Here is a 144,179-nt window from a genome sequence, read left to right on the forward strand (position 1 = left end):
TCTGCCATCTTATCAAAGAATAGGTAACCATTGAACTCATACTTACAGTTTACCCGTTATAGCCGTTTTAGCACCACCCTCCTGTACCATTTAATAATAATGCTTAATCCCAATTGGATGTTGTTCCATAGGGTATCCTCATATTTACCTCTGCAGATTAATATAACATCGTCAGCGTAACCCTGCACGGGGGATGTTCCACCCTGTGAACAACGTTAGTTTTTGTTCATGGCAATAGAATTGTACCTCGTGCTACTTCAACTTACCTAACATTTTGCCCATCCAGCTGACGTCTGGCTTCTTTGCGGATTTAGGGGTTCTCTACCATTGCAATCGATGTGTTATCAAAAACCATTTACTTGGTATCTATTTTATCGCCTATTACATACGTTTACTAATTCAGAGAATTATCGGTAGATTGTCCTGCCGCCATTGGGGGACCAACCTTCACAGAATTTCCTGAATCTAACGGTATTGGACACCAGAAGAAAAATATAGATTAGAACGTTTTCAAGTATACATAAAAAATCTTTCATAATTGAATAGCCTCCGATTTTCGGCGTGGTTTATTAAAGATGTAAAAGTTTAATTTTGATATAAATCCTGTAAAGGTACATTTACTACTGTCCCTCAGTACTTATTTGCAATATATACAAATATGGTTGTCACACTTCCTTATATCAAGCATACAAAGCATAGTGCATCAACGGTCGCTACACATGATCGCTGATAGTGTCTGGTAATGCTTTTCAGCCCCGGAAATATTGTCCAAAAAGCTTTCTCTCCTACTTTCCTGTTGCACACCTAGTAGTCCTAAGATCAAGGAGACTATACACAGGAGGAGCAACTTCAGCGGCAAAGGGACATGGAATCTCATTATGCACCTTTCGACTGGAGATAAGGTAGGTAAGTGATATTGGTGTGTCGGTGTGTCGATGTCGCATTGATGGTTTTCTTGCGAGTGTTTCTTCATCTTATCCCAGCAGGAAACGGATGCATCAGAAACATTGATCTTGGATACATCTACTTATTCCTCCTCACTTCCTAGGGGAGCAAGCATGGATTTATTGCAGAGAATGTTGTGCGTGTTTGCTTCCATCAGGCTTCCCATAAAGGAATTTTGTATTTTTCATTCGCTCAATGATTCTATTATTGGAATTTGACGAGTTAAAATTTAACTTCTTTCTGGCTGGCAGGCGATACTAGAGTTTCTGTGAGACAGTTGACAAAATGTCGTTATTGACATTTGTTCACCAGTCACATGTCAGGCCGCCAGCTGTTCTCTGCGGCCATTGAATCTAGCGGTGGAAGCGAGTCGGCCATGGCGCCCAGGTTCACGCGTCCGATGCGCTGCCTTAAATCTGAAATATCTGTTGTTATGATAGATCCTGCCGCATGATTACAGCAACTCGCGGCCATGTGCTCGCAACCACGTGGATGTTCGCCAATGCTCCACATGACACTAACACCAGCCCTTATGGGCAAAACTTTGCTGCCGCAACTGCCATCGGGGTCGAACGCGTGCAAGACTTTTCCGTCTCCATAAAGTTTCAAAGAATATGTCATCATCATCAACGGCGCAACAACCAGTATCCGATCTAGGCCTGCCTTAATAAGGAACTTCAGACATCCCGGTTTTGCGCCGGGGCCCACCAATTTGATATCCCTAAAAGTTGTCCGGCGTCCTGACCTACGCCATCGCTCCATCTTAGGCAGGGTCTGCCTCGTCTTCTTTTTCTACCATAGATATTGTTCTTACAAACTTTCCGGACTGGATCATCCTCATCCACACAGATTAAATGACCCGCCCACCGCAACCTGCTGAGCTGAATTTTATCCACAACATGACGTTTATGGTATCGATCATAGATTTCGTCATTGTGTAGGCTACGGAATCGTCCATCCTCATGTAGGGGGTCAAAAAATTCTTCGGAAGATTCTTCTCTCGAACGCGGCCAAGAGTTCACCATTCTTCTTGCTAAGAACCCAAGTCTCTGAGGAATACATGAGGACTGGCAAGATCATTGTACAGTAAGAGATTTGACCCTTTGGTGAGACGTTTCGAGCGGAACAGTTTTTGTAAGCTGAAATATGCTCTGTTGGCTCACAAGAACCGTGCGCGGATTTCATCATCGTAGTGGTTATCGGTTGTGATTTTCGACCTTAGATAGGACAAATTATCAACGGTCTCAAAGTTGTAGTCTCCTATCTTTATTCTTTCCGTATGACCAGTGTGGTTTAATGTTGTTGGTAGGTTGGGTTTCGGTGCTGACGTTGCCATCATATATTTTGTCTTGCCTTCATTAATGTGCAGCCCAAGATCTCGCGCCGCCTGCTCAATCTGGGGAATGTGGGGAGATGAATCTCCTGTCTATAATCTTCTTACCTAGGTCCATTTAACTGTCTTAGGAGATCTATTCCATTCTATGACCCATATTGCGATGGAATTGTTTACTCTGCTCTAAATGTGATCTACCTATTCTCCCTTATAAATAACAAGTCTACAAGTATTTGATCGGCATGGCGACGAGCTCATATCCCCAGGCAGAGTATACCAATGATGCGACGTAGGTACGTTTTAACGAAAACTTGGAGCTTTGGAGAAGGCAGTGGCGGACTCATTTCAAATGCTGCTCCTACATAACAATATAAAGAGAACATTTATGCAGAATATCCTCGAACTGATGTCGATGTTCAGATAACTGCTTTTTGTTAATTTTTAATAAAACAGCAGAGGAATATTTAGTGCTATGCAATGAGTACTACGCCGACTGCGGCACTTGAAGCTATCCTAAATTTACCCCCCACTTCACTTGGAGGTGAAACGGAAAGCAGCCAACGACGCATATAGGTTCGATACCATTGGGGCGTAGAAAGGCGGAAAGACGGTCATGCGTCTATCTAGAAATTCCTTGAAAATCATCCGCTAGCACTGATGCCGACCGATCATATGTCAATGTCTGTCAAAGAGAGCGAAAGCGAAGAATGGTCGACAAGTGGCCATGAGTCTTTTCAGATTACAGACCTAATAATCTTAACCGACGGGTCAGTCATGGAGGATGGATCGGGCGCAGGGGCGTTCTCGGAGAATCCGATTATAGAACTGGCCCGACCTCCCCGGAAAAATAACGACCATATTCCAGGCGGAGATATATGCCATTTCATTGGCAGCAGAAGAATGTCTGCGACAAAAATGGAGGGGTCGCACCATTTGAATCTGTTCCGACAGTCCGGCGGCATTATCAGTACTAAATGGCAACGACATATTAAGGCATTTGGTGTGGAGTTGTCATTAGGTTCTGCTGAAACTGTCAAGTCTACTCTCAAGGGTGAAATTTCAAAGATTCACGCAACCGAGTGGAGAATTTGGACTCTTGCCGGCAAGCGAAAATCCTTGTGAAAGAGCCTAGGGCCACTAGAGCGGCATTTTCGTTGTCCCTTAAGAAGTGGGACATGAAAACCCTAATAGGGCTTTTAACAGGACACTGCTCCTTAAACTCGCATATAGAAAAGGTTGGGGTAGTGGTTCCGGCTATGTGCAGCCAATGTGAGGAGGAGACGGCCCTGCACTTTTATGCAGCTGCCCGGCAAACCTCAGATCTCAGACGAAGACACCTTGGCAAGGTTTTCTTCAATGAAGAATGTGCACACTCTCTGCCTCTGGGGAATGTTATCAGATTCGCTAAAGCCTGCGAACACCGTAGGCGGGAAGCCATTGAATAGACAATTTACAGTGATAGTACAATGGACCTAACAATGGCCTGAGTGCTCGGAGCTGCAGCTCCCCCCAGTAAACTAAACTAAGCTAGTGCTCTGCGACGTTAATTTTGATTTCCCAGATTTTTCAGAAAGGAGAAGGAAGGTGGTCAAAGGGTAGTATAGGTCCCGGGGCAAACGATGGAGCATAAAACCTGGGAAATACCTGCTGAACCAACACCAACAGCTCTACTACCAAACCCTATCTCCACCTCCACGTGGTGACCGCTGGGAGCTCTTTCTTGACGAAAAGCTGCAGACGGAGAAGGATGAAGGCGAGTTTCCCGCGCCTAAAATGGGGACAAATTGTAGCAACTGGTCCTCCAGGTTGGGGGTTGGGTAGGGCTGACAACCCTACACGGAAAACAACTTGTTACGAAGCCACAACAGGAGCCACGGATGGGACGGATTTTAAAACGACGGACCCGGCAACGACAAAGGAACAACGATTTGCGCATTTTCTCATGGAACGTGCGCTCCCTGTACAGAGATGAAGCTGATGAGCAGCTAGCCGATGCCCTGTCCCAATATAGGGCTGATGTAAGAGATGCGATGGACAGGGACCGGTTTCCTGGAGAAGAGCCACTACACCATATATTATAGCGGTCATCCAGTGAACCATGTGCTCGGAGTAGGTTTCTTAGTCAGCCAAAAAATGAAACCTGCAATTATCGGCTTTGAAAGCATAAGCGAACGGCTATGCACTCTGCGCTTGCGAGGCAAGTTTAGAAATATAAGCCTCATAAACGTTCACGCCCCTACAGAGGAGACTGCAGAGTCCGAGAAGGATACCTTCTGCGAGGCAGTAGAAAGAACCCTCGAAGCCTGTCCCAGATATGATATCAAAATCATACTTGGGGTTTTTAACAGCCAAGTAGGGAAGGAGCCCGTATTCAGGCGATACGTTGGCTCCCATAGCTTACACGAAAAAACAAATGATAACGGACTGCGGACTATTCAATTAGCAGGGTCACACGAAATGGTTGTTGGAAGTACCTGGTTTGCCCGGAAAGCGGTCCACAAACATACATGGGCCTCTCCAGACGGGACCACTTTCAACCAAATTGACCACGTGTTGATCGAACGTCGCCACCTCTCAGCCTTGATGAATGTCAGAACATATAGGGGGGCCAATATAGACTCGGATCACTATCTCGTTGGCATGGTGCTCCGAGCTCGAATAACAATACCACCTAGAATCCTCTCTGACAATCAGGTGAGAGTGAACACTGAAGCCATCCACAACACAAGTAATGTTGCATTCTCAAAGAACGCGGGCACGCGCAGAGACTTATCACGAACTCCGTCGAGCGGAGAAGCGACTTCACAGACGGAAAAAGGAAGCCTGGGAGAACCAACAAGTCTGTGAACTCGAAAAGTACAGGGAGCAACCGCACCAGGCGCGCAAGTTTTACCAACAAGTCAGCAGGATGAAGCCTTATACACCTCGATGCTCATCCTGCCGAGACAAAGAGGGAAATCTGATTTCCGACAGAATGGGCATATTAGAGCGATGGGTCGAGTACTTTGATGAGCTACTGAACAACCAGAACAGCGACGAGTTGGTGGTCCCGCCAACTGAAGACAACGGACAAATACTGCCACCACTAAGTTTAGGAGAAACAGTCCGTGCAATTCATCGGCTAAAAAATCATAAGTCGCCAGGAGCCGATGGGACAGCGAATCAATGCCTGACGATTGGCAACGAGGCATAATCTGTCTCATACATAAAAAGGGAGATATCACCCAGTGCAGAAATTTTAGAGGTATCACGTTGCTGAGTACCATCTATAAGATATTCTCCACTATCTTGCTAGGCCGGATAGCCCCATACGCCCAGAACATCATTGACCCATACCAAAGAGGCTTCACTCCAGGCAAATCAGCAACAGATCAGATTTTCTCTCTGCGGCAAGCGATGGAAAAACTGTTGGAATATGGACAACAGTTGCACCATCTGTTCATCGACTTTAAAGCCACCTATGATAGCATAGCCAGGGTAAAACTGTACACGGCCATGAGAGAATTCGGTATCCCGACGAAATTAATAAGACTGATTAGGCTCACCCTGACCAATGTGCGAGGCCAGATAAAAGCAGCAGGATCACTCTCAAGACCATTCGACATCAACAACGGTCTACGACAAGGGGATGCGCTATCATGCGTCCTCTTTAACCTGGCCCTCGAGAAAGTGATCCGTGATGCTGAGATGAATGCAAGAGGTACGATTCTCTTCAAGTCCACCCAACTACTGGCCTATGCTGACGATATCGAGATCATGGGAAGAACCACCCGAGATGTACAAACTGCCTTCATCCAGATCGAGCAGGCGGCGCGAGATCTTGGGCTGCACATCAATGAAGGCAAGACAAAATATATGGTGGCAACGTCAGCACCGAAGACGAATCAACCAACAACATCAAACCGCACTGGTCAAACACAAACACGAACAAGAATAAGGATAGGAGAATACAACTTTGAGACCGTTGACAATTTCTCCTATCTAGGGTCGAAAATCACAACCGATAACAACTACGATGATGGAATCCGCGCACGGTTGTTGTCAGCCAACAGAGCCTATTTCAGCTTACAAAGACTGTTCCGCTCGAAACGTCTCACCATAGGGTCAAAGCTCTTACTGCCCAAGACTATGATCTTGCCAGTCCTCATGTATTCCTCGGAAACTTGGGTTCTTAGCAAGAAAAATGGCGAACTCTTGGCCGCGTTCGAGAGAAGAATCCTCCGAAGAATTTTTGGCCCCCTACATGAGGATGGACGATTCCGTAGCCTACACAATGACGAAATCTATGAGCGATACCATGACCGTCCGGTTGTGGATAAAATCCGGCTCAATAAGTTACGGTGGGCGGGTCACTTAATCCGTATGGATGAGGATGATCCCACCTGGAAAGTCTATAAGGGCAAGATCTATGGTAGGAAAAGAAGACGAGGCAGACCCTGCCTAAGATGAAGCGATGGCGTGGGCCAGGACGCCAGACAGCTTTTGTCTGGAGTTCCTTATTAAGGCAGGCCTAGACCGGATACCGGTTGTTGCGCCGTTGATGATGATGAGAAGGACAGGTATATGCACATCTACGTATGCTTGGGCAGATCTAAGTAACGTTAAATGTACAGTTAACCGGCTATTCATATTTGTATCTGACTTTCAGTAGCAAATTTATCTGCGTGGAATATTCCGTGTCTTTATGTTAGATATTATATTGCCCCATGCCACAATCTGTCTTAACTTTCGCCGACAAACTAGGATAAACTGTTCATTGATAGATTAAAATGTATTTCTGCCCCCGGCGGAGTCAATTGCAAGACAAACAAATTGTTTTTCGAACGACTTGATTTTCCAACGTCTGAGAAGTTTTCATAAATGATATGCTCACTGCAGCGGATTTCACTGCGACTTGTAAGGGATTTTAAAATACTGAATTCTGAATTATAATAGTTTACATAAACCTCATTGCAAATTGCAGTCCTTTGAATCCCCCAGCAATGTGCAATCAATGGTTAGTCATCATAGACTAAGAGTCGTGATGAAGACAAAGGAAAGCGCTTGCACCCTCTCTATGAGAAATCCCTGCACCTAAAGAAGGCTTTGATGAAATGAAAGTAGAATCAATAAATTGACGCTATAGCGCTACCTTAAAATCCATCGATAGAAAGGATTATGAACTCTATCAATTTTCAATCAAAATTGTCACCATCAAAAAATAATTTAAATCCCCAGATTATCTTCCAATCCGACTGGAACTAAGAAGGAGAAAGAAGTCTTTGATGCCATCCGCCACTCAACCAGCTCACATACACGCAACAGAGCGGAGTAGAAGGTGTAATGACGATGGACATCTCATGAAAAGACGGACGGTGAGAAAAGAAATTTTTGATTATTATTTCATAATAAAGTCATCGCATTAAATTTTTCTCTATCTACTTATGTGTTCGATTTAATTCAATATCCGAATAAATTCCAGGTGAATGGCTTTCATCAAATCTGAGGATAATTCGGGAAGGTAGGTGATAGTGTTCTCAGGACGCTTATTTAAAGGGTGGATTGAGGTGATGTGACATATTTTTATACTACAGATTTCAACGGTCTTCAGATGTAATTAAGGTTTCACGAAGTAAGCGAGTAATTGCTTTTTGATTTACCGTCTTATGACTTTACCTGCTTATTGAAGAATAATACTAAAAACGACTGCTTCAGACAGAAATAACACTACACTCCCCTACCTTGACATCCCAGAAAAAGCTCTCACCTGACAACACCGATGTCCTTACCACTGATGTGCACAGGACTGGCAAATCTATCGCCTGGATATTATTTATATTTAGTCCTCTATGACATTCACTCTATTAAAAATAAATTGAAGTACTGCCACTGAGTCCCTACAACGGCACATTGAATCTAGATGCGAGGGTGAGAATGACACTCTAAAAAGTAAATCCTTGCCAGAGTTTGGCTCATCAAATAAATCACTTCGAATCACTCGTGACATCGTTGTTTTCTTTCCTTTCTCTTCGAGTAAATTTTCAGGATTTGAAGGTTTAGATACTTACGGTGTAACGAAAAGTGATGGGAATGCACACACGAAGGCTAAGATTCAATATTATAACGCAGCAATCGATCAATCTAAATTTTCATACCGACGTCATATGTGCGAATTAATGAACTTTTCATGTTCTATCTACACATATTATGTGATGCATTAGTTATTACAGGCAAAATTTGCATAAATTGAAGACTTAAAAGCATGTATGTGAGTATACGCAATAAGAAACGCATTTTATCTGAGTAGGTTTGGTAGCATTGAATTTCTTCTGATAGCTGTCAAATCACTTTTGAGGTCTGTTCAAACTGAGCAGAAAAAGGAGGTCTTAGAGGTGGGAATTATAAATCAATTACATGCATCCAATATTTACGATATTATTTGGCATTAATTGCCAATTTGATAACTTTAAGTATTGGTCGTGTTTGCTGCATTCTTAAGATATTTTGTAGAAAATAAATCCTTTTTGAAATTGGTTCCCTATCTGTCGGCTTACCTGTTTAGCTATCCATCTGCCTGTCTGTCTTTTTTTTAGGATGGAAAAACATCGAGTAATATTCCGTCCAGTCAAGGAATTTTGTCGATTCATTACTATCTACTGGGCAATGCTATCTTCCTATCACAATAGGGCATCTGCTTATTCTCGAAACATCTTTTGTTCATAATAAAAGTGGGCGCCGCCTTTCAGTTTAGCCATCATCCTCTTTGCACACTTCTTTAAGCAAATTTTGTTTGACTTACAGGTGACGGTTCGCAAATTTTTACGGCAAAGTTTTGTATATCCACTTCACTGTGCAATTATAATTTTCATGTTGGTAATTCCTCTTGGTATGTTCTGTGACAATCCGAAGCGATGGAAATATTTCTTACAAACACCGTGTCCCGTATGGAACTACACCGTACATTGTCGTCATTCACCCTTTGGTGGGGTATAGTGTGTCAACCACGCGTAGGCGCCATCGTTCACGGTTCGCGGAAATGCGTATTAATACCCCCAGGACTCTCCGAGACGGTTGACTTCCAATTCCAATATTCTGCGCTAAGTGCTCTTAGCTCGAATCACCCGTTGGCCATCAAGGCAGAGTGAGTTCCACTGGTGCTGTCGCCCCTCCTTAATGCGTGACTTATCCACTGTCAGTTCCGCCTTCTGATCAAATCGCCCACTAGTAACTGCCTGCATATCGATCACATCCTTTGTTTGAGATGGTATCAGGCTCGTATGATTCACGAAGTCTTGGTGGCCACTCTCCATGTGCTACTCTCATATAGCAGCTCAGAAAAAACACTAGACCAGCACTGGCTCAATTTGATCTTGGTTTTGAGGTAACTGCATTTCCAGCCCGATTATCTAAAACAAGGCAATAGATGTGGATCAAGTGTTGTTAATGCCTCAACCGACATCCAGTTTCATGGTCTACGATACCTTCTGCTTACCTGACAAGTACAATAACAAATTCTATTTTGCCAAGGCGCACACTGCATTTAACATCCAGCAATTCAGCAAGTTATGAGAGCTCCACCGTGTCATGTTTACCTTCACTAGCAGCGGTCAATAGAGCCTTCAACCGCTTCCATTCGCCGATTAGGTTCTACGATTCCGCAGTCAGCCAGATCGACGACCTGCGTAACACGCGAGAAAAGACCATTTTTGACCGCGACCCAAAGCTCGTCAATATTCTGCGGTGGGTAACTCAATGTATATGCCGTCCGATCAGCGAGATTCCCCTCTCTCTCGCTCCCACAGTTGAACGACAGCTGGATCAAACAAACAGTCGATGTTGAACTTGCTGCTGCGACACTAGGAATTCCTTGCGAGGGCGATGTAATTGCTCGTGCGGTGATGAACAAATGCTCGAGCAACGTGCCACTAATAATGAGGCGACGGAAACTCTAAAAATCCGCAAACTTCCCATCATGGCATCCAGGTCACCCATCACGATCACAATGTCACCTTTAGAAAGCCTCCCCTCGACTATATATCGAGAATCGCCGGTGGTGTACTGTACAATTGTGATGCTCTTTAACATGCATCAGAATATCAGCCAAAATCCTACCAGAAACCGATCTCCAATTTGAGAGTGGGTACCAGAAAAACAGACCCGTTTTCCGGAGTTGCTCCCTTTTGGTTGCGACTTTCGCATACTTGTCCTGAATATCCCCTCCTCAAAAGACCCACTGGACTAGCCAACGATACTAAAACTTTTACTTCCAGAGAAATCAGGCGTCGTGAGAATCCATTTGGAGCATGCCAGTCATTCAACACCTTTTTCTGCTTGAGTTTGTAGAGTAGACTGGGTCTTCTCTTACCTTTCCCGTAGTAATCGGTTTAACTGCTGCTTTCCCGGGCAACCTAGTAAAATCAGTCTATGGATCTCGATACGAGTTCTTCTCCATTTTTGCGCCCATCTGTTCTATACTCTTAAGACAAAATTGTTCTTCTTACGCTATACAAACCTTTTCCTGCAAAGTAATCTCATCTATATGTTAGGCAAATAGTATTAATTAAAGGCATTAAACCTGAAGTTGACCCGACTTAAGTCTCTAAAGGGCTCTCAGATTAAATCCGTATGTAACATTAAGAACCGATTCAGAGTACCTCACCTTCTATGGTGGAATTTGCATACAATGTCTTAATTGTCAAGAGTTTGGAGACACCAAATCATACAGTTCCCTTTCAAGTGTATGTGTTTTATGCGGCAACCTCTATCCCACAACTAAATGCCCATTGCACAAGCAAGATCTCTCTGCCAAAACAAAAACGATAACTGTGGTAACAACCACACTGCCAATTACATGAGATTTCCGGTGTACTTTGAAGTAAGTTAAAGACCCTTAAAAGGCGATCTAAATCCAAACACAGCTACCTACGTTCTGGACGGACTTGTACCTATTAAAACCCAGTTGATCCTGTCTTACGCTTCTTCTTTAGCCTTTGTTCCGTTCACAAGCGGGGTCGGCTCATCGTAATCGGCCTCGCCATTTGGCCATATCAAATGCCTGATCTGGGTGCAATCTCGAGGCTTTTAAATCCCCATCCAGCGTGTCAAGCCACCGTTGTTTCGGCCTGTGTTTTGGTCGCTTACCATCGACTTCGATGTTCAGACCAATCTTGGCAAGTTCTCGTTAGCACGAATTACGTGACCATAACATCGAAGACGCCTCTCTCACGATTTTCCCACAATCGGTGCAACACCACAACGATCGCGGATATTCTCATTCCGGATGTGATCAAAACGTCACGTGATCACGTGTCCAAAGGAACATCTTCGTCACTATTACTGCAAGACGTCGTTCATTGTCTTTTATAATCGGCTAACACTCAGAACCATAAAGGGCAACAGGACGGACGACATTGCGGTAAATTTTAGATTTACTTTGATCACAAAGAACCCCAGATGTGGAACACGTTAATGCGTGTAGCAATTTCATAGCACAGTTCTCCATTGGCTGATAGCGTTGATCCGGGGTACTTAAATCGCTCAGTTCTGGGCAAGTCATTGCCGCTGACAGTGATTGTGCTTGTTTCATGGGGATCGGCCGTCAAAAATTCAGTTTTATTCAGATCTAATCTGAGACCGTGTTGCATGAAGCGACCATTCCATTTTTGGACTGCATAAAGCAGTGTATAGGGTGCGACATTGAATGTCTCGTGTAACGGTGTCCATAACAAGAACAAAGAGGAGTGTTAAGAGGGCGCTCCCTTGATGAACACCAACAGAGACACGAAGTGGTTTTGATACACCCGCCACACTTTAAACTTTACTTTTTGGATCGTTGTAGAGCAATTGAACACAGCGCACGAGTTCTTCTAGTACTAAGTGTTGTTGTAGAGCATACCGGATGAGTTCGAGTGGCACACTGTCAAACACTTTGTCTAGATCCAAAAATGAAATGTAAAGAAGGTGATGCTTCGCAAGGTGTTTATTGTTTTATGATGACCCAATGAAATGCCATCGTCCCGAATCAACACAACGTACCGAATCCGCAATTAATCTAGAATCTGCAACGGTATAACTCATTCAAAGCCTGAACCAATTTACGGCATCAATGCAAAATATGATGCAAAAGCTAATGCGAAACCAGACGATGATTCCCAAACCCTTCTCGCAAAAATTGAAATCAACCACTGGAATCCGAATGCCAACATAAAATAGAATTACATGTATCCCTTGTGAGCAGTGGAATTGACGTTCTCCCCATATCGAAGACTTAACTCCCCGACAAATACTATTTTTTAATACCGTGCTACAAGGTCAATGACTCCTTATTGAAAATCGTGTAAAGCATTACGTCATGAAACATTTTGTTAGGGACTATATTCAAACCATATTTATGCATATGCGTCCTAGGATGGGGGATCCGGTTACAATTTCTGTTGCATACTATCCTCTGAGATTCACCATCTCTGTAGCACAGTTTGTAAGCTTCTTCAACTCCCTTGGTAGAAGGTTGATTGTATCTGGAGAGTAAAATACCTGATTTTGTCGACTTTGGCATATCGAGAAATATAAAAAGAAACCAATTAAATGCGCAACCCTGGTTTGATTTGAGTTCCGATTTTTTTGCCGGTTCTCATAACTCTTTTAAATCTCCAACCAAGACCAACCAGGTCCACCAAACTAGCAGTAAGGAAAATTGATTGGCTTAAGTATCGAATACATCTCTTAGCATTTACAACAACTCGACTAGATTGCACAGTGTTTCACCTAAGTATCAACATCAGCTACTCTGCATGCAGTACCGCAGCATCAATGTGCAGTTTCAGATCATCAAAAGTGTTCAAAAATAATAGACCAGCATCAGTTTAGATAGCTGGATTCAAAAAAGAATCTGGCAAGCAGCTAGAAAGGTACAACAAGAAGCATTGAAAAAGGAGAAACATAAAGATTTAAAGTGCTTCCCAGAAAATCTAGCAACTTTCCGACTACGGATTATTCCCTTTAAAGAGCAGTGAAGAAGCCCAATAGGCCAATCCTGCACAAATTACCAACCCGATTGCCGGACCGCAACTGGACAAGGAGTGATGCCGTATTCCTTGACATTACACAAGTATTTGACAAGGTCTCGAATGAAGGTCTCATATATAAAATTGGAGAAAAGCCACCTACGAATACCCATCAAATTCTCGAGTTGTATCTGACTGGGAAGAGATTTGTTATTAAACAGAAAACTCTAACCTCATGAGAATGTAACATCAAAGCAGGGATACCTGAAGGTAGTGTCCTCGGGCCAGATTTAGCTACAAGGGAGTGCTTATTTACTTCTACCTTTGCTGACAATACGGCGATACTCTGCACACATGCATGTCTAGACGTCGAGAATCACATGAAAGAGGTTGTGCCATTGTTGGCCTGCTGAACACTCAAAGCAAATGAAGCAAAGTGCAGTCATGTCGCCGTCATATTGAATAAACGAATATATTAAGTTTCACGGCATATCCTCTGTCTAAGGATACCTAGGAATACACCTAGACAGAAGGCTTACTTAGATTGATGCCAAAATAACTTAGGTCAACCCAGGATTGAAAAACCTGCACTAGGTTGTCAAAAAATTTTTCAAGCAGCCCTTGGAATTCAAAGTGTTGATATATAAAGCTGCAATAAAGCCAATTTGAACTTATCGTGCAGAATTTTGGAGATCAGCTCGTACATCCAACGATTATTTCCACACCGTGGTACATCAGAGCCTATAATACTCACCGCGACTTGGAAATCTTACAAATAAACGACGAAATTAATCAGCTGAAGCGAAGATACTTCGATAAACTTAAATTCTTCTGTTAATAAAGATTAGCTGCTAACTATTCCATATTCTCGAACGTTGGTTAACACTGTTTTTTAGATTTAAGATTTTATGATTTTTTGTTATTTTCTAAATAAATGTAGTGGAATAAAAAAAAGTAATCGCGTCTATATTTTTACATTCGATTGCTACGTCTTGCTTTTCCTAATTTCAAGCTGTCCTGCTAATAACTTTTCCAGACCTTCTCGATGAATCTATCTAATTCCAACATGCAACTTGATATGGCTCATATTTCCGTCCGACTCCTCAATTTCAGGTCATCTTTTAGAGAATATTGGCATATGATATATCTTATTCTTGTTGTTTTTGTCGTCCTTTTTTACTAATCTTTATTTTATTCTATTTGCTCGGGTTTCCCGGTATGGAATTCTTCCACTAGAACCGAAACCCCATATATGAACTATCAACCTTATATCGGAATTCGAAGGAGAGACGAACCGAGCTCTACTATAGTCAAGTACGACCAACAGCCAGATGGTGTTGGCCAAAGACCAGGACTTCGTACTTGAGTGCAAACATAGTGTAGATTGTGCTGACAACAATTGCAGCTGGATGTAATTTTTTGCAAAAGCTGTTTCTTTGTAATTTTCCCCAAAATTTGGAAGTACACTATCTCAACACTCGGTTTTACTGATGGATCCATACCTCAGAAGTTAGAGGGGTTTCTCAAGCACAAATTAATAAAGAAAAGGTATTCCTTGTTGGTATGGATCCTAACAACTCACTGAGATCTTCAATGATCTGTCAGGGGACATAGATTGACGACCCTCAGGAAAGAAAGGTGTAGATCTTGCCATATTTTTAGCTAAAGCTTCACCGTGCTATAGAACACGACTACGCTCGTTTCCCAAAAAACCGCCATATCTCCCGTTTGTCCACTCATACGTCAATGAATTCACTCCAAATAAAAGAGCCTTATTCAGAGTAGCCTTTATTTGACCTCTATTTGGTAGAGATGGCGCTTTTCATTGGAACAGATACTATTAAAGATATTACAATACGAGGGATATACACAGAGCATCAGCAAGGATTTAAAGAGAAAATCAATTATCAGCCAGTCATCTTTATAACGTGGCCAAAAAAGAGTGGAGAAACAATTTTTTTTCCAGCTTCTTGATGAGCAAATATGTTCTGACCGTAGCAATTGGACGAGTATATGTTAGTATAGTATATGAGTATATATAGAAATAGATGAATTTATTTGAAACTTGATTGATCCTACAAATACTGACAATAGATCTGCGCCTTTTTAGTATTATTACAGGTTTTTTGTCCGTAAAATATAGAGTTAAAGGGCAAAAATAAATAAAAAATACAAACGAACAAAAGGCTATTAACAAACTGTTCCTATCGACTTTAGTATTTACAGAGAAAGAGACAGACAGTTTATTTATTAAGTGGCGATGTCACTCGCCTTGATATCGCTGGAGATGTGTACAGCATCCAGCTGGTTTTTTTTATTTAGGGTAGAACGTTCTTAATACTGACCTTTAACTACTCATTTGCTCTATGACAACACTCAGTGCCAGAAGAACTCGTGCGCTGGGTTCAACTGCTCTATCACGATCCGAAAAATAAATTTCGAACTGTGGGGGTTGTATCTAAACCGCTTCGTGTCTCTGTTAGTGTTCATCAAGGAAACACCCTCTCACCACTCCTCTTTGTTCTTGTTATAGACACTGTCACACGGGACACCCAACGTTGAGCGCCCTACATATTGCTTTATGCGGATGATGTTTTCCTAGCGTCTAATAGGATGATGATCTAGAGCAGCTTGTCCAGAAATGAAATGGTCGCCTCATGCAACAAGGTCTGAAATTGAATCTGAATAAAACTGAGTTTTTGACGACCGATATCCATGAAACAGGCGCAATCATTGTCAGTGACAGTGGCCTGCCAAAATTGATTAAAATATCTCGGGTCAATGCTATCAGACAATGGAAAACTGCGTTATAAAATTGCTTCACACATTAACGTACTCTGGATGAAGTGGCGTTCCACAACTAGTGTTCTTTGTGATCGACGTACCAACAAACGTCTCAAATTTAAAGTTTACCGCATTTTCTTCTATCCTGTCGCTCTCTACGGTTCTGAGTGTTGCCCGACTATAAAAGACAATGAACGGCGTCTTACGGCAATGGAGACGAAAATGTTGGGTTGAGCCAGTGGCGTGACATGTTTTGATCACGTTAACGAGAATTCACTAACTAAGCTTGGTCCGAACGTCGAAGTCGATGGTAAGCGACGAAAAGACCGGCCAAAACAAGGGTGGCTTGATGAGTGGAAACCGCTGTCTCTCAAATCTTCTATAAAATTCGGTTGACTGCCTACTAACTGCCCACGGACGATCTAATTCCTTTCTTTTCTGTGACCCTTTTTCACTGATATTCTCTCTCCTTCCTTATTGATGCACTGTTGCTGGCCTTATAGTCATCTATATCAACAGTTAAAACATTGCGTAGTGACGGTGGTTATCGTTAAGGACAAAGTACTTTTTGTGGACAGTCAACAACAGCTGGTTTTGTATGAGATTAAAAAGGTGAACTGCTTTACTGAGAAAGTGAAGCTTTGATTATAGGTGAATTTTCTGGGGAAATTAGTTTTGTTTGATGGCAAAATTCTTTGTAGATTTTCCCAATAAGCGAGTTGTTCATCTCATTATTGTATTTGAACCGTACAATTTTTTTAAATTTTAATTTTCATAGTACATTAGCGATCTGATGCAATAGCAGCCAATGTAGTGGGCTGTAAGGTCCACTCCGCTCTAGGCTCTGGATAGTCGGATATAAGATACTTGATTTATATTAATTAGGTGAGGAGAACTGAAGTGGTAAGAACCGGCCTCAAAGCCTTGGTCTCTGTAGTGAACAGTAAGTCACCTTGATATATGAATATTTGATGGGGCCAGCGAGCAAGGATAATTTTAAGAAATTCAGTTTTAGACTAAATTTCCGTCATTAGCAAAGTTTTCTATTGTTGTTGTGCCGACGACAGCTTACAACGACGACAGGAGCAAGTTGTTCCCGAAATAATGAAAACTTTACTGGCCCGAAATATGAAGTCTATCATTGAGTTTCTTTGCTTTTCCACCGAAAATACTCGTTAGTAAGGGATAACTTTGTCCATTAGTCATTATATGGTTTAGAATGCATTGTAGAGCCCAAATAGCATTGCCATAACCTGATAGAACGCTCTTGCCCTTGAACGTCCTTCAGGCAAGGACTCGTGAGAAAACTGCAAACTAACAGTGTTCACCTAAGCACATCAAGGCAAAGGCGCACTTTTCACTGCAGAATGACTGACGAAAACCATGCGCTTTACGCTACGGTAAAATCATGCATAAAAACTTGATTCTCAACTAACGATTTCCATAGATGCACTGCATTCTCCACCCCTTCAGAAAATTATGTGATTTGTCAGAATGTCTAATTGGGAGACGAGTATTTAAGTCCTTACCTTGCTGCACTAAATTGGAGTTTGGCTGCCGCTTGTTATCTGTTCAAGGATATCTCAATCATCTTCAATCGTTAAACCATTGGCGAAAAGGAGAGATAGATTCGTCTGACAGGCTGGTGGTTATCCTAGTACCAATCCGCTGATCTACCTCTTAAGAGGATTTGTACATGAGTCAGCCTGGAATCCGCCAAGTGGGTTGATGGGTAAGGATATCGGTGTGCCATCAAGAACCATCTCCCAGGGCGCAATGGTAGTGTAAACACAATCAGAAATTAAACGGCTGTGTCCAACATCCTAATAGCGAATAGTCAAGCTCATCATGTCCGTCCAAAATGTTAGGATCAAATCTGTCGTTCTGCCGGTAAAAGTTGTTTAGATTCAGATTCACCTTGAAGTTCGTAAAATGGATCCATTGTATGCCTATCGTCATGTCTGTCCATTACACGCAGGAGTTGATTCGGAAGCTTGTAGACTGAAGTACAGTCAATTGCATTATTACCCATCGTCCATATTGTGAAGCAATGGAGACGTTCGTTGCTCCTGCATCCTATCTGGAAGGTTCAACTGAACATAAAGGATCCTGCGTAGGCTCGTTCCAATATCAATAATTGCCACGCGAAAGGAGTTGAACTTAGAAGAGCCCAACTGACTCGATGGGTCACCCAAGATCAATAGCCAATAAATAACCACACTTGGCAACTTGAAGAATTTTGAATATGGCTGTCAAAAGGATAAATCAAAGAAAATTGGAAAACTAGAAGGAAAATATGAAAACAAAGGGGAATACATATATAATAAAGAGTTAATTAAAGCAACCAAAACGCAAGGAGAAACGTTGCAATTGTCTAAAGGAAAGAAAATGCTAAAATAAATGTATCAAAAAGGAGGAAATGAAAGAAAGGAAAACAATAAAAGAGTCATATTAAAAGAAGTAGTCCCTTTAGGTGCTTAAAAAAAATCGGTTTTTTTTATTTTTATAATTTTCAGCATTGTGAAAGATATGCCGCCTGGAAGCCAGCTATGCCTGAGCCACCTCTGCCGCGCGGGTGGGTCTTCCAAACTACAGGGATCTCCTAGAGACGATCTTCTGACCAAGTGTTTGTGTGGAAATAACCAAAACGCCTATAAATCCTTTAACGTCACGATATGGTCCATGCTCTAAAGTACTTACACTCTGGGAAGAAAATCATTGATATGGCTGCCTACATTGCTGCCGGACTATTTAATGGAGACTACAAAACAATATTGATGCTGAGAGGATCGCTGAACCTCAGTTCAAGACGTTTGTCGATCACATGGGCAGCATCCGGTTGGAGCGCGCGGACCAAAGTCACGGTGATAGCACGAGGCTCGAGGAGGTTCGTAGGGCGGCACAACCACAACATACAAAACGATTTTTTTGGGGAAGCTGCGGTTTGCTCTACGAACTTGATGGAACGGATTAACGTCATATTTCGGTAATTTTTTTTTCTGGACAGTAAACTTTAAACGGCGTTTTCTCGAAATTAGTTATTTTGAATTAGCGTCCAAGATTACTGAACGGATTTGCTTCATATAGCATTCATTTTAAAAGGTATAAAAACTACTCTACATGAACTAGGATCTTTGAAAACCAAACAATTTTAGACCATTTTTGACGCACAAATAATCGAAAATTTATCGTGGAATTTCTAGTTTTTTTAGGAACCTGACTTTTATTGTTCATTTTCTAATTTTGCGAAGATCTTAGTTCATCGACGACAAGAAACCCTCTTGGCCAAAAATATGATTTCAGATGAAAACTGAGGCCAAGATCGTACATGTCAATTAAGGCGTATGCGGCGACATGCAGGTACGTCATCCTGAATAACTTTGGACTGGCCTCGGGCTCACTTTTACCCTGGCTTCGGCCTGGCTTTGCATTGGCGTTGGGTTAGAAAATAATTTCAGAGACATGCAAATATGGGGATGCATATACTTGGCTTTAAGTAATTGATTTGTAATGGACTCAAATGAATGAATGCTTGTGGTTGATGTATGTATGACGTTGGTCTACGTAATATTTGCCAGTACAAGCTGAGCAGAGATAACCAATATAAGTAAAGTAATTCTCGTTCGCAAAAAAGATGATTCCTTGTTCTTAGTAAGTGAAAATATTGTACTATCTATTATCTTATATCCTTATCTTACATTAAACTTTCATTTATCCTTCATGGATAACTTTTTGGCGCTGTCGCTTACTTACGTTATGAATATAACACATGTAGGCCAGTAATACAGAATATTTGACACTATCGGTTACTGAGTGTTAATATTTGATGTTAAGGATATGGTATCGTAAGCACTGTGGTGATATTGCTTTATAAGTTATCTTTCACGGGTTTAATTAGTTGGAACGTAACGAAAATTTGGCCCCACATTGGGCGCCATTTGCTATGATTTGTTGAAATGGGTGCTATCATGACAATCAGAAGGGCGGTCTGTCTATCGCGGTATCTTCCAATCATAGTAACTGAAAATTCAGTTCTAAGGGAATCTTCCCATTCGATCACGCCATTTGAGTCACGAGTTTCCGAGCTGCGTAGTCGAACCGTAATTTTTTCGATTTCCAAAATATAGCTTTCGAAAATTTTCGTTATTTTTTCCATTTCAAAGTTTTAGGTTTCAGGGAGGTCTCACGCATCGGATTGTGGCACGTTAAATTTTGTTAATGACGAGAGAAGGCTGAAGTGGTCAAAAGCATCCCAACCTCTCACTCCCGAGTTTAATTAGCATAGGGGCATACAAGAAACTTGAAAAACAAAATCAAAATATATCCGTCATAGAGAGCGCTTATGAAAGTAAAGTTAGTAAGTAAGTAAATCGATAAATATGAGTAACTTGTCATCCAATTTTACAAGCGGTACCCTATGTTATTCCTTCATATGGTAAAAGGGACGTTCGAAAAATATATAATGGAGTTACTTCTACTTAAGTGTACAAACTTGGCAAATTAGACAACAATTTCTTACAAGCTAATTTAGGATCAAAGTTGAAACACATGCTCCTTCCAACGAAAATAATTCGAAATTGTGTTACTGACTTTTCACACATGTGCACAATTAGCTATGGGACGTGCATGTCTGTGCCAAATTAGCTTTATAACATATCATCAATTGCCCACCAAAAAAGTTGCAGGAACCGGCACCATAAATCTATAGTCTATATTGGATGAAATCAAGCTGATTCACTTTTGAAACGGAAATTGGGAGATAGGAAAAATATTATTTTATACCAAAAATTGACGTCAATCTGTCGGCAAACAATTAATCTTGCAATCTAAATTCATAGTCCAACCACAAATAAAATATTTATTACCAAACAGAATTCACAATCAGTTATTATCATAGTTTTATGCTCGAATTTCATCCGAAACTTCTGATTCCTCTTCCAGTTTTCGTGTATTTAATTTCACACTGATAACTTGAACCGTCCTTGGACTCGGCTCCTTAACTTCGCTCCGACGAACCACCTCCAAATGCTTAGGTTTTCCGTTTTCTAATGGCTTCTCAAAAATCTTCACCTTACATTCGTCTTGTAAAATTTGTTCAATGTTCAATCTATCTGAAAGATGCTTATCATCTAAACAGTGACAACATTCGGTAAGTTCAATGTTAAGATTTAAATTTTCGGTGTTGGTAACTTCCGAAGGACATTCCACCGTTGGCTGAACAGGTTCCTGTGTGATTTCAATTCCACGAATCATTAAGTCGTTGGATGGAGTGTCCGAAATAGAGCGCATTCGCTTGATGTGCTTGAAATGCTCACAAAACGATGGTGGCTTCCTTGGATCACGTCTGATATCGGTGGGCGCTAGGGTTTTGGTCCCAGGTTGCATTCGTAAAGAAGAAATTCGCAAGTTTAGTTTTGGCTTTTCCCCCCTGGAATTGGTTTTTGAGAATAAGTTTCATGGCTATTTATACGAAATGTAAATGAATGTGTTGAGCACTCTAATCTGAAAGATTTATAATTCTTTCATAACTAAAAAAATAAACAAAACTGAGCAAAACAATCTATAAAGATATTACTGGTAGCTCTGGTTAAGCAAGGAATATTTCAACTAGTGCTGCTACATTCATTCGTAGAATACTTACAATGGCTGTGAGTTGTGGCTTAAGACTGCACTCAAGGTTTGCCCTGCTTGCCGTAAGAGGCGACTAAAAGGATTGGAAATTTCTGGGCTAGCAACCTGCAAATTTTGAAACTTTATTGCTACCAAACGTCGAATAGGGACTGACATAACGGCAACGAAAATGGCTTGGCTTATGATTGGTTTGTGGAATGTGCGGAGGAGCTGGAAAAACACCTCACCATGGTTCTTAACCGTATCACATCCGGCGAGGCTCCTTCTCTTCTGGATGGAATGGTTAGTCACCATAATATGCAGATAAGGACTATTCCTCCACACAGAATAGAAGTCATTTCGGCAATCAATGTACTCAAACGGAGTAAAAACGCTGAGCTTCACGGTCGCCTCTTAGAGTTATTTATCACTGCACCTGCACGCGGAAATCTTAGGAACCCGAAATCTTTCCCAGAGAGTGGAAGAAAGGGATAATCCCAAAGATCCCAAAGAAGGCACCCGTTTTGGTTTTGACAATTATAGAGGTATCTGCGTGCTCCCTGGCGTCGCAGAGATAATAGCTAGAATAAACCTTGAACATATCAAATAACATCCTAGGAACTTGCTGGACAGAGAGCAGGCTGATTTCCGCTCTGTATCCTCTTATAATCACCACATCAACACCCTACGGATTACTTCGAAACAGTATGTTTTAGATCTTCGCTATGTTTAGATCTTCGCTGCACCTGCTCTTCATCAATTTTGAGAAAGCTTGGGATAGTGTAAACCTCAAACACTTCGACTTCGCTGATAACATCTATTTTCTTTCTCACCGGATCATGGACCTTGATCAAATGGCTCTGTATTTGGCACGTGAGACAAGTAGAGTTGAACTGATGATAAACGCCAGCATAACCAAGGTTCCCAGTCTGACGAGTCAAAGCACCCTCCCTATCTGCATTAACGGGCAGAACATAGAAGGCGTCGGTCAATTTGTGGTGTGTCACCGAAATGGATGTTGCCCGATGAATTAACAGCGCTAGATCCGCTTTCGCTGCCTAAAATCTGGAAATTCAGGTATTTCAACACCAAGATCAAGTTAAGATTGTTCTGTGCTAATGTCATTTCTGTGTTGCTATATGGTTGTAGCACATGGAAAATGAACTCTACTGTTACTCAAAAGCTCCTAGCTTTCGTCAATACCTGCCTGCACCGTATCATCGAAATACGCTGGCCTGACACTATCTCAAACGAAAAACTTAGTCGGCGCACAGGATTGGCACTCTTACGCGATATGATCGGAAGAGGAAAGTGACAGCGGATAGGCCACACAGGAAAGAGGGGTGACAATTGCATTGCGGGCTACGCCATGCAGTGGCAGTGTGTCGCCTGAGGAGCATTTGGTGCTGAACAGTGGAGGAGAAGTGCGAGCATCTCAAGAAATCGTGGCGGGAACTGACAAGCGTTTCAGGTAATCGCGAACAATGGCTCGTAGGTGTGAATGGCGACCATATATACATATATATTTTCCATAAATTAAACAATTGGAGGTTTCTTCGTTGTTAATATGATAGAAGATAGTGACCTTGACGTTATCCTTTATTTAAAATTTTATCAACTTTGTAAGTAAAAAGGCGAAAAAATGCAGGGACTAGTCGAATACAATTAGGAAGTAGGAAAATTAAAAAGTGCATCAACAAAAGTCTCATTATTGAATCTGTGCACCTACCCTATGATTTTCTGTATCCTGCATCGATACAAGAATTGAGGAATAATATTATAGTAATCTATCTTCCAATACCGGTATTTGGCCTCACTACTTCAGCTGGTCTCATGACTGTGATCGTGAGGCATGCCGCAACGTTATCTCAAGATAACTGCATTTCCAAATTTTAGACAGGCAGTGAAAGCGGATCTAGCGCTGTAATGCGTCTGGCAACATCCAGTTCGGAGCCACTGTCGAGAGAACAAACGCTTCCGCTTCTTTCCAAATTGATCAAGGCCTTCGATCCTCTCCCCATTAATACAGATAGGGAGACAGCGTCAGACTGAGCACTTTAGTGTTGTTGATGTTTATTTTCACTCCAACTTAATTTGTCTCTCGTTGAATATCCAGGGCCATTTGGCCAAGGTCTATGACCCGATGAGGGGAGCAAACAGATGTCATCAGCGCAGTCGAGATATCATAGCCCATTGAATCCCTCCATGATCTCTAAACATCAACCATAACAAGAAGAAAAAATGTCGGGGGCAAGATACAATCTGGGCGGACTCCGCTTTGAACCTCGAAATTGTCTCATATTTTACCTTAGTACAGCACGTCACACATGGGGTCCACTACGCTGAACTCCTGAGGGTTTTGCTTGGTATACATCACTCGTAGCGGCCAATAGAACCTTCATATTTTTCCAGATATTATGACGCTATGTGTCCGACGACCCATGCAGCACCGGAGAAAAGAGTTTTTTTGATAGTAGCCCAATGTTCATCGATATTCTCAAATATGTTTCAAATAACATCTCGAGTCCGATTAGCAAGATTGTCTTCTCACTATCGAGTGACAGCTGGATCATACAAGCGGTCGCTGTTGAACTTGGTGTGTCCCACCACACCAATCCTATGGAAAGTGGCGGATGCAACACGCAAACGAACGTAAACATCCATCAGATATTGATCCTTTTCGAGGTCGACGTCAGCGTCTCTCTTGTTACGTACATCAACCTAAATGTATTGCTGATAGTGAAGTGGTTGATCTGATTGCTCGTACGGTGTTAGCCAGTTGATACCTAACTGACCTTATAGCAGGCTCTGTGCTCGAACAATATGCCACCATCTGAACTGCGTGTAATTGCTCGTAGAAAGCATTCTTCCCTATTATAGCTGAAAGCCCCTTGTTACATAGCACCACACAACTGTGATGATCCTTAACCTGGATTAGAATCTTGCAGCTATTAGTCTGTCAGAATCCGGCTCCTAAGTCCAGTGAGTGCATCTGATACCGGATTCACGTTTGCTACGATTTAGCTTTCCATTATACAAAAGCACATTGCCATTAGTATGGCAATAGGGAGATGAGTACTCTCCAGAGTCCCATCATGTTACTTCGCTTAGGCCCAGAATGTCCTTATATCATTGGAATTCTCGCTCAAGTTAGAGAAAGTTGGCATTCTGACGACCCTCGCTACCATTGTAGAGGAGCCATGAGGTCAGTCCCTATCCAAGGTGTCATTTGACGATAGCAATAAAGTTTATAAATTTGTAGGTTGCAACCCCACAAATTTCTATTCCTTTTAGTCGCCTCCTACAAAAAGCAAGGAAGTAGCGAAACTTAAAACCAGTAGAAGGGATTCATTCATGAAACAAAATTGCAAGTTGTTTATGGAAACATTGGAACATTATTTGCCCCATCCATTTTTCTAAAATGGTCCCAAATCCCAGCCAAACATTAAAAAAGAATTATCCTTTCATATGTCGTCGATCACAAATCGACAAATCTAGGTTGAAACCTCAGGCTTTATTCTGGATAATTTAAGGTTTTTTGTTGCTTAGGTCCCAGTATGAATCGATATGAATTAACTCCCTGAATATTTGCCATGAATATTTATCAAATGAGGTTTCGTTTAGAAATATTTAAAACTAATTTTGTAGCTAATTTTCTAGTCCATTAGTAGACGACTCATGCAGATTTTTACTACCTTCGTTTCTTCGGTGGTCCCTGCCCACTGCCAATTCCCCAACTAAATCAAACTGACAAAATATACATGTCCCTAATTAAGTGTAAGGCGCCATAATTTAAATAATATTCCTTTAATCGTTTACGCCACCCGACTGAATATATTAAGAATTTGTTCCGGATTTAATCAATCTAAAAATTATAATAAGAGCTCTCGAGACGTGTGTCTACTACTCCTCAATTCTCCTTTTACTATCGCCATTGAACCTTTCACGGCCGTCGGCGACAACCGTCTTACTCTTGTTGCTACCTTTTGTCTTTATCCATATTGATCGGATAAATAAGTTCAATTCTAAATTAGCTTTAGAAATGCAAATCTAAGGAAAACATAAAAAACATTTTTATAAAACGGCAGAGCATCGGCAAACATGTTTGATATCAATTGGGAGGGCGGTCGTATTTTTTTGATGGAGCGCTTTTCGGGGGAGAATGAAGACAAAGAAAAGATCCCAGGGAACTTTAACAACTCGGAAGATCATCTCATCAAATTAACGACTCCCGAAATTGTCTAAAACAACCAATTCAAATTTATCTGAAGTATTATGTTTTTCTCAAAATAAAAAGATACTAATCGAAATCCAACCAGCGAATTAAGGCGGCGGCAGTCTTTTTTGATATCCAACTAGCTAATTTGAATGGGCCAATAGCATGATCACATAACATTTTCGATAAATCAAAAAAAAGCCAGGAAAAAGCTATCAACCATTTGATATATGTGCTTTGTTTAAGGGGGCATCCAATAGTAATTTTTGAATATTAGGAACTATAAAAGTTGTGACGCGTACTAGGGCCGCCCCCTTTTAACCGAGAATTCCGTCTCGTCCAAAAGATATTGTGGGGTAGTTTTTACCACAGTAAAATTCTGATATCTAGCAGTAAAAGCCAAGAAGACGAAACATAAAATTTGTTGAAAATCCAAAGCTGTCGATCTCCTTAAAGCGAAAGGAGGGTCTCTGCAACCAAGCTTGGCGACTAATCAGTATCTTTGGACTGTTGCTAGCTAACGATTCGCCAAAAAGTGAGCCAAGTGAATGGGTGGACTCCCAGCAAATGCTTTTTGTTTTGTACTCGATAATTTTGCATATCAAATTGTCTTTGGAGTCTATACCAGATCCGCAACTAATAACGCGAAATTCAGCTCCAGCCAAGCTCTGCATGCTGAGCTTCGTCAGAATTACGGTGTCTGATGGGCCCATCTTAAATTATAGTTCCAGCAATCGTTCTTTAGAAAATGTATCTGGAAAACGAATTCATTAACGGATTATTGGTGAGTCTAATATTTTATTCGTGAAGGCATACGAGGAGAAGGTGTTCCCTCATCGGAAAGTGGAGATTGCCATTGACGAGGTTGCTTCGGCGTGGAGCACATGTGGGACTTCTAACCGCTTTTGGACGGAATACACCGAACTTCGTTTTGACTTCTTGACTCATCTAGTTCTCAGCGAAATTCGGCGGCGTTCTTGAAACGATATCTTAACCATCTTGGCGATCTTGTTAGTTATTCCGCCGCCGATCTGATCTGGTTTATGAGACTTTTGATCAATTCCTTGAACTTGATTGTACGGAAATATTTCGAATTCTAATTTCGCATGCGAAAAATCTGAAAGCGAAATAGAAACAGAAGATTGTGCAGCATTAGCTGGGCTGGTCGCAGCGAAATTTAGTATTCCGCTAAGCTGATCTTTATTGATCTTGTCTCCAGATAATTCGTATGGTAATTAAAAGCGCCGCCTCGGTTCGTTAGGCGGTGCTTTTGTCTGTACTAATCTTTGTTGACAGGCATTGATAATGGTGGGAAAACGTATGAGCCATAGATATTAACTCATAAATTAGACATAATTGTCTTGAAGATGAATACCCGGCCACAAATAGTAGGTGACATAAATTTTTCGTGCTATCAGATTGAATGCCATAATCTTCTTTGTCAAATGGAGTTAGGTTGAGTTTTTGACTAATTGGGCCTTAGACAATCTTCCAGATACGTTTAATTTTCCTGAGCAGTCTCTGACATGGTACACTGAAGTGAATTATTCCACTGACACGGCACTGGACTCCCTCCTTTCTCCGTCACTCTGGCCCTGATCCACAGAGTCGGCTGTGTTTCTACATATTCTACTTTCGGTGATTATCTGTATCTTATTAGTCTTCTGTTCTATCCAAGTTTATCTGATCAGCGTACAGCAGCGATGAAAAATTAAAATTTCGAATGCTTAGTTTTTTTGTTCTTGAGATATAATTGAGCTGCTGGCTTGGAAGACTATCTACATGCATAGGTGCTACGATTAGAGGTTGTTCGACGAGGAAATAGTCGCTGCCAGATTGTGGCAATAATGTGTGTTGTTCTGACTGAGGAATTCGTGTGAAACTAACAATTTTTAATTATCTAGAACCTGATACGTTGGTATCTGGCATATTAATTTTTCCAAAGAGTTCATGAGATAATTTCTGGTATGGTCGTAGATAATCATAATTTTTGTGTGATGTAGTTGATGGGCTAGAGAATTATTTCATTCGAAATGCCAAGACTTTTTTAAGATAATTCAACAGGTTGCGCAAAAGAAGAAAAGTGACTGATTGTTTGTTGGTTTGGTTCTCCAACGTACAATCGGCTATCTCGTCCGTTTATTAAGATTAAACGTAGCAATATCCACTAATTATTTTACTAAATTTACCTTATGCATATTATTGCCCATAGCCTGGGTTTAGGCCGAACCTGAAGTAATAAGAAATTATCGGGAGCCCGGTTGCAGCATGGTAAGGCAGCACATTTAGAATTACTACTGAACATAACAAGTAACTCCCACTGGGCAGCCTCCTCATTTGCCTTCTCTTGCTCTCTCTATATCGACAGCCTAGCTACCTACTACACAGGGTCGATTCCTTGTTACAGAATGCTTTTTAAACCGCATTTAGAAAACTATTACAGTTGTCAAACCCCTTGACAAAGAAGGCAGTGATCAAAGCAATCCAAATGTTCCAACCTTGTCTTTTACATAAGATCGAAGTACAAGTGAAGCAAAACGGTCTTTACACTTTTCCTGAGATGAAATTAAATATGATGCCGTATACGATAGGCAAGGTCGTGTTATCAGAACCAAACTTACCGGCGGCCTCAATGTTAATATTGGTTAGCCAGGTTAGCTGGAGTCAAAGATCAGAGTTCCTGAGGAAGCGTTTGCAATGGCCCGGGAAAATAAAGCAAAAAGACAAGACTGTCAACACTAAGGTTATAAGTCGCTTAACAAGACAGCCGGGAAGCCTGTTGAAGTATTGTCAGAACATTAAAAGTATCAGCAGCAGATATAAGAGTTCTTCCTTTTTTAAAATGTCAAAGGGTCCTCGACAGAATCCCAATTCCAGTCGAATCAGGAATCGCCGAAGATAAAGTCAATTGGGATACAAACAACTTCTCGACATATAAATCACCTGTGCCGAGTTGTCAATTCTCCCATCAAGTGCATCCCTTCGTGCAGATTAGGGAATCCATGGCGGATGTGTTTTGGGAGTGCACATGCATATATCTGGAGATGTGGGTATTTATAATGTACTTACGCACAAACCGGGTAGATGGAAACAAAACGCTCACTTTTGGATACAATTTAGCTGTAGAAAGGAAACCCATTAATAAAACCGAAAGGAAAGATAAAGTTACGGTGCAAGGCTTCGGAAACCCAGCACCAACGGTTTTTGGGAGTAGGCAAGCCGACTCCTAGCTGTCGATGTACCAAGGCTGTGCGGTAGTGCTTCAGTAGCGGGAACGTTAGCTGTTGCATCTAATATTACAGGCACACGGGAAGGAGTAGAAATAGTTCCATTGACGGGCCCGATTCGTCGTAAATCCTCACCCTTACTTCAACAGTCCCACGAATGAAAATGCTACTCCCAAGGGGAAGGGTAGCGAGGAATGAGAAGAAGGAAACTCTGACGCCTAACTTCCCGAGCGACATAGGAAGCAGCGACCAATTGAGGGCACTTTGTAATAAAATTTTGAAGATTTTGCGAATTTATCAAGGACCGCCGAAATATACATCAGAATATGTGGGTCAAGGTAAGAAGCATCGCGCTGTTGTATGATAAGACCTAGGTATAAAGAGAAAGGTTGGGCACACAGCACAATTCAAAACTCGGGAGCGAAGAAAACGAGGGAGAGGTTGCGCTATCGGTTGAATGAACCAACAGGACAGTAAAACCCTAGAAGAAAAAATGCCTCAACTCACAAGAAAATAGAACAGGTAGGAGGGACCGCAAGCTACTGGTGAAATTCACGTTGCCGCAATTCCTAGAAGGTGTGGCTCCCAAGGAAGATGTGGAAGTCTAAAAAAGGTAGAATTTCGAAGAAAGAGAGATAGGAGAAGGATGCTACCGGAGGTTATTATCATCTCCAAACGAAGCAAAGGGTCATATGCTAACATTCTTCGAAGAGCAAAGGCGGTTTAGAATTCTTCAATTTGGCAGATAATTCAGACAACTACAGTGTCGTCCAGCGCAGAGGCAACTAATTAGATGCTGCCTCACACCTGCCCTGGGTGCAGCATGAATGAAGTGATTCAAGGGTGTTGTTCCTTCATCAATTCGCAAACAAGCCATGGGTGTGAAGTTAAGCTTCAAAGCCGCACACAAATACTGAACTAAGCCGGCCGAAGTTATAAATATTTTTGTTAAGAATGGAGAGCGCCCGGCATTCACTTGATGGCGAAAGAAGAAAGACTTTATCGCACATATGTGGTCCATGGACTCATCGTTTTGGGCTAATACCCAAATTTCAAAAAAGTTCAGATTACTATGGTCCAGGGCAGAGGAAATTAATTTAAGCGGGCAAACAACACCCGTAAACCGTGAACCATCGGTCACGCTACCTTGGACGAAACTGTAGTCTTTTCTAACTTTGCATGTTAATCCCAAAAAAGGAGTCCACGGACAACAAAAGCGGGAGAAAGCTTCCCTCGAGCTGGTCCAATCCACCATTAATTGGGTGGTGGGCTACGGGCTCCCTACCATCTTAAAAAAATTGGGAGATAATGTTAGCCGCATTAGATGGTCCCAGAATGGAGACCTTACGCTGGGGTTCAAGACACTCGAGGATATAACGATGGAAAAATTTACGAGTCAAATCGGAAAGCCCTTAAGACAGAAAGCCAAAATCAAGGCTAGCAAGCCGGAGATCTCTATAGTCTGCAAGGAAAAGTAGTTCAACTTAATTTGATTTGATCAGTCAGCGGTAGAAATTCTAGGGAAAGCCTATAGTGCGAGACAAACCACCATCAATATTATACCAGTGAAGACAGCACTCAAACTAATGCCAGTAAGTAAATTAAGAACAGACTGAGCTATGTGTCATTTAGGGAGTAAGTAGCACTGAAACGGTACTTTAGATGCCTTGGTTGCGGACACATCGCGAAAATATGTTCAAGTGTGGATGACAGGGGGAGACAATGCAGGAGATGTGGAGCGGGGGGCCATATCAGCAAAGACTGTGTAGAGGACCCAAATTACTTACTGTGCAAAGGGAAGCAGGGTACAAGAATACAAGAGGGCACTCAATGCAAATCGCCGCTGAGATTAATACAAATCGCAGAATCTGCCGTCGCAAGCCGTCCGCGTGAAAGATATCAATGTGTGTGAGCCATATTGTGGCAGCATTCGAGCCAAGGATCAAACGGGACAAGCAGTCCTATGGGCTTGCGAAGAACAAGTCTTCTAGGAAATAATGGCGTACCCAGAAGATGGTTTCATCAGAACTAAGGTGACAGGAGTTCAGCTGCTACGCTCGACCGAGTGCAACACTTGCCGAATATGAGCAGATGCTAAGTCCTCTGGTTTTGGATGTCAGATGACGTTAGGTTATCATCATAGCAGACAATGTAAATGCGCGAGCTCTTGAATGGGGTAGCCGGACAACGAATGTGAGGGAACGTGTTCGACTCGGACTCGCGAACGTTGGAAGCTTATACAATTAAAGGAGGTGAGGCCAAGTGTATATAACTGATATACTTGAGTACGTCAGAAGAATGGTCTTCCAAGTTAGTGTGGACTATACTCATAGCGAGAACCACCCTTGCGTGGAAATCAAGGGTGAATTAAGCCCCAAAAAGAGCTCTCACCCAAGTCACTCAATGGAGAACAGAATTATGTCATGATATCATGTCCAAAAGTCGACCGCTCGCCAGTTGGTAACCCAACTTCTGATGGAACCACGAAATCACTAGTTTGCGAGCCGCATATTTCCGGGCAAGGAGACTTACCAGAGGCTTAGAGGAAAGTCCAGTAGCCGCGGTGGAGAGAAGACTCTCAGGCAACTGTGTATCTGCTTAAAAAATCACTCGGAGAAATAAAAAGAACTGCATCAAATAGCTGTCCGACTATGCCAATATAAACCCTTGGAGTGTAGTCTATAGGATGATAATGAAAAAACTGCCAAGATCGCCTCAGATGACCTGCCCGCGCCTATTGAAAAAAATTGCTGCAACTCTATTTCCTCACCACCAAAACAACGAAAAGCAAACGGTGGTCCAGGTTAACGAGTGCGTGCTACCTCAAGTTACTGAGGAGGGACTGCAGAAAGTATATTGTAGAATCGGCGACAAAAAATCTCCAGGTTTGGGTGGCATCCCTAACAGACCTTTGAAGCTGGCCGTGAAGAAACGAAGCAATATTCCCGGCCAGTACAAAAAGCAAAATTTGGTGTTGTTTCCCAAAACCAAAAAGCTACCTGGAGATTCGGCGTCATATCGTCCGATCTGCCCGCTGGATACAATGGGAAAGATGATGGAGAGAGTCACCGTTGCAAACACTTTTCGGTAGATGCAACAAACATGGTGATGAGCTTGGTAAAAGATGCACTCAATTCAATTTCAATTCAATTCTCATTCAATTCCGCCGGAGTGCTTGTGCTTCCGCCCCCGAGGAAGCTACGATTGGTATAGTTGTAGTAGTGAAGCACCCAGAGAATATGGAGGTTTAGAAATCTCGACATTGAGGTCCCCTTACTGACACTAAAAAAGCGGAGTAGTCTTAAAAAGGACAAACCTAGAGAAGGTATCCTCACGAGGAAGCATCTGCGAGGCTACAATTGGCGTAGTTGTAGTAGCGAAGCACCCAGAGAATACGGATGTTTAGAAATCTCGACATTGAGATCGCCTTGCTGACACTAAAAAAGCGGAGTAACCTTAAAAAGGACAGACCTGGAGCATGTATCCTCGCGAGGAACAATCTGACCTGAACTCCAGCGACCTAGTTGTGGCCAAACTGAAGCAGCCGGTTGCAGGAAACCTGGATATTTCCTCAGCTTACATGGTTCATGACCGGTCAGCTGCGCTGAAAGAACTGTAACATTTGACGAACACTACCGCAGCAAAGTAGACCAACCTGCAGATAGGCTACGATGCCACTGCAAGGCATACACTTTGGACAGCTCGGAAATCAAAAAAAGAAATGAGTCATTCTTCGATTTTATTAAATAATAATAATAATCGTTGGCGCAACAATTCATATTAGATCAGGGCCTTGAAGTATGTTAGAACACTTCATTCAAGACCGTACACTACAGTACACTGTAGGAGACAATGCGGTTAGCATTGCGCTCGCCCGAGATTATTACCTTGATTTGACTCAGGTACTCATTCACAGCTGAGTCGACTGGTATCCGACATCCAGTCACGATTACAAATCCCTCTGCCACCAGTGGGATTTGAACCGTGACCTTCCGCTACAACAGCCCAGCGCTCTAACCACTTGTGCCATCCGGACACTTCGATTTTATTATTAACACAAATCTATCGGCATGTAACAGGGCCAGTACACCAGCCTTCAATTTTCCAAGCTCGTTGAACTCGAAGGAGATCCTTGATACCACTCTACTAACCGACAATAGGATTCTTAAGGTGGAGAACTGAAGAGTGTCTGACTAGAGATCTTTCTCAGATAATAGTTGGATACGCAACATCTTGTCGCAGAGGCCTCCAAACCCTTTAGAGACCCCAGGCGCATTGACTGGAGGAAGTTTGGTCAAGTTATCAAGAACAAACTCTTTGATGCACAAATTGGCAGGAGAGACCAACTGGAGCCAAAGTTCGGGGCTCTGGAAAAGGCATTAGATGCCGCCTTTAAAGTCAAGCCACGCTAAAAACAGCAAGAAGACACTGCCACCATGCGGAATAGAGATCTATCAAGGCTGCTAAGAGACGGTTTTTAATGGACTATTATCGGAACATTCTTTCTTAACAAGTCGGGAGGCTCCTGAACGGAATCTTCTAGTGAAACGTTCAAACTGCTGGTTCAGATGCAATTCCTCAACAGCGAGGGAGACTATGTCATAATCCATGCCAATCATGCTACAAAACCAGCAAGAAAAGATTGTCCCGTGGGTTGTCGAGACTTACCAAAGCTGTATATCTTTGGGATACGTACCACAGTCTTGGAGACGCACACGTGTGGTTTTCATACCGTAAGCGGGCAGGCGGGCGATGAATCCGCGGAGAAAATTCGACCAGTCAGCTTCACCTTTTTCGTATTAAAGACCCTAGAGTGCGTCCTGGACATTCACTTCAGGACGATTATTGGAGAGATCACACCCAAACACAGAGGCAAATCCACTGAAATCGCTCTTCACGAGGTAATTGGCAGCGAAGCGGTTATTGCAGTAAGAGCAGTATACTCTACCTACCTTCCTGGATAAAGAGGGAGCATTCAACAATGTTGGTACCAACGCCGTCAAGGAAACCTTGACCAGGATTGGATTTTAGGGGTGTATTAACAATAATAATCATTGATGCGACAATCCAAAAGGAACAGGGTCTTGAATTCAAGACTGTAATGGTTAACCACGAGATTACAGTAACTTGTAGGAGTGAATGTGGTCAGCAGCAGCTCGCACAAGATTATTACCATGATTTGGTGAAAGTGCTCATTCACAGCTGTCTGCTATCCGACGCATTGGATAATATTCACTCTAAAAACCAGGATAATCCACCTCCGTCGGCTGAATGAACAAAGACTGGTTCTTTTCTCCAATGTAAAATATCTGGGTGCAGGCCTGAATCTGAAGTTACATTGCGGGTTAGGAAGGTCTATGTAGCATTTTATGCCTGCAAGAGATTCTTTGCAAAAACCTATAACAGTGGTGCGTCCTATCTCATCTACGGTACTATTGTATCCTGATAGATTTTGAGCAAGAAGTACAACAGAATGAAGCTTAATAGAATTTAAAAAACCGCGCGCGCAGATGCTACCGGGGCCCTGCAATCCTGCCCGGTACATGCTCTCATTATTCTCCTACACCAGACTCGGCATATCCTACAATTCGCTTTGCGGAAGCTGCGGAGAAGATTGAGAAACCTTCAGGCACTTCTTTTACGATTGCCCACCTCTAGCTAAAGTCAGGCTACGGACACAAGGTAAACCACTTTCAGAAGACCTCAGAGAGATCTCTAGCTGCTTTCCTTCGTGAATGGCAGGGGCTGGCTCTGAAGATCTGAGCCGGCTGGGCTCCGCCTTCTTGCTCTCATAATAGTTGTCATAGCCTTAGGAGTTTATGGTATCAAACCGGCGCAACACAAAGCTAATTGGGCTCCTTGAAGCGGCAACTAACACCTACCTATCTACCTACCAAGAAAAACAATTCTATCAAAATGGAGGATAGCTTTCAATTTCTCCTTAGAGAACAGGATCTTAGAAGATTTGGACAATTCACTTCTATAGCGCTATTCGCTGGACAGGCAATTGAGGTATAGCTTTCTAGCTGTTTCATTCCTTTCCGCCTTACCTATGGGTTTGGAGCCCCAGCTATCCAACGAAAATTGCACCCTTGGATTTGGAGCTCTACCGCGATATACCGGAATTGAACTGAGACTACGTGCGGGGGTTGTGGAGAAGCGACGGAGTTCGAGCGGCTCCCTCAACGTAAATATCGATTCCCACAACCTCGTAGCAATTGCGAGCTCAGAGACAAATTAGATTACAATGAGTACCAGAATAACTGCGTTCTAAAAGAACGAACCCGGGAAGTATAGACCAAAGTCCTTCCCGAAACAGTTATTCAGAGTGTTCCCGCTGAGATATGAGTGAAATAGTGGGGAGTAGCTTCAGTGAATGGGATTCCACTGATGCAATTTAGCGCTGCAACGTCTTTTTAACATTTCGTCCTCTGTCTATTGAAGGAAGTCTAATAACAAACGAGAGCACAGAAAAATTCACAAATATTGACCAGGTTGTCGCATCGGAACTTCGCGGTTCAAATCTCACTGCTGACAAAACAATATCGTGACTGATTGTCAAACCAGGGTAATGATGGTAACAACGTTATCTCCTCCTACAGTGTGCCGTAGTCCTGTAATGTACCACTATGGATTTGAATAAAATGTTCTAACACGCTTCGAGGCCCAGAACCAATTACGTTGTCGCGCCAACCATTTTTATTATAATCGATCCTATTTCAACTTATCGGAAAGATCACAGTAAGCATTCCTCATAGAAATTCAAATTAATTTATTATATAATATAAATACTATCAACACATTATTAAACGCTAAAGGCCCGACTCCTAAAATCCTAAAAGACATTTTGCATACGTACCTTCATTAAGGCCCCCTAATTTATGAAGATTTTAATAATGGCTAGCGTTCTAATTAATTGTCAAATAACTCTTAATTTTATTTTATGTCTCTCATCAACCATTTTCTTACTGTGTTGCGCATAAAAAAATTATAAAACATTCTAATAAAAAGTTTCCAAGGCATAACATGGCCGGGAAATTTGCAACAATGTAGCGAACCGCCGAAGACATCATCGTTTTAAACGCCGTCTCGACAACTTTTATTACTTAATATCGGAATTCCAATAATAATCGTGAAAATCATAAACGGACATTTATTACTAATCTGAGCTGTTTTTGCTTTCATTTGCATTAGTATCCTTGCTGTGGTCCGGTTGGCTTCAGAATATTGAACTCAGATTGGAGGGCGTTCTGCATTGAAGGCTTTCGGTATTTAGTACCGAATTTGTAGGTCTTCTGAGCTATGTCAATCGACTCTTAACCGCCTTTGAATTATTTCTGAAACTATGTATCAGAAGCATCATTCAATCGTATCTATTTTTTCTTTTTTCTTAGATTAAAATCCATTAAACTCTGCTTCAAAAAACCAAGCTGCTAACCAGGGACCCTTTCAATCCAAAAGTAATAAAACGCCGAAACTTACCCCAGTGCGATAGTCAGAATTAAAAACATGTCACGCTCCCTGGTAAATCAAATTAATCCACGAAATTCTAATTAATTTGTCAATGAGCAGCTCATAAAAGCGATAATCCTATCTTTTCTGTTGTGTGGTGTTTTGGGAGCTGAGAAAACACTATTTCATTATGCATAACGGCGGCATTAACATCATTGTAAGACACTTCCCTAATAGCCGATAAAATAGACAATTTAGGGGACATAACTGATAATATGTAGGGAAAGATCACCCAAGAAACCACAAAATTGGGTATAAAATATTGATAATGACTAAAGGTTGGAGGCTGTTCAGATCCGAGGAAGGGTTCAAGATTTGCAAGGAAAGAAAATCAAACAGTGGAGCCTCAAGTTCATGGCAATATTCTGAATCCGAAATCGTATCAACGTGTGGAAGGCGGTGAGTCCAGTGGCAATAGGTTCATTCAGGGCTTAGATTTGCATTTATAAAGTAGATAGATACGTACAGGGATGAATTTTCGGAAGAAAATCATGAAAAAACCTCTTGATAAAGTAGCAGTGAAATTAGCCAAAAAGTAACACAAGAGCAATTGATCCAAAAAATTTAATCTTACCTGGCCGACCGTGTTCGGGACGTTTGGCTATCTTCGCTGTTGAGCTGAGTATCTTCATCTTTTAATGATGCGTTTGATATGTTTTGAATTGCACATAGACGTGGCACGATACCTGTTGATGGACGGTTGCCCTGTAAAGCAGAAGACGATCCCCGCCGGACCGACTGCCGGCGCTCGGTTAATCGGATCTGGGAGCACAGCATGACAATCAAAATCCAACGTCGTCTTTACACTTACAAGACCCAGGAACCGTTTTTAGGTGTCGATTAGTAAGTGCTTAATTAATGACCAATCGTTTGGCTGAATGCCTCTTTCAAGATTTTTGGAAAATTGATACTTTTTATCATTTTCCATAGAACGGTGATCACAGAAGTGATCATTAGTCCTAAAGGCCTTTTTGCGTCGTAGTTAATTAATTGATGAATTCAAACCTGAAAAAGTTAATAGATATCTTGATAAACGGTTTTATTAGTTTTGATGAGAATGTGTTGATGTTCTGAGAAGCAGAAAGTTCTTCTATTCCTTTCTTTACTACCTAAATTGGAACAGTCTTTAATATTAAGAAACTTCACAAAATTCAGGAATCAAACAATTTATCTTTAGAAGATGATTTTTCTTCAAATCGGCCAATTAAACCATCTAATTTTGAGTCAATACATGGCTTGCGCTTAATGGCCGTTATTCATGTAAAACTGGAAGAAGTAGTTCATTGTCGCTCTCTATAGTTCTGAGTGTTCGCCGACTATAAAAGACAATTAACGGTGTGTTGCGGTAATAGAGACGAAGATGTTGCATTGGACTGGTGGCGTGGTACGTTTTATCACATCCGAAATGAGGATATCCGCGATCGATATGGAGTTGCACCGATCGTGGAGAATCTCCGAGGAAGGCGTCTTCGATGGTATGGTCATGTAATTCGCGTTAACGAGAATTAACTTACCAAGGTTGCTCTGAACATCGAAGTCAATGCTGAGCCTTTTTGCCGGCCGAAACAACGGTGGCTTGATGCGCTGGATGGGGATTTAAAAGTCTCGAAAATCCATCAAGATCAGTCATTTGATAAAATAAAATGGCGAAACTGATCATGAGGAGCCGACCCCGCTTGGGAACGGGACAAAAACTGAAGAAAAAGAAGAATATGTGAGGGGTGACGACCTCCATTGACTTCTAGTTTTTAGAAATCGATTTAAATAAATTATTTGATGGAAAGCCCTGTATTGATAATAGTCAACCTCATACGCTTCCGACTTTAATATTATTAGCAAATGCGAAGAATTTAACCTACAACAGATAGATAAAAGGGCTAGGGAGAAGTAGATTCTTCATGAATAGAATTTTAATATTTCATTCGAATCTCAATTATTTTCGTTAATTAAGACGTCAACATCTTATTTGTATGGCTTAGTATGCAGTAAATTCGCAGGAAGTTGATAAGTTTGAACTGCTATAACTTTGACACTAATAATCGGATGTCCATAAGATGTGGCATGTGTATGTACGAAACAGTCCTCTATGCCGGTACGGTACTCCTAGGATGAACTTAAGGTGGGGTTTTCAGTAAATTTCTAAAAGTAAGTTTATTTGAGCAGATATCGGAATGCGGCATCTTTCGAGGCATAAATTTGACATAAGTGTTTTGTGCAATTCCTTAAAAAGCTAGGCTAGCTATGTAGAAGTAGATTCTCCATAAATGCGAATCTAATATTTCAAACGATTCCCAATTATTCTCGTTAATTATGATGTCAGCATCTTATTTGCTATAACTTTGGAGAGTTCCTCTTTAAACTCCACCTATATTTATGTCACTCGTTGTATGCGTGGGATTTCATAGTTCCCATCTATCCACCAAATTTCGTTCGGATCGGTTTAGTCGTTTTGGAGAAAAGTGCTTGTGACAGACAGGCGACAGACAGACAGTGAATCGATTTTAATAAGGTTTTGTTTTACACAAAACCTTAAAGAAACATTAAAGGAAAGAAATGAAATAAAATATTTAATAAACCCAATGATATATTGTCAACTAATTTCTGGAGTTTATTTTATGATGATTAACTATATTTATTTATTAATGGAAGGCCATATACAGAGGAAAAATATGAGTTCATATTGCCTTCACTGAGTGAAAGGAGGCAACTGACACCAAGCTTAAAACTAAAAGGGAGAAGAAGTCCGTGAAATAAAACTGGAGTGCGGTAAAGTATCGTTGAAGTCAAGTTTTCGTCAAATTTTAGTCGTCCTGTGTTGTTCTGAATGAATGGCGCACCGCGGTAATGATAATAATAATCGGATTGTCCCTATAACTTACCACCGGCTTGGCATTTCGTGCTTGTATTAGGTAAAATCTAGCATCTGCCGAGATTGTGGCAACTCGGAAATAATAATAGTAGTCGGTTCCAAGCCCGGTTGTGAAAAGAGGAGGGGTGGATTACTTCAGTCTGAATGGCTATACACCATCGCAGCGTCTCAGAGGGTGAGGAGTGCTGGAACTTTGTAGTCTTGCAGATTACTCACTGAGGAAGCAGCAGTTAGGAACAAAATGCACTATCAAAAATGAAGCGGGAGTTGTTTGACTTGGTGACTGAGTCAGGCTCCCGGAATGGACAACACAGCGTAGAAACCGCTAGTCGTGGAGCGGTTCAACGTCTAAGTGCCAGGAGCATTGACTCGCCTGCTGCAGCTGTTTCGCCACAATCTGTAAAGACCACTTCAGTAGGTTCACGCAGGAAGTGGGTGAAGTGGCCTGAAGAAATGAACCTCTTCATCATCTGTTCCTACTACTACTACCTACTACTAACGGCGGGGGCGGGTACAACATCTTACCGCCCCTTGTTTCACCAAAGATTCGTCGAGCGTTTCCTGCAATTCGCGCACGTGACTGTGCAGCGAGACGCAGACCAGTACAGCTTTATTACTCACAGCGACACAATCCCGACCATCATCAGGAAACGCGTTCGACTTGAGGTCATCGTGGAAATTGGTGACCGAGAGTCGATGGGGGCAGTTCCAGTACTCGCCGAAGCACTCTTCTCCACTGTCCAGCTGAGGTTTTCGCTGAGGTTCGGGACGAATTCCAAAGAGCCTGTATAGAATTCTCAGAAATCGGTCCTTTGCATAAACCAGGTATTCCCAGACTCTATGCATCTCCAGCAACTCCGGGAATTCTATCTCAAATCAATTATGAGATTGCATACTCGACCGTGTGCTGATATGTTGTTGCTGCAACTGCAATCGCTTGTGTATTGTGGTACAGTTACGGCTGTCAGATTGCACGGTCAGAAGATTCGCTTTCGCGTTATTGCTTCGAGCGACCGAAGGGATCCACCTTGGAAAATTCGTCTGGTACGTCGGCGTGATCCACTAAGGCAGGACATTGCTAGGTTGACTTAACTCACCTCTGGCGAAAGTCACTCCAGACGTGTCCAGAATGCAACATACGCAAGGAACCAGCGGAACTTTTTCAGATCTCTCAACGAATCCAAACAGAGCGTCCAGACAGCACAGTTTTCGGTGACGTAAGCAAAAGAATACTGGGGTGGACTGGGGTGGGTTTCCCGCCCAGCATGTTCAGCGTGCTAAGTGGATCACCGCCGAAGGCACCCGCAGTGCCAATACGTCTGTCATGAACTGATGTTACCGAAGAGGAGATTCGACAAGCCATAAACAGCTCGAAGAACTGGCGAGGCCCAGGTCCGGATTGGGTGCAGAACTTCTGGTACAAAAAGTTCACGAGTATACATGGTCGGTTGACACAACAAAAATCAGGTCATTAGCCGGCTTTCGATAACATCCCGCATACCAAGCTAATCGATATCCTACATCTGAATCGCATTAATCCGAAACTAATAAAGTTTTTAGTGACAGTCATGGAAGGGCGGTACACTACCTTATCAGTGCGTACATCTGAGAGTGATAATACCTCAGAGCCCATCCAGATACGAAAGGACATCTTCCAGGGGGAATCGTTGAGCCCCCTTTGGTTTTGCATGGCACTGAATCCGCTTTCATGGCTACTGAATTATGTTAGAGGGCATGGTTTTTCAATAAAGTATTTCCTACATGTTAAGTGCGAAATGACAGACAAGTGTCGAATCCAAGCCATCCGCAAAGGTCATCACGAGTAGCATGCTGGAGATAGCATTGGTGACTTCCACATCGAAGCTATGATCGAAAGAGACTTCAACAAGTAGCTAGGAATTCTGCAAAAAAACCCATTCTCGAGTCCTGCGACGTGTAAAGCTGGTACTGAAATCGCATCACTCGGCGAAAAATAAGATAAGTACATTGAATGTATTCGCTATCCCTTCACTGGCTTATGCATTCGGAATATTGCCGTGGACGAAGACCGATCTGGTAGGTAAAATCCGGCATCTGCCGGGATTGTGGCAACTCAAAAAAAAGAGTAAAAATCGTTGGTGCAACAATCCAATTGGATCAAAGCCTTGAAATGTGTTATAGCATTTCATTCAAGCCAGTAATGGTACACTACAGAATTACAGTAGTACAGGGGGAGACAATGGGTACGCCAGTAATGGGGTCGAAAATATCTTCGACGCTATGGACAACGCAATTCGTGCAAATAAAAACTCACTTACCAAGATTAACGTGAAACGGAGCAAAAAGGCAGAAACGAACAAGAAGAGCCAAAGAAGAAAAATTTTAAGTTTTTTTGGAATAAATAGTTATTGTCCCATTCCAACCATAGATTGGAAGCTTCAAATACGTTTCAATCTTTAAAACTAGTAAATTATAAATATAATCCCATGCCATCGTCGGGAATTTTCTGTTTTTCTGTGTATCATTAAACTATGTACTTTTTTTAAAATTTTTTTTTTTAATTTAAATTGCGTTAAAGGGCCAACTAGGTAGGGAGGGTGACCAATATTATTTTATTTTTCATTTCAATTACATGACGACTCTGATGGAAAACGGAAAAATACGTATTTGGCCGCATAGAAGTTAAACACAACATCCAACCATGGACGGCACTTCACATTAGTACCCAACACGCTGCATATAATGTCCCCCTGCCTCAGATAAGGACACTAACTAGAAAGTTCGCACCGTACCATTAATTTCACCACTCTTGAAATTACAAAAAAGGGATGGGTGGTGGCGTGAATCTTATAGTTAGTATAACGCAACATTCAACAATGAAGTTATTATGTAGTTCCGGATTCGTGCCTCAGACTTTTCACCTATTTTTCCGAAAGAGACCCCAAAAAGGTATATTCGTCATTTAGTCTTCGACACACCAACAAAGATCATCATTAACGGCGCAACAACCGGTATCCGGTCTAGGCCTGCCTTAATAAGGAATTCCAGACATCCCGGTTTTCGCCAAGGTCCACTAATTCGATATCGCTAAAAGCTGTCTAGCGTGCTGACTTACGCCATCGCCCCATCTCAGGCAGGGTCTGCCTCGTCTTCTTTTTCTACCATAGATATTGACCTTATAAACTTTCCGGGATGGATAATCCTCATCCATATGGATTAAGTGAGCCGCCCACCGTGACCTATTGAGCCGGATTTTATCCACAACCTGACAGCCATGTTATCGCTTATAGATTTTGTCGTTATGTAGGCTACAGAATCGTCCACCCTCCTGTAGGAAGTCGCAAATTCTTCGGAGGATTCTTCCCTCGAACGTGGTCAAGGCTGAGCACTGGCAAAATCATTGTCTTGTACAGTAAGAGCTTTGACCCTATGGTGAGACGTTTTGAGCGGAACAGTTTTTGTAAGCTGAAATAGGCTCTGTTGGCTGACAACAACCGTGCGCGTCGTAGCTGTTATCGGCTGTGATTTTCGACTCTAGATAGGAGAAATTATTAACCCTTTCAAAGTTGTAGACCCCTATCTTTATTCTTCCCGTTTGACCAGTGCGGTTTGATGTTGTTGGTTGGTTGGTTTTCCGCCTTCATTGATGTGTAGCCCAAGATCTCGCGCCAATCAACCCCTGCTCAATTTGGATGAAGGCAGTTTGTACGTCTCGGGCGCTTCTTCCCATGATGTCGATATCGTCAACATAGGCCAGTAGCTGGGTGGACGTAAAGAGGATCGTACCCCTTGTATTTACCTTAGCATCACGGATCACTTTCTCTAAGGTTAGGTTAAAGAGGACGCATGATAGGGCATCCCCTTGTCTTAGAACGTTGTTGATGTCGAATGATCTCGAGAGTTATCCTGCTGCTTTTATCTGGCCTCGCACATTGATCAGGGTCAGCTTAGTCAGTCTTACCAATTTCGTCGGGATACCGAATTCTGTCATGGCCGTGTACAATTTTACCCTGGCTATGCTATCATAGGCGGCTTTAAAGTCGATGAACAGATGACGCAACTGATGTCCATATTCCAACAGTTTTTCCAGAGAGAGAGAGAAAATCTGATTTGTTGTTTATTTGCCTGGAGTTGGGCCTCTTTATGGGCAAGGACGTTTTGAGCGTATGAGACTATCCGGCCTAGCAAGATAGTGGAGAATATCTTATAGATGACACTCAGCAACGTGATTCCTCTATAATTGCTGGACTGTGTGATATCTCCCTTTTTATGTATGGCACACACAATGCCTCTTTGCCAGTCGCTATGCATTGATTCGCTGTCTCACACCTTGATCACAAGTTGATGAACCACTTGGTGTAATTGGCCGCTTCCATATTTAATTTGGCTGTAATTCCATGGCTCCTGGCGACTTGTGATTTTTAAGTCGATAAATTGCACGGAGTGCTTCTTCTATACTTGGTGGCGGCACTATTTGTCTGTCGTCGTCAGTTGGCGGACCTCCAACTCGCCGATCTTCTGGTTGATCAGCAGTTCATCAAAGTACTCAACCCATCGCTCCAATATGCCCATTTTGTCGGAAATCAGATTTCTGTTTTTGTCTCGGTAGGATGAACTTTGAGGTGTGTAAGGCTTCATCATGCTGACTTGTTGGTAAAAGCTTCGCGCTTCAGTGTTAACTCTCACCTAATTGCCAGAGGGAATTCTGAGTGATGTTCTTATTCGAGCTCCGACCACCATGCCAACGAGATAGTGGTCCGAGTCTACTTTGGCCCCCTATATGTTCTGATATTCATCAGGGCGGCGTTCAATCAACACATGATCAATTTGGTTGAAAGTGGTCCCGTCTAGAGAGGAAGGGGTTTGTCAACCGCTTTCCGCACAAACCAGGTACTTCCAACAACCATTTCGTGTGACACTGCTAATTGAATATGTAATTCGCAATCCATGATCATTTGTATTTTCGTGGGCTTACGGGCTCCGTCCCTACTTGCTTGTTAAAATTCCCAATTATGATTTTGATATCATATCTGGGGCTGGCTTTGGGGGTTCGTTCTACTGCCTCGTAGAAGATATCCTTCTCCAAATCGACAGTCTCCTCTTAGGGGCGTGAATGTTAATGAGGCTTATATTTCTAAATTCGCCTCGCAAACGCAGAGAGCATAGCCATTCGCTTATGTTTCCAAAGCCGATAACAGCAGGTTTCATTTTTTGGCTGACTAAGAAAGCTACTTCGAGCACATGGTTTACTGGATGGCCGCTATAATATATGGTGTATTGACTTTTCTCCAGGAAACCGTTCTCTGTCCAACGCATCTCTTGCAACGCTGTTACCTCAGCCCTTTATTGGAACAGTGTTTCGGCTAGTTGCTTGGCAGATTCATCTTTATACAGGGAGCACACGTTCCATGAGAAAATGCGCAAATCGTTATGCCTTTATCGTTGCCGGATTCGTCGTTGTGTAATCCGTCCAGTCCGAGGCTTCTGTTGTGGCTTCATAACAAGTTGTTTTCCGTGTAGGGTTGTCAGTCCTACCCAGTCCCCAACCTGGAGGACCAGTTGGTATAATTTGTCTCGTTTTTAGGTGCGGGATACTCGCATTCATCCATCTCCGTCTGTAGCTTTTCGTTAAGAAAGAGCTCCCAGCGGTCAGAACGTGAAGGTGGAGATAGGGTTTGGTAGTAAAGCTGTTGGTGTTGGTTCAGCAGGCGTTTCCCAGGTTTTATGCTCGATCGTGGGTACCAATCCACGTTTCGCCCTGGGACCTATACTACCCTTTGACTACACTACTCTGGTACAAAACGAAAAAACACGTATTTGGCCGCATAGACGTTAAACACAACATTCAACCGCGGACGACACTTCTCATCAGTATGGCAGAACTCGTTAACCCAGCATACTGGATATAATGTCCCATTGCTTCAGATAAGGACACTAACTAGAAACTTAGCCCGCAGTTGTACCATTAATTTCGCCACTCTTGGAATTACAAAAATAGCACGGGTGGTAGCGGTAACCTTATATATAGTTAGTATAACGCAGCATTCAACAATGAAGTTATTATGTAGTTCCGGATTCGTGCCTCAGACTTTTCACCTATTTTTCTGAAGGAGACCCCAAGGAGGTATATTCGTCATTTAGCTTTCGACACGCCATCAAGGATGCTGCCCCTAAAACTTTCCACTGATCCTTTACTACTAATTTTGTCATTCAAAATATTATCGTAACGCCAGTGGGTCTAACAGAAACGAGCTATTGTGAGGATTAAAAACCAGGATTAATTGTCAGTAGAAGTGACACCGGGGTACCCGACACAGAGAACGAGCAATTATATTTTTATTGAGCTTACATTTAAAAACCTCCAAGAAAATGATTTGTATCTACACTCCCGGCATGATTTACATTAAGTAGGAAAACGAATTCCGCGCCCATCAAATTCTACAAAAAAGGACCTCCATGGTAATTCAAAGCGAAAACTAATCCCTAAAAGCAATAATATCACATCTTTTGTGTGGCATTCGTACAAATGGGAGGAAGGAAAAGGACAAAAACCTACCAATCTGCACCACACTGTCCACTTACGCATAACGAAATCCTTGAAATTGATTTTCCTGTAGCGTTGCACCTGTGCATCGTGCTTACAAGAATGTTCCCTGCATGCACTTCAGTGCTGTGCATAAATTTCCTTTTCACAAATAAGTTGAGTATGGGTTGTCATAGTGTGCACGTCAGATGTTTTATTATCTTTGGATTTTTCCCACAATTTCCAGAACAGGTTGTCTTTTTCATGGATTCCCAAAGGAATCAGTGATTGATTTTTGCACATGATTGGTAGATCTCATGCTTTATGAGGGCAAGGTGCAAAGTGCTATTAACCGAAGAACCATTTGATTTACAATGATGATTTCAGGAGTCCTTTCAGATATAATTTAATCAGAGAGACATACAAAAATTCCGTAGAGAAAGGATGATAAAATTTTGAATTGTGTTCATAAATGATACATATATTAGAACAGTAAAGAAATGTGGAAGGATACAACCTAAGTAGTATGACAAGGAGTCGAAGGAGGAAAGGGTTGCACTTCTTTCATTAAGGATACATTAAATACCTCACCGCTAAATTACGTAAATCTACTTTTGACACTATATAATGTACATATGTATCTATCTAGCCAAGTCCACATATACGTGCGCATCTTTTTACGAGTGGATGACGAAAGTGCTGACATGTGCTTTATCGGATTTAAATAATCTCAATAATTCTAATTCATAGTGAAGGTCATTAATCTAAATTATTCAACCTACTTCACTACCTATGAACACACATATACATACATATGTATGTAGATTTGCGAAAGATCTTTATCACTTTAATTCAAAAGTATCTTTCTTAAAATGTCAATTTTAATTTCTACAATGATTACCCTCAAATACTTAATACACGATTTTTACTGAAATGTATCTTAAAATGTCAATCGACATTAGTCTTGTGAATTTCTTTCGGGTTTTCCATGTGCCCAAATACGACCCTGACTTGACTAGAGAAGAGATCATTTGCAAAAAGGCAGCTGGACCAAAATCTTTTGAAAGTTCCTAGAAATCCATACTGGTTTTTTGAAAATATACTTTAATCTCTTCTCCTTTTCTATCGGCCTCATGACGAGGCAAAGATGTATTTCCTACAGCAAAAGGCAATACAGATGCAAACGCATTGGAAAATGTCGTAGAGTTGGATATTTATTATTGAAAAGAATGTGCACATGATGTGTTTCAGGGAAGGAACCAATTAGACACATGTTGCGTTTTATGTAGGATCGAAAATGGTCTACAGATGATTCCAGTATGGAATGGAAAATTTCTTAAAATTTCCAGACTTGGAACAAGTTTTTTTTATGAAATTTAGATAAATAAATTTGAAGTGCATTCAGTTTTACGAATAATATGTATCAAATTCGTACCAACTACAATTTATATACAATACTAGCGAACTTTGATTTAACGTATCTTCACTAGTTATTGACAATCAAAGTCCTGACAAAAATTTCTTTTTACAAACGTATGTAGATAGTATTGCTTTATGTTACGATCAAAGGGTAGTATAGGTCCCAGGGCGAAACGTGGATTGGTACCTACGATGGAGCATGAAATCTGGAAAACGCTTGCTGAACCAACACCAACAGCTCTACTACCAAACCCTATCTCCACCTCCACGATTAACGATTTGCGCATTTTCTCATCGAACGTGCGCTCCCTGTACAGAGCGAATGGTGCTGAGCAGCTAGCCGATACCCTGTCCCAAGATAAGGCTTCTGTAACACCTTTGCAAGAGATGCAATGGACAGGGACGGGTTTCCTGGAGGAGAGCCACTACACAATATATTATGGCGGTCATCCAGTAAACCATGTGCTCGGAGTAGGTTTATTAGTCAGCTAAAAACTGAAACCTGCTGTTATCGGCTTTGAAAATATAAGTGAAAGGCTTTGCGCTCTACGTTTCCGAGGCATGTTTAGACATATAAGGCCCATAAATGTCCATGCTCCTACAGAGGAGACTGCAGAGTTGGAGAAGGATACCTTTTACGAGGCAGTTCAGCGGACCCTCGAAGCATGTCCCAAGTAATATACTAAAATCATACTTGTAGATTTCAACGGCGACCGTATTCAGGCGATACGCCGGCGCCCATAGCTAACACAGGGATACCAATGATCGGCCTCCTCAGACTCGACCAATTTCAACCAAATTGACCACGTGCTGATTGAACGCCGCCACCTCTCAGCCTTGATCAATGCCAGAACATGTAGGGAGGTCAACATAGACTCGGACCACAATCTCGTTGAAATAGTGCTCTGAGCTCGAATTACAAGACCACCTACAATCCCCTCTGACAATCAGGTGAGAATGAATACTGCAGCCTTTCACAACACAGCCCCCCTCAACACTTATAAGGGCGAAATGGATCCGGCAATAACCGCATCAACAAATGATTTTCATAACCACCTGAAGAACGTTATCATTGATACGGCCACAAAGATACTTGGTCCCAGCCATAAGAAAAGTTGGAACGGCTGATATGATGATAAATGTTAGCTAGCAACGGAATGGAAGAATGCCGCATACCGAGTAATATTACATTCTCAAAGAACGCGGGCACGCGCAGAGATTTATCACAAACTGCGTCGAGTGGGGAAGCGACTTCACAGACGGAAAAACGAAGCCTGGGAGAATCAACAAGTCGGTTAACTAGAAAAGTACAGGGAGTAATCGCACTATACACCTCGTTGCTCATCCTGCGGAGACAAAGAGGGAAATCTGATTTCCGACAGAATGGGCATATTGGAGCGATGGGTTGAGTATTTTGATGAACTGCTCAACAACCAAAATATCGGCGAGTTGGAGGTCCCGCCAACTGAAGACGACAGACAAATACTGCCACCACCAAGCAAAGAAGAAACAGTGCGTGCAATTCATCGGCTTAAAAACCGTAAGTCGCCAGGAGCCCATGGAATTACAGCCGAATTGGCTGAATATGAAGACGATGAATTACACCAAGTGGTTCATGAACTGATGCTCAAAGTATGGGACCGCGAAACAAGACCACACGATTGGCAACGATGCATTATCTGGGGATATCATGCAGTGCAGCAATTATAGAGGTATCACGTTGCCGAGTACCATCTATAAAATATTCTCCGCTATCTTGCTAGGCCGGATTGCCCCAGACGCCCAGAATATCATTGCCCCATACCAAAGAGGCTTCACTCCAGGCAAATCAACAACAGATCAAATTTTCCCTCTGCGGCAAGCAATGGAAAAACTGTTGGAATATGGACATCATTTGTACCATCTTTTCATCGACTTAAAGCCGCCTATGATAACATAGCCAGGGTAAAACTGTACACGGCCATGAGAGAATTCGGTGTCCCGACGAAATTGATAACACTGACTAGACTTACCCTGACCAATGTGTGAAGCCAGATAAAAGCAGCAGGATGACTCTCGCGACCATTCGACCTCAACAACGGCCTACGACAAGGAGATGCCTTATCATGCGTCCTCTTTAACCTGGCCCTGGAAAAAGTGATGCGTGATGCTGAGGTAAATGCAAGAGGTACGATCCTCTTTAAGTCCACCCAACTACTGGCCCATGCTGACCATATCAACATCATGGGAAGAACAACCCGAGATGTACAGTCCACTTTCATCCAGATCAAGCAGGCGGCGCACATTAATGAAGGCCAGACGAAGTACATGGTGGCAACGTCAGCGCCAAAACCAGAACCTAAAGAACGAACAACATCGAATCAACATCGTCAAACGGGAAGAATAAAGATAGGAGACTACAAATTTGAGATCGTTGAAAATTTCTCCTATCTAGGGTCGAAAATCACAACCGATAACGGCTATGACGATGAAATCCGCGCAGGGTTGTTGGCAGTTCAGCTTACAAAAACTGTTTCGCTTGAAACGTCTTACCATGGGGTCAAAGCTTTTACTGTACAAGACTATGATCTTGCCAGTCCTCATATATTCCTCGGAAACTTGGGTTCTTAGCAAGAAAAATTGCGAACTCTTGGCCGCGTTCGAGAGAAGAATCCTCCGAAGAATTTTTGGCCCCCTACATGAGGATGGACGATTCCGTAACCTACACAATGACGAAATCTATGAGCGATACCAGACCATCCGGTTGTGGATAAAATCCGGCTCAATAGGTTATGGTGGGCAATTCCCTTAATCCGTATAGATGAGGATGATCCCACCCGCAAAGTCTCTAAGGGTAATATTTATGGTAGAAAAAGAAGACGAGGCAAACCCTGCCTAAGATGGAGCGGTGGCGTGGTGGACCTCGGCGCAAAACCGGGATGTCTCGAGTTCCTTATTAAGGCAGGCCTAGACCGGATACCGATTATTGCGCCGTTGATGATGATGATTGTTTTGTGTTGGTATTTAGGAATTAAAAATAGTAAAGGGTGAAATTTCAACCTTATCCTTGAAGAGGGCGGAAAGTTTATTGAGGGGTAAGGAGGAGGTACCCCCTTTTCAAGACCGATGAAAACTCGTGCTTGTCATCCCCCTCCCCTCCGCTTAGAAAATCTTTTTATTCACATCAGCATGGTGAAATTTGAATTTTTAACGTTACCCCCTGGGAAGGATATGTATAAGAAAGGAAAAAGCCATGGTGCCTTAAAGTGGGGTTTTTTCATGTCAAACCGTTAGGGCTTAATTTTGAACCCTTTTCCCTTGCCCCGTGCCAACCCCACAGCGGGAGACGGAGAAGATAAAAAGGTTATGTAAGAGGAAGGAAAGAGTTCCGCCTTTCTACTTCTAGTAAAAACTACACCGATCATTTCTCGTTTCTCCTCCTACTGCACCACGAAAATTAGTTACTTTCACATCATTAATAAGCTTATTGGTAGGAGGGGCAGGAGGGGTTAAAGAGTTTATATCACAATGCATTTGTAACTTTTTTCAGATCAATAAACGTTCTGGGGTCTGTTTGTCTGACGTGGTGTTTAACATTAGCCGCGCATTTTCTATAAGATTAAGGTCAGCGTCACATGAAAGCCGCTCTAAGGACTTTATTCCCAGTTCATCTTTACGCTTTTTTAAATTTAATGTATTACCATCAACTTACAGATTCTGTTCGATGACTAAATGCTAAGTGCTCCATTGGTTTCAGGAATGTGCGTACGTTCCTCGACAACGGTAGTGAGTGCCATCAGAGTGTTCCGTTTCTCCAACTTGAGAGTGAATTTCTACAATATAAACTGGGCCCAAGTGAACTAAGATGGTGGAACTCAGGATAAGCTCCCTTCTTCTTGCCACACTAATGGAAATGTAATTTTGTAATCTAGAAAGCCGAGTGGTAACAGACGCGAATCCTTGACCTGGGAGCCAGTTTCTGACAGAGTTCTGAATGCAAGAATCCTATCCAGGTTAAGGAGCTATGCGCCAACTTAGACTTCCGATATATTGGAGTAGGATGCTTTCTACGAGTAATTACACGCAGTTCAGGAGAAGCTTCCTAAAGGTAATATTGTGAACGTGTTGGGTGATTTGAATAGCAAGGTGGATTCTGACAATACCTGGCTTAAGATGGGGGAGTTTGGTCTTGGCGACCGCAACGATGATGGAGGTAGGTTTTTCGATTTCTGCAGCTTCCACCGAATCGTCATTAGTGGAGGGCGCATAAGCTCCCATAAGGTCAGTTGAGTTTCAGATAACCGACACCTCACGAACACTCAGATTGACCTTTTTGGCATTATCATTAGTTTTAGGAGTTGTCTCCTGAATGTGCATAATAAGAGAGGCAGTGACATTGGCCTCGAAAGGAATCATGTTTGCCCTCGCGGTGTGTCTGCCACTTCTCGCAGAGTTCCAGAACAGTGACCCCTAAGCTCAACATCTACCCCTCGTATGAGATCGTGTCCCTGCAGTGATCAGTCCAGTTTGGAAGCAGTGCAATGTCAGAATTTTTCTCCTTTATCCCTTTTACGATAGTAAAATCTGTAATCTGTTGAATGTTGACATTTGTGTCACTTCACGCAATAACTAATTTACAGCTGAATTTATACTTATTATTAACAGAAGGTATCGTTTACCCAAATTCATCAAAGGAACCCTTTGCGATTGGTATTTGACTATCCGGTGTCCGGATAGCTGAGTGGTTAGAGCATAAGGCTGTCGTACGGAAGCTCGCGGTTCAAATCTCACTGGTGGCATTGGAATTTGTATCGTGATTTGACGTCGGATACCAGTCGACTCAGCTGTGAATGAGTACCTGAGTCAAATCAGGGTAATAATCTCGGGCGAGCGCAATGCTGACCACATTACCACCAGTGTACTGTAGTGTACCTATCTCCTATCTCCTTCGCGTGGTGATCACTGGGAGTTCTTTCTTAACGAAATGTGGCAGACGAAGAACGATGAGGATGAGCCTCCGGTGCTTAAAAACGAGACTAATTGGGTCAATTGATCCTCCAGGTTAGACGTTGGCTAAGGCTGACAGTCCTGCACGGAAAACAATTTGTTACGAAGCCAGAAAATGGACCATGGGCTGGATGGATATTATAATCACGAACCTGGTAAAGAAAATGAACGAACGATTTGCCCATTTTCTCATGGAGCGTGCGCTCCCTGTGCAAAAAGGGAGCTAAACGATACCTTGTCTCAATGTAATGTTGATGTAGCAACGTTTTAAGAGATGTGGCCATCCAATAAACCATGTCCTCGGAATAGGTTTCCTAGGCAGCCGAAAAATGAAGCTAGCTGCTATTGGCTTTGGAAAGATTAGCAAAAGGCAAAAAGGCAAAAAGCACTTTGCGTTTGCGAGACAAATTTAGAAATATAAGTTGTATTAACGTTCATGCCCCAATAGAGGAGACTGCAGAGTTGGAAAAGGATGCCTTCTATGAGGCACTAGAATAAACCCTCGAAACTTGTCCCAGGTATCACACCTCACAATCATACTTGGCGACCTTAACAGCTAAATAAGGACCGAGCCGGTGTTCAGGCGATACTTTGGCCTCACTACCACTGAAAATGGACTGGAAACTATTAAGCGGACTATGAAACTATAGCAGTGTAGTGGCAGTGTTTGTTGGAAGTACCTGGTTTGGGGGGAAACACAAACAAACGTAGACCTCTCTAGACAGATCGCTATTTCATTGGCATGATATTTCAGCCCCGGGTAACAACACCACCTAGTTTCCTCTCTGACAATCAGGTAAGAGTTAACACTGAACCGATCTACAGCACGGCCCTTCGTAGCACCTATAAAGGGGAAACGGATGCCACAATGACCGCAACAGAGGTTCTCGAGCTGAAACGTCCGTAAATGATCTTCAAAACTACCTGAAAAATTTTATCATTGACATAGCGCTTGGCGCTAGAAGATGAAGTGCTAACTTTGAATCGGATACTTTTATCACGACTTCTGCACCGCGCTTGTAAAAACAACAAGAATGAAGACAGGTTAGACTCGTGGAGCTCGCAGTGTGAATATAAGAGGCTCGTAAAACGTTCGAAGCAAGACTCCTTAAGAGCGTACTGTAAGGAACTGGAAGGAGAAAAAGAAACTTCCAGACTGTGTAGAGTCCTTGAAAACGAGGAGTCGGACAAGTTAGATTCTCTTAGAAAATTGGGTAGTATTTTCGCAAACTCTAGACTGGAGTCAGTACAGAGGGCGTTTAACATTTGTTTGAAGGAGCGCATTTTTCCTTGTCACTGAAAGGTAGGGAGATGCCGTCTTCATGCCGCCCATGGATGAATGCGCATGTTTTCGGCGTTGCACTAGAAAAAAACGAAGTAACCATGTTGAGCAGAAAGGCAACCCCGACCCTGCGTTTCATATCGATCGATTGGTTTCGTGCTCGAATGAAAGATGAGCTTCTTCGAGCAAATCAAAGCAGCAATGAACAGGGTTGCAGCTGGAGTCTCGGCCTTGTGTCGACTAATGGCGAATGTTAGGAGTCCTATATCTATGGGGGACGTCTTCTTATGGGAGCAATGCCGTCCGTTATGCTTTATGGCGTGGAGGTATGAGCTGATGTTCTCAACGAAGAGGTTAGTACAGACGGTGGTATCTGCCTATCGCACTGTCTCAGAACCGGCCGTGATGGTAATTGCGAGAATGATCCTCGTTGCCCTCCTTGCTAAGGAACGCAAAGGTATCTGCTGCCGCAAGAGCGAAAACTTAAGGGAGTTGGTTGTCGGTCAAGAATGTCAACGTACACTTACCGAGTGGTAACTCTTTTGGTAAAATAAGCCAAGAGGAAGATGGACTGCGCGGAATCTGTGCCTGAATCCGCGAAGGCGCATCCCGATCTGCATCGATAACCAGGCTACACTGAGGGCATTGAGTAGTGCTGTGATCACCTCGAAAATCTTTCGGGAATGTGGGAATCGTTGGAGTTCTATTTTTAGAGTCAATACGGTGCAATTATGAAGGAAATGAAATCTCGTATAGCTTAGCAAAAGAGGATTCAATTTCTCCGTGCCGGGTCCGGAACCAGCAATTGGAGTTTCAGTAGCATTGTCTAAGACTGTCTTCTTCGCGGTTTCAATGGAGAAAACTATGCCAATATTGTTAAAAGGCATCTTACGTTGCAAGCCAGTTGTGCGGAGCGTGCTTCAAATGCCGGAATCAAGTTCAATACTTGCGATGATGATTGATTGATTGAGCTCAAGTTGCGTTTGGTGCAAATGGATTTTGAGTATCAGAACTGCCAACTCTATATATGTATAGGTACCCGGGACGGGACACGAAACTTGTTTTATGTGCGAATGTATTTTGCCGATACCAAACTGGTGTTTTTGGGTGTTTCTGCTCATGATCTGGAGGTAGTTAGGTATGGCATTACCTTCAAAATCAGGAGGAGAACACGTTTGCTACTAACCAATCTTGGAAGGTAGTGGGGGGGGGGGGATTAGAAGTTAGAGCGCGTTACATCTAAGTGGCAGATTAGAGGGAACGAAGGTAGTAAACGGCAGTTCACCTATGAGTACGTAAAAGTTACGTCCGGCAGATGGAGCTTTATCCTGGAATTGGGTCTCGAGAAGGATTTCGGACCTCTTTAGGACATGGTCGCTTAAATGAGTTTCCCTTTTCGCATAATCTATCCGAGGTTGCGTTCTATCCGGAACAGATTCGGCTGACTAGTTACAGTTTCTCTCCAGCGCATTATGGCATCCACAAATTAACGACATGTGCATATATATAGTGAACGGTATGATGTTAGCTGCTATTGTCCTTTCTGATCTGATAACTTAACAACGAGTTCCTAGACACTGCTTCACTTACAGTGTAATGTGCGAACGGCTATAATGGATGCGGTGGACACTCACCAGTTTCCTGTGTGGGAAGGATTGGTTGTGGCTCTCCGCGCTAAGCTGGTTCCAGTCAACCAATTGGGAAGTGCCATCCCCACGTACTCGCAAAGGTGATCCTATTTACAAGAGGTTTACTTGAAGAGCTCTTGTCACGCTACAGGCTTGTGAGAACATATACTTTAGGAAAACCTAGAGGAGGTGCTTTCGTCCCAGTTATTTGTGTGTGGCCACCTTATGAAATTTTCATTATGTTTGTGCTTACGCTCATAACGCTAGTAGAGCTCTTTATTGGCTCAATACATGCTTTACAACTCGGGGTCCGCACCTGTTAATTGTCTTTGGGGAGAGGATTATGCCTATACTGCAACCAACAGAACCAGCATTTGACTTGTACTGCGTTATGGCAGCGAAACGTGTACCTTAACTCAGCCAGCAATACATATACTGAATGCCTTTGAAAGAATGGTCAAAATATTGGGCGCAGTTCGTGTAGGAAATGAGTATCGAATTGTCTCCACCATGATATGACCATAAAGACTTCACTGGTCGTCTGCAGTTTATGACGGACTCGATAATACCCGAAAGAGTATTAAAGACGGATATTCACTTAAGGACTCACACTTATCTCTTAGGTAGTACCAAGAGGCAACTTCGACCTGCTATAACTTTGTTAATAATAGTTCGATTTCCATAAAACTCCATTAGGATGCTCCATATTAAAGTCTACATTAATGCAAAATTTTAGGCGTCTAGGTTTCTCAGTAAATCTTAAAGATATATTAATATACTATTGTTAACTTTATTTTAGCAGAAATCCGTATGGCGGGTATTTCAGAGCCCAGATGTTATATAGAGGCATCATCATAATTTTTTCAGTTTTTTCTGGTGGGTAATTTCTGAGAATGGCCCCTTAATTTAAGTGACCCCTCGATGACCCCCTCTCTCCCCTCACTTACTTTCAACAAAACCTTAAAAACGAGGAAAATATGAGCTGACACAATCCATACCAACGGTGAAATACTTAGGTGTAAGAAATGGGAGGACGTGGTTACTGCGCCTAAACAGTTGGAGGCAAATGTTAAAGGAAGGCAAGATCCTAAGCGAAGGATTTTGTAAAATGCGTGTCGCTGTTACTTGAATTTTTTATTCTTACTTTCGACCCGGAGTGGAAATGTTCTATCATTTTTTAAGCTATTTCAAGGTTATGGACATCACTACCTATTGATGCAGAAAGCTTGAATTATGCTCGAATATGTGAATGTTTGTCAATTTATTTCATTTGATTTTCTTAATAAACCAAAATGCGATAGTGAATATAACCAGCTACCAACTTTAATCTTTTGCAAAATGCACATAACTATTCCGCCATTCATACGAAAGGGAAAATAGAAAAACTAACATCATCGTTCTCCAAGGAGATGTAAAAAAGGTGTGTTAGTAGCACATCACATTAAGGACCAACTCGTAGGAACTGCTCTGTGTTGAAATAAAGCTAAACTGACTCTCTAAACACTTTCATCACGGTACTGATTCATTTCCCTAGTTGTTAGTACAGCAATCCTTGCACTCGTTTGGATGTATCTTAATGGACTTTTAATGGCCTCACATCCTTTTTTCGTATTTTTTCTTTGGCAGTATATATAGTGTTTTAGTTCCCTCTCATTTCAAAGATAATATAAAAATGTATGGGAACTGTTTCGGGAAATAAGACTGAAAATCGGAATCTTCTGCAGGAAGATAGTTGGTGAGTAAACATTTAGATTGCAGTTAGCAGATTTCATAATGTATTCGTGATTCAAATATATTGCACTTTATTCTATGATACCTACCAGATATTTTGTGAATCCTTCTTATAAGGCAAGATTATGTAGAACATTTCCCGGGTGGCAGATAACTCAACTGGCCGACCTTAGATCCCCTTCGCAATTCATGGATACGTTGTCATATCCCGTTCAGCCGAACTACCAGCAAAGAAGATCATTTATTATAGTGGAAGCTTCCAGGAACAACTTTATGAATGTGTCGTTTGTAGGAATACAATGTTGGAGCCCTAGGCAACCTATCACTTTTTGAGGCACAACTGTAAAAACTGAGTAACTAATTGCGAATCTATTTATTATTTACAAACAATTTACGAAGCACCAGGAGAGAATTAGTACCGTCGGACTATCAGTTTACCTTCCAAATGATTCAGGACGACTAAATGCAAACTAGGTTATCATATAGGTATATATATGTCGTCGAATCCTCTTGCTATAAAATTTCGCATATATGGATATCCATTTCGGAGGCAACCTGCATACGTTTCGTGACGAATCGCTTTAGCAAATTACATTTCATAATTTTCCTTCAGCTACATCCATAACGTGGCACGAGCTTTCGTATAGGAAATTAGTCCATACGCGAAGCGCGATAGTAACTTCCGCAAACTTGGAGGTGGAAAGCAAGAGTTCGATAAGGCAAGGAGCCTTATTACATTTCATTTGGATCCCAGGGTTAGCTTTCATGGCAGAAGTGGAGACTAAGGCACGACGGAGTCATTTGCTTTTTAATTCGAATTAACAGCAAGTCATCAGTCGGTTGGAGGTAAGGGATGTTGTGCACACCAGTGCAAATTGTAGGGTGGGTAATTATGTTTATACTTTTATTACTAGGTAGGAAACGATGGTGTGGAATATTGGAATGCTGCCCTTTGGAGGTGACTGAACTTTTACTAGCCAAGCCTGTAGGCATCGTCGAATGCCTCTACCATTTGGAAAACAAATCGATATCCGCAAATTCAAAACAAACTAGAACAATATGTCAAAAAGGCGAAAAAATAAGACAATCCCACCAAATCTCCATAAATCCCCATAAGCATGGAATCAAATAAAATCATCACCTGTTACCGCAACAAGCGTGTACTTATCGCTCAATTGAAATTCTCATGAAAAAATCCACCCTTCATGATGTCGCTGAGTGGCGAAAGTGCGCCGCGTTACGGATGCAGACAAGCGGAAAAAGGAAGATTTATCTCGTTTTGGTCGCCCTGCTGTCGGTTCAAGTCATCATGCTGCCGATTCACCTGCCACGTACACAAAAAGCCACAAGGCGACATGCAAATATACAACCTATGTCGGACTTGTACAACACTAGTCGATGGCAGGATGACAGGAGTGTGGCTTTTCCGCGTTGGCTTCGGCCGCGAAAAATGGGCTGGGAAATTTATTTGCGGAATCGGAAAATATCAACTTCTAACCTGTGTCTTGAGGGGTGTAAGCGGCGAACGGATTGGGGTGCGACTATCGTGGAAATTCCCACAGTCTAGTGGATTTGAGAAAGAGCAGCAGTTGCTGGAGTGAGTATATGAAAGAATAGGTAAATGGATGGGGTGAAGTCAGGGATCCATTCAGGTGAAAGATTGGATCAGTATTTCAAAAAAAAAACATTTTAAGGTAGAGATACCTCCTGAATACAAAAAGTGTCCATTGGTACCAAGATAAATTGTCAATAAGAGTGAATTGCTGCATTGACCAACGACCGCGCTTAACCTCTGATTTTCGTAGTCAACCAATATTTAAACATTTCAATAAAATAAGAATATTGCGAACATTCATTTTAAACTTTTGACCTACATTCACAATTGAATGCTGTTCGTATTGGATCCAGCACCATCCAATGTTCAACTAACTCGATTCCACCCGAAATCCGGATACTCGTCTACATTCTCCACCCTCTTGACATCTAGTACCGCGAATAATAGACATCATTACTCGTGAGACACCTCATTTATATCCTAAACACCCATTTAACCGCCTGACTGCCAGCCAGTTGTAGTCACTTAGTGCTATCCCATGAACTTCCGCTGGTTTAGTTCCCAGACTTATCGATATTCGCGAAAGCAATAAATGGAGCGCGTGAAAATCGCAACCCCCATTTTCCACTTACCTATAGACGTTTACGACCCTCCAAGGCAAATCAAATTGTTGTTAATGAGCAATTGAGCTGGTTTTGAATGGCTCTATGTACTTTTGGTTGGTGTACGCCACACCGATCCGAATTCGTTCGACACTATGTCTTGGGGTGCGATTCACACCTCTTATGGGGGTGTGCTTTTCGCGAAATTCATCACACTCTGGATGAGAGTTGCGACTTGGAGTGGGTACATTATGCTGCGAATTGTGAACAGATTTAGCTTGATATAATGAGGGAAGAAATTGTGTAGATTTATGGCGGAGAATATATGAAGATTTCTGGGTTTAGTCATTTGTGGCAATAAATGGAATAAATGAGGAGACAGACAGATAGGGAAATATATGTACATATGTTGGTTAACTGCAAAACATAAAAATACATATGCAGCTGCGAGAGTAAAAATGGCTGATTGGTTTCGATCGCAAGGCAGAGGCGATCTTATCAGAAGCTGTCACACGGCTCTGCCCTGCGCGTTGTTTGTTCCATCTATGTGTCTGAGTGTTTGCTCCTCCTCTCCGCGATTTCAGTCACGCGAATTGTTGCACGTGCGAGATCATGTGACATGGTCCTCTATAGGTTATTACAATCATGATTTGTTGTAGGAGGGCTGGAGCATCCTTGGTATAGTGCAGTTGGTGACCCTTCGTCATCTAAAGTCAGCGGCTGTCAAGTAGTGCAAATGGATTCCACCTTTCACAGCCTTCAGTGCCCACCGAGGAATTGTCAAGAGTCCAGTCCGGGGTGGCTAATCCGTCAGTCCGTTCATCCGCCGCAATGATCACAAACCCAGAGAAATGTCCGCCAGACTGTACAGTGCGTCTTTACATTTCCCCACCCGGGAAACGCTTATGGTTCGAATTATACTCAGTCATCGAGAACCCTCCAGTACCGATCGCACTTCTGCTTGGAATGCACTGGTAAAACCGGCAAAACTGTACGATTTGGCTATATATCTGGTCTTCCATTCTGCTCGAGTTGGAAAGCTCATAGCAACATTTGAAGCGTGGCTTGCGTGTGTTTTAACCCGATGGGCACGTCTAGAGTTCCCGTCTTCTTTCATCCAGGAGGTTGTTACCACCATATAGTTTCGCTGTCCAATATCCGGACTCTGAGAATCAGACAGCACGGCACGGGAAGTTGTCGAAGTACATTGTAGGCACTCGCGGGCAGATATTTAATATCAGAGGAAAGTAATAATTTTTGATCATTTTATCATAGGAGGTGTAATTAAGTTGTCTTTGTTTTGGCTATGCAGCCCACAGGCCGTGCTCCACTCATACTGGAAGGAAACATCACCGACCACCACTACCTTCATCGCGCTCCTGCCCAATATCCATTAAATTTCATCCTACACTACCAACGAAAGTATCGAAGAGGTGGTATCACTTTGAAGTTCCAATCATAGCCTTGGGCAAGTGGCTTCCTCCCAGATCATATTGGATTGTCTTGGCTCTTAGTATGGATGCAATTGATGATCCTTGCCTTTGAGGAAGGCTTGCTTGGAGTAGGGCAACCTCTCCATCATTACCTTTAGGTGGATGTCCAGGACGCACTGTGCGGTCTTCAACACGTAGAAGGTGAGGCTTATAAGGCGAAGGTCCTTCGCAGATTTCCGCTTTTGGTATAAAATCCATGCTCGTACGTCTTCTCTGATGTTTAATCGAGGGGTTCTGTATCAAGGGGTGAAATCACATTGGGTGGTTTTCAGAATCGACTTTTCTTTTGTTACACAGATCGTTAACTTAGTTATCCCCGGATATCCTAGGAAAACTTCAAAAGAAAATTCGTGCTCCTTTTTATTTTATGGGCGCAAAACCGAGCGATTATCGATGTAGGCTAATGCTCGAGCACCCAGGATGTAGTCGCTTAAAGTGCTTATGTACGTAAATAGCGGATTTATAAATACTTAGCGTGCGGGTGTATTGGATTGCAACTTTATTTTGTTTATTATTGCAAGTGATAAATATATTCTTATTCGAAAGGCGAATTTTCAAACAATTTTTTTAAACGCGTTTTTCTCAAAATGGCGTTATTCAAATTTTGGAAACTCAAACTCAAAAAATAATGAACCGATCACAATGAAATTTGAAGGTATCATTCTTTAAAAAACTACCAAGAATATGAATAAACATTTGGGATGAATTTAAATGATTTAAGAGTGTTTTTTATATATACAGTGACTCAAAGTCAAAATGATCCACCCGGTATAAAGCAGTTAAAATATGTTGTACTGATTGAAAATAAGTAAATCATGAACTACTATAAATAAAAAAATGTTGCTTAAGATGAACTCGTTTACTTTTAAGTTTGTAAAAAATAAAAAATTTATTTCATTTATAAATATAATAACATAAACATAAAAATGCATAATTCCTAGTCAAAGTGAAAATGATCCATTAAAATAAAAAAGGCAAAAACAAAGTAAATTCAAAATTTTTTTTAACTAATTAGCCACCCTAACAGCTGACAGTCTTCTTGGCATTGACTCAACAAGTTTTTTTGTGAATTCTGATGGAATTTTTGCCCATTCCTTCAAAATAACCTGCTTTAAGTGATTTCGGCTAGATATTCTATGTTGCCTGATTCGATCGTCTAGATAGTCCTACAAATGCTCGATAACATTCAGATCTGGTGATTGTGGTGGAGTTTCGATAACCTTAGGACAATTGTAGAGCATCCATTCGCGAATGAGAAACGATTTGTGTTTGGGGTCGTTATCTTGGTAAAACTGGAAATTCCCTTCAAGACCCAAATTTCTGGCACTGGCATGTAAATTGTCCTTTAGAATTTGAAGGTACATAAATTTGTCCATATTGCCGTCTATGACATAAATATTCCCGACCCCATTGGCTGCCATGCAACCCCAAACCATTACTGAACCGCCCCCATGTTTTACGCTCGCTTGTAAATTTTTCAAATTTAACTCTTCATTCTTCTTTCTCCATACTCGAACTTTTCCGTCGGATTCAAAACCATTAAATTTGCTCTCATCTGCAAAGATAACGTTGTTCCAGAATTCTGGACCGTGTGAATGGTAACGATTTGCAAATTCTAGCCGGCGTTGCTTATTTTTTGGACTAATTAACGGCTTTATTCGTTATTATTTATGATTTCTCAAAACGATTCGGATTGTTTCGTCGCAGACCTTGATACCTAAATGCTTTTCAACTTCTACACGTATTTTTGGTGCACTTATTTTAGGATTGTCTCGAACCAAATTTAAAATCCATCGTTCGTCACGCTCGGAAAAAGCCTTTTTAGGACTTATACGAACTTTATTACCGATGCGATTTTCTCTAAATCGCTCAATTATATGTTGTACAGTTGAAGGACTTTTATTAACAATATTCGCTATCGCTCTTTTACTTTTTCCAAGCATAAAATGATGGATCACTACCTCCCGCTCTTCGTACGTCGTGTGTCGACCCATTTCACTAGAAAAACTTGCCGAAATAGAAATGTAACTGATGACTGCACTCAGCGAAGGGCTATCTATAGTCAACTGCACAGTTGCACAGCTACGCATTTTAACAGTACATCACAAAAGTTTAGTACCAAGTTCATTGGAATAAGTTACCTGGATCATTTTTACTTTGACCCCATATTCGGACCAATGACAAATATTAACAAGTAACTGCTAAGAAAATACACTAATTTCAAATATATCTTGAGTATTTATTACTAACATATCAAGAATTATTATTACGTTGAAATAAATTCATTTGTATTAACTATACTTTAATCTAACTCGACTAAAGTCATTTTCAATGGGTGGATCATTTTTACTTTGAGTGACTGTATATATATTTTTTTTAAAGTGATGCAAATCAAAAAAAATTTAATTTTCATTATTTTCACCCGCATTGAGGTTCATATTCTTAGAAAAAAAGTTATTAATGTATAATTAGAAGTTTTTCGGTTTTAGATAAAAATCGAAGTCGCTAGGCGCGTATCAGCAGTTGGAGAACTCTATTTATGGCCTTCGTTGAAATAATCCCTCCGATTAATTATTCTAGGTTCAAATTTAAAAGAAAAAAAAATTGGAAATTGTTCGAAATATAGCTAATATAATGTCCAGATTTGATTGAAGTCCAAGTAATTCTCAATTCATCTCAAAAATATGTGAAAGCAGGTCTTCTATTGTAGATTCCCTCTTTAATTTGACGTTGATGAGGCGCACTGTACTACTGCAGATTTATGTGCGCCGTCAATAGCATGATTTGCCTGCTTTGAGGGATTATCAGCCCTGAACTTACGACAAAAATGGAAAAGGTAATGTCCGAAAAAGGATACGCCTTAGGCGAACTCATGGACACCGAAGGTGGCTTTAATTATCCCTCACTAGCGGCAATTTGTGATGCGACAGGACAGCATGGAATCGAATCGCTGCTAATCAGTTGGATCGTTCACATGCTAGTGTTAAGAAAAATCCACATATCGGTCGGCCAGAAGTCTATTGAAGCAGGATTTCTTAGGGGCTGCTCACAAGGAGGGGTTCTCTCTCCACTGCTATGGCTCTTGGTAATGGATACACTGCTGTGGCCCCTGGAGGACAAAAAATCATCGCGCAAGCATGTGCGGATGGCATAATAATTACCGGCAAGTCTGCGGACACAGTATGTGACCGTTTGAATGCAACTCTGCATGAAATCCACACGCTAGGAAGGCTAGACTAGTTATATTCACTAGGAACGTCAAGTGGGGCAGCTATACGCTACCCACTTTAGCAGGGGCGGAAATCGAGCTGGCACAAAGTAAGACCTGGGTACTTTCACCAAAATGGATCCACTGGATGTATACATCTATAATAAAACCCGTTTTGATATATGCATGTATCGTCCGATGGCTGAGTCTGAACTTTGCGCAGATTCAGAGATTTGGTTGCCTAAGTATTACTGGAACAATGAGTACTGCGCCAATTGGGGCACTTGAAGCTATCCTAGATCTACTCCCCACTTACTGGAGGTGCAACGGAAAGCAGCCAATGACGCATATAGACTCGATACGATTGGACCGTGAAAAGGTGGCCAATCACACGATCATGCCTCTATCTGGAAATTCCTTAACAAACATCCACCGGTCATATGGTTTCCAGATTCTTCTTTGAAAGGACACACACCGTCGTAATCACCGAAAGAGAATAATGATCGACGAATAAATCTTCACAGACGGTTCAGTCGTGGAAGGCGGATCGGGCGCAGGGGTGTTCTCGGGGTATCCGATTCTAGAATTGGCCCGACCGCTCGGAAAAATAACGAACGAATTGGCAGCCACAGAATGGCAAAAGTGGAGGGATCGCACCATTCGAATCTGTTTCGACAGTAGGGCGGCATTATCAGCACTAAACAGCAATGACATAGCAAGCCAGTTGGTGCAGAGTTGTCATCAGGTCCTGCTGAAACTTGGTCGAAGATTCTTGATGCGGGTGCCGGGGCACTCTAACATCGCTGGTAATGAGGGGGGTGACCCACTGGCTCATCGCCGGTCTGGATCCACAATGGTGGGACCAGAACCAGCTTTTGGAATCCGATCATCTACTGGCAAGTCTACTCTGAAGGGTGAAATTGCAAGGATTCGCGCAGTCGAGTGGAGAATTTGGACTCTTGCTGGTAGGCGAAAATCCTTATGAAAGAGTTTAGGGTGACTAGAGCGGCATTTTTGTTGTCTCTTAAGATGCGGGACATGAAAACCCTAGTAGGGTTTTTAACGGGACACTGCTCCTTAAACTACGATATATAAAAAATTCGAATGGTGGTTTCGGCTATGTGCAGCCAGATCTCAGACGAAGACACCTTGGCAAGGTTTATTCCAATGAAAAATCTGCACACTCTTTGCTTCTGGAGAATGTTCTCAGATTCGCTAAAGCCTGCGAACGCCGTAGGCGGGAAGCCATTGAATAGGCAATTTACGGGGATAGTACAATGGGCCTAATAATAGCCTAAGTGCTCGGAGCTGCCCCTGAGACCGTTTATTTCCTCTAAAGCTGGTAAGATTTCTGAAAAAACTGTTGTCACTTGCCAAATATCCGCTTTGGAAAGACCGGGCTCATCTAATCCTTACTTTTTCATCATGCTTTTACCATTATAAAACGCTGAGAGATGCCAAGGAAACAACGTCACTGCCGCAATCCAACTGGTTAGCAACTTCGCCTGCACCATTTCCACCAACGCCGTTGTTACCACTTCTCACATCGTTAACATGATGGTTTCTAGGTCTTCGATTGGGACAGATTTCCCGCCTGAAACCAATTCCTCCAGGGTAGCTTTGGAGATGGCCGACCCGCATCCGCACTATTTGCTCCTTAAGTTTACCGTTTTGATCTATCAATAATAATTTCTGAATTTTTAAAATTTCCAGTGTCTTCACAAGTTCACCATTTCTCCTTTTACGATTAACTGGTCTTACTTTGCTTTTATAAGGTCTGGGTTCTACTCGTTACAAACTCCACAGCTTCGATGCTCAGTACTTTCGAAATAGAGTCGCCATGGGGGGAATACCATAGTGAGATGGATGACTTCTTGCCTAGTCACACCGATGAACATGGATTTGTTGCCTAAGCTGAGAATTTGCCGCTTACACTCTTAATTTGCTGATTTTATCTAGCCAACAAATACGGTCACACATTAATATCGTAATTTGCTACTTTCTCCATACTTTTACGTTTGACGTATTAGATAAGACGAATCTCTACCTCTGAGTAGTGGAAAAGAATCTCATTATCTCTCCTAACCTTCCATGGATGATTTTCTTTCGTCGTCATTACATAGGTAAATTGTTAACCAGAATTGCTTGGATGATCCTTCAAGTCACCACACATGAATGAGGGCTAGCGCTTTCCTAAACATACTGAAGTCCTTATTTTCTCTATCAATATCCCGTAGCTTTAAACCAAAATATATAAAAAAAAGTAATTGCTCTTATGACTTTTAAGTACCATGGTTGCTTTACAATGTTACAAATTTAACTGTGTTATGTTACACTTCATTTACGCTTTTGATGATGGAACAATTAGTTGTTCACTCCTTCACCGGTCTTCAGAACTAACACTTACCCTTAGCCCTTTTGTTTCGCAACCTTCTTTTCGTCTTCTTCGATAACTCCGATAGTTGGTGAAAGTCGCGATCTGTCCGCTATCTCTGTTTTCTCCTGTTTAGCGGCATAGATGTTGTGATGGAATTTTGAGATTATTCTGGACAGAAAGTTCTTACTGAGCTCTAGCATCGTCCAGCTTTTACTCTGGAAGTCGCAGAAAGCACTTGTTTAACAATGGCTCAGAAACCCCCCCCTCGTTGTTGAGTGAAAAACAGCAATGTCTGATTGACTGATTACGGTTCTCGATAAAGGTTAGCTGTGGCAGTCCTCGTAGGTAGGAGTATTTCTTCCTGAGTTGTTGCTTATTATGCTGACACATCATCACACAAGATCTATCTATTACGTTCAAAAACTTTGGATGCAGATGAACTCGAAGCTTTTTCCTGCCATTCTGTTTAACAAGTTAAGATCGTAAGAAAGTTTACCCTTAAATAACCTTGGAAAATGCTTTTCCTTTAGTTTTGGTTGTGATATGTCTATAGTTTTGGTTTGCCTAGAGTTTTTTCAGGGGCAATTTCTGCTCGGCGGGAGGACTTACCGGTGGGTTTCATCATTTAACTTGAGCAGGTGCCGCTGTTTCGTAGAGTGGCTGGGGTACAACAAGAGCCTGCTTACGCTGGTCTATTAAAGATCGTTTTCGTTTCGATAGGTTCCCAGGTTTCATGCCTTGATGAGCTCAGGGTTGGCCCTTCACTCAGGGTTTGATCGTTAGGATGTAAATTTCGCTGTAATGATAAAAGTGCGATTTGGTGATGGCGAGATGACTTCCTAAGTGAACACACACGGCTAAGAGGGGCGAGGGGAGCTATTCCAAAATCTAAAAAGAAAATTGGCGAAATTGACCATGGAGACCATCCCGCAAATATTGATACTTCACCGAAATGTTCCATCTGCATCTATGTAAGCCAGGCTCGAGAATGTAAGGCGGCCCTTTGAACACTCACGTTTTATTGTGTTCTTTTTTGTCTTACATAAACGTGCTCATTTCTCTCACTTTCCGCACTTTTACAAAGGACAACGTCTTTGAAATATTGACACTCCCATGTATTAGAAAAACAAAACAAAAAAAAGTCTGGCCCGAAAAACGAACTTTTATCTCTCCGCAAAAAAGAAACTAAGACCATTTCAAGCATAAATAAAGCGGTTTGCCATGCCTTCTCAAGTCAGAATTACAACCTGTCTATGGCGGCTCCAAACGAGAGTATTCGAATAACAATTGGAGTGTTAGTGAAAATTTAATCTGGGTTTTCCTATTGCGTTACACAGTCCAAGAACTTGCTATCCATGCAATCAAGATCCGTTCCGTTCGTTCTGAGCTGCTGCTGAGGGTCTCCTCTCATTTGTGTCCTGTGAGATAATTTGAAGCAGCCACAGAAAATCACATAACAACATCCAGTTGCGAGCATAGTCGTACAGTTGACTGCACTCTTTTCCAACGGTTCTAATCTAATTAATTTAACAGGAACAGATATTCCCTTTCCCCACAGATTTTAACTTATACTAACTTTAGATTAATTTGCCTGTAGTAGTCTACTACTACACTAAGGGTTTCTAAAAACACATGAAGATAGTAAGAAGTCGCAGACTTGGAATCCACCCGCGATTTTGAGAAATCAGGTCGTGGTCGAGCACGGATTTTAGAGGCCTCATCGGATTCATGTTCCCCCATCTGTGGAAGACAGGCTCTCCACTTCAGTGGAAAATTTGCACCCGGGGTCTATCGCACGGTCAGCCAGAAAGGATAGTACCGCAATTCCCTTAATCAATAGAACTGGAGCTGTAGTCAAGTACAGCCGGCGTTTCGGTGGCACTGTTGCCTGACTCTTCCAGAAAACGGGAGAGGAAGGTTCCGCAAAAGAAAACTTCAGTCACAAAGGAGGAGAGACCACAGGATTTCCTGTCAGAACTTTCTCCTTCGCCTCTACCAGGAAAAGCGGAAGAATGGGAAGCTGGTGATGTTGAACGCAACTGGTCTAATTCCAGTGTCTGGAGACAGATCCGTACGACCCGGACACCGTGAACTTGGGAAGGCTCCAGCCAAGGACAACAGAAAGCACTGCGAAAGCACTGCGTTGCTACACCACCAAGAGGGGAGATATTCATCGGATATCGGATGCCAGAAAGCAGAACTTTCGGTGAAAGACAAGGATAAGCTGGTAACCTCGGTGCAACCCACGCTGGACGCAGCAGACTTTTCAGTGAGCGGCGGTTTTCATATTAGACTACACTTATATATATATTGCTGATTGAAGAGCCATGGGTTCGATTTAACAAATTATGTGGTATTGGATCGCTGAAAGGAACTAGTATCTTTGTCGTTAAGAGATCCTCGAGACCGGGGGCCTGCGTTCTGATGTCAAAATTGTTAGATGCAACCATGCTGAGACAACTCTTTTCTCAGAAGCTAGTTGCGGTCAACTTACAACACTAGTTTAACGGCAAGGGGAGAAACGTGATAGTTACTTCTGCTTACTTACCCTATGACTTTTGGACCCATCGCCCATGCAAGAACTAAGGGATCTTGTAGGGTATGAACTTTTAATAACTTGTGATGCAAACATTCAGCATATTTGTTGGAGCAGCAACAAATGCAATTCTAGAGGAGATAAACTGTTTGATTTTGTCACTTTAGCTGATCTGATGACCGCGACCTTAGGGTGCGGTCATACATTCCTAGAGCCAAGAGGAAGTGAAGTAATTGACCTAATAATCTGCATCTAAAATTGTTAGAGTTGATTAGAGACTGGCTAGTGCCAAATGAAGTCTCACACACATTTGTAATACAAAGACGGAATCTGGGGAAAACGGACTGGACAAAGTTCAGTGAACTCCTTGGTGAAATAGCCCTTTCGGCGGTAGAAGATCAATTGAAAACTCTGAAGAGGACAAAGGATGGTAGAACCAAAAACTGCAAAGACTCAGGAAATCAACCAGACAACTTCTAAATCGCGTTTGCAAATGCAATAAGGATGAAGACTGGTTGAGTTTCGGAACTCACAGTGTCAATATGGGAGACTCGTAAAACGTTCGAAATGAGACTCCTTTAGAGCATACTATGAGGAAGTGGAAGGTGAAAGCGTCCTAAATAAGGATAAATCGGCCAAGTTGGACTCTCTTAGAAAATCGGATGGTTCTTTCACGAATTCCAGAGTTGAATTTATACAGACTCTCTTGGAAGTACACAACCCGGAAGAACATTTCTCAGAAGTGGGAGGAAGAGAATCGACGGTTTCTGGAAACCTTTAAACACGAAGGTGTTGCAAGGGGAATTGAGACACTACGAGAGCTTTTGTTACCAATGAAAAGAAGGAGTTGCTATATGCTATATGATTTGAACACTTCAAAGCACCTGGCATGGATGGCATGGATGGTCTACTCAGCGATGCAAAACGAGGGTAGAGAGAGATTTCTAAGAAATATTTTTGATGAATATCTTGCTCTGGGCAGAAAGTTGAGGTGGTCTTCATAGCTAAGCCTGGAAAAGATGACTATTCAAATCCAAAGAACTTCAGACAAATCAGTTTAACATCATTTTCGCTAAATGTCTGGTTAAGCATCACATTCGCGAGCAGGCACTTAGGTCGCATTGACTAAACGAAAACCAACATGCTTACCAACATGGAAAATCGTGTGAGTCTGTTCTTCATACTTTGGTTTCAAAGACAGAGGACGCAACTCTGAAAAGTGAGTACGCGATGGGGGTGTTCGTGGACATTGAAAGGGCGTTTGACTGTATGCCATTCCAAAAAGCTTTGTGATGACGCCAGAGAGCATGGTGTTAATGAAACTTTAATTAACTGGATCTACGCTATGGTAATGCAGAGATTGCTACGCGCTGAAGTCGGTGTTGATCGTTACCTAACAACGGAAGCGACGAGAGGCTACCCTCAAGGAGATATGCTATTGCTACTTCTATGGAGTATGCTGATCCACTCAATACTATGTGAACTGCAAAATCTGCCAATACACCATCCAACCTTCTCCAAACCGGGTTAAATTGCAGAAGAGCCTAACCCAAATAGTACTGGTGGAAGGCAAAAGGGGGGAAACTGAATGGTCTTTGTCTTCCAGAGATGAGGGGTACAACGCTTCAACTCTCCGAAGAAGTGAAATAGCTTGGAGTTATTCTAGACAAGAAGCTTCTTTGTGTGTGCCTGGGTATTACCGGTGCTATGACCATGATATCTGGCGTAGTTATAAATGCATTGCTTAATTTGCAGCCCTTGAATTTGATTATTCACAGCCCTGCAATGAGAGCAGCTCATGGATTAATTCGATTAGACGTAGCAAGTAATATACGCATATATTATGTGAGAGTATCCACTTTCGGGTGATATTGACATTCATAGTCTTCAATTTCCAGGAGCAACAACTTTGACGTATTATAATTTTGTTAGTAATAGTGCACCAAACTTGGTAAGATCATGCTCTACATTATAGCCTACATCACTGCAAAATTTCGTGGTGCTAGGTTGAATTTAAGGGGGTTTTCCAGCCAATTACAAAAAATTATAGTTATATACTATTATTAACTTTATTTGAACAGATATCGGTATGGAAGGTAGTTCGGAACCCAGGAACCATATAGTGGCAGCCTCCTGATTTTTTTCAGATTTTTCGGTTTGGTAGTTTCTGAGAATGGTCCCCTTAATGAAATGATCACTTCCAACCCCCTGCACTCCTCACCTTTCAAACAAATGTCAAAACTAAAACCGGCTTCGAAAAGTACCTATGTAATTTGATACCCCGCATGACAATATTTGATGAAAAGAAATTTTACACCCTCCTTTTGCATGTATGGGGACCCCCCCCCCCTTAAATTCAACGTAAAAGGATGTAACTCACTGTATGTATAAGCGTTCACAGTTCCCACCTTTGTACTAAATTTGGTGTCAATCGCTATAACCGTCTCCGAGAGAAATGCGTGTGACAGACAGGCAGACAGAAGCATGTCGTGGCATGCTTCCAGGTTGCTTATAGCTAGGGTAGTGAGTTCGATCCTGCTCTATGCAGCTCCAGTTTGGGGAAAGTCATTGCAGGTTACATTTAACGCTAACAAACTGAGTTCAGTCTACAGAAGAACAGCCCTAAGGGTGTGCTAGGTATTCAGGACTGTCTCAGATGATGCAGCATTCGTCAGTTCTGGAATGATGCCCATTGACATCTTGGCAGATGAGATGACGGATATATATAATGCGAAGTCTATCTCTCCTTTATCGCAGACGAAGAACGCCGAAAGGGAGAGATCGCTAAATAGATGGCAAGGAAGGGGTCGGTGGACACACAGGCTCATCCCTGTCAGCAAGGAGTGGTTGGAGAGACGGCACGGTGAGATTAATTATAATCTTACTCAGTTTCTCACGGGGCATGGATGATATCGCCAGTACCTGTTCAGGTTTAAACTGGATACCTCACGCGACTCTTCAAATTGCGATGGAGTCCCAGAGGACCCAGAGCATGTATTCTTCCACTGTTCAAGGTTTGTGGAGGAAAGGAAGAACCTAGAGACTCTAGGAGAGGTGCTCATACCAGGGAATCTGGTGCGAAGAATGCTATCATGTCAGGAAGACTGGGATGCGATCAACTCCATAGTCGTATCTATCCAGAGCAAACTGCGAAAGGCAGAGGACAGCAGAAAAGCGCGGTTACGTACGCCGCGTAGAGACGGAAGGGAACCAAGCTAAAATGAGCTGACTCCGCCTCGTGCTGTAATACCGTACGGTGGTTCAACGGGGTTTGGGGAGTGGGGGGTAGTTTTAGTGGGTAAGAATCCCACACGCTGGCGTGTCCAGGCCAGTGTCTTTTTGAAGATTTCCACCTCCTCAAAAAAAAAAAAGACAGACAGACAGACAGTAAATCGATTTTAATAAGGTTTTGTGTTTAAACAAAACCTTAAAAAGACATAACTTGGATGAACCAGAAAAATGGGTCAGAATACACTGACGTCTTCTACACCGATGGCTCAAAAACAGAACAGGGTTCTGGGGCAGGAGTGTACCTCTCGAATGAAAATGAGAAGTGGGGTTTTCCTTTGGGACAATACACAACGGTTTTTCAGGCTAAAGTGTATGCGGCAACCTGAATGATTGACGAGTGGTTGAAGGGCAGGGGCATCGCAATCTGTAGCGACAGTCAAGCTGTATTGAGGGCGTTAAGTAGTCCATTGATCACTTTAACAATTGTTCAGGAATGTAGAAATCGATTGATGTCTGTTTCTAGATTCAATTTGGTGGAACTACTCTGGGTACCCGGCCATTGTGCTCTAGAGGAAAACGAAATCTCGGATACTGGCAAAATAATCCCCACACCCGGACTGGAACCAGCAATTGTAAGTAACATTGGTTAGTGCTGCTATCAAAAACTGGAAAAAGCTATGTTCAAAATAGCAATTTTCCAAGATAGTACTGGCCTATCCTATAATGAGGAAGTGAAATTCACTGAACATTTTCTATGTGAGTGTCCCGCCTATGGGCGCATCAGGCATCAGATTTTTGGTGCTAATATTCTACAACCACAGCGGGTAGCATCACATTGATTAACAAAAATACATAAACGAATCCGAATAATGTGTGGCGCAAGATGGGAATTAGGAAATTGAAAGGAGTGCATCGGAGAAGCTAAAGGGTGCTAAAACAAAAGGCGCATTGATACAACTCGAGTCTCTTTATTACTTCGGAGGAGTTGAATTTATCAATTTGGAACTTGAATTTCTAGATATTTGTTAAAGCCGCAATTGCCAGGTATTTCGATGCGGTTTTGTTCAACGATCTTGAAAGGATACTCGGGTAATCATTTCATAAATCAATCGAAATAAAATGAGTAGCATATCTCTCATGATCGACCATTTTCTATCAAATACCATTTTGACAATAGGGAATCAATGTTCTTTTTGCATTCATTTCGGCCGAAATTACCTCACAAAACCGAATGTAATCAATTCATCCTCAAACTCATCATTATGTGATTAATGGTCAAGCATCATATTTGCCACACTTCGCTCAGGAAGTGAACTTTACTTAATATCATTGAACCCTTCAACACATCACCCACTTACTATTTATCATCCAAAGAAAAAAGACCCCACATGGTATTTACCTCCAATTAGCTATATCCTAGCGTGGAAAAAGCCGAAAAAGAAAACCTAGAACTCTTCTACGCTCATCTCGTTATGGCCCATTAGACAAAATCCTACACAAATCATTAACTCCTGCGACTATTGTGTTGACCATTCAAAGAACATCACATCCTCTGATAATTCTCCACAACAAAATGCCCACAAGGAGCTCCAAATCGGGGAGCTTAGCATGGCCGAGTATTTTTCTTCTTTACGTACTTCATGTTGACTGGTTTTTCCGTTAGTCCTGATATTCGGTGTAGTAAAAATGTGATGAGGAGAAAAACAATTAAGGGGGAATGGGACTGTAATAATTACAAATAACAAGCGGTTCTTACGGAGATGCTCGAGTAATCTATTGGCGATGATTCCGGAATGTCATAAGGACGACTGAGAATCACTGAGCAGTCACTTGAGTTCTTTCATAGCAGGGTGGTGTTAGTTCAGGGAGATTTTTTCGGAATAGGGGCTGTTATCTGTATAAGCGCATGAGATTCGAAGATGGGCCCAAATCGATTTAAATATTGGCGCCCAATGTGGGTCACAGTGGGCTGAAATGAAAACTTGTGATATCCTATCGGTTTTCTCAAAAAGGAACAATCCACATGCACTGCTTTCAACTAGAAAACAATTGCAAATAACCATCTGAAACAAATGAGCTTTCTGTCTTTCTATTAATTAATATCAAGTACCGAAGGCATTCCTGCTTGCCACCCTGTGAGTTAATTTGCTTCAGCCAACAATTGAGTCAAACGGCAGAAATATGTATAAGGAAATTGAATGAGACTTGACGACAGACAGCGAGAAGACGTATGGCTATAGTCACACATCAAGCCATCATCTGGCCCGGGAGGAGTTCTGCAAAAGCAGTAGAGAAAAAATACCAGGTCCCTGGGGACCCTTTAGTTTCTAATAGCCGAGCAACATTGGGGTAGGTTATTGCTACTCCAGGCGACCCAATCTCGTCCATTCATCGTCTCTTCAAAACACACTTTGTTTGCAATTCTTTTTCCGGCGATGGCTTCCACCCTTCCCAGACCGTTGGCCAGCACCTCCCTTCTGTCTCGTTTAGCTCCGTTATTTCGTATTCCTCACAATATTATGTAGGTCATTTATGAGTATTTAGTTTTCTCAGTTTGATACTTTGCCCTATCATCTTCATAATAGTCTTCCTCGTTTCGTCTACGTTGTTGCGAAGTAGCGGACGTTGTCCGCTTGCCCTTATGAACATCTCGCCGGTCGACGGGTCGATATGAGTCCCTTTCCTATCTCCTTTTTCTTGGTTAGTTCTTTTCATTTGTTAGGTCTCTGGCACATCGAAAGGCGACGACACTGTGTAAGTATTTTTGGTCACTGGGCTCGGGGACTATGCGAAGACTTTGCTTTTGGGCTTTTATTGGATGGATGTTGCTATTTTAACGTCTCAATTGTTACTAATGCCAATGGTGTTATTACTGACCCCCTTAATAAGTCTCCGGTCTTGGACGTTTATCCCTGGGAAATGTACGAAGGCGTATGATGCGACTCTGGATGATATGTTTTCAGAAGAGAATAATGTGAATAGACAACGATTACAAGTGGATTAGAAGGCGATAAGCAGAAAAGACTTGAATGATGTGTGGATAAGAATTAAAGATGAAGAAGTTATCCCTTCACCGGTGAATGAAAGTCCTTGCAGAAGTATTCTCAAAAAGTCGATGGTAAGTGTGGTTTTCCTGGTAACTAGCAATAACTATTACAAATTTTGCAAAGAAGACAATGAAGTATGAGGATTAAATTTGAACAATAACACAAAATTATCAACAAGTCTTAGTTTATGCAATAAAAACGGAGCCAATTTATTCAAGTGAAAATTATGACGCTTACTTTATACTTCCACAACTGATTCGACTTTAACAGAGAAATTTAATCAATTCCGACAATTTTAACTGCAATAACACCCATCACCAGGAGAGAATGTGAAATGGCTAGCCGGTCCTTGAGTACGTGAATATCGCAACCTAGCACGCAACCCTGAAACTTCCAGACAGCTCTTGAAACCGTCAACATTTCAAAAGGATGCAATAAAGGCAGGCGAAAGTAATTGCTCCTTCTTGCCGGTTCATGCAACGTCAGTCAGCAAGCCATGGAAACTTCACTTCCCTTCGACATTCTGCATTGAATTTAAGGTGGTCTGGAAATTAGTCCGCTGTAGATATACATTTTATTTCTTTAAGGAGTCAGAGCTTCTCATTGAGGTAGACTATTTACGATGTCTTAAAAAGAAGAAAAGTTTATATCAGCAGGTTAGAAGAACTGTCGGATGTGCCTCCCACCGCACTAGCTTTAATTGATTCCTTGCACCCGGGATTCTCCCTTTAACATGGTTTCTTCAATTCGATTAAGAACTATGGGATGGTTGCTGAGGTTCAAAGAGTTACTATTGATGATAGTGGCAGAAAATTTACACCAAAATATCAAAGCCCAGCCTGTCCGTATTGAAGATTTAAAAAAATGCTCCGTAGTTTCAACTTTTACATTGGGTGAAATAAACCCATAATAACCCGTTTTACATGATGAATTACTTTAGTCTACGCTGCTGTAAATGAAAAATAGAAAATGATCAAAGTAAAGACTTGTTTCCCTACGAAGACCTAGACCCAAATAACCAAATCTTCTGTAGATATATCTGCAGATTATGGATAGTGGCAAGCTTATTAGTACGAAACATCTGACAGAATGTGTTGTTAGATTTTCGCTATTTGGGTCAAGATAGCTGTGGGAAGAGCACTAATAGTTCAAAGCCAATACGAATAGCTAAGAAAGTGATTTCTTAATCAACGAAAACTGCTGACTGCTGAACTGCTTAGCTACTTGGGGTACACAACTTGTCATTGCGACCCAATGATAATTCGTATCAAAATGCGGAAGTCCGATGAAGACACTTTTCGCTGTTTTGAAGAATACATCTAGGACAGGAAGGAGCTACCTCTTCAGAGCTGCGTTTTCCTCCAACCCAACTTTCATCAACTCAGCCCCCGGAGAAAAAAGTCCTTGCGGAACAAACGAAAAGTGGTTGCATATATTCCAAAGAGAAACATGCCATTTTTCATACGACAAATTTAGGAAGCCCCTCACTGAATAAAGAAACTACTTCCTAAGATAGTCCAAAGAATGCCGAAATTGTCTACCACATTGCGACTCCCGGAAATACAAGAGCAAAGTGCTATATTTGGCGTGCAATAAAAAGGCTGTCATACGGAAGGTCGCGGTTCAAATCTCACTGGTGGCAGTGGAATTTGTATAGTGATTTGACGTCGGATACCAGTCGACTCAGCTGTGAATGAGTACCTGAGTCAAATCCGGGTAATAATCTCGGGCGAGCGAAATGCTGACCATATTGCCTCCTACAGTATACTGTAGCGTACCGTTACGGTGTTGAATGAAGTGCTCTAACACATTTCAAGGCCCTGATGCAATATTGATTGTTGCGCCAACGATGATTATTATTTAATAAAAAATACCATTCCATGCTACACCCTCAAAACGCAGTAGGCGCGAATCTAGCCTGTCTCCCGATGGTGACATCAGGCAGGACATCTGCACTGCTAGGGACCACTCTAGTAACGGCGAAGGGGCAAGTGGCAAGAGTTCAGTACTCGGAGTGGTCGATCCTGGTTCCCACAAGGCATTCATCGCTTTAGCTGGCGCAAACAAGTTAGGCTTGAGGACGAGAAATTTGCTGGCACCAGTATCAGTTATTGGAGATGTTCATGCTGCAACTGTTAAGAAAACCGTCGAACTCTAGGCTAAACCAAATTTTGCATTCAACTTTGAGCTGGTTATTAAGACTTATGCGTTGACAGCACTAACAACTTTACTATCGAATGAAGGCATAAGCGAAAGTAAACCCGAAATATGACATTAAAGCAGGGATTGGCCTGGTGCTGGGAGTTGAAATAGTTGAAGAGGTAGTCAAGTCACGAATCAAGAAAAGATCTATTAATAATATTAATAAGGCGGATGGAAGATAAGTAGTCACGTTACCGTTCAAGGACGACCTCAAGGTAGTGCCGCTAAGTAATTCTAGAAACAGGGCCTAAATGCATCTAAAGGAGCACACCCAGTAAGATCAACATGACTGGTTAACGCCAACTGGAAACCACAAAACAAAATTGTAATTTATATAATTAAGGATTAAAAATTCAATGTTAAAAAGAAACAAGTTTTTTCTCAACATGGCTTTTAAGTCGGCTTAGCAAGCTTAGCGATCCACGTGCCCCACAGGTGCTCTACGGATCTCAGGCTGTGTGTCGTTTTCCAATCATTTTTAAATAAGCTTGACTTTTCTAAGGTCATCTAACTTAAACAAATCTCTTTTCATTGGATAGTTTTCCAACGGTCATAGCCAAATTTTTCATGCGCTTTGCGAAGTTTATCGAAGCTGTTTGCTTCCTTGAAGAAACGTTGTAGGAGAGCCGCGTAAAAAACCTGACTGATTGTTAAGAATTGGGTTACACCAAAAATGACTGTAATATACCCAGTGTTTGTGTCATTGGTGAACTTCACACCGCTGAGAACAGATGTGGCCCAGTCTATCCTAAAATTAAGTGAAAACCGCAACCAAAAAAAAAACAAATTCAACGCCCCTAATCAAATGCCATTCCCACCAACACATCTGCGATTGAAGACTCTAAAAACATATCTCAGTAAGACGTGAGCTATGCTAGCGCTTTGAAATCCCCACCAGAAAGCCAAGAAAATACCAGCGCCCCAAATTACAATCTGGTAGGGCTTCTCGCTACACTGACTCAACGATGACCCCGTTTATGATCTCCATGCCAAAGACGGTGCAAGAAATGATGCGTAAGGAAACCCAAATCTTACGCGATCTATTGTCTTTCAAACTTACGTCTCAGAGATTCCAAGATTTTTTTAACATATCGGGGAACAGATTTCTTGCCGTTGGCAATTTTAATGCTAAGCACACTCATTGGGAACCCAGACTGACCACTCCCAAGGATAAAGAGTTGTGGAATGTGCTAGCCCGAGACACTAGACTTGACATCGTTTCATCTAGATCGACCTGATTGACTGAGCTGTAGAAAACTAATGTCTCTAAAATGTCTTTCAAATATATAATTTGATTTTAGAAAATAATATTGCTCAGCTTCTGGAACAAATCACCGATCTGCGATCCAAGACTCCAAGAATCGAAGTTCTTTCACAGTGATTTGTTGCTGAAAGATGTTGATGTCTTCGACAGGGATTGACGGATAGATTGTCGTGTTCATCTATTTGGTGTTCCAAAAGCCCCATAGTCGATAGTCTATAAAATACTAGACGTAAGTGTTTGACAGCATGATCGTATGGGTTGCCCAGTATTCCACTAGGGAATAAACAAAAAACACTAAGTATTCCTGGTATTATTTGGGTGACCAAGAAGTAATCAGGATATTATTAATATAATACACGCAAAAATCATGACATCTCAATATCTTGTCTAAAAATCGTTTATGATTAGGCTGAGTATCTGAGTCTGAGCGTCATAACAGTTAACCTGAATAATCCCATGGTATGATGCCTGATATTTTTCGAACGATTTGGTAAAATGTGGGGAGAAGGTCGATTTTTGAAAAAAAAATCGCATTAGTGAGCCAATCCAAAAGAGAGAGGACTGGCCCAAGAGCCACTGAATGAACAGCAAAATCCTTTTCAAAATAAATAGTCAAACTCCTGTTTGGCTTTTTTTTTTGTATTTCAGATGTTAACCGTGGATGCTGCTTGTTATCTGAGACGACAGGTTGGTGATTTCTGGTAATTCATCGAACAAGCAAAAAAAGGCAATTTCGCGTCACTCTCGAGATACCATTAATTCAAACCCGATATAGAATTTTTCAGAAGTCTGAATGAAAGTCTTAATTTCGGGTCCACAACATAATACAGGTCTAATAATGGTTCTATAGACACAGAGCTTAGCCTTCCATGTTTATTTTGACTTTATGATTAGGAGATCCGAATGATAATCGTTGGCGCAACAGTTCCATCGGATCATGGTCTTGAAGAGTACTACAGCACTTCATTCAAGACCGTAACGGTTCACTTCAGGACTACAGTATCCTGTGGGAGTCAATATGATCAATATTATGCCGCTGGTAATTATTATTCTGATTTGACTGAGGTCATTCACAGGTGAGTCAACTGGTGTTCGACATCCAGATACGATAGAAATTCCACTGCCACTATTGAGATTTCAACCGCGACCTTCAGTGCGACAGTCCAGCGGTCTAATCAGTAAGCGATCTGGGCACAGATCCGAATAATATAATTTACTTGCAAGCACTAATCTTCTATGAATTTCCAGTTTTGGTATTGGTTTGGTATGTCTACCGGCTTCGCTGAGATATCTCTAGGTGGTTTGATCACTTTCCGACACATCGGTCTTAGCCTCCTCAGGCAGGGTGGAAGCAGCAGGTCTCACCTTCCACCGACAGTTTTGCTTCCTTACATTCGGTTTCTTGCTATATCTGCTGGTCCAACCACCGTATGCTGCCGTCGGCTGGAAGATTCATTTCCACACACCGGCATTAGACAAGTTACGTCCACATCACGAGCTTATTTTTCTTCCTCGCTTCCTGGTAAGGTTGAAGACGAGAGTGTGCAGTCCGCCTTTGTTAATGGCTGAAGCTCCCTCCTACCAAACCGCTGTCTTCGATAGAATATTGTTGACACCGATATTAACAAAGTTTGTAACCCTCAAAGAATTAAGAAACTGATCACAAGGACAATAGACATGCCTCTACAACACTATTCTCGCAGCATAAAGAGGCAACCACGAGACGGATAAGTATCCCGTATTCCTACCTATTTAACATCATCAGGAATTAGATAAAAAGCTTTAAACTGGAAGCCGTAGGTTCGAGTCGATCGTCCACATTGCGGAATTTACTGGGAAGCGTCAAGGATCCTCTGGCAGTGGAAGAAGAAAGCGGGATCTACCGAATAACGTGCAGCGACTGTAATAAGATATACATACGACAGACTAAACGCCTGATAACGACTAGATTTAACGAACACATCAAGGAAGCGGTAAGTGGTAAACAGAAGTCGTGCATAAGAGCTCTTACCATTCAACGGGAAAATCTTGACCTCTTGCGTCATAGAAACCGAACGACAATCTTAGACCCTTGGGAAAGTTTAGATATTCTGAGAGAAGACGCGACGCGGTTGTTACGCACAGATTCAGGTAACTGCCTCTCAAAATTGATAAGACTCACCGCGGTAATTAAGGGATAATTAGATTAATAATTTCAAAAAAATTGATAAGTAATTAAAGTAATTAATGAATAAGTGTTAAAGAACCGTATAATCGCAATTGTTTTAGTAGCTTTGTACTGATGAAGGGGTAAGTTGCTCGAGATATATATGATATTTACATTTAAATTCTATCAATCCACCATAGTGTTTCCTTCGATGTTGTCGGTCATGATGTAATGAGTGCTGAATCGATCACTGCTGCCAATGGTAATGGAAACGAAACACTATTTACCAAAGTTTATTTGCAGATTTATTGTAGGACATGCGTTGCTGAATCAGTTGGTGAGATATTGACGCACTCCTTCGGAGCACTAATAAATAATAGCTTAAAAGGCTGAGTCTCCTCTGGTACCAAAATATGCCCAATGAATGGAGATTTTTAGACTTGGACTGTGTACGTCATCAGTATCGAGAACGCCTAAATTCCTTTTCGAATGAATTCATGAAGTGAATCTGGTGTTTAACTGTCGAACTAACTGCGTTAAACGTGTTTCTGCTGCAGAAGGCGACTATGCTTGTATAGCTCAAACTGCCTCCGCCGTGCTTGGTGTCTCGTCAGCAAAGTCGGTTGCAGTTTGTAATGTTTAAGCATCTTATGTCGGCATAATCAGATGAAAAGCAGATATTATGAGTCTCACCCAAAGACTCCACACTAGCGACTATGGAAAAGTGGTGCATTTGAAACTAGGCTGATTTTGACGGTACATAGAGACACAGAGGCTTCACTTGACTCATGGAAGTAAATTCCATTTTTTACTCATGTCTGCGGGCATGTTACATGTTCTCGACATCCTCAAAACTACTTTTACGCTGACTTTGAACCCGGCAAGTTTCTTGTTGAAGTCAAGGTTATCAAGGTTTTGGAATTACCGGTATGGAGATGAGTTGTCAGTAGAAATTCAATGAAAGCTTTTTCGATAAGCTAAATGTGGTGCATTTTACTCAGCAAACAATTCCTGAAACCCTGGATATTCCTAGGGTACTCAACTTCCGTTTTTAAGGTTTCATCAGTCTGTCAGTTACACGCACGTTTCTCAACCAATTGATATGAAATTTGGTGAAAAGGTAGAACTGTGAACCTCTATACATGCAGTGGATAACATTTCTGCACGTTGAACTTAAGGAGGTTTCCGTACACGTAAAATATGGATGCATTTTTTTTTTCATCGAATATAGTCATGTGGGGTTGTTAGATGAAAAGGCTCGATTAGTACTTTTCGAAGCAGTTTATGCTTTGGTTGGAAAAGGGAGGAGTGTGGGGTGTCCATAGGGGTTAGTTACTTCAAGGACCCATTCTCAGAAACTACCCACCGAACTCTGAAAAATAATTATGATGCACAAAAAACGCTCAAAAAACTAACTAACCGATATCTGCCTAAATAAAGTTAATAATATTTTGGGGATCAAGATTGTTTCCCCATTAACCCAGAGGCAATTAAAATAACGTGTCCTACTTTTGATATAATATGTGTATATCTTCTATATTCTATAAAAGGAATAAGTCGAAGTCCAAAACAGTTCTCGTTGATCGTGTCCGCAGAAGAGATCGTTGGTTCCAGCTCCAGGGCGGATATTCGCGGTGGTTCTTTGTAGCCGTCTCTTTTCGCTGTCTGTAAAAGTTGTTGTCAATGGCCATCGCGTGGCCGGCTTCGTTCGCTGTTCCTCCAAGGAGAGGGAAGGAAGGATTCCACCCGAAGGACGCGTAGCGGATTACCCTAGGACGTTGAAAGGACCGCTCGAGGAGGGAAATGTAGCACGAAATTATGTTGTGGCACCAGATAGCGCTAGCTGTCACTGTACTCCTCTGGCAGTAATGAAGTCGGGATACAAATTTAGGTTGGAAAGGATCACGCGAAATTGGCTTGATAGCGATTGGAAAAACGCATGTCTCGCAGATTTTCCCGGATGTGCCGTCGGCTGTTGGTCGTCCTGCAAGGCTGGCTACTGCTGTTGTTGTGTGTCAACGGTGAGAATGATTCGTCAATAATTATTTAGTGTCTCCCTAAATACATTTGTGGGGGGGGGGAGGGACCATCGTACGGCAGACATGTTCCGTAGAACCAAGGTCGTTGAAAGTGAAAGCTTTGTGTTCACCATATAGTTTCTCGGCCGTTGGACTGAGCTATGAAAAAGAATCGTTTTGTGCCAACAGATGACGCTAGCAGCGACAAAAGTATATTATATTTTGAAAATTTACTGCGAACCTCCCCTAAGTTAATAATTGTGGCTATAATCACGCGTAGGCGTTGTTATGTCCAAGTTGTAAGTGCTTACTCTGAAGGTGCTGCAAGGATCAGACGACTACCATAAATTTATTGTTGCCAACCACCCAAGGTAGGGTCATCTATGATGAAATTAAGGTTTGCGGGGGAGAGGAACGATGATCAGCTTTGTCCTAAGGTAGGTTGGGGATAATCTAGCTCTGTAACTACCCCCAGCATCTACGTTCTTTACAAATAGCTGACAAAGATGTGCCGACCTGAAGAAGACTAGAGAGAGAGAGCCACCCCCAGAACTTGTGACTACTACAAATGCCTGCGAAGTCCGCACGAAGTTCTTTTTATAATAGAGGACGATTCACGTGAAACTCTTCTGTTTGATTGCCCTCCACTTTAGCAACTCCATGTTATTTGTATAATTGGCATGGTCTTGGATAAAGGACTCTTCCAAAAAACGTTGTCTTGTTTGCAGGCAGTTGATAAAGATACTTGCCGCGAAATCTTCCTTTCTTCTCTGAACGGGACCCCATTTTGTTGTAATTATGGTTGCTCAATATTACCTTTCATCCCGACCTTTCACCCATCCTCTAAAAGGATTGTCAGTCTTAAGTGAGTCCCCTTTGTTTCGAACCTGGTGTTGTCCTTATAGATGTGTTCGGTTTTTTGTGAAGCCTCAGATATCAATCCATGCCACATAAGAGCCCAGATTAGCAATCATTGTACATCTTTGCGAAAGTACCCTCTAAAACGCTTTTGGCAAAAATTTATTCAGCAAAAGTGTCAGCCATAAATATTCAAGGCATATTTCATAGCATCTAATAATCGAAAATTGAATTTCATTACGAGATACATGAGCGTCGGCTAGACAAGCAAAGAACCTCTCTCCACCTAGCAAATGATTCGAATCACGCGAATCGTATTCTGTGGGGTTAGTAACCAAATATTCAATAATTTAGTACTTTTACGATTATCGACGTTATATTTTGATTAGCATCGTCAGCGTCGCAGCCAGAATAGGGAACTACATCAGATACAAAGCACACTAGAAAACGTACGAGTGCATGGAACCTCCGCCATTGTACGCTAGGCAACTTACGCGACAAGTATCAATATTATCTGTTTTCCTCCACTCGTATTCCGTGCAGATACATGATTATGAAGAAGCAATCGACAAATAAATGTGAAAGTAATTTTATTATGTGGATCACGTATTAGCGGAGGTACACGACATGTGAAATAAAATGTTTACAAGAGGTAAATGGTAACAGACGCAAATACGTGTACTCGCTGTGACCCCCCGAAGAAAAGAACAACGAGGAGTTTACTGAACGCAGGTGATTCCGACGAGCGAGTAATGATTTCAGGCTATAACCATATAATATACTGTCATATAAATGATACCGAATAAATCGAGTTTTCTAATAGACAAACGGAGCAACGGTAATCGGAACCATGTTTTTTGTTTCGCATGGAAAAAGCTCCCAGGGTCGCTGGAAATTGATAACATTGCAGATACGTCTATTTATATATTTTCTGTGATGTGGAATGTAATGTGCGAATTTATGTTCAAAGAAGTACTCGTTCCTGTGGATAGTTCACCTTTAACTAGACTATCCAGAAGAAGTGCCTCTTTATGATCATAACAGACGAATATGAGTTTAATTACCCAGAAACAAAATGGGCGGTCAATCAGTTCTAGAGTTCCCAAAGGTGCGCAAAGTCTTGACAAAATGTAGTTTTACCAGCACTCAGTTTCGAATAGGTTTTGTTGAAATAGAGAAGTGGAGAAGATTTATGAGTTTTAACATGGAATTTTAACAAGCTTCCTCGAGTAGAGAGACGTTTTAGAATGATCAAAGAATGCAGCTACTAACAGTCCTGAAAGATTCTATTTTCGATTGAAAGGGGCACATTGTTTCTTTTATAATTAAAGTCGCGACAAAAATAGTTTTGTAATGAGAAATTTAAAAATGTATTCCTCTTACTATTTATCAGCTCCGCCTAAGGAATATCAAGTATTCACTGCTCCACATATAGCAAATATTCGATAGTTCTAACAGGAAAGAATTGCAGCTGAAGATTGTAGGTAAATAATTTCCTACAAACTCTATCTAATTCAACACTTATGTTACATATAGCTTCCCTCTGTGCTCGAGCAAAATGTTTTCGATTCCTTGAAATGAGCCTTAACCATCGCTGGTATCATCTTCTTACCCTCATCTGAAAGGATCAAATGAAACTAATATTGAAGAGAAGATAGCATTGCATGCACCACCAAAGGCGTAGTGTAACTTGCACTGCTTTTCCTGGTTTTAACGGTCTGTAATGTGTAACAAAGCATACCGTCCCAGTATTAAGGGTTTAGGTAAAACAAAGTTTTATTAAAATCGATTTACGGTTTATTTGGCTGTCTGGCTAATGCTCTGTCTTAATATTCATGTGCCATACACAATTTATACAGCAACGGTTTCACCAATCCGCACGAAATTTTGTGCGCATTTTGGAGCTACAAGCCTCCTATATGTTATTAAAGGCATCATTTTATGCTGAGTTTCGAAGCTGCAACATACAAAGACTGCGTTCACTTTTTTGCCAAATATGGCCACTTGGTCTCGGTTACAGCGTCAGTTAGAAAGGAAGACACAGGGGATTAAAAAAATAGCACTTAGTAAGAATTAATTCTAAGAAAATGTTCCTCTCCAATGGCGCTTTGTCATAAATCGGGCCCTGACTGTCAGGATATATCATTTGCAACTGCCTCGATTCAACAATCTTCCAAATCATGAGACGGTTCTGAAGTTTCCTTCTACTGAATGCTAAGGTTGTCGTAGTTTCTTTTCTCTGAAGGACGCCCTACTTGAGTTCTGCAGTGTTCGTTTGGGAAACCTCGTGAAGCACATAAATGCTTCGTAAATTTGTTGCACTTTTGGTCACGTAGTGTTGGTTCGACCTCATCGTCTAAATCTCATACAGGGGAGTTTCGGATAACTGTCCTGCCCCGTAAGCATGTTGACATGTATGAAAAGGATTAAGCGTTAAAGCGTTAGTTCTAATGTAGTTGTCTAAGACCGGCTTCACTAAAATCAAAGATTGCCTTGAAGGATATTTTTCCGATTTATTGGCTAAAAGTATCTAATTTAAACAAATAGGTATTTTGGGGACCAACTGTCCCCTTCTTGAGTGTTTTTATCTTCTGAAAAAATGTTACCCCTATTTCAGCTTTTCCACCTGTTCTTGTGATTATAATATCCTAATTAGGCTCCTATTCTTCTCCCAAAAATCTCCACCAAGGTGGAAAAATTGTTGCCCATCTCCCTGTTTAACCGTTTTTCCGGGTAATTTTGGAGATGTGCAGACTCTGGTATGAATCTAGACTCGTAACATCGTTCACCTCCTTCAACATATTGGCATATTGGCGTTGGCATATGGTGCCCCTGCTCTATTATGTGTCTGGCAATCCCGGACCTTATGTGTGGGTCATTCTTATTTTTAGCGGATTCGACTTCCTTTAAGTGTTCAAATACCATAGTGTGGACTAGCCGTTTTGTTTGCACTACGTAAATCTTGTCACAGTCTCGGCAGGCGATCTTATAAATGTTACTTTTTTCCGTATACACCTTTTTTGTCCTTGACTGATTGTAACCGGGTCCTAAGTAGGTATCGTTTGCTGGTCGAGGCGACCCGGAATCCACGTTTATGAAGGCGCCTTTTGAGTAGGTTAGTGGTATCCATTGACTAGGCTCCTGGAAGAGTGTTGAAAGTTGCTGTCTTGAGGCCTGGGGTAGTTTCTTTTCGATCCGATTTTCGGTGAGGTTCCTGTTGTATCTTTTTTTTTTGGCTGTTTCCAGGATGTAATTCTTTTCTGCATTTCTTCTTTCCTCATTGAGCGGTGTTGTGACAATTCTGTGAATCATAAAGTTGTATGCCGCCATCTTATTTTGGAAATCGTGATGTGAGGCGTATGTGATGGTTCGTTGTGTCTGGGTCGGGTTCTAGTAGATGTCGAATCCTCTTTCTTGGATTATTTTTAAGTCTAGGAACGGTATCTTCCCTTCTTTTTCGATCTCCATGGTAAAATTGATGTTCCTTCCTGATGAAGTGAAACTTACTTCCTTTTAATTTTTGGCGTACTGAGTCCTCGTATGCTCCTTTGTCCATGACGGCCACAGCGTTTCCTTTGTCTGCTGGTAAATAGAAGACGGGTTTCTCTTTTTATTCTTTAATGGTTTTGTCATCGTTGGACGATGCTCTTTTCTTTGTGGCCATTCGCTTGGTGAGGGTCAGCAGTCGCCTAATTTCTTCCCGGGTACCGTCCTTTTCTTCTTGTGATGCATACCTGATTCCTGCCTCGCTATCAATTACGATATCCTCTTTGGGGAAAGTGGGGTCCCTTAAGGAGAAGTTCAAGCCTTAATTGAGAAGTGACAGCTGTTCCTGAGTAAAGTGTTCATTGGATCTGTTGACCACATAGTTGGGCATGAATTTTTCCTTCGGTTTCCCTATTGCATCCTGGTCTGCTTGTGTTGTGGTGAGCGTCTTTAATTTCTTTTGCAGTATGTTCCTCTTTCTGGCCTTTTCGCAGGTGTTGGCCCTATTGTTTTTCTCCCATATGTCTGTCATGTTGCCCTTTATTCCATGGATTTCCCTGCTGAATTTTATGTTATGTTCTAGCCTCGTGCAAAGTGACTTAATGCTTTGTATTTCATTTTAAGACTTCGGCTAACAAACAACCTCCTAATCCAAACCACTTTCTCCATTGTTTTCAGTATAAATGGCCTGAAAAGTTTATAGTGAAAAAGATCTTTTCTCCCATTTCTATGCTTTTTATCATATATTTAAAGGGTATGCTGAGCCTTACCGCCCATAGGAGATATCCTTGGATGCAGTCTAGTGTGCTAGTGCTGTAAAACTGCCATTCAATCCAGATGATTTTTGTCATCTAAAGATTCCCACTAAACATTACCAGCATATATTTCTTGCTGGTATCCAATTCTTCTTCTTACTTCTCCTGTCTATTGTTGATGTGTTAGGAAGAATGTTGCTGTCTTCCAAAATATTGGTTCCTGTTCCACCTGCTTCATTTCTTAATGACTTGTCTGTCTTAGCCGGCGTTATATGTGCTCCAGTCTCAGTTCGTTCCCGATGTTGGTAGCAGCTATAGACGAGCCGTGTTATTGCTCAGTTTCACCGGACAAACCAATAATTCCGGTAGGATTCGAATCTTGGCTCCTGGGAAGTAGTGCGATACCACGGCTTCTAGTGAAACTTGGACAAGGTCTTCAATTAAGAACATTGAAATACATATATATTTTAATTGCTTTTAGGAATGAATCAAACTCTTAATTTTTCACAAGAAGAATCCAAAATTACCTGCATACTTTCTCCTAGCAGACCGCAAACCAAAGTTTTTGAGCCAATACTATTCTAATGTTTTCCTTGGAAATTGCCGCTGTAATTAAATTCGAGATATAATACAGATGTAGCTTTTGTTTGGTGAAGTTCGACTTGGCCTAAGTGCTGGCCTATTGTTCCAATATCTGGGTTTCATCCTTCTCCTTCAACATTGCACTTTCCCTGTGTCTCGCTATTCCCCATTAACCCTATAAGATTCTCCTCCTCCTCCTCCTCAGTGAGCAGCAGATCCACTTACCCACTTGATCTTACCCTTTCCGACCTCTAAGTTTCCCGCAATTCCAGATTTTTATTCTAAGCAATTAACAGGCCAGGGTCAGGGAGAGCGTCACAATGTATGCCCTGGTATATGATCCCTAGCACATATTGATAGTTCTGGTCCCTTCCAGGATGGAAATTTCTAGACTAGTTTAATTTAGTGGCAGGATAGTGTACTATACCCAGAAAGAGCCTATTTAATGCTTTCACGCCTGTGACTTTTGCAAGCTTTTGCAAATCTGGGAACATTTTCCAGAGAGAGTGGGCAGATTATTTGTTTAAGAAAACCTTATCGAGGTGTCTTCGTCTCTTCCTGCTCTTTACATTGCCTGTATATAGCCGAGAACCCCACCTCAATTATTTCCGTATGGTAGTTTAAGGAGCTCCCTCTGCCTCGTTAAAAGTCCTACTAGAGTTATCATGCCCCACTTCTTAAGAAACAACCAGAAGCCGCTCTAGGGCCCGGGGTTCTTTCGCAAGGATTTTCGCCTGCTGACAAGGATTCAAATTTTTCCATTCGGTTGCATGAATTTTTGCAATTTTACCCTGCAGAGTAGAATTGATAGTGGATGTCCGCATGCCAAAAGCTAATTGTAGATCCAGACCCTTAGCAAGCCAGTCCGTCAGCTTCTTTATTCATTACCAGCGTTCAGTGCCTTGGTAGCCACATAAGGAATGTTTCGTTTAGCTGGCCAAGATTCAGCAGCAACTTGCGGCAACTCCACCGCAACTAGTTTGATACGTTATTGCTGTCTGGTTCTGTTAACGCTGATCGACTGTCGGAGTAGATTCGAACAACGCGACCTCTCTATTTTTTTTCGCAAGCTGTCAATGAAATAGCATACATGTTCATCATTTCTCTAAGAGGTCGGAGCAGTTTCATAGTTGGAATTCCCGAGAACATCCTTGCGACCGATCCGTCTTCCATGAATGACGCATCGATGAAGATTATTAAGTCTGTAATCCCAAAAGACTCGATTTTTCTCTTGAGTGATTATGACGAAGTATGTTTTTTCAAAAACGAATCTGGAAACCATATGATCGGGGCATCAGAGCTTGATGTTTACCAAGGAATTTTTAGATGTCCTCATGCCCCTATGATTTCATCCCGAAATGAATTGAGGGGTAGATTTAGGATAGTTTTGAATGCCGCCGTCGGCGTAGTACTCGTTGCTACAGTAATATTTGGCCGTCAGCCGTAGAATCTGCGCCACCAAAGGATGCGAGCATATACCAAAATGGGTTTTACTATGGACATATACATCCACGTTAGCTCGGAGTCAAGATGTACTCCTAAATACTTAGCTGTTTCTACCAGCTGCATTTTCGCCCCTGATAAGGTGGGTGTAGTTGCTCCACCTAATCTTCCTAGTGATCATAACTAGTCCAGGCTTCCTAGTGTTCACTGTGTCCGCAAACTTGCCGGTAGTTATTACGGATAGATGGGCCGCAAATTCTTGTGCAAAGACAGAAGAACCCCTCCTTGTGAGCAGCCCCTCAGACATCCTGCCTCACTAGACTTCTGGCCGACCAGTATATCGATTTTTCTATGCTCAAGCATGTGAAGGATCTTTCTGATGAAGAGCGGATCGATTCCATCCTTTCTGTCTTGCCGCGTCACAAATCACCTCGAATGAGGCGTAATGGAACGCACTTTCGATGTTCAAGAATACGCCTAAGGAGTATTCATTTTCGGATATGACCTTTTCAATTGTTGTTGAAAGTTCATGTTGTGGTGTCATCATAAATTAACCTGGTAGGCATGTCGTCTTCAGTGAAGTGGTCACCTAGGGATGTAGGTTTCCCTTATGAACAGATCTACTAGTCTTTCCAGTCCCTTTTGTAGAAAGGAAGTCTGACCTGTCGGAAACTTTGTGCGCCCATGTTGGTGGATTTCCCTGGTTTGAGTGCAGTATATATCACCTTCACATCCCGCCAGTTAATTGACTAACTCAGGGCATCCATTTGCTCTATTGCTAGAGCAGAAATAATGTCATCTGACCCCCAGGCTTGCATCAATGGAACGAATACCAACACCCGTGACGACTGGCTGGCACTCTACTCCCCCGGCCGTAGCGTCCTCGGATTGGACTTATAGCAAATGTATTCACTTCTCAATCCGAAGATAATAATTTCAATACTTATCGTGAAACTCAAAAGAAGGTATTCTGATTTGAATTTGATTCGTTTGGCAGGTGGATACTCCTTGCAGATTGTTGAGGTTAGAAGAATTTTGTATTTATTTGGCAAATTAGTGAAAATGATCCATTTTATAAATCAAGTGGTAATAGACTCATAAGCAAGATTCTAAAGAGTCAAAAGCAGGAGATCAAAAAAAATAAAATACAGGAGCTTGAATCCTTCAAGTGCTTCAAATCAATAAAAAATGCGGAATTCTGGTTTTAGTTCAGCCTTTTCAAAAGATAGTTATCGGTAAATTGGTCAATTTGATACTACTCGTTTTCCGAGAATCTAAATAATCCATTGCGCTACAAAATATTTTTTTAATTATTAGTCAAACAAAAAAATAAGTCCGAACATTCAAGCAATCATTACTTTATTCATATTTGAAAAAATACGACACATTTAATTATTTCCATCGGATATTGGGCTGGATGGTAATATTTCAATACAATACATGATCCCATTCTTTTCATATCCAATGGATTCAAAAATTCTATTTGAAACTTCATTTTCTTCCTTGATAGTACCGCTTGCATATCCACCAGCATCTGCGATTTTTTTCGAAATAGCTTTTGCCAGATACATCCCAAGCCCTTGTCTTCTAAAATCGTCCTTCACATGCAACATTGCTACGGCTCCAAATTCGTACCTAAATTTAAAGTAAAGTAAAAATATCTGCTATAAATAGCCTTGTTAATTTTATACAATAATTCGAATGGCGAATAATGAAAATATCCTCTCTTGTTCCTAAAGAGAGGAAGATGGGGATGAAAGTTTCACCCAGTTGGTGGCATTTTGAAAATGTGTAAATATATTTAGTAGGGATGTTTGAACCATAATCGCCTATACAGCCCCGTTGAGACAGAGAGGGGGACAGAGAAAAAAGAAATTCCTCCCGGGAGTAGATTTCACTTGATGGTCCGCAAAAGAAAACCTTTAACAAAATTAGGTGGATTATATGATTTTGCAGGGGCTCAGGTAATTTTCATCCTAAACCCAATTTTTTTTACATACGATCCTGCCTACGCCGCAGTGTATGGAATACTTTTATGTTGAGTTCAATGGAAAGAGATGGTAGACTGTTTTCGCGAGACATAGTTGAGGGGGTATCAACTGGAAGACCTCAATTAATACTTTATGGCACAGATTTAAGATTTAAAGTTGGTTACAAAAAAAACAGGCTCAAAAGCGGACATTCTCAAAAAAACAACCCAATTAAAACGTCATGATCATGTTTCTATATGAATCTAGTTTTCGAGCAGATCTATCCAAATCAACTTAATAATGCTATTTGTAATGAACCTAGGAGCAACGCACAATGGAAAGGGATGTGGGTAAATGCTCTTACCAGCTGCCATCAACACATCTAGAAAGTTAAATTTTGCCAACACCTCCTCTAGTTGGGTCTGTAACAAAGAATGTCTAGCCTGTGTGGAATTGCCAAATTTCCCATCAGGCGCATCCCTCCGTGCGGATAAGGGAACGCTCGGTGGATGCGTTATGGGCATATCTCCTGATGCGTGCATGGGCATGACTATGCGCAGGCCGGGTAGGTGGAAAGTAAACGCCCACCCGTGGATAAAAAATAACTATGGGAAGGATACCCAGAAATCAAACCAATAGGATGAGAAGGGTAGTTTTTTGCGGGGCAGAGCTTCGGAAATCCAGTATCGGCGGTTGTTGGGAGTGGGCAAGCGGGCTCCCGGCCGTCGATATCCAATGACCGCAGTGCCTCAGTAGTGGGAAGCTTGGCTACTTTGGCATTTAATGCTACAAGAGATCTTAGTGGAGAGGAAATGAAATCCTTTTCGAAAAAGTTCAAAACTTGGGAGGTCACCACTGAAGGTAACTTTACCCGTAAGGAAAGGAAAAGAAACGAACTCGGAGGGGGTCACACTGCGAACGCATGTGACGTCACCTCAACGCAAGATAGGTGAGAGCGCGGGCAGACGGAGTATGGATGGAATAAGTGAATCCCTTTATGCCCAGCAAGCGGCCAAGAAGAAAAAAGCCTTCTCGCCAAAGAAAGCTGCGCCGTCAAGGATTTCGGGTTGTTCTTTGATTTTGGGTCCAGCTGTGACTAAAGGGGAACAGCCTACAGTTCATAAACCCGAAGAGAGGACAACGGTGCGAAAAACCACCAGGATGTGTCTGCAAGTGAAACCATTCACGCTATCAAAGCATGGCTTCGAATTGTGAAATTGGACCCGGTGGAAGATACGACAGAGGCGGTCCTTATTACCAATCGCGGGAAAAACAACACTGTCAAAATCGGCATTGGTAATCACGAGGTCGTTTCAAAATCGATCATTAGATACCTGGGGATAATGATCGATGCCAAGTTGAGCTTGAAGGGGCATCTGGACTATGTTCACGAAAAGGCAGCAAAGGCTAGTTCATCTCTCACATGGATGATACCAAATATTGGAGGGCCAAAATCTAGGCGCCGGCTGCTTATCACAGGGAGGTGAAATCCATTCTGCTATACACGGCTGTCTGGGCGTGCGCCCTGAACAACACAACAAACCAGAGAAGGGTAAGTTCAGCATATTGGCCAATCGCGCTGAGGGTGTGTAGTCCATATAGAATGGTATCAGGTGAGGTAGTGTGTCATCGCGGGAATGATTTCCTTAGATCTTCTGGCGAATGAAGCACACTACCGGAGAAGGAGGGTGAATCCGGCCGAAGTGACTGCGGATTTCCTTCCTCAAATCCACTAGGAAGGAGCTGTACAGGAGATGACAGCAACGGTGAGATAATTCCGAAAAGGGCCGCTGGACTCATACACTGGTCCCGTATATTGACAGATGGGTCGATCGCAAGCATGGAGAATTAAATTACCACCTAACGTATTTCCTTACAGGATACGGTGGATACAGAAAGTACTTGCATCGCTTCAGATTGGATGAATCTCCAGACTGTCCCGAATGCGCCGCTACACCCGATGTCTGCATGCCCTCAGTCAACAGTGGGGTGCACGGCGTAATCTAAGATAAGTGTCCAAAATCCTGATGGCCTAAGAAAGAAAACTACATGTGACCACATTTAGTACATACGCTACCTCCTTGAAGCTAACCAAAAAAGATTAAGAGGAAAGGCGAAGTAAACGAAATATGGAAAAAACAACATGGCATACACCTGCGAGAAAAAAAGGAAAGAGAGTATCTTGGAGAAAGAACTGGAGACCCGTAGATCGGAAAAATAAGGCAATAGTACAACGAATAAACCTAGCCTGGAATCAACCGCAAATTCAGTCATGAACAAATCTCAAGAAGAGTTTATCACGGAGCAATTGGGGGGGCTTTACTATGCAAACAGAGAGTAAAATATCCCGACAGGTCAAATCACTACAGCTATCGTATCAGGAATCAAATACGTGCAGCAAAAATGAGAGAATACATCCGGGATGACAGGCTATGCAGTTTCAAATCACCGAAATTGAAAGTCCTAAAAGACCTAAATAGAAGCACAAGAATTAACAATGAATTTAACAAAAAGCCAGTTTACTATTCACACGAAGAAAAATCTTGAATCAAAGTGTCAATTCCTACTTTACCCATGATATATGAAATGCCTCCCGAAAATCAATGAAAAAGAGAATACTTTTGTCGGCGGGTTCTGAATGAGAAAAAACGCTTGGTGGAAATAGAAGGAGATCCGTTAAGAACAAAGTAGGAGGAATACAAGATGATGAAGTAATGATCTCAGTCGCAGGAAAAGCCCAATATATCAATAAAAGCACCACAGCTTTAATGAATAGTTCAAACTTCACTAAGGAACAGTTGAAAAGAGAGGGAGGATGAAGTTGTATAAGAGGCTAACCGCAACAGGTGTGAGTAAGTCATACTTTAAATTCAGAGATTTTCTTCTTCAGCTTTCGCCCCGTTCAGAAGCGGTTGCGCTATTTTGCTCGGCCAAACGACCAATGACGATGGAATGGCAAGTCTATCTCTATTTTGACAGCACTTTGGTCGTTATTCATCGACTTTGATGTTCACACCAATCTTGGTAAGTGGATTTTCATTAGTCCGAATTACATCCATGATCGATGTAACCCCATATCGAACATGGATATTCTTATTTCGGATGTGACCATGGCATAATATGCGACTGGTTCAGCCTAACATCTTTGTCTCCATTACCTCGAGGTGCCGTGCCATTGTTTTTTATAGTCGACCAACACTCAGAACCGTAGAGGGAACGACAATGCGATAAATTTCGGTTTGAAACGTCCGTGGATCACAAAGAACACTAATTGTGGAACGTCACTTTACCTAGCTTGTGCTGATGCGTGAAGCAATTTCACAATGCAATTTACCATTGGCTGATAGCATTGAACCGATATTAAGATCGCTCTATTCTGGGCTGGTGACCGGCACTGACAATGATAGTGCATGTTTCACTAGGATCGGTTGTCAGAATCTCAGTTTTATTTACATTCATTCTCAGACCGCATTGCATGAGGTGATCATTCCACTGTTGAGGAAGTTACTCAAGATCAGCTTTGCTATGAGACGATAGGAAAACATCATCTGCATAGAGTAGTGCAAATGGCACTAGACTTCGGATGTTCCATGTAACTGTGTCCATAACCAGAGCGAAGAAGATCGGTGAGATGGCGCTACCTTGATGAACACCGACAGAAACACGAAGTAGTTTTGATATACCCGCCCCCCTTCGAATTATGCTTTTCTGATCGCGGTAGAACATACCAGATGAGTTTTTGGGATACACTGTCAAACACCTTCGCTAGATCCAGAAGTGCAATGTAAACAAGGTGATGCTTTTCATGGTGTTTCTTCATGAGTAACTCCAGATCATATATTACATCAATAGTTCGCAGTTCTTGACAAATTCGGTTTGATTCACGGTTATTTGAACGATGTGACGAATACGGTTCTGCTGCTTTCCCCGATTTCATTCCTTTGATTATTTCTTCAACTTTAGTCTCTCTGACTGGTGGAATTGCTTCAAATTTAGACAGTTTGAGCAAATTCTCCCGTTGAATATTCAAAATGTCCATCTATTCGCTGCGGTTCACCGATGTATAGGCAAAATATCGCTACTGTAATTAACACAGCATATATCCTGTCTGCGTTTATATTGGCTTTGATCAAATCTATATGTAACGAATATCCAATAGATCATACAGATAAGATGGATAACAGCGTTCGCTAAAGTTGCCAATTAGCCAGCGTTTTATTGTCAAAAACCTTATGGTGGAGGCGTTTGTTTTCATGGACCTTGATTTCGTCAATCCAAAGCCAAGTATCTCGGTTGACGAACCGCTAGCTTGTTGACCCTAATAGGGACATAGACCGCCTTGTTTATCATATTTTTAACTTGGTTTCACGACCCTTCGACATTCGTAATGCTTGGTAACAACAAATAACAAACATAAGTTGCCAGAAGGCATCTTTCTCAGCACCAGGACCCCCTATCTGTGGTACGTGTGCGTTAGAGAAGTGAATAGTGCGATTAACTGATGTAATGGTGAGATTCATAAGCCGTTCATTACACCCCTTTCCCTGATCTCAGTATTTTATTTTTGTTTTAGACAGGATAGTACAAAGTAAGTTGCCCCAAAACCTTCTCCATTATATAGACTTGAGCCAGCATACTATGTAAATAGCATAGCGGAGATAAATTTTATAAATTGACATCTGGAGTACCAATGAGAGTCGCCTTTGAACAAAACCTTAATAGAATTCCCTTCTTACTTCGAAACACATTAAAACCGGAAAATTTCAGGATATAACGCGATGATCCATAGGATGGTAAAAAAGAGGCAAAGACAGCCGAAAAAAACACAACACACACAATTATGTAGTAGAGACATTTTCGAAAAATACTTGTCGAAAAAACATCATACAGAATAGAATAAGACGGAAGCTATGAGGAACACGAAGACCGGAACTCTTGACCGAAAAAATGGAGAGCATACTTGGAAAAGAACACAATTATAGTCTATAAAAGACTCAAAGGACACAACGGGAAAAAGTATATATAAGTATAAAACGAGCAGAATGAGGATGATGTACGCCTGGCAAACCAGGACCTAATTTCATCTGATTATCTTTCACATTAAGGTGACGTAGCGTTGGGTTATCACTTGATACACCTTCTAAGAACGTATGATAACAATTGCCGACATATCACCAGCATTTCCCACCAGATGTGGTTCATTGGGCACCTCAAGTTGGAGCAGGCCATCATAGGAGGTGTTTCAACATCCCGGCTAAATGTAGATTCTAGAGCCACTCCCCAACTCATGATGTTCATTTTCAGTTGGTCGAGTAGAGCAGGATTCGTTAAGTAATCCCGCTGTGCCTGTGTGCCTATCTAATCACTTGGGCCTGTTTCTCAGTTGGATAAATTATGGATTATACATTTTAAAACTATGTTTCGGTGATAGGTGATCTAAATCACGAATTACATTAGCTTGTCCTCGCTTAGTGAATCTCTCAAGCAGTTTCCCATAATACAACAAATGAATGCCACACGTGATCAGAGCGCCGAAATGTCAAACTACTACCGATACTTAGGAAAATATATTGCTTCTTGAAGATCATTTCTAAAATTTTTACGTTTTAAGCCATGCGCCAGACAAAGGTTATTTTTCCGGGAAAGACCTTCCCTTCTCTGCTTCAAATTTAATCCTCCAAGGTCTTCCTGAATCTAACACAAATCCAGACGCAGCTATCTACGCCGCTTTGACCCCTCACTCGTTAAATATAGTAGATGTAGTATTTCTAACACTAGTAGCAGCAGTGGTAGATGCATTAGGATATCACGGTGGTGAGTCCTTAATGTCAGTACTATTAACTGAGGAAGAAGAAGTCAGTTTCTGGCCTCACTCCCGTCAGTCTCGTCAGCTCCTAAGTAGAAACAATCCAGTGCATATTCGGTAAATACTTGCTTGACTCCTCACGCTTTACTACGATCTTCAAACTCGGTAAAACATCAACTTCTGATATTACCGGTCGCGAAGGTCTTTTTAATTAATGTTGTTTGATCTTCTCTTCGACGCTGCGGAATTTATTTTGTTGAATTTTTGGGGATAAATATCCACAGTCTCCTCCTCGTTTAGTTCTGCTTATGTTTTCCCCCTTTCTAGTGAGGGGACTAAGTTAGACTTGCTTTTGCTTCAGTTGCTCCTTGACAGTCAGTTAGAAATTTCGTCAATGTGCCAGGAGTTCCTTCATTTCTATCATGCAATAACGTCCATGGATATATTTCGCTGTATTATTGTAGAAACAAGAACAACATTTGTACATAGCCACCAAGGTATATGTATGCATATTAATATTTAGTATTTTGGATTGCACCAACTTCACACGAAAAGAACAAATTAGAGCTACTGTAACTTTATCAGTAATAGTACGATTGTGGTCAAACTTGGGGATATCAAGCTTCATACTGTGGTCTATATTATTGGAAATGTTTATGACTTTAAGATAAAGTTAAGGGGGGGGGGGGTTCTTGTCAATTTTCCGAAAACATAGTAATATACTATTTACATAATTTGAGTAGACGTCGATATTGAAAATATTTTGCGTCCTGGACGTCCTTTATTATTATTCTGTTAAGGGAAAGTCGCACCGCGTCCTTGAAGAACTATTGTGCCCCTTTTACTGGTTATAGTGTGCCTGTTGATCATAGTATCTCAAGCAGGCCAGTAACCGTTAGGAACTTTAGTATGTTCCCCACTTCCAGAAGTTTCAGCTTTGCATCTGGTATAAAGTGTTCTCCCAGGTGTATCGACCTACTTTGCACAAGTGCCGGACACTGTCCCAGGACGTGCATAGAGGTTTCGTCCTCTTCCTCACAGAACCTGCAGGCAGTGTCCGTAGATATCCCTAGCTTCCCTAGGTGATAGTTCAGCCGACAATGACCAGTGAGAATTCCCACTATGATTCGGAGGTTCTTTTTGGTGAGGTTTAAGCAATCCTTTGTGCGCATGGGTTCGTATCCCCCAATAAGCACCCTGGACTGCTCCATCCCTGGTAGGCCCGCCCAATATAGTTCCCTCAACCGTTTCTCTTCGTTTCTTAGATTCATAGCCATGAAACCGTTTCCGATTCCACAGAAGGGTTCTGGCCCGTGTAAAGGCATCCCTGCTCCCTTCTTGGCTAGTTCATCCGCTGCCTCATTGCCTTCCAGCCCAGCATGGCCTGGAGCCCAAAGTATCCAGACCTTGTTGGACGAGCCGAGTGTATTCAATCTCTCAAAGCATTCCCATACCAGTTTAGAGTTCACCTGGTTGGACCTAAGTGTCTTGATCGCTGCTTGGCTATCGGTGAGAATAGTTATGTTCTGCCCCCTGTAGTTCCTTTGCAGATTAAAGGAGGCACATTTGTCTATGGCGTAAATTTCCGCCTGGAATATGCTAGTGTACCTGCCCATTGGCTCAAAGTACATTTTCCTTGGACCAATGACACCGGCACCCGCTCCCTCTGCTGTGAGGGATCCGTCAGTGTACCAAGTAATCAGTTGCTGGTTTAAGCCGTATGTCGCAGCCACGCTCTCCCAGTTTGCCTTGTTACTCCAACGTGTTTCAAACTTCTTATCGAAGTGAAACCTCGTTGTCATGTTGTCCCTCGGTATCAGTAATTCGGGATACCGACGTCCTTTAGAGGCAGGCTGAATTTTTTTCAGATTTTTGGCGTTGGGTAGTTTTTGAGAATCTATCCACCCACATCCAGCCCTACACTCCCCAGCTTTCCAACAAATATCAGAACTAAAACTGGCTTCGGATAGTATCGTACTTATCGAGATCTTTTTTGATATCCAATATGACTATATCCGGTGAAAAAAAAATCTACACCCCCTTTTGCATGTATGAGAGCCCCCTTAAACTCATACAACTCACTGCATGTGTAGGCGTTCAAAGTTTCCAATTTCCCACCAAATTTCGCTTCAATCGATATAGTCGTTTCTGGGAAAAGTGCCTGTGACTGACCGACAGACAGACGGACAGAAAGGAGAGCAGACGGATGCTAATATGTTTGAGTGTATAGCCGGAAAGGACCGTAAATCACCTTTGAAACGATTATTCCCAAGGCGAATACAAAAATGACAAGGTCTTGAGATAGGCTTTAACTCTATGAGGAATGAGGAATAGGAACATTTGCTTCAGGTGAAAAGGCTTGTAAAGTGAAAATAAGGAAATGAAGACAAGTGCACAAGGAGCTTAGATGGGAACAAAGTTGACGAACTCATGTGTCTTTATCCGATACAGCAAAACAAAGTCGGCAGCCGGATTGATTCAATCTCGCACAGCTTCAAATAACCGGAACCTAACGAATATATGGTCCCACATTGGGCGCCAGAATGAAAATCCACCAATTTAATGAGCCATCCAAGTTTTTTTCAAACAAGGCCATCCTACGCGGCTGCCGCGTTGCTATCTGATCTAGTTTTTGGTCACAAGACTCTTCGCGAAGCTCTTCCCTCTACCACTACTAGTTTCCTCTCCTGTTTTCGACTGGAACAGAGGAGTCCCCAACAGGCAATCGCTGTAAATTTCCGTTTTTTTGCAAAAGAATTTATGGTAGTATTTTCCGTTCTAGTTGTAGGAACCGGCGAACGCGATACATATGCAGTTACTTTTGAAAAGTTTAATTAATTCCGATTGCATCGCTGCAACCAGGGAAAGTAAACATGAACTGATCCACATTCTTATAAACGTTTGAGTTCGTAGCCAGGGTCAGACAATATTCAGGAGTTCTTCTCAACAACTTAATAGTGCCATAACTTTGAATGTATTTGCATCCTTACAAAAATTATCGTTATGGATGTGGCTAGTAGTAGTAGTATAGGCCCCAGGGCGAAACGTGGATTGATACCCACGATGGAGCATAAAACCTGGGAAATGCCTGCTGAACCAACACCAACAGCTCTACTACCAAACCCTATCTCCACCTCCACGTGGTGACCGCTGGGAGCTCTTTCTTAACGAAAAGCTGCGGACGGAGAAGGATGAAGGGGAGTCTCCCGCACATAAAAACGGGACAAATTGCACCAACTGGTCCTCCAGGGGAAGGGGGGGGGGTTGGGTAGGGCTGACAACCCTACATGGAAAACAACTTGTTACGAAGCCACAACAGGAGCCTCGGACAGAACGGATTTAAAAACGACGGACCCGGCAACGAACACGGAATAACGATTTGCGCATTTTCTCATGGAACGTGCGCTCCCTGTACAGAGATGAAGTTGACGAGCAGCTAGCGGATACCCTGTCCCAATATATGGCTGATATAACAGCGTTGCAAGAGATGCGATGGACAGGGACCGGTTTCCTGGAGAAGAGCCACTACACCATATATTATAGCGGTCATCCAGTAAACCATGTGCTCGGAGTAGGTTTCTTAGTCAGCCATAAAATGAAACCTACTGTTATCGGCTTTGAAAACATTAGCGAACGGCTATGCACTCTGCGCTTGCGAGGCAAGTTTAGAAATATAAGCCTCATTAACGTTCACGCCCCTACAGAGGAGACTGTAGAGTCGGAGAAGGATATCTTTTACGAAGCAGTAGAACGAACCCTCGAAGCCTGTCCCAGATATGATATCAAAATCATACTTGGGAATTTTAACAGCCAAGTAGGGAAGGAGCCCGTTTTCAGGCGATACGTTGGCTCCTATAGCTTACACGAAAAAACAAATGATAACGGACTGCGGATTATTCAATTAGCAGGGTCACACGAAATGGTTGTTGGAAGTACCTGATTTTCTCTCTGCGGCAAGCGATGGAAAAACTGTTGGAATATGGACAACAGTTGCACCATCTGTTCATGGACTTTAAAGCCGCGTATGATAGCATAGCCAGGGTAAAACTGTACACGGCCATGAGAGAATTCGGTATCCCGACGAAATTAATAAGACTGACTAGACTGAGCAGCAGGATCACTCTCATGACTATTCGACATCAACAACGGTCTACGACAAAGAGATGCCCTATCATGCGTCCTCTTTAACCTGGCCCTCGAGAAAGTGATGCGTGATGCTGAGGTATATGCAAGAGGTACGATCCTCTTTAAGTCCACCCAACTACTGACCTATGCTGACATTATCGACATCATGAGAAGAACGACCCGAGACGTACAAACTGCCTTCATCCAGATCGCGCAGGCGGCCATTGGGGCGAGATCTTGGGCTACACATCAATGAAGGCAAGACAAAGTATATGTTGGCAACGTCAGCACCAAAAACCAACTAACTAACAACATCAAATCGCACTGGTCAAACGGGAAGAATAAAGATAGGAGACTACAACTTTGAGACCGTTGATAATTTCTCCTATCTAGGGCCGAAAATCACAATCGATAACAGCTACGATGATGAAATCCGCGCACGGTTGTTGTCAGCCAACAGAGCCTACTTCAGCTTACAAAGACTGTTCCGCTCGAAACGTCTCACCATAGGGTCAAAGCTCTTACTGTACAAGACTATGATCTTGCCAGTCCTCATGTATTCCTCGGAAACTTGGGTTCTTAGCAAGAAAAATTGCGAACTCTTGGCCGCGTTCGAGAGAAGAATCCTCCGAAGAATTTTTGGCCACCTACATGAGGATGGACGATTCCGTAGCCTACACAATGACGAAATCTCTGAGCGATACCATGACCGTGCGGTTGTGGATAAAATCCGGCTCAATAGGTTACGGTGGGTGGGTCACTTAATCCGTATGGATGACGATGATCCCACCCGGAAAGTCTGTAAGGGCAATATCTATGGTAGAAAAAGAAGACGAGGCAGACCCTGCCTAAGATGGAGCGATGGCGTAGGACGTCAAACAGCTTTTAGGGATATCGAATTGGTGGACTTCGGCGCAAAAGCGGGGTGTCTGGAGTTCCTTATTAAGGCAGGCCTAGACCGGTTGTTGCGCCGTTGATGATGATGATGTGGCTAAATAATAGTCTTAGAGCCGTCTTCATAAGATGTCTCTCTGGTGTACTAAGGTGACGGAATGTGCCAGCTCATATGCGACCTGCTTTCAATCGTTGGTCAAATTAGAGATCTATGTTTCCAGTTGGTCATCGTCGTCAGTCTCTCAGAAAAACGCTACAGCTATTAAAAATTTCATAAAACGCAGCCAAATTGGGGACATCATATAAATAGGAGGCAGTAACAATTACATTTAAAAATATTGCAATGTTAGGAGTATGTTTTGGAAATTTAGATGCTATCTTCTCGATTTCAGGGCGTCAGTGTGAAAATGATATCAGCGTCATTTCGATTAACATTTCATTCTGAACAAAATGAAAATTCTGTAATCTGAGCAACCGATACCAACCTCATTCATCGACTGTAAAATATGAGTAAGATATCCACCTGAATAATTTACCTTAATACCCAAGCTGCTAGTTCTCCGCTTTCCGTATATAATCCAATATTTTCATTGTATCGAATTAACCATTTCAATCTGTCTATGGACTTAGGATATCGGAACAGCCAAGCTTCATTTACTTCGGGCAGATCAACCTCACGGATAGTTTCAGCTACAAACCCTTTCGGCAATCTGGAAACAAATCATATCAATCATTTTTCGGTTGACTACATTTGTATGCCATCAGAAATTATCCTTACGGCGGAACAATAATTTTAGATCCTATTTCCGGTGTCAGATAGTACCATATGAACTCCCATTCGTTGCGAGTAACAATTTGTTTCTCTTTTATAAAACTCCACACTGCAGACCTATCCTGATCGTTATAATAATATCGGTAGTAACTTGTTCCATCCAAATCCAGAAGACATAGCGCCCTCCTCAAACGGCTTGTATCTTTATTTAATGTATGACCAAATAATTTCGTCATATACTACAAGAAAAACTCGATTTACTGTTACATGGAATGACAGATACTTTTCGTAACTATTTTCATTCAATTAGTATTATCACTACTAACACCTCACAGAAGTATACATGCTTTTGTGAAAATTTCGCGGAAACTTACCAATATCACAAAGGTTCCATCGCTGTAGTCCCCGTTCAGGCTGTAGGCGTGGAAATTTTCAACAAACAATTTCTTTTCTAACCAATTTATAAAATTTGTGAGCACGTAGAAGCCGATATCCTCTTTAGGCCATTCCCGTTTATAAATTTCACGCAAATCGATTAAACCTTGCAAAGGGATTTCAACGAGCTTATCCATTTGTCTCAAATTAATCTTCAGATACAAGTTATCGTCTAAATAAGCTAGAGAACGGCCTTAGAAACTGGATGTGATCTTACTGGAAACTTAAATAGATGTCAAAATGACCTTTAGTAGTAGAATTTTAGATTGGCTGTTTTTGTAAGTGATAGCACTAGCAAAATCTGAAATGTTTGCCAAAGGTAGATATCTAACTACGTGAAAGATATGCACACAGTATGAAAGTATGAATTATTCCAGACATTGATACTGACCAACTGACAACTACTTCATCTTTGCTCTTTCTATTATAAACTATTTGTGTATCACAATGGAGCGCCGGTCGGTAGATAAGATTATTATTTTATCTAAATATACACAGTTCTTAGAATAATTTACAATATTTGTCGTAGCTGTATAGATAATGAGAAATCTTTCTCAGAGATGTCTTTTAGAAATAACTTTAACCTCAGTCGTCCAGACGGTGATTACAGACAGTAGAAATTACAAGATGAAAACGTGCTTATTAATAGGTTTTCCGGTTAAATTAACGCCCAGTGCTTCCTACACCTTAACAAGGTGGAAACAATAAGAATTCATATGAAAAATATCCTGAGAAATTAACTGACATAATATTCCAATCAAAAGTTTTTTGAAGCCAGACAAGACCATATGAACGTCAGGAGCCGACTTACTTTCCATGAAGAAATTAGTTGACCATTTTTGGCATTAGATAAATCTAGAGCATTTGTGCAAGATTTGAAATCCGGTGCTTATCATGCCTTCAGACCTATCTAAGTGACGAGTGACAAAGATAAGAGAAAGCGGAAACTTTGATAAATTTCTCTTTGGGGGCCATTGCACTGCCAATGAAAGGCCGGAAGTATGAAAAGGAAGACGCCTATTGGCGCCTTCTATTGAAGGTAATGTGGATATATACCAAGCATATGCTTGGCATTTATATTGGCCTTCAGGTGGTAAAATCCGGAGCAAACATTCATAAAAGTTTAGTCTTGAATAACCGCTTTGGAATGGGACTTTCGATAAAGGCTATACTCGTAGAATTTTTTCTATTACGCTGCATTACGATAAGCATTTTCAAAGGGAGTCCAATCCTGCGGTTGAAGTATGTAGAGTAGTTAAAATACCGGAAGAGAGTACCCGCCTTTAGAGTGAAAAGCCCTACCTCGACAAGGATAATAATTCAAATTATTCTGGAATGCGCCAAAGGCCAGCTCAAAAACTTAATCGACAGTAAGGAAACTGGTGTAGACTTTTGATCCTATTGCGTTAGCTTTTTGTAAAATCTTATGGATGGGGTCATGAGGCAATGCTCTGCACAGGAGGGCGTTCCGGTCTAGGCCTGCCTTAGTAAGGAATTTAAGACAACCCGGTTGCACCGAGATCCACCAATTCAATATCCCTAAAAGCTGTCTGGCGTCCTGGCCTACGCCATCGCTCCATCTCAGGCAGGGTCTGCCACATCTTCTTTTCCTTTTTTTTCCATCGTAGAATTGCTCTTATAGATTTTCCAAGGTGGATTATCCTCGCCCACCTAGATTAAGTGACCCACCCACCTCAACCTATTGAGCCGGATTTTATCCATAACCAGACGGTCATGGTATCGCTCATAAATTTCGTCGTTAAATAGGCTGCGGAATCGTCCATCCTCATGTAGAGGGCCAAAAATTCTTCAGGGGATTCTTCTCTCGAACTTGGCCAATAGTTCGCAATTTTTCTTGCTAAGAACCCAAGTCTCTGAGGGATACATGAGGACTACCAAGATCATTTTCTGGCACGATAAGAACTTCAACTCTATGATGAGATAGTTCGAGCGAAAAGCTTAAGCTATGTTGGCTGCAAGCAGCCCTGCGTGGATTTCATCCTCGTAGCTATCACCGGTTGCAATTTTCGAACCTAGATAGGAGAAATTATCAACGGTCTCGTTGATGTTGAGTGGTCTCGAGAGTGATCCTGCTGCCTTGATCTGACCTCGCACATTGGTCAGAATCAGTGTTATCCGTTTGGTCGGGTCGGTACAGACCAATGATATTCAGGACATATGAGTTTATCTGGCCTAACAAAATCGCGGAGAATGTCGATGTACTCCGCAAAACGTTCCCTCTAAAATTGTTGCACTGCGTGGTATCCCCCTTTTTATGTATAGGACAGATAATACCTCGTCGTCATTCGTCAGGCATTGTTTCGCTGTCCCACACCTTGAGAATTTGTTGATAAACCGCTTAGCGTAGATGGTCGCCTCTATATTTAACCAATTCGACTGTAATTCCATCGTTGGTAGAAACTCCAACTCGCCAATATTTAGGTTATTGAGCAGTTCATCAAAGAAATCAACCCATCGCTCCAATATACCCACACGATCGGAAATCATATTTCCCTCTTTGTCTCGGCAGGATGAGCATCGGGGTTTATGAGAGTTCATCTTGCCGACTTGTTGGTAAAACTTCGGCGCCTGCCTATTCTTCTGAAGCTCGCAGACTTGTTGGTTCTCCTAAGGTTGTTTTTTTTTTGGCTGCGAAGTCGCTTCTCCACTCGACGAAGTTTATGAGAGGTCTCTGCGTATGCTATGCCATTGCTGCCTTACATTTATCGTGGAACCAGTCACTTTTTTTGCAACGGGAGCCAAGTATTATATATTTGTAGCAGTATCAATGATAACATTTTTTAGCCGGTTCTGAAGATCATTTGTTGATGCTTCATCACCAAGACCTCTATTGACTGCGGTTATTGTTGCATCTATTTTTCCCCTTATAGGTGTTACGGAGGGATGTGTCCTGAATGCTTCAGTATTCACTCTCATCTGATTGTCAGAAGGGATTTTAGGCGGTGTTGGATTTCGAGCCCGGTCCATTGGGTCTACGAAATAATTATCAGGGTCTATATTGGCCCCCTATATATTTTGATATTCATCAAGGTTAAGAGGTGATGGTATTCAATCAAGACGTGTTCAATTTGGTTGAAAATGATCCGTTTGGAAAAGCCACGTTTGTTTGTGGACCGCTTTCCATCCAAATCAGGTGCTTATAGCAACCATAATGTTAACTGAATAATCCACATTCCGTTATCATTGGCGTTTTTATGTAAACTGTAGGAGCCAACGTACCGTCAGAATACCGGCTTGGTCCAAGTATGGTTTCGATATAATACCTAGGACAGGCTTCGAAGGTCTGTTCTACTGCCCCATCTTTCTTCGATTCTGAAGTCTCCTCTATAGAGTCGTGAACGTTAATGAGGTTAATATTTCGAAATTTGCCCCGGAAACGCAGAGTGCCTAGCTTTCCGCTTATGTTTCCAAAGCCGGTAGCAGAAGGTTTCATTTTTTAACTGATTAGGAAACCTACTGCGTGCACATGGTTTTAATTGATTCAGAAGGCATATCCCAGGTTTATGTTCCATCGTGGCTACCGATCCAAGTTTCGCCCTACTACCTTCTGACCGCAAAAACCGATCATATGTTGCGCCGAGATAGAAGAATTTTAAGTGTGCGGCAAAGGTTGCATTCTGCGATCGATACTATGTCTTTTCGTTATCAGTGGCATCTTTCTTCTTGTACGAAAGACAGGGAGATGTTCAATAATATGACATCTTTCCCTAAACAGATTGACAACACAAGTGACATCTATTTGCTTTTACATAGTACCGTGGACCTTGGAAAATAAGTCTAGATCTAGGCAGACAAGCAAGTCCATTTCGAATGTAGATGAACACCAAAAAAAAGTAAACGAGCCATCTTGCTCTTCCTATCTTTATTAATGGGTGAAACCGAACTTTGTCTCTGCTGACGATTTCACTCAACTCAATCTTGCTTAAGTCACTCTTTTGTATGGAATTTACGCGATTTGAAATTGTTTCCGAACAGAGTCCCTGTATGCTGGTTATCATCGAGGTTCTCTAGTTGGATACAATCTCGTTTGAGGAACTGGGCTGGCATACGGATAAAATATCACAAGGAGTGTTAAATACACAGAGGACAGAAATGACAGTGAATAGGTCATCCTTCAAGAAAGGGTGACATTTCCATTCTTTGATATGACATGTAATAGTATCTACTATCCAAGGATAACCGATGAGTGAGCTGAGATAGAAACAGTTGGGCAGTTCGTAGAAGCAGAGTGTAGATGTTTCGAGAAGACTTGGAATTAGCTAGAATAAGAAAATCGACAACGATGGCAAGGAGGTACGATTACCGTATTGTTCTATTTTATGCAATGATAGACGCCTGGGAAAGGTTGGAGCTATTACGATAAGCATGCGCATGTAAAAAAAACTCGTTGTAGTAGGAGAGCTACTGATTTTTTCAATAAAAATTTATTGAAATATGGACAAAAAAGTCTTTTAAATAAAGCATTTCGGTTTTAAATTCGAATTTAATATGCGTATTGAAAACATATATTGAAGAAAGATTGATCGAACTTGCACAGTATCTGAACTCAAGCTGAAGCAAGGAGCAATATCTTTATCTGAGTTCTGCAGATATACTGTATTCTCTGATTCGTAGGCCAAGCTCATTTACACATCATTTCACGGAAAGACAGGCAAGGCAATTCGACAAATTATCGCCGTCACCAACTAGAAGTCTGGAGCTCACAATCAAAAATTTGTTTAATCAAAACATTTGTGGCGCGGCCATAAAAGCTCTATGTGAACGACACAACTTCGTCAACGCACCAACCAAAATTCCAAAGAAGAAATGGTCAGCCAAGTTGAATCAACAATATACTCCCTTCTATCCAAAGAAGCCAATGATTTCCGGAGAAAAATCGCTGACATACTTTCCAAAAACAAAATTCCTGTGTAAAGTATCCTTTCGGAGAGTTAACGCTCGATTAGCATAGTAAAATAATTAAGGATTCTGTGTTTTAAGCTAGCTCCAGTATCATATCTATGTCATCCACAAAAGAAGCATTTTATCTACCCAAACAGCAAGGCTAATATTGTGGTGTGATCATATACATACGTCATGAGGTTATTTCTAGAGCTTTGGAAGCAAACCAATGGAAAATTCTTCCAGCGATAACGACTTAAAAATTTCCATTGCGCATATAATCTAGATCTAAAGTTTTATAATATTATAATCGCTTTTAATGTATCTGTACATCTGTAGAAGTTATTTTTCAGTTATCGAAGGAATAATGAAGACATCTCACGTTACTTAATATATTTTGCAGCATCTTTTCTGCCGCAAGAACACGTCACTACATTGAGAAGAAGATGTTGAGCTTAACTTCTTGCCCATATGGATTTAAGTCTGGCACTACACAAAATTCTTAGAAATATTCCCGTTTTCTGGCACGAATCCCTTGCTAGAAACTGCTCTCAAAATTGGTGTATATTTTCTGTATCTGTCCCAAATCTGCTTTACTTCTAGAGCGATAGCAAACTGCTCTTACTATAGAACATGCAACCCTTAATTCCGTGATCCCATTGCCCAATCAATGCTTTGAGTATCCTTTGTAAATACTTCCCTCTAACCTTGGCGGCAGGGTAGCGTCGCATGCCCCATTTAACGTCACGCTATTTTCTGCTATTTATGTTGCCCTTTTTGGGGCATTAAGGCCTAACAGCACCTCTGTGAGTACATCCATCATAAAGTTTCGTGGGGGAACCCACTATTCCAGTACATCTTCCACGAAACAGTCACTATTAGTTGCGACTTAAAGATATACTCAAAATTTTCTCTGCTTGTCGACAACGAGGACTAAAAGGGATACAAATTTGTGTACTGCCAACCAAATTTTGAAGCTTTATTGCTACCGAAATATCAACACTTCGGATAGGAACTGGCTTTAGCTGAAGACCTATGGCATCGAAAGCGGACTATAATTGGTTTCTGGAGTGTGTGCACGCACCTCTACAACGGCGTCGAGGGTCCCCAGAACACACGCTTTCTTCAACTCCTCCAACTCGAGCGAGCATTCCAATGATATAAACTAGGTGTCCTGGACCTAAGCGAAGTTACATGGTGGCACTCTGGAGAGTGCCCCTTCCCTTGAGACACTGACAGAAATATGCTCTGGAAAGTCGAGTGGTAGCAAACTATATCGGACTGCTTCGGTCAGCTACCCCAAGATACGCTCTTCTGACCTGGGAGCCGGTTCTTAACAGGATTCTGACTGGAAGTTTCCCGTCCATGTTAAGAAGCATCAGAATTGTACAGTACACTTATGGTGCACACGATATAATGGAGAGGGAAACTTTCTACAATTACACACAGTTCAGGACAGATTTCCTTAAAGGTTACATTGTGATCGTGATGGGTGATCTTAATACCCAGGTGGCTGTCGCAACACTCTCGGCTGCTATGCGGGTCATTCGGCGCATCCCGAAGGATCGTCATAAGATGTGACTGACTGCGGAGTCGTAGGAGTGGATTAATGAGGGAAAGGTATTGAAGGCTCTATTCACTGCTGCGAACCATGGCGATACCGTGCGTGAAATTGAGCGTAGTGTGTGCCATGATAAAAGGGGATTTGTTATTGCGGTGGTCAGGAAAGCGGAAAAAGGTATCTGTGTGTATCTTTACATGATGCTAGCTGCATGGCTTTATGGTGGGTTTGCAATAAAAACGTGGGTTTGGAGGTACCCAAAATGACCTGGGAAATGGGCTGTCGTCAATTACTAGGAAAATCTATCCAAAAACAAACAACGAATTCATTTATTGCAGACCTCACTCCTGGGTTGCGTTAAAGTTAGCTGGGTAGACTCCCATTCCAATATCAAATCTTTCCACATACCACTTTACTATCTTAACTTAAGGGCCACAAAACTCAAGCTTCCATAACCTCTCAAGTGGATCCAAATCTTTCAATGCTGCGATCAAGGATTCTAACGGTCGACTTTTCATTCACAATGGTGAGCAGCTACAAAAGTGGGAGGAGCACTTTGTTACGGTTCCCAACCGTATCCTAAGAAGTTCCCCTCTCGTCAAATCTTTGGTACTGATATGCTCCAATTACAGCGGGTAGCATAACATCCACTAACGGAAACCCGGCGGTACATAAACATGTCTGGTAGATTTCCTTAGATGGTGGAGTCGAGTACTCGGAGGCTATGCCCTCCCCCACCTCAAACAGACATACATATACTCCCCCTCTCGTGATGAAACATTATTTTCAGGGACAAAATTGTATTTAAAAAAATGTTCACGACCGGACATGGCAACGGCTCACAATTAGCAAAAATTATTGCTGAAACACTGTATTTTAAAAAGCACAGTTTGTTAGTGCAAAGTGTTGACGTTGGCACCCGTACTTTGCCCCTGACTGCTATGCTGCATTTGCATTACTGGCATGTGCAGGTTTACGTGATTCTACAAAATTTGAATACCGCGAGAATTGATAGTACGGTTGTCCGATTATATGGTTACATATGTAATATATATACATGTATAGCTGATGCAAATAGTCACTGCTCATCCAAATAGAATATGAGTATCTTGCTAACCCTCGAAAATCCAGTGAATCTGAGACCTTTTCAACTGAATTTAAAAAGTCAACGATGAAAATTCCGAAAGTGACAATCGCGTATCTGCGTGCTTTTCATGGATCATGTTGGAACAGTTTGCAGAGTTTTGATCCTCACTTCATCTACTCTTCATTGCGCAAGCTGCAGCCTCTGTTCTGACTGCTGCCGTGGGAGTTCCCTCCAAGGATGGCAAAATGTCAGAGAGACAATTTACCATCCTCCGGGGATGCCTGTGGAAAAAAATGCTGGAGCCTGAAACGAAGCCACGATTTAACAATCAAGGTTTTCGTGATGAGCTTCTCCATTTGGAGTGCACTGACGAGGCTACCTTAAAGTGGCTCCAGCAGGTAATCCGGCGGTCTGCCCAAGTTCACTATTGTGAACACTGAGCTACGCAGGACAGAACATGTCGGATGTTGGCTACCGGGCCCTCGAAGGAAGGCAAAGGACATCATCTGCATGGTGGGTGAACAGAACCCGGGCATGGACTTTGGACACTGGAGGGTAAAGTTCATGAATGCTAGGAAGGACAAATCTACAAACGTGGAGGGTTTCAACTTGGCATTCGAACTCGACCAACAGCGTCTGAATGTGCTCAGGGAAGTCACCATATGGTACTCTACTTTTCCTATATAGACTGAAATTCCGTCATATCAGGAAACTGTAGGGCATCATCTCCATTTTGAGAGCGTAGAACAATGATGGTCTTCGTCTCACACAACATAGAGCAAATTGCAGCATCTTCGGCGGGCTCTCCCACAATGGAGTCGCGCGCGGAGGATAGTGCATACAGGGGCGGAACCCCCGCATGGGGGCTCGCACTGGGGAAGGGACTGCAGAGTGAATCCTACCTGCTAGTAACTTCTCCTACGCCTTCCAAGGAACAGGCGGAAGGAAGGGAAGCCACAGACGTGAACGGAACTGACTTGATGCCAGTTCGAGTGATCGAATCTATGCAACCCGGACACTGCAAACAAATTAAGGTGCTAAGTGGAAAACAGACGAATGCTCTCCGGGATGAGATGAGATCTTTCGTGGATGAGAACATGGGAACTGCGGTACTTCCAAGTACGGTTTTTCTCAGAGAAATCAATCACGAGGGTATCGAGTCTCTGGCGGTACGGTGTGAGGGAAACTCCGTCATACGCGGACTGCCGCATACGCTTCTAACTGTTTTCCATAAGGCAATAGACTAAGTTTATGTCGAAAAACATAAAGATTGGTCAAATAAACCTGCAGCATGCCAAAGCTCCCTCCTACCTGTTGGCAGCGAAAATGACGAAGCTACAGGATTTCCCCTTTCTGGTGCAAGAACCGTGGGTTCGATTTAACAGAATCTGTGGCATTGGATTAGTAAAGGGGGCTAGGATCTTCTATGATAAAAGATCCATAAGACCGAGAACTTGCGTCCTGATGTCAAGACGGTTAGAGGCGACTATGCTGAGACAATATTGTTCCCAGGACTTAGCTACGGTCATCATACAATACCAAATAAATGGCGAGAGGAAAAACAACATAGTTCCCTCCGCTTATTTACCCTATGATTCTTTGTATCCTCCACCGACGCAAGAGCTTAGGGATCTGGTGGCATATGCAGAATCAAGGGGTCTCTTAATAGGTTGCGATGCGAATACTCAACATATTTGTTGGGGTAATTGCAAATGCAATTCAAGAGGGGAGAAGCTATTTGATTTCATCACTTCAGCTGGTCTTATGACTGCAAACGCAGGGTGCCCCCTACGTTCGTGGGACCGAGAAGAAACGAAGTAATTGACCTAACAATCTGTACGCCAACATTTTTAGAGTTGATTGCACACTGGCGAGTGCTTGACGAGGTCTCACTGTCAGATCACCGATATCTAGAATTCAATCTGACTATTGCGGGCAAACAGTCTGCAGTACAAAGACGGAACCCTAGGAAAACGGATTGGGCAAAGTTCAATGAACTTCTTGGCAATAAAGTACAGTTCCCTAGGCGACTAAGGACTCCTTTGGTGCAGGAAGATGAATTGAAAACTCTGAACTGCACACTTTTAGAGTGCTATGAAGAAGCTTGTCCTATCTCCCGAGGCCAAAGCGGTAAAATGGTTCCTTGGTGGAACCGAGAACTGCAAAAACTCAGGAAATCAACCAGGCGACTTCTAAACCGTGCTTGCAAAAGTAACAAGAACGAAGACTGGTTAAATTTCAGGAACTCACAACGTGAATATAAGAGGCTCATTAGGTGTTCGAAACGAGACTCCTTTAGAGCGTACAGTAAGGAACTGGAAGGCGAGAGAGACTTCAAGGCTGTGCAGAGTCCTCAAAAGGGATGAGTCAGCTAAGTTGGATTCTCTTAGAAAACCCGACGGTACTTTCACGAGCTCCAGACTGGATTTAGTACAGACCCTCCTGGAAGTACACCATCCGGGAGAACGGGTGAGAGAAGTGGTAGGGGGGAGTTGACGCTTCTTGCAACCCCTTCAACACGCATGTTTTGCAATGGGAACTGGAACACTGCAAAAGCGGTTGTTACCCATGAAAAGGTGAGAGCTGCCATACTGTCCATTGAACATTTCAAAGCACCTGGCATGGATGGCATCTATCCGGCAATGCTAAAGGAGGGTATGGAGCATTTAGAGTGACCTGTAAGAAATATTTGGCAACAGGTTAAGGTAGTTTTCATACCGAAACCTGGAAAAGATGACTATCCTAATTCAAAGAACTTCAGACAGATCAGCTTGTCTTCATTCTTGCTGAAAGGTTTGGAGAGACTGGTGGGGCGTCACATTCGCAGAAACGCACTTAGATCACACCCACTTAGTGAAAACCAACATGCTTACCAACGTGGAAAGTTCTGTGAGTCTGCTCTTCATTCTTTGGTCACAAAGATATAGGATGCAACTTTGAATGGTGAGTACGTGTTCGTGAACATTGAAGGGGCTTTTGACTGTGCGCCTTTTCAAAAATTTTGTGATGCCGCCAGAGCGCATGGTGTTGATGATGCTTTAATTAAGTGGATCCATGCTATGCTAACGCAGAGATTGCTGTGCGCTGAGGTGGGTGTCGATCGCTACCTTACTGCAGAAGCTACGAAGGGCTGCCCCCAAGGAGGTGTGCTTTCGCCACTTCTGTGGAGTATGCTGATCGACTCACTGCTATGCGAACTGCAAAATTTGCCAATACACGCTCAAGCTTATGCTGATGACGTGGCTGTACTTGCTGTTGATCGGGATCTTGGAACGGTGTGTAGGAATATACAACGTGCCGTTGATTTGATAGACAGCTGGTGCCTTAGACATGGTCTGTCAGTTAATCCAAATAAAACCACAATGGTTTTATTCACAAAAAGGAGAAAACTGGATGGACTTTGCCTCCCTGAGATGAGGGGTACTACCCTTCAACTCTCCGAAGAAGTGAAATATCTGGGAGTCACTCTAGATAAAAAACTTCTTTGGAACAAACATGTAGAGGTAAAGATGAAACGAGCTCTCACAACTTATGGGCTGTACAGACGGACCTTTGCCTCGACATGGGGACTCAGGCCTCATGTTGCCATCATTAGGCCGATGTTCGCTTATGCATCCGTAGTGTGGTGGGTTATGGCGAGACGAAAAGGTATTCACCGTAAACTAGCCGCACTGCAAAGAACTGTGTGTCTGGGTATCACCGGTGCCATGAGCACGACATCCTGCGCAGCTCTGAATGCACTACTCAATTTGCAGCCACTGGATATATTTATTCAAAGCAACGCAATGAGAGCAGCTCATGGACTAATTCGATTAGATCTACGGGAAAACAACGGATGTGGGGGGCGAAGAGCATTAGAAGAGTTACTGGGAGGACTGAATCCAGTTCTTACAATGCCTTCCGATGCTCGTCTCCCCATACATCTGTTTGGTAGAAGATATGAAGTTACCCTGAAGCGTAGAGAGGACTGGGAAGACCCAGAGGAATGCGTGGCGGGATATACAGAAGTCTTCTACACCGATGGCTCAAAAACAGAAGAGGGTTCTGGAGCCGGAGTCTACCTCTCAAATAAAAACGAAAAGTGGACTTTTCCTTTGGGACAATAAGCAATGGTTTTTCAAGCCGAAGTTTATGCGATCCTAAGGGTGGCAAACTGGGGAATTGACAGGCGCATCGCAATCTGCAGTGACAGTCAAGCTGCTCAATGCCCTCATTGAGCAGTCCTTTGATCACCTCGAAAATCGTTCAGGAATGCAGAAACCGTTTGAACTCAATGTCTAGATTCAATACGGTGGAACTACTCTGGGTACCTGGTCACTGTGGCATGGAGGGAAATGAAATCTCAGACGCTTTTGCGAAAGAGGGGTCAATCTCCGCTATGAAGGGATCGGAGCCAGCAATTAGAGTATCAGTAGCATTGGCTAAATCTGTTTTCAAAAACTGGGAACAAGTTTTCCATAATGACAGAGAGAGCCTAAATGCTGCTCGACACACCAAACTTTTCCTGCCAGAACCGAACATACGTACCGCAAAGTTTATCTTGTCGAAAAGCAGAAGGACTTGCAGGTGTATTGTGGGCATTCTGACAGGCCATAATTCACTAGCTGGGCATATGTTCAGAATAGAAATTACCGAAGATGATACGTGTCCCTCCTGTAATGAGGAAGCGGAATCCACGGAGCATTTCCTATGTGAATGCCCCGCCTATGGACGCATCAGGCATCAGATCTTTGGTGCCGATGTTCTCCAATTGCGACGGGTAGCATCACATCCACTAACGGAAATCCTGCGATACGACAACGAATCCGGAATATTCCGTTAGACGGGGGAGGTGAGTACAATGGGCCAACACGGCCTGAGTGCTCAGAAGCTGTAGCTTCTCCCCCACCTTACACACACACACAGACACTCTTCATTGATTTCAAGAAGGCTTTCATCAGTGTTAATGGGGAGTGTATCTGAAATGCTCTATGCAAAAAGAGCAGCTCGGATGAAACCTCAGAGGAATCGTCGAAGAAAAGTTCTTATTATCGTTGACTTTCTCCATGTTACTTTACTGGAGAACTACGACATCTTTTCTCAAACTACGCCAATAACGTCTGCTGGTTCTGTGGACTTGCGAAAGGAGACAAGGTACTTCTCAGTCTGAAGGCTTATCGTACTCTTCCTATCTGCATTAGGGAGCAAAACGTGTTGATCAACTATTGTATTTGGGTGACGTTTCTGCAAACTATTCTGCCTACGCCCGCTTTCGCTGTTTCAACTAAAATCTCAAAATGCGACTATCTCAACACCAACATCAAGTTCAGAATCCTCGGGAAACCCTGGAGAGCCTCCGGTTACTGACTTGTTTAAATTATCATTAAAACAAATAAGTAAATAGTCTTAAACCATTTGGAGTTTTACTCACATTTCTAGGAAAATTATCTTTTTTAATAATTTCCATCGCATTTAATATTTTCAATTGCCATTTGATATTAACCTGGAAGGTAATATTTCAATATAATACATGAAGTCATTCCTTTCATATCCGCTAGATTCAAAAATTCGTGCTGAAACTTCGTTCCCTTCCTTGATGGTGCAGCATGTGTGCTCGCCTAAATCTGCAATTTTTTTCGACATAGCGTTCACCATATACGTGCCAAGTCCTAGCCTTCTGAAATTGTCCTTCACATGAAGCATGGCTAATCCACCAAATTCATACCTAAATTTAAAGTAAAGACAAAACGTATTATAATTAAAGTCATGCGAGATTCATTTGTGAATAACGAAAATGCGCTCCTGTAGCTAATGATAACGAAACGACTAACAAAATTTTTCCCAATTGGTGGTATTGAATGTAGCATATGCAGAAATATCTGAACATTTGTCGCAGAATTAACGATCATCCGGTTGAAAGGGCAATGCTATACCCTAGAAACAAGACTTGCCGCCGGAAGGACGCGCCGCCGGAAGGACAACGCTAACTTTCTCAAAATCCCAACCGTGAAATGGAGCTCTGCTCTTTTGGTTAACAAATACCAATTCTGCATAATTATGTGATCATCCCTTGATAATGCAGGTATTTACTGACGGCGCCCAATGAGGGGCTGAGTCCTGAAATGTGTTACTTTGAGAAGATTTTATGGAGACTATGGATGGGCCTTACTTTCAGCTCGAGGATAACTGATTCAGTTGCTTCGTTCTTAAACTGACTGTGGATAATAAATGAAAAGTAAGGTACCTGGTTAGGATTTATAAACTAGAATAAACGAAAGACGATCCAATTCCGACGATATTGGTTTTTAAGGATGAGTTATTGCTGTATTCGTGCCCAAGATGATTGAGTCGCAAGAAGTGTTAACGAATATATTGAAGATAGTAGTTTTAGTAAAAAAGACGGCCTGGCAAAAAGTACCATAAATATGAACTTCAGGGTGCTTAATAAAATAATTATTATAGACAGGAATGTTACGCGACTGTTTTCAGTGCAGTCCATGTGAAGAGCAAATTCCTATCCAGACGGGGAGTAGCAACTATATGCCCTTTTGCAGGTCCATAGAAAGCAAAGTCGTACACGGAATACAGATTATGTGGGCTCATATTATCTCTTTAGTTGATTTGGTCTCTATACAGAACCACCATGGCGCAGGTAGAAACACTTTTTCCCTCCCTTCTCGACTGGTCACTGGTAACCCTCAATGATTAATCTGAATTCTCGAAAGTATTACTAAACAAGCATCCTATTATGAACAACTGTCAGCGGCGTAAGAGTTAAGTTATACCCCTCCATGTCGAGTGGAGCAAAAACTGGAATAAATATCCCAAACTTTGGACAGTGAGGTATGTTTTACCTACTGACATCATCTAATCTCACATCACACATCAATTTTTAAAACCATTTTCAACAGTGTATACTATTTATCCATTTCCAGAGCAAATTTCGGTTGTTGGTATGTTTGACTGTTTGTCAAAACCGACTGCACATGGTTGCAATAACTGGTAATGGTCAAAAGTACTTGTCGTGTAACTATCACAGTCGGGCCCTTCGTGCCAACATCGTCCAGACACGTCAATCTTGACTTAACATTATAACTTGGAGGAACCAAAGTTACTCGCTGAGCATGCTGCTTGGTGTTTCATCTCGCCCGTCAAGAGTAAAGACCTTCAGATTTGGCATATCACATATAAGAACTGAGCGACCAGACCGACCAACCGATCTACACCAGTACCATTGCGTTCAATCCTATATTATAAGAATGGTTGAACGTTTTCACTGACAGTTTGAAACAGTAATACGCTGTCTAAATAGAGCAGAAGCATTCCTGCCGTGTTAAGAGGCGTCTGCACAGTCCAGAAGAAACCATAGCTGCATAGCCTCTATTATGCCTCCCAAAGTCAATGACATACAATCCAACAACAAACAAAAAAAGCGTGTGGTGAAAAACTTAAGGGCGTTTTCTCCTATGAACTTTTATTAAATAAATTAAATTTAACAAAACAACAATTAATACAATGAAATTGCCCTTAAATTAAAACATGTTCAACGATTCATTGGTCCATGAGAAATTCAGCGAGTAGGAAGATCATTCCTCAGGCGTGGTGGAATTTGGAAAGTTGACTGACTTGAGGTGAATTATCTTCGAACAAACCGTCCGCAGACAAGCCTCTTCGGCAAATCGCCTTCGGGTGAACCACCATTGAGTAAACCGAAACGCCAATGTCCCTCAGTCGGTCCAAACCCAACAGCTCAAATGACCGTAAAGAAGCCTCGACTCGAAACGGCAACCAAAACTATGGAGCCAATATATGGGTCTTGTATGACAATATCAATCCATCAGGTTACAATAGTGAAAGGTGTAAAAAGCTTAAGGAAACGTTACTCCTAGCTGTAAGGATTTGCTATGAGCAGTATGTGTAAAATGTTACGACTCAACTTTGTCAACAAAAATACAAACGGTCAACTCAGTCCGTGCTGCTCCTCCCTGAACAAAGTACGGGAGGTCGCAAAATCCACACCACCACCAGGTTGTCGATCGCTAGCAGACTCAGTATTTTAGGAAGCTTTGTCATTGACGGTATTACTAAAGCGGATTAAAGTCAGGAACCAGCAGGTTTGGGGCCATCATGTTAAAGCAGTCAGCCCCTAGGTTCAGGGCAGCCTACGAAATATTCATCTAAAACATAAGAGAGAGCAATAATTCTCAAATAAATTTGCAGCATTGTAAAGCGGCATATGCACTAATTAGTCGTCGGGTCAATTGCTGCAAGATCTTTATACACCTCATGAACAACCATGTTCTATTGGTGGAAATGGGACCTATACTACCATCCTATATCCTGATCTATTGTATGCCAACAAAAGCCCTAGACGTCGTTTCTGCTTGATCTTTTCAAAGGACTTCGAAGTTGTCTTGATTAACGCCCTATGTTAATGCATCACTACAGCTGTCAAACAAACGTACAAAAGCCAATAAGGAGATAAACAGATTCTTTGATGCTCTGTTTGTTTTTCCAACGACCTGGATGAAGTTTTCATTGGAATATCCATAAAAGCTATTCAATATGCCAAGAGTAAAGGCATGAAGTAATGGGAGGTTGCGGTGAAGTTCTAACGTCAGCATAAGAACATTCAGGCTATTTGAATACCCAGTAAGATCCGAACCGCAGATTTTCAACTAAACACATAAACCGAAATTATTCAATGCGGTGAGGTGAACAGCCATCGACATCGCCGGAGACTTTCACTATGCGCGCCACCCCAATGATACCGCAATGGACAGAGGAATATTCAAAACGCTCAGTTTCTGAGTTCGCTGGAAGACAGACTGGGCGACGGAAGAGCGGAAGTATTACAATTCCTAGGGGTGCATCCAATCCAATGCCGAAATTGAAGAAACAACGCAGAAGATCACAATTAGTATCAGAAAAACTTTCGGGGAGAGCTGCCTACTTAGTACAACAAGGAAAGGTAAAACACCACTTGGATTTGGTCAAGCAGAGGTATTTTTCAATTGAGCTCTCAAATCTGATTCAGCCCTAGGCTGCAATCGATGCGAAGAGCACAGAGAACATGACGAATAACAAAAGTTCCACTAATCGATCATCATGGGAACACTTTTGAGAAGAGATAAACTCGCTTGAGGGGTCCTCGACGTTGGAGAGAATCCTTGTTAAAGAAACGTAGCCAGCAGCTGGCTAACCTACGTTGGCTTGTCATACGCCTGTGTGTCATATGACGTGAATGAACGCAAAAATTTACGACTAATTACACACCATTGACGGCATCACAGCCAGTAGCGTGCTTACCAGACAAGGCAAACCAACGGAGATAGCGCTCCACGAGCTTACAGCAGTTCTGAGAGGACGATATACGAAGAGGGATACGCTTGGGACTCATTTAAGGGCATTGAATTGACGGCACGTACGCTTCTTTTGCAAGGTTTGCAACAGCATGGAATTGGTCCGCTATTAATCGAGTGGATTTTTCCCATGGAGGAGTTAAGGAAGGCCCAGGTTCCTGGCTACGCCTAAAGGTCTTTGTTCAAGCATTTGCGGACAATCTAACCGTAATAACTATCGGAAAATTTCAAGACCTAGTATGTAGTCGCTTGAGTACAACTCTCAAACAAGTCATGGTTACTGGCTTCGTAATGGACCCATGGTAAACTGTGGAAAGACCAGGCTAGGAAGGATTTAAAATCCAGCTAATGCAAACAACCAAGTACTTTCAGTATTTCAACTTGAAGCTGACTGGAAAACATCATCTCCAGAATTAATATCAGAAATCGTGAATATCGTTCCGGCACTGTAGGACCGCAATAGTAGAGGCTTATGGTTTTTTACCACGTCTGGTTCAATGGATGGATGGATACATCCATAATAGTAACCATTCTGGTAGCCGAGGCTGAACTGAATTGTTCTTGTGCCAACAATTTCCTGCTGTTAGCAAAGTTCAGCCTCGGCTACCAGAAAGTTCGGTTACCTACATATTACTGGTACTACGCTATCCGCGATGGTTGCAGCTATACTAAATCCATCTCCTGCTCCTAATTCATTTAAAACTGATAGGCTTGATGCGTGGAAAGGCTGCCTATCTGGGCAAGCATCTGCCTTACGTTGATATGGTTTCCAGATTTGCCTTGGAGAAAACATATTTTGCCATAATCGACAAGAATAAGATCAAAAGAAAAGAACGGTTGACAAGTGGCTTTCAGAGTCTAACCTTTGAGATTGCAAACAGAATAGTTTTCATTTTCACTTCTGAGAATGTTGTTGGAAAACTGTGACAAAATAAATCTGTTCCGACAATCAGACAACGTTATCAGCAACACTAAATGCTGACAGCACATCAAGCCAGTTGGTGTGAAGCTCCCACCAGTTGGCGAAACATTCCTGATGTGAACTCCAAGGCATACAGAAATCGTTCGAATGAGGAAGCCAACAAATTGACTCGCCAAGGATTTGACTTGACAATCGTGAGACCAGAATCAGCATTTCAAGTTGGGCCACATACTTTCCACTTTCTATCACCAAGAGTGGAGCTTTCACTGCAGCATGAAAACCAAAGTAGGGTTTTTAATGTGATATTACTTCTTATATTACCTACCTAAAAAAATTTAGAAGCATATTATTCACCGGTCAAAGGTTAGTATAGGTCCCAGGGCGAAATGTGGATTGGCACCCACGATGGAGCATAAAACCTGGCAAACACTTGCTGAACCAACACCAACAGTTCTACTACCAAACCCTATCTTCACCTCCACGTCGTGACTGTTGGGAGCTCTTTCTTAGCGAAAAGCTGCAGACGGAAAAGGGTGAAGGCGAGTCTCCCGCGCCTAAAAATCGGACATATTGTACCAACTGGTCCTCCAAGTTGGGGTTTGGGTAGGGCTGAAAACCCTACATGGACAACTTGTTACGAAGCCACAACAGGACCCTCGGACTGGACGGATAATACAACGACGAACCCGGCAATGTCATCCAGCTTTTAGGGATATCGAATTGGTGGACCTCGGCGCAAAACCGGGATGTCTGGAGTTCCCTATTAAGGCAGACCTAGACCGGATACCGGTTGTTGCGCCGTTGATGATGATGATGAATCCGGCAACGACAAAGGAATAACGATTTGGGCATTTTCTCATGGAACATGCGCCCCCTGTACAGAGATAAAGCTGCTGAGCAGTTAGCCGATACCCTGTCTAAATATAGGGCTGATGTAACAGCGTTACAGGAGATGCGTTGGACAGGGACCGGTTTCCTGGAGAATATATATATTATAGTGGCCATCCAGTAAACCATGTGCTCGTAGTAGGTTTCTTAGTCAGCCAAAAAATGAAACCTGCTGTTATCGGCTTTCAAAACACAAGTGAACGGTAATGTAAATTTAGAAAAATAAGCCTCCTAAACGTCCACGCCCCTACAGAGCCTGCAGAGTCGGAGAAAGATACCTTCTACGAGGCAATAGAACGAACCGTCCAAGCCGGTCCCAGATACGATATCAAAATCATACTTGGGGATTCTAATAGCCAAGTAGGAAAGGAGTCCGTATTCAGGCGATACGTTGGCTCCCATAGTTTACACCAAACTACAAATGATAACGGAGTGCGAATCATTCAATTTCCAGTGTCACACGAAATGGTTGTTGGAAGTACCTAGCTTGCGCGGAAAGCGGTCCACAAACATACAAGGGCCTCTCCAGACGGGATCACTTTCAACCAAATTGACCACCTGTTGATCAAACGCCGTATTCTCTCAGCCTTGATGAATGTCAGAACATATAGGGAGGCCAATATAGATTCGGATCGCTATCTCGTTGGCATGGTGCTCCGAGCTAGAATAGCAACACCACCCAGAATCCCCTCTGACAATCAGGTGAGAGTCAACACTGAAGCCATCCACAACACAGTCCTCCGCAGCACCTACAAGAGGAAAATGGATGTCGCAATAACCGCAGTCAACAGAGATCCTGGAGATGAAGCATCAACAAATGATCTTCACAATCACCTGAAAAACGTTATCATAAATACGCCACATACATACTTGGCTCCAGCGGCAAAAAAGTCCGAACGCCTGGTTTGACGATGAATGTAAGCTAGCACCGGAACGGGCACGCGCGGAGACTTATCACGAACTCCGTCGAGCGGAGAAGCGACTTCACAGACGGAAAAAGGAGGCCTGGGAGAACCAACAGGTCTGCGAACTCGAAAAGTAGAGGGAGCAAACACACCTGGCGCGCAAGTTTTACCAACAAGTCAGCAAAATGAAGCCTTATACACCTCGATGCTCATCCTGCTGAGACAAAGAGGGAAATCTGATTTCCGACAGAATGGGCATATTGGAGCGATGGGTTGAGTACTTTGATGAATTACTGAACAACCAGAACATCGGCGAGTTGAAGGTCCCGCCAACTGAAGATGACGGACAAATACTGCCACCACCGAGTATAGAAAAAACAGTCCGTGCTATTCATAGGCTTAAAAATCATAAGTCGCCAGGAGCCGATGGAATTACAACCGAATTGGTTAAATTTGGAGGCGACCACTTACACCAAGTGGTTCATCAACTTGTCCTCAAGGTGTGGGACAGCGAATCAATGCCTGACGATTGGCAACGAGGTATTATCTGTCTCATACATAAAAAGGGAGATATCACACGGTGCAGCAATTATAGAGGTATCAAGTTGCTGAGTACCATGCCCTATCATGCGTCCTCTTTAACCTGGCCCTCGAGAAAGTCATCCGTAATGTTGTGATAAATGCAAGAGGTACGATGCTCTTCAAGTTCACCCAAATACTGGTCTATGCTGACGATATTGACATCATGGGAAGAACGACCCGAAACGTACAAACTGCCTTCATCCAAATCGAGCAGGCGCCGCGATATCTTGGGCTGCACATCAATGAAGGCAAGGCAACTAACAACATCAAACCGCACTGGTCAAACGGGAAGAATAAAGATAGGAGAATACAACTTTGAGACCGTTGACAATTTCTCCTATCTAGGGTTGAAAATCACAACCGAAAACAGCTACGACGATGAAATCCGCGCACGGTTGTTGGAAGCCAACAGAGCCTATTTCAACTTACAAAGACTATTCCGCTCGAAACGTCTCACCATAGGGTCAAAGCTCTTACTGTACAAGACTATGATCTTGCCAGTCCTCATGTATTCCTCGGAGACTTGGGTTCTTAGCAAGAAGAATTGCGAACTCTTGGCCGGGTTCAAGAGAAGAATCCTCTGAAGAATTTTTGGTCCCCTACATGAGGATGGACGATTCCTTAGCCTACATAACGACGAATTCTATGAGCGATACCATGGACATTTGGTTGTGGATAAAATCCGGCTCAATAGGTTACGGTGGGCGGGTCACTTAATCCGTATCGATGAGGATGATCCATCCCGGAAAGTATTTAAGGGCTATATCTATGGTAGGAAAAGAAGAAGATGGAGCGACGGCGTAGGTCAGGACGCCAGACAGATTTTACTGATATCGAATTGGTGGACCTCGGCGCAAAACCGGGATGTTTGGAGTTGCTTATTAAGGCAAGCCTGGACCGGATACCGGTTGTTGCGCCGTTAATGATGATGATTCGCCCCATCCGATAAGAAAATGGGATATATAGGTTGGCCTATATAATACCTTAACTCGATTTGTGTTTTTGTTCGGATGCAAGTAATAGACGCTGGACATGAAAGCCTCGTAAGTAGTGCGAGGGCGCAATTGAAGCAAAGAGTAAATCACAGTTCAGGTTTTCAAATAAGATGGGAAGTTGTACTTGAGGATAGGGCTCTATTTAGCCTTTCGCGCTATTGTTGATCGAGACTACGTGGGGGCGTCTAAATGCAAATCAATAAAAGTTGCATTCAGAAATATGTACCTCCTGTTGTAAAAGCACGCGGAATCTGTTCATTTCCAGAGCGGGAATGTGACTGTAAACAAAGCAAATAAATTCTGCAATCTTGACCACTGAGGCGTACATCATTTACCGACAGTGCAGACATACAAAAAGGGAATCATTATTTTAATTAGCCCTGATCAAAATTTACCTTAATGCCCAAGCTGCTAGCTCTCCACTTTCCGTGTATATCCCAACGTTTTCATTGTACCGAATTAACCATTTCAGCCGATCTATGCACTTAGGATAGTGAAACGGCCAAGCTTCTTTTATTTCGAGCAAAGCGTCCTCATTGACAGTTCCAGCTGTAAATCCTTCCGGCAATCTGGAAATAAATGTATATCATTCACATTTGCCTTAATTATAGTTTTCGCAATCAAAAATATTATCCTTACGAGGGAACAATAATTTTCGAGCCCCTTTCTGGTGTCAGATGATACCAAATAAATTTCCATTCGATGCCAGTATTAAGTTCTTTCTGCTTTATAAAACTCCATACTGCAGATTGGATGCTCTCTGTGTAGAAATATCGGTAGTGATTCGTCCTGTCCAAATTCAGGAGGCATAGAGCCGCGGTTAAACGGGTTTTATCTTTATTTAATGTGTAGCCACAAATTTTCGTTAGATACTGTAAGGGAAAGTTGATTTATCTTTACACGAAATAATATAGAAGAAATTTTTATATATTTTGATCAAATGTTCACCATACCCTCGTCTAAATACTCATATAAACTTCACAAGTACTTACCACTATAACAAAAGTTCCATCACTCCAGTCCCCGTTCAGGCTGTAGGCGTGAAAGTTTTCAAGGAACAATTTCTTTTCTAGCCATTTTATAAAATTGGTGAGTATGTAGAAGCCGATTTCCTGTTCAGGCCAGTTTCGTTTATACATTTCACGCAGGACAATTAGCCCTTCCAAAGGAATTTCGACGAGCTTATCCATTTGCCCTAAACTGATCTTCAAAACGATTCAGATACAATTTAAAATCTAAGTCAGCGACAAACTGATTTTGTAATTGCTGGGGATCTGTCTAGGAACTAGGGACATCATAATTAACTTTATCAGCAGAAATGGAAAGGTGAATTTGTTTATTTCCATAAGTGATAACATTAGCAAAGTCTGACATGTTTGCCAATAGTAAATATCCAATTACGCAAAAGATATGTACACGGTCTGGAAGTATGGATTATTCCAGGCATTGATATTGTTTTTGGTGGATTTTACGTGGCTTGTCTAATCTTTCCACCTTCTATTGTAGGTAAATTTGTTTACCTTTTATCTAAATAAATACAATTTTCACAATTATTTATGGCAATTTCATCAAGGGGGAATTAATTTCAGCTACAGCCATCCAAAGATCTTTTACTGGCTAAAATAAACTAAATAAAACATTGCATATATTATGTGGGTACATATTTTACATGTTTAAGTCAGTATCAGAATAACCAACTTTTTGCGTCTCCTTCTTTGAATAGTGAGAAATTATGTGTAATAGATATCATTTCCGCAGAACCTTATTTTCCTTGGAGCTGCCGAATAAAGACACAAAATAATTTGCCACACTGATAACAGGGGCACCTACGTCAAATTGTGTATGCACTATATAACAATCGTTGGCGCAACAATCCATGTTGGGTCACTGCCTTGAAATGTGTTAGAGACCGTAACGTGCAGTAAGAGGTAGGAGACAATGTGGTCAGTATTACGCTCGCCCGAGATTATTACCCTGAGTTGACTTAAGTACTGGTATCCGACGTCAATTCACGATACAAATCTCTCTGCCACCAGTAATTTGAACTGAGACCTTCAGTACGACAGCCTTTGCTCTTACCACTTAGCTATCCAATATGCAGAATACTGGTCCCAAACCAAATAAAGGACGAGAATTTAAGGCACACTCAGTAAAATGTGCTGAGATCAGGCAAAGTACAGAAGAGGCTCAATGTAGCTGGGATACCTTCCCCATACTAAATCTTACTAATTTCCCCTCCTCGTTAGCAAACATTGACCAGGCCGTCCAGATCCTGGATTGGGCATGGGACAACAACTTGGTACGAAGCCTTAGATTGGTTTGGGCTTTGCGCTTGGATTAGCGGATATATTTATTTGCTAGTATGTAGCACTTCTTCTTTCTTTCACGTTATAAGTCCCCCCCCCCCTCCCCCATAGTTCCCTCATTGCGCTCATTCCAATTTACATCTCACACATCACAAAATTTTAGTTTTTAAAATTTAATTTTTTGTATAAAACAAAAAAAATCTGTTTGCTGTCTATTTGTCTTTTTGTCTTGGATGAAGTCTTTTTTTTTATGGATGAAGGTGGAAATCTTACACAGATACTGCCGCGCCAGGTTGCAGTAGTGTGTGGGATTCTCACCCAAGAAAACACCACCACTTTCTCCTTCTTCCTTCCCCGCGAAACCCCCGCAAAGCATTACTTCTCGGGGTGGACTGCGCTTTAAGCGACCAAGCCTTTCGTTCTTCGCGTCCTCCTTGCGCGCACCGCTCTTCCAAGTTCCTCCTGTATTCTTTGATTGCGAAATTCACCGCACACCAGTTTCCCTCCGACTTCAACATTTCCCCGACGATGTTTTGCGGGCTTAGTTTGGTTTTCAGGGAGTCTTCAAGACTCCTCCTTTCTGAGAAAAATTGTGGACAGTGGAACATAACATGCTCCAGGTCCTCAGGTGTGCAATCACATTCAAGACAAACGGGAGAATCATCCAGCCTGAATTGGTACAGGTACTTCCTGTAACCACTATGTCCTGACAGGAATTGTGTCAGATGTACTTAATCTCGCCGTACCATCGCTGGATCCACTCCTCAGTACGGGGAATCAAAGTGTGGGTCTAGCGAGCCCTCTGCGAGTCATCCCACCGTTGCTGCCACTTCTCCAGCGACTCTCTCCTTACCGCCTTTCGCTATTCTGAATCCTTTTCCGGAGGATCCATTTTCCTTTTCTCGTACAGCCAGCGTATCTCACTTGCCAGAATGTCTATCGGGATCATTCCCGCAATAACACACGCTGCCTCGCTTGATATTGTTTTGAAGGCGCTGCACACCCGTAGCGCCACTAAGCGGTAAGTCATATTTACTCTCTTCCGATTACTCTCACACGCTAGTGCTTCCTCCCAAACTGTACCGCGTATAATAGTGTGGAGCGAACCACTCAGGCCACAAGTAATATGCCACTGTATCTTGGCCTCCAATGTTAGGCATCATTAGCGCTAATGATATGCTGGTATTTGCCACTTTCTCACAGGCATAGTCCAGATGTCCCTTGATATTGATTTTAGCGTCAATCATCACCCCTAGGTATTTGACAACCGGTTTTGAAATGACGTGACGACCAATACGAATATTGGCCGTATTCCGTATTCTACGATTGGTAATCAAGACCGCCTCCGTCTATTGTTTCTCAAGGGCAAGCTAAACCATCTCTAGCCACGCTTTTATGGCGCTAATGTTTCGTTAGCGTACATTTCAAAGTCTTCAGGGTGTTTCGCGACGACAACTACAGCTAGATCATCTGCAAAACCTCCGTTAACACGGGAAAGACAAGGCCCCCATTATAGAGGACGTTACACAGGGGAGGACCCAACACTGAGCCCTGTGGTACTCCTGCGATGACGGTGTACTGCTTGGATCCCTCATCCAGGTCGTACCAAAGTGTCCTCTCCGAAAGGTAACTGTCAAGGAGCTTAATCAAATAACTAGAGACACCCGTTTTAGCCAGTGAGCTTTTTATCCGCTCCCAACTTGCGGAATTGATCGCATTTGTGATGTCCAACATCACCACGGCACAGCATTTTTTAGACGACATCGCGTCTCAAGCCAGCTTCAAAACAACGTCTACGGCGTCCATCGGTGAGTGGGCTTGATGAAATCCAAATTGTCGCTCCGATAGTCCGATAGATGATAGGGAGCAGTCTGTTGTAGATGACCCTTTCTAGCATCTTTCCTGCCGTGCCGATGAGGCAAATCGGTCGATATGACGATGGGTGTCCTGGGTGCTTATTCGGCTTCGGGAGCAAAACTAGTTTTTGCCTCTTCCACCGGTCGGAGAAAACTCCTTTTACCATGCATGTTTCAAAAACGCTGATAAACCAGTCGAGTCTAATCTTGGGAAAAGCATCCAGACCGGGTGCTTTGTTATCCCCAATTCACCGCAAATTTGCGCAAGTTCCTCCAAAGTTACCGCAGGTATGGTGTAGACGTCGAATGTTTGCTTGTGTTGTTTGCGATCCCCCTTTATCTGGGGGGAAGAGTGCCACAACGATATCGAGCAGAAGATGCGGGCAAGTCATTTGTGGTGTTCGCCCTCTCATCTTCTTCACAACCATCCTGTACGCTGTTCTTCACGGGTTTTTGGTCTGCCTCTGCACAAAGCTCCTTGAAACATTCTGCTGGTCCGTATAGAATGCTTAAGCCTACCTCGAAGGTTCACGTATACTTGCCGTTTCTCGTCGAAGTCCGGTCTTCCTCTATATTGTTGGCAGATTCTTCTAGCTCGAAAACACCGCGATCTCTTCATTCCACCAATAGTTTGAGGGCCTTTTGCGAGAACTCTGCGTCCCATCATTTACTCTACCTTTTCTGTCGCCCCACCACCGGGATTTTGGGCTCCCAATAGCATTTCTATGAATACATCCTCTTCAAACTTTTTCATGGACAAGCCCTGGTTTCTAGCTTCACAGGAACACATATCGACGCATAGCCCATATTCGATCTGGAGGAAAATCGCCCGGTGGTCGCTGTGACTATAATGCTTCCATTCCCTTCTCATAAATGGTCTGCGAGAGAAGGTCTTGCGCTGCTTCCCATGCATGCAAAAGGGGGGTGTAATTTTTTTTTCACCAAATATAGTCATGTGGGGTATCAAATGAAAGGTCTCGATTAGTACTTTCAAAAGCGTCTTATTTGTGACATTTATTGGAAAGGCGAGGAGTTCGGGGGTCGAAAGTGATCATCTATTTAACGGGGCCATTCTCAGAAACTGCCAAACCGAAACATATCAGAAGGCTGCCACTATATGGTGGCTAGGCTTCGAAATACCTTCCATACTGATATCCCTTCAAATAAAGTTAATAATAGTATATTACTAAAATGTTTAGTAATTGGCTGCAGAACCCCCCTTGAGTTCATCCTAGCACCAAGAATATACCACCAAGAATATAGGCTATAATATAGAGCTTGATCTTACGAGGTTCGGTGGAAATCGTACTATTACTAACAAAGTTATAAAACTCTAAAACGTATTTCCATTTAAGGGAGTCATCTCATGTGAAGGCCCTTCTCTCCCACCACCTGTACATTTTTGATACGTCGTTCAACCTTTTTTTACAAATTTCGGTGTTTTCCACAGCTTTTTTAATATATAAACAAGTTGGGAAAATCCGGAAGCTGGACGCTTTAGATATAAAAGGTTTTGTGTTTTCCTTCGTGAGGAACCATGAGCACACGACAGTTCCGTGTGTACCTACAACAGACTTTGTTGCTGTAAGGAAGCCTGTTCGAGGCATACAAATTGGGAAGAAATGGAGGTAGGTTTTTTTCCTATGATCTCCGCCGACGTTGAATTTCAGGTCCATTGTCCGGGTTATTCAAAGCGACATTCGCGGGACTTAGACCGGCTGAGGAAAGTTGAACCGTGATCAGCTTGACTGAGAAAGTTTTGGAAGAGCAGATGCACAGTCGTGGGGTAATGATAATGACTGATAGTCATTATGGATAGTGGCCACGAGTTACATAAACTGGGACAGAAATTAATCAATGAAAAGCGTTCTAAATGGTAGGAAAACTATATTATTAATAACTAATCGATCGTATTTTGTCTTGTCAGTAAATCTTAATATCCGACTGAGGAAGTGATAAAAAAAAGCTGTTCATTAAGAAGTGGATTAAAAGTAAACGCTTCCCAAATTACAAATGCTTGCCTCTCTGCTTCATAGGAATAATTGGAATCGACGGAAACTGATTTATTTTCTAACCTATTATACTTTTTTTAAGTAGAATCTTCAAAAGACCCCAAGGTTTCAGCATCCCTAATCGGATTTTTACCCACTAAAACCACCGCTCGCCAAGTTACGATTGGGATTTCCCCATATAGCCGCTTTCCTTGCATATTTAAGTTTCGTTTTTATTGGAAGAAGATCCTGTGATTAACCGCAGCACTTTGAATGGCTTCGCTGTGGAACTGGTGTTCCTCAATAGCTTATAATATTAGGCATTCTTTACGTTAACAAGTCATGTGATCATTCTCGGACTTCGTTTTTTTCTTGTGATCGTAGTCGGTGGCTACACTTAATTGCGTGGTCTTTGATGACTTCACTAACCAACTGTACTTTCAGGTCCCTATGTAGATCCTCATTTCGAATGAACCAGGGAGGGTCTACTATCCTTCTAAGCACTTTATTTTGGAATGTTTGTATGACCTTCAGGTTTGATTCTTTGACACAGGCCCAGAGCTGGATACTATACGTCCATATGGGTTTTAGGATCTGTTTATAAACAGGCAGCTTGTTTTCGATGGTTTGCTGGAAATTTCGCCCCAATAGCCAGTACATGTGTCTGTATCTGGGATTTAGCTCGTCCCTGTTTCTTAGGATGGCCTTTTCCAGCAAAGCTTGGTATAGAATGTCTTACTTAAATCCCTTTATAATGACTTTAACTGGATTTTCTTTTTGTTTGTGAAGTTAATGTACGTTGATTTGCTTCCGTTCAATTTTATTTTCCATTACTTGGTCCATTCTACAATGTTGTCAATAGCTGTTTGTAACTTTATTTTCGCTTCTTCTATAGTTTCACCCGTGGTAAGGATATCAGTGTCGTCCGAAAATGTCGCTATTTTGACTTCTTCACAGCAAGGTATATCATTGGTATACAGGAGAAACAGTGTTGGGCCTAAGACTCTCTTTTGCGGTACACCAGCTGCAATTATTTTTTAGTTCAGAGTAGGTTCCTTCGTATTTCACTCAAACAGGCGCTCTGATACATACGATTTCAAGATATCGAAAAATTCTTTTAGGAGCTCCCTATGTAATTTATTCAACATACCTTCATGCCACACATGATCAAACGTCTGGGCAACATCTCTGGCAACTCTACTTGGCTCCTTCCTTCCTTCCCTGGTTTAGGGACCATTATAACTTCGGCCAATTTCTATTGTCGAGGGACGTATTTTAATCTAAAAGCGGCATTCATTATTTCTAATAATTAGACTAGACCCTTTTCTGGCAATTCTTTTAGTATTCTCCCTGTAATGAGTTCATAGCCAGGAACTCTGTTAGTAGACACATTTTTAATTTCTGTCATCAGCTCATTTAGTTTTACGTAGCGTATTGGGTAATGGTCCACTTTTCTAACTGAGGTTAAGCATGTAGAAGCTTGTGTATCTTGTGGCTAAGCTCTAAGATGAACTTAGGAGGTAATATGGGAACTTTTAGAGCGGGGAGTTTCTATGAACGACGGCTCGATTTAGGAGACCTGCTAACCCCTCGACTCCTCGGCTTTGCAAGTCATGTCAAAACTGGAACCTTCTTTCGAAAGCACTAGTCGAAACATTTAATTTGATACCTCTGAGACCTGTTTGCCGGTTAAGTAATCCAATTAAGTAATTATGATTACTTATTATTTTTATTGAAATATTTAAGCGAACTCAATGCGAATTTTATACAGCAAACTCAACGCGAATTCTATACAGTAAACTCAACTCAAATTCTATTTTCAAAAAGGACTTCCATATTCTTTAGCAATTTTCAACTTAATCATTAAATTCAGTGACAGGTCTGAAAAACATAATTACTGCGATCTTCCACTCCCTTGGTGTGCCACGCAAAGTGGATAGATCCGCGCCATCTATTCGCTCGCAACATTCGAAATAAATTTCGAATGCTGCGAATCCTGCCGCGCCACATCACTCCGCCCCCAGATGAAACCTAGGGGGTTTCAGCGACTGATCCCCGAACTTCGTTCGCCGTTAATCCACAAAGCGGACACGACGTTGCTTCGGGGCGCACGCGGGTTTCAGCCTGGACAAAGAGACCGCCTTTTTGTGACCACCGATCTCGAGCTGGAAGAAATGTTCTCCCCGCTCGAGAACGCGGTACGGGCCCTCATATGGAGGCTGCAGCGGCTTCCGGACGGCATCCGTTCTGATCAGCACATGCGTGCATGTGTCCAGTTCCTTGGGCGAACAAGCAGGTATGGACGAGTGTCGAGTGGGTGGTGTCGCCTTGATGCGCCGGAGATTGTCCCTCAGCAGACGCACCAACCCCGACTCCGTGAGACCCGATCTCTTGTCGAAGACCGGATCGCTTGGGAGTCTTGGGTTCTCCCCGTAAACCAGCTCCGCGGGGCTGGCAGCAAATTCCTCTCGGCGGGTTGTACGAAGGTCGAGTAGGACGAGAGGCAAGACTTGCGTCCAGGACGGGTCGTCGCGTGCCATAATGGCGGCTTTCAGCGTCCGGTGCCAACGTTCCAACATCCCATTGGATTGTGGGTGGTATGCCGTAGTCCGCTGGCGTTTAAAACCAAGGAGTTTGCCTAACTCGGAGAAAAGGGTGGACTCAAATTGCATTCCCTGGTCAGTGATGACCACTGCAGGGACGCCAAAGCGAGGTATCCACTCTCGACAGAGGGCTTCAGCACATGATTGCGCCGTGATGTCTTTCAGAGGTATTGCCTCAGGCCACCGCGTGAACCTGTCGATGATTGTGAGGCAATACTTATAACCATGCGAGTCTCGCAAAGGCCCTATAATGTCGAGGTGTATGGTGTGGAAACGCTTGGTAGTGCGGGGGAATGAGCCCACTTCTTTCCTAACATGCCTGGAGACCTTACATTTTTGGCATGCGATGCACTCTCTGGCCCAGGAATTAATATCCTTGTTCATGGAGGGCCAGAAGTATTTTCCGGTGACTAACCGGTTTGTTGTCCTGATGCCGGGGTGCGCCAAGTCGTGAACTGCGTGGAACACTTCCTTGCGAAATGTGGCCGGAATGTATGGCCGAGGTCCCTTTTCCGAGTCTTCGCAGCAGAGCGAGAGGTTTGAGCCGAAGATGGGCAACTCCCGAAATTTGTATTTGGGGTTGGACTTGAGGCTCTGAAATGCTGCGTCATCCACTTGCGCCTTGGCAATAGCCGAGAAATCGAGTGAGGCGGGGATGTTAACTTCGGAGACACGAGACAAAGCGTCAGCAACAATGTTGTCCTTCCCGGACACGTGCTGGATGTCCGACGTAAACTGGCTTATGAAGCTCAGGTGTCGAAGCTGACGAGGGGACGCTTTGTCGGGCTTCTGTTTCAAAGCGAACGTGAGAGGCTTATGGTCCGTGAACACTGTGAACGGCCTGCCTTCTAGGGAGAAACGGAAGTATTTGATGGACAGGTATGCGGCGAGCAGTTCGCGATCGTAGGTGCTGTAGTTCCGTTGAGCGGGATTCAACTGCTTCGAGAAGAAGCTCAACGGCTGCCAAACTTGGTCCACCTTTTGGTGAAGGGCAGCACCTACTGCGATGTCAGAGGCATCAACAAAAACGGCTAGGGGTGCATCTTGCAGAGGGAATGCCAAGAGTGTAGCGTCAGCCAGTTGTTGACGAGATTTGTCAAACGCGCAGATAGCCTCTTCAGACCACACGATCTCTCGTGTGTCCTTAGTTTTGGGGCCAGACAAGTACGCGTTCAAAATGGACTGGAGATGGGCGGCCTTGGGCAGGAAACGACGGTAGAAGTTTAGCATGCCCAAGAACCTCCTCAACTCCCTCACTGTCTTTGGACGCGGGAAGCTTGTGATTGCTTGCACCTTGTCTGGGTCGGGCTGTATTCCTTCAGGGGAAATGAAATGGCCGAGGAATCTCACCTGTTGTTGAAGGAATTTGCATTTCTCAACGTTTAGGACTAAACCGGCCTCAAGGAGACGTTGAAAAATGCACTCGAGATGGGCTAAGTGCTCAGACTCAGTGGAAGAAGCGACCAAAACATCATCCAAATATACGAAACAGAATTCGAGGTTTCGCAGGACTGAGTGAATGAACCTTTGAAAGGTTTGCGCCGCGTTGCACAATCCGAAAGTCATCCGGGTGAACTCGAAGAGTCCAAAGGGTGTGCATATTGCCGTCTTTGGAATGTCTTCAGGAGCTACTGGAATTTGGTGATAAGCCTTGGTTAAGTCCAAGGTCGAAAAGATGCGGCAATTCGCGAGGTGATGCGCAAAGTCGTGGATGAGTGGAATTGGATATCGGTCAGGAACAGTCTGTGCATTTAGCCTTCTGTAATCCCCACATGGGCGCCATTCGCCGTTTGGCTTAGGGACCATATGCAGTGGGGAAGACCAACAGCTGTTTGAGGGCCTGCAGATACCCTGTTGAACGAGTTGTTCAAACTCTTTCCGTGCAATTGCCAGTTTCTGAGATGGTAGAGGACGCACCTTCGAGAAGATCGGGGAACCAGTAGTGATAATGTGGTGCTGCACATTGTGCTTCACTGGTTTGGAGAGACTACAGTTGGTAGTAATCTGGCTGAACTTTTGGAGAAGTGCCCGAACACGAGAGTCGGTAATGTCTTCTAAAAGAACGGAAAGATTATTGCCTGGGTGAGATACCATATGTCCCGACGTATTAAGGTTGGTCGTGGAATCTATAAGAGACTTGTTTTGCAAGTCCACCAGCAATCCATAGTGACACAGGAAGTCTGCGCCTAGTATGGGGAAGCTGACATCCGCCAGGATGAAACGCCACGAAAACGTCCTACGCAAGCCAAGACTCACGTCCACTTGCCTATATCCGTACGTGTTTATGCGGGAGGAATTTGCTGCCGCAAGTTTGAGCGGTTGAGGGAAAAGTTGATGATGCTGGGGTACGGGAAGAACCGAAACCTCCGCACCCGTGTCGACGAGGTAGTTGCGCCTGCTGAGGGGGTCAAAAATAGTTAGGCGACGTGGTGCTGCGTTCTGGGTGGCCGCCGCCAAAACCCCCCGCGGACCTAGTTTTTTGCGGTAGAAGAGAAGGTTGCGTGTTCAGATCACGTCGGGGTCACCAATTAAGTAATCCAATTAAGTAATTATGATTACTTATTATTTTTATTGAAATATTTAAGCGAACTCAATGCGAATTTTATACAGCAAACTCAACGCGAATTCTATACAGTAAACTCAACTCAAATTCTATTTTCAAAAAGGACTTCCATATTCTTTAGCAATTTTCAACTTAATCATTAAATTCAGTGACAGGTCTGAAAAACATAATTACTGCGATCTTCCACTCCCTTGGTGTGCCACGCAAAGTGGATAGATCCGCGCCATCTATTCGCTCGCAACATTCGAAATAAATTTCGAATGCTGCGAATCCTGCCGCGCCACACCGGCATGAGGATTCACTCTTAAACTCAATATAAGGAGTAGTTATTCACTGAATGCGTTGGTGTTAACAGTTCTAAACTGTGTATCCAATTTTGTATCAATACGTCCCACCTATCATCTGATATGGTTCACAGACTTCCAATTCACCTGATATTTGACAAAAGATTTTGAGGTACACACTTTGCTGTATTATCGCTCCCATTTCTAAACCCCAATATTATTCAGTTTATCGATTCGCTGCTTGATTTGCGATTCACATTGAAATGAAGAAGGTTAACTATCGTGGATGGTGTTGTTCTCAGCCCTCCAGTAATATGCAAGCGACCGGATACCTTTTTGTCGGTTAAAGGGTAGTTTAGGTCGCAAGACAAATGCGGGGAATGGCACACACTATCGAGCATAAAATCTGAGAAATTCCTATTGAACCAAGACCTATAGTTTTGCAACCAACCTTAACACCAACTCCATGCGGTGAACACTGGAGTGCTTTCTAAATAAAAACTGCAGACGGAGAAGATGAAGATTTGTCTCCATCGTCTAAGAACAGAATAGTCACTGTTATCGGCTTTGAAAACATAAGCGTGGCGATCGAATACTGCCATCTCTCAACCATGATGAATATCATAATATATTGAGGAGGTATTGAGGGGACAATATAGATTCGGACCACCATCTCATTGGCATGGTGCTCCAAACTCGAATAACAACACCGTATAGAATCTGCTCACACGGTCGGGCGAAAGTGAATAATGAAGTTATCCATAACGTAGCACCTACATATAAAGATGAAACGCACGCCGCAATAACCGTAGTTAACAGAGGTGCTGGGGATGAAGCATCATAAAATGATCTTCACAACTACCCGAAGAACATTATCATAGACGAGTACAAACATATTTGTCCCCAGTCACAAAAAAAAGTCAGGACGACTGGTTGAGTGATGAATGTAATGTCAGAAAGGGCGAGCGCGTGAAGAGACCGATCACAAACTCTTTTGAGCAGGGAAGCAAGCTCGTCAAAAAAAAAAGGAAATCTGGTAACATAGAACCAACAGGTCTGCGAAAAATAGAAGGAGCAACCGCACCAGCACGAAATTTGTCCAACAGGTCAGCATAATGAAGCCTTATACACCTCGATACTCATCCTGTCAACACAAAAAGAGAAATCTTATCTTATGCTCAAGGTCTGGGACAGTTATAACTGACAAAGAGGCATAATCTGGCCCATCCGTAAAAAAAGGGATATCATCCAGTGCCGTAATTATAAAGGTATCACATTGATGAGTACCATAGATAAAATATTGTCCGTTATCTTGTTAGGCTTGGCAGGTCCCTACTCCCAGGACAAAATTCGTCTACTCCAAAGAGGATTTCCTTCAGGCAAATCGGCAACAGATTAGATTTTATCTCTGTGGCAAGCGAAGGAAAATTGTTGGGGATCAGTTGTACCAATTTTCTCATCTACTTCAAGGGCGCCTATGGTAGTACAGCCAGGGTAAAACTGTACACGACCATGGGAGAATTCAATATCACGATAAAGTTGATAGGACCGCCTAGGCTGTTCCTTACCAATGTGCGAGACCAGATCAAAGTAGTAGGATCACTACCAAGGCCACCCGTGATTCTAAGATGAATGGGAGAGCCTCCATCCTCCTTAAGTCGACCCAACTACTGAAGTATACTGACGATATAGACATCACGAGACGAACAACTAAAGTTATACAAACTGCCTAAATCTAGATCACTAGTCCAATGAGAATAATAGCAAAAAGAAGCTACAACTTCGAGACTATTAATTATTTCTTCTATCTAGCTTCGAAAATTACAAGCGATAACAGTTTCAAGGAAATCCTCGCATGGCTATTTGCACTTAAGAGAGCCTATTTCAGCTTACAAAGCTGTTTCGCTCGAAACGTCGTAAAATAGGGTCAAAGTTTTTACTGTATAAAACATTGATCTTACCAGTCCTCTGTATTTCTGGGGGGCTTAGGTTCTTAGCAAGAAGAGTCACGAACTCTTAGAAGCATCCAACGAATTTCTAGCCCCCTCAGGAAGATTGAAGATTTCAGACTCTATCTAACGATGTCATGAGGGACAGCACGACTGTCTAGTGGTGAATAAAGCCCGGCTGAATGTAGTATGTGGTCGGGTCACCTGGTCCGTATTGTTGAGGATATTTCAGCACGGAAAATCTATAAGAGCAAAAGAAGACATGGTAGCGCCTGTCTGACATGGAGCGATGACTTAGGCCAGGACATTAGACAGCTATTTATGATATCGAATTAGTGGGCCTCTCTGCCAAACCGGGATGTCTGAAGTTCCTTATCAAAGCAGACCAAGACCGGACGCCGATTACTGCGACGTTGCTGATGATGACGGAATACTTTGGGTATATTCTTAAATGGGAATATGCTTTGTACATACTCCGCATAAATTAAATAAATAAGTAAATAAATAAACTGACAAAACAAGTTTGGGATTTTTTTATTATTCTATTCATTGGATGGCAATATTTCTAAATAATATAAAAAACCATTCTTCTTAAAACCTATTGATTCAAACAGCCCAATGGAAGCTACATTTCCTTCTTCAATACCTGAAGTTGTATATTCTCCACATTCTCCAATTTTCTTAGACATAGCTTTCACAAGGTATGTTCCAAGTCCTCGTTTTCTAAATGGTTCATTTACATGTAGAACGGCAAGTGCACCGAACTCGTACCTAATATAAAATAAATTAATTGATGTTGTGGACACAAATCAATATTTTAAAAAGCCAATCAATATTGTAATCACACAGGTATGTACCGACAAAATCTTTTCGAATAGATTCTAAGAAAGATAGTCCCAGGTGTGATTGAGAATGGACAGGCAAAAAACCCCACCGCCTGAAAGGTTCTGCAACCTCAGCTAGAAACCCAAGTTGGTAAGGTGGTCAACTTGATCATCTTGCAGGCGTTCTCCCTAGCCGTAGTTACCATTAGGATGCTTCTTTCCACATGGCGACCCTGGTAAGGAAAAACACTAAAGAGTCGTGAGTAAGATGTAACTTGACTAGGTGTGGAAAAATAACGAGAACGCAGGAATAAGTCAAGGAGTCAGCAATCATTTGGCTAGTGAATTAATTAATCGATCAGGCAACAATAGCACCCTAAGTACCGGGAAACAAGATTGTTCAACTTTGCAAGTTTGTCAGAGATATACTCAATATGGTAAAGTCTAAGGTAAAAAGGAAAGCAACCTAATCAATGCAAGTGATATCGGCAAAACCATTTGGAAGTGAAAAGATACAGAGGAGGGCTTAAGTGATGTTGAACGAGCATTAAAAAGAGAGTTCACCTTTCACGAATCTGCTAGGCAATTGCCTCCTTAGAGAGCACCTACCTTTGAAGCAGTAGATTAAATGCTACTGAGTGGCATGCTAAAACCGCGGTGATACCATTAAACCCAACCATTTCAAGGCAGCACGAAACTAGGGGGCTCATACAGGAGCAAAATTGTGTTTTGAGGCAGGGTTTGATAGAGCTAAGCAATGCATTTACGCGCACACTATTCGAATGCAACAATGAGAAAGCTCGAACAAATTATAAATAACTCAACTGTGGGCAATAGAGATCGAAACGTACAAAATTGATTTCAATGCCTACACTGAAGAAAGGCATGACATTATTGTCCCTATATTAGGCGCAAACTTCTTGTGTCACTATGGGCTGCTGCAGTCTAGGTCCCCGATAGACTCCACAACCTATTTTCGGTCGTCAAGGAAAATACTGTTTCTATAATTTTTGAGGATGTTGCCGGTCCATGCATTGGCACACTCCTCCAAAAATATCGCAACATTGCTACCGAACCTAGTCTCTCTCTGCCAGTTAAGCATGATGTCCGGCACCATATCAACACTACCGGTTCCTCAACCTTCTCAAAGTTGCGTCCTCTGCCATCCCAGAAGCTCGTTTTTGCACGGAAAGAATTTGCGCAACTACTTAACCAGGGTATAAACTTTCCAACAGCAATTGGTCATTTCTACTTCACTTGGTCTTCAAGCTCAATGGCAAGTGGCGACCTTGTGCAGATTATGGACGTCTGAGTGCTCAGACGATTCTGAACCGGTACCTCATTCCACTCATCTAGAACTGTGCGCATTATTTGGCATATTATTGTGTTTTTTCGACCTTGGATCTCGCCAAGGCATACCACCAAATCCCTGTACCTTTCGAAAAAATGAGTGCTACGGAACTTAGAATTCTTAGTCGTTTACTTGTAAACTTTACTCTTTTGGCATTTTCTCAACTAGAAGCACCTCTAGCCGTGGTCGTCGATGCTTGAGACACCACAGCAGGCGCTGCTTTTCACCAAAGGGTGAAACAAAGCTGGCAGCCGTTGGGTTTCTTCTCAAAACAGTTTAATCCCGCCCAACGGTATTACAGCCTATGATCGTGAATTACTAGCCGCGTGTCTGAGCAACAAGCACTTCCAATGTTCCCTTGAAAGCATAGACCATAAGTCTCTAATTTTTACCTTACGCCAAAAGCCCGATAAAACGTCCCCTCGCCAACTCCGGCACTTGGCCTACATCAGCCAATTCACATCAAACATTTATCAAGTGTCTGTTTAAAACGGTAAAAACCAGAGAATTCAATTTGAATCTACTCTCTTCTCGGAGCTCGGAAAGCTCTTGGGATTCAAACGGCAGCGGACAACAATATACCATCCACAGTCCAATGGGATGCTGGGACGTTGGCATCGGACACTTAAGGCAGCTGTTATGGCGCGCCGTCCTGGTCGTCTTGTATTTCTTCTACTTGGTCTCCGTACAACCGTCCGCAAGGAGTTTGCTGCTAGCCCTAAGGAGCTGATATACGGGGAGAATCTTCGACTCTCCGACTACCGAGTCTTCGACAAGAGAGACGACCTTATTGCGTCTATTACGAGAGGCCGTTCCCAGATTAAAGGCACCTCCACCATCTTAGCGGTCCACACCTCTAGGGAACTCGAGGTTTGTACCCACGTTCTGGTGACGGCTGGTGCTCAAGAGTATCTCCATGGATAGGCTGAAGTTTTTCTTCTAGAAAATAAACGGCGTTGGAGGGAGGCAAGAACGTCGCGACGTCCGCCAGGCAACCGTAGCCGAGTAGCCTCGCCACGGGTTCTCTCGCCGAAAACCCTAGGAGCAGGGGGGCGGGTTGGCGGAGGCCGTGTCTGATCGTTTTTGACGTAAGAAAAAGTTTAGTGTGAGATGATCCATTGAATTGAATACAATTTGTTTTAAATGAAAATAATTTACTATTAATGAAAATCATTAACTTGGTGTAGTAAAGTAAAAATTACTATATTACAATTTTTTTCAAACGAATGGTACAATCCACCATTAATTTTCTACCATCGTGCGCGGGACACCTAGTACTTCGTCAAACCTATAAGAAGCTGCCTTTCAAAGGAGGTTCTTTATTATTAACACGGACTAAAAATCTGACGAGCGCGTGAAAGTATCACCAAGTCATGTTATAACCGATGCGAAGTTGAACTTCAAGGTGCAGCAATGTTTGTGACAAAACAAAAAAATAACATATTGTTGGCATGGTGATGGCTAACATTGCCCATAGCCGACGTATCGCGTTTAATCCTGCTGTTTGTTACGCTGATTTAGGCTGGAGCATTAGCCACGGAAACAAACCCCAAAAGACTGAACTGAGCATAACACTTAACTACGTTGAGTTAGCTGGGCCCTTATACTGATGTCAAAGGAGATGCTCTAGAAGTATTGGTCTTCTTGTGTGAGAAATGAACTACTGCATAAGACCATAGGGCGCAATCTACCCACCCCATTGGAAGAACACTGAAACGCGATGAGGAAGGAAACTTTCGAAAAGCAGCAATGACCATGGAAACAGTCAAAATTGAGTTTGTAGACCCAAAAGCTGGCATGTACGTAAGGAATATGTGATGAAGTACATATACTTTCCTCGATAATCATAGAGAGAGAGATGCGATTTTAGCACCAACTTCACACATTACAGGAATTTGGACAGTAGAGCATCCTTTAGATCACTAACTTGAGTATGGGTCCCTTGGAGATTCTCTCCAGGTGCTTGAAGAAGTCTGTCTCGGTCATAGCTCGGATGTGAACGTCACCAACGCTATATGAGGCATGCGCTCGAGATGAATTTTGCGAATGAATTGGATTCGACATTTGTCTAGGCAAAATTTCACCTGAATATCGCCATTGAACATGTTTACTATTCGCAACATACTTCTAAGATGGGAATCAGTACCATCATACAACTTTATGTCGTCTAAGTACCTCGCACTTAGCACATAAGCCATATTTAATTGCAAAACTATACTCTCCAGCATCATTCAGTGGCCATAAAAAGGGATTCAGTAGTATACAAAACCAAAGGAGACTCAATGAATCCCTTGGAAAATGCCTCTCCATATCTGGGTGGGCTCTGTGGTGTCGATATCATGCACTGTTAAGGTGATATGCCACCCTTCCATGACTGCGGCCAAAAACTTTATTATTTTGGGATCAATGCGGTACAGACGTAAGATATCTTTCAGTCAGGTATGCGGGATGCTATCAAAAGACTTGGCGTAATTGATATAACAGATAAAGAAATTCCCTTGGCTTTCAGTTGCCTGTTCCACGACCTGGGTCGATGATAGGTTGCTCTTTGGAAACCCTTGGGTTGGTAAACAAGTAATCAGTTTTGTGTCCACGGGGTCCGGCTCCGAACTCTTTTTAGCGACAAGGTAGGTAATTCCCACTATGAGGAAAGATGGAAATTCTTCAGACCCGCTAATGATCTGGTTTAAACCATGCGGCAACCGTACACTAATAAACTTTTTATGCCAGAAATCCTTCATCCGATTTGTTTTGGATGTTTCGAGTATTTTATGGTTCTTCGAATCTACTGAGAGAGTGTCCAAAATTTCAACTAGCGGTGCACATCAGTACACAGTCGAGATGTAATCTCATCATTGATTTGGGAAAAATTTTCGGTTGCTGGAGATGTTGCTTACAGTGCGGCGTCTTGTTGCTGATGCCGCCATTGACTCTTGGTCACCGGTTCCCGCAATGACCGCAAGTCGATCACTCTCCCTGATGATGGTCAGGATTGTGCCGCTGCGAGTAATGAAGCGGTACTGGCCTGCGATTTGCTGCGCAGTCACGTGCGCGAATTGCGGGAAACGCTCGACGAACCTCTGGTGCAACAAGGGGCGATAAATGTTGTACCTGCCGCTGCTGTTGTTACCTTGCAGTAAGAGAGGATGATAAAGAAGTTCATTTCATCATGGTCGCTACAGATGTGGCGAAACAGCTACAGCAGGCGGAGCTATGCACCTAGTCATCATGGCGGCATCTACACATCGAACATCCTCCCGATTAGCGGATTTGACGCAGTGCTGTCCATTACGCGAGCTGACCTAGTCACGAAATCAGACGATTCCCCCATGTTATCCTTACCGGACCTTAAGTTCCTCCTTTTAATTTTATACCTAACTGTGATAGGTTCCTCAGTGAATAATCTGCAACACTACAAAGCTCCCGTACTTCCCCCAA

The 144,179-nt window shown here is 42.4% G+C and overlaps 4 protein-coding genes and 1 long non-coding RNA gene across 5 annotated transcripts in view; 1 reads left to right on the top strand and 4 right to left on the bottom strand.

Annotated features, from left to right (window-relative positions):
• Positions 1-7,587: 7,587 nt before the first annotated feature.
• On the top strand, positions 7,588-8,031 carry LOC119653495. Its single transcript, XR_005249704.1, has 3 exons — positions 7,588-7,632; positions 7,740-7,778; positions 7,852-8,031. It is a non-coding gene; the product is annotated as an uncharacterized LOC119653495 (long non-coding RNA).
• A 12,844-nt stretch (positions 8,032-20,875) lies between these two features.
• LOC119655135 lies at positions 20,876-57,468 on the bottom strand. The gene is made up of 3 exons (XM_038060871.1): positions 57,116-57,468; positions 37,184-37,614; positions 20,876-21,472 (listed from the first exon to the last, which is right to left on the bottom strand). The coding sequence occupies exons 2-3, from the start codon at positions 37,384-37,386 to the stop codon at positions 20,944-20,946; spliced, it is 732 nt and encodes a 243-aa protein (XP_037916799.1). The 5' UTR covers positions 37,387-37,614; positions 57,116-57,468; the 3' UTR covers positions 20,876-20,943.
• Positions 57,469-91,170: 33,702 nt separating this feature from the next.
• LOC119654651 lies at positions 91,171-104,216 on the bottom strand. The gene is made up of 4 exons (XM_038060139.1): positions 103,771-104,216; positions 103,403-103,635; positions 103,161-103,334; positions 91,171-91,464 (listed from the first exon to the last, which is right to left on the bottom strand). Exons 1-4 carry the CDS (start codon positions 103,966-103,968, stop codon positions 91,218-91,220), a joined length of 852 nt encoding a protein of 283 aa, XP_037916067.1. The 5' UTR covers positions 103,969-104,216; the 3' UTR covers positions 91,171-91,217.
• A 12,541-nt stretch (positions 104,217-116,757) lies between these two features.
• Positions 116,758-126,280, bottom strand: LOC119655330. The gene is made up of 4 exons (XM_038061171.1): positions 126,007-126,280; positions 125,654-125,886; positions 125,410-125,583; positions 116,758-117,085 (listed from the first exon to the last, which is right to left on the bottom strand). The coding sequence occupies exons 1-4, from the start codon at positions 126,202-126,204 to the stop codon at positions 116,842-116,844; spliced, it is 849 nt and encodes a 282-aa protein (XP_037917099.1). The 5' UTR covers positions 126,205-126,280; the 3' UTR covers positions 116,758-116,841.
• Positions 126,281-139,071: 12,791 nt separating this feature from the next.
• LOC119654702 overlaps positions 139,072-144,179 on the bottom strand; it is a 7,324-nt gene continuing 2,216 nt past the window's right edge. The window contains exon 4 of the mRNA XM_038060216.1: positions 139,072-139,337. Coding sequence (XP_037916144.1) covers positions 139,109-139,337 — 229 coding nt within the window. The 3' untranslated portion in view covers positions 139,072-139,108. The remainder of the gene's footprint in view (positions 139,338-144,179) is intronic.

This window comes from Hermetia illucens, chromosome 4 (genome assembly GCF_905115235.1).
Source record: "Hermetia illucens chromosome 4, iHerIll2.2.curated.20191125, whole genome shotgun sequence".
In the NCBI taxonomy this organism is placed as follows: Eukaryota; Metazoa; Arthropoda; class Insecta; order Diptera; family Stratiomyidae; genus Hermetia; species Hermetia illucens.

Excerpts from the sequence above, each read along its gene's own strand:
- LOC119654651 (XM_038060139.1), bottom strand. The coding sequence starts at position 103,968 with ATGGATAAGCTCGTTGAAATCCCTTTGCAAGGTTTAATCGATTTGCGT. Across the intron at positions 103,335-103,402 it reads TCTAAAATTATTGTTCCGCC|ATTGCCGAAAGGGTTTGTAG; the intron begins GTAAGGATAATT and ends ATTTGTTTCCAG. Across the intron at positions 91,465-103,160 it reads CTAGCAGCTTGGGTATTAAG|GTACGAATTTGGAGCCGTAG; the intron begins GTAAATTATTCA and ends CTTTAAATTTAG.
- LOC119655330 (XM_038061171.1), bottom strand. The coding sequence starts at position 126,204 with ATGGATAAGCTCGTCGAAATTCCTTTGGAAGGGCTAATTGTCCTGCGT. Across the intron at positions 125,584-125,653 it reads TCGAAAATTATTGTTCCCTC|ATTGCCGGAAGGATTTACAG; the intron begins GTAAGGATAATA and ends ATTTATTTCCAG. Across the intron at positions 117,086-125,409 it reads CTAGCAGCTTGGGCATTAAG|GTATGAATTTGGTGGATTAG; the intron begins GTAAATTTTGAT and ends CTTTAAATTTAG.
- LOC119655135 (XM_038060871.1), bottom strand. The coding sequence starts at position 37,386 with ATGCTGTGCTCCCAGATCCGATTAACCGAGCGCCGGCAGTCGGTCCGG. Across the intron at positions 21,473-37,183 it reads TCCCGAACACGGTCGGCCAG|GGGGGAAAAGCCAAAACTAA; the intron begins GTAAGATTAAAT and ends AACCAATTCCAG.